Source organism: Eucalyptus grandis, chromosome 7, assembly GCF_016545825.1.
Source record: "Eucalyptus grandis isolate ANBG69807.140 chromosome 7, ASM1654582v1, whole genome shotgun sequence".
NCBI lineage: Eukaryota > Viridiplantae > Streptophyta > Magnoliopsida > Myrtales > Myrtaceae > Eucalyptus > Eucalyptus grandis.
Window position 1 is genome coordinate 40,261,766 of NC_052618.1, and position 125,688 is coordinate 40,387,453.

Below are 125,688 nucleotides of genomic sequence, written 5' to 3' on the forward strand. Positions count from 1 at the left end.
CTTGCTCTAGCGAGAGCAAAGCTGACCATGGCTCGGCGAGACCTCACCAAGCGATGGTGAGGCTCACCCTTGTCCATAACAACAAGGCTAGCCCTTGCTCTCATTGTGGTAGCACTAGGTGAGGTTGACTTTGCCCAATAGCGGTGAGAGCAAGCCTTGCCCTCACGATCCTCACCGTCGTGATCCTAGTGGCCAGCAAGGTCAACCTTGCCTGCCCTAACCTCTGGTGAAGAAGAAAAGAGAAACCAAAAAAAAAAAAAAAAGAGAGAGAGAAAGAAAACATTAGACAAATAAAAAAAATTTAAGAATTGACATGTCGGTATCAATGAAACAAGGGGTGATGGGTTCCCTGGAATCAAGAACCGCTCACTAAAGACTGGTTTCGCAAAATGAGAATCGAGAATTGGACCACCAATCTAGTTTGGTTCTCGAGTAGATCCATAGAATCGGTCTAATTTGATAGTATCTCGTATATGTTGCATAATATAAGGTTCGAAATCCTCATTATGTAATACCGAACAGAAGGTAATATACATTTTATATAAACTATAAACGCTGACACCAAAATTTGGGAAATGGAACGGAAGGTAATGATTACAGTACACACAATATAAAAGACCAAACAGAAGACCATATACTCATCGTTTGTTGGATGCACACTGTTTAAGGCCAACATCAGGATGGAGCATTATAACGTGACTAAAATACAGAGCTGGAAATCTGCTCGCAAAACAAAACAGAAGGCTCAGAAGGCTCAATCTTCTGATATATGAAGATAAATCTCCTTAAACAAACATAACTAAGCTCAAACAAACATAACCGGGAAACTAGGAAAGGCAGTAGAAAACTAAGATTGACAATTGGATTTCAAAACATAAAAGTTAAAATACATATATAGAGTAGTAGTCCGGATGGGCAGTTCCACACTATAACCAGGAACTAGGAATTAGATTGGACCCCTTGGGAACCGTCCAGAACCGGCCGGTTCGGTTTAGTTTCGGGCTGTCCGAGCAGTTCCTGATTCTTTTGCACACCCCTAGGTGAAACAGCTGGTGCTAGCCGGCGTCCACGTCAACGTTGGCGGCTGATTAGTCAAAATTGATCAGATGAATTGAATTAACACAAATACAAAAGTTTTAGTTTAAATTGGAAAAAAAAAGTTTAGGATTGAATCGGAAAAAATGCAATAGTTTTAGGACTATTTTGGTAATTCTCTCAGTCATTAGCCTAACATTATGGTTCCTACAAATCAATCTTCAACTCCACGACTTAAGCCCACTTAGCATCCTTCCTCCTCCGGTCTAGTTACGATGCACCAAATCTAGGCAAGAGCTATGGCCATCACACCAAACCTACAGTTCCAAATCTAGCAATGAGGATCCTCGCCAAGGAGGTGATTAGCGAGGGACTGAGGTCCTTGCAAAACACTGGAGAGGCTGACAAGGACTGCAACTTCCTTGTAGACCTCTCTTTCGCAAGCTGCCCTGCCCAGATAAGGGTAACTGGTCTGTCAAGGATTTTTGTTTCATGTATGGTGTCGATGCTTAAAACAAGAGTGGCGAACTTGGCTGGAGGTCTCACTGGGAAATTGATCTACACCAATAAAACGGGGTCGAGACGTCCAAGTTTTGTGCCCCGATAGGTCCTGATGAGAGAGAGAGAGAGAGAGAGAGATTTGAGAAGGAATTAAGGAGATAAAAAGTGGTCAACCTTGTACTTACATATTTGAAGTATTATTTGAAGGCTTGTCAGGTAGGGGTGTAAGTGGTTCAATTCGGTTCGGTTTTTCTCGAAAATCAAACCGAATTGAATCGATAAGGAAATTTACTGAACCGAACCAAAATCCAATCCAAATTGAAACAGAACCAAACAAAATCCCGGTTTGATTTAGTTTAGTTCGGTTCAGTCTTTTGGTTTTTACTTTTGTTTTTATTTCTGTTTTTTATTTCTTTTTTTGCTGTTATTTATTGTAAGATTAATTTTCTAATAAAATTGTCTTTTGCCGAGCAAGATAAAAAATTAATTGGTTTTCATAAGAATTTCATTTTTTTTTAATTAGGTGAAAAATAAATTCAATATACCGCCATTACTTTTCCAAATGAAAACAATTTTGTAAATTCTATCACATGGAAATAAAAAAAGAAAAAGCAATATTAAATTCCATAGCAATTCAATTACCTTAACATTACCATTTTAGTTAATTTTTTTTATCGCTTTAAAAGACACCAAAATCCTTATTTTTGGTACGAAATCTAATGTAACACATCAGGTGTATAATACATATAATAGATAATGAAGGCATGAGGACACAATCCATGATTGTGTACTTTGTATTATGTATTCGCTTAATAGGCTTGGAGAAGAATTGGTCCTATATTTCTCCGTGGATAAACATAGAAATATCGGCAGTACCAATAAATGAATTTTAATTACAAAAGAGATGAATGAATTTTATATTATCTTAATTTACTAATTGTAAACTAGACAAATTATGAAATGGTAGATTGGTCTAAAATTAAAGAAACAAATGTTCGAGCCCAAGCAAATTAACATTTTATTTCGTTCGTTTCACAGAAAATATGAATTTAAAAAAAAAAATTCTAAGAAGTCATTTTCTGAAAAATAAACATATTTTCCACTATCGGGCTAAAACCCGAAAATGAACTAGAAAATATTTTTTGCTGTTAGATAAGAAAAATCTTTTCTTACATGCACCCTTTCAATAATTTTTTTTTAAAAATCGTTTTATAATTATTTTTATTCTTTTTTTATTATTTTTATTCTTCTTCTTCTTCATTGGCTTGTCGCGGTCATCGCGATGATGGACAATCGGCTAGAGGCAAGCTGGAGCCTTGCCATAGGTTGGTGAGGCTTGAACTCACCAAATTCTAGCGAGGTCAAGCCTCACCGGGCCTGTGGTGAGGCTAACCTCCTCGCCAGCGCCAAGCTTGAGGTCACCAGATCCAATGAGCTGGGCGAGGATCCAACCTCACCGGAGGTCGCTAGAGCCTTGCCGATGTTTGGTGACCTCTACAAGACTCGAGCTCTACCTAGGTGGCCGGATTTGGCAAGGCTCAAGTTTGCCGGTGTTAGGCGAGCTGGACCTCGCTTGATCAAGCAAGGCTCAACATCACTGGCATCTAACGAGCTTGACCCTTGTCGGCCTGTGATGAGGCTCCAACTCAACTTTGGTCAGTTGTCAGCTGCCACCATTGTCGGCAAACCTATAATATTTATTTCACAAGTCAATAGGTGTGCCATGTGCTATGTGCAAGTAGTGAAATCCTGCTCCCTCACTTATGCGTCCCCACTCCAAAGGGAATCAAATTCCTTACCTTCACCTTCCCAAGTGGAAGGGTGGCCCTAGGGCAGCCCCTTGTGGTTTTTTAATTTTTAATTTTTGTATAGTTGGACATCCTAGTGGTTTTAAAAGATTATTTGAAAAGCCATGTAGGTTTTAAAAATTTATTTGAAAAGCCATGTAAGATTCTTTGTTGGAATTTGTCATCTAAGACATTTAAATGATCGCTCAAAAGTTTTAGCACTAAAATGAGTAGCGTACAAAAGATGTGACAATTTTAATGTCTTTTTCCATTGTTGAGATGGAGTCCAATACAGTGTTTCTCGATATTGCACATTGAATTCCACATATGCTTCAAGCTAAAGCACATTGTGCCATCATCTACTTCTTTAATGTGATGAATTTGGCGCCAGCCACAGTGGACTTTTTTGCATTGGGTTGATGACCAATCTTTTATTTCTTTCGCACACACTTTTGGTCAAAATTTGGCTCCTCATTCTGCCTATGTTAGTGTGCATGTGTGAATTTAATGCCTTCTTTAGTATGATGTACCTTTCTCAAAACGAATGAACAGACGTGAAGCTTTCTTAATGAACCAACCATTAATAATGGAGTTGTCCTAACTCCAAAGAAGAGCAGTGTTGAAACAACTAATGCGGATTTTGACCAATCTCGAGACTTCATTAAAATATAAGTTGAATCGCATATATATATACACACACATTCGTACTATGTTTCATAAGTGCATTTATTAGATAGCACACTGTCATCGTTGTTGATTAATTAATAGATCCATCAACTGTATTTGCGGAGAGTAAATGTAGAGTCCAATTAACTTTTGCCGTGCCATTTATATGGAGATGAAGTTCAGTGGATTTGAATCATCATTTAAGAAACAATCTGAAAATCGAAGAGGGTGTTAAGTACCAAGAACTATAACCTAGAACAAGTGGAACATATATAGTTAAGATGGTGCTGTAAGGTTTAGCTAGTTGACGGTAATGTAGAGTTTGATCAACATTCGCCATGTGTGTTTTCCTCCGTGCATAGTCTAAAATGATTTCAAACTTAACAGTCATATTAATATTTTGAAACGGCTTCAAATTTAATGGCCACATCAATAATCTCAAACGGTTTCAAATGTAACAGTACATTAATGATCTTAAATGGTTTTAGAATCAATCAGCAGTTTAATACCAATTAATGTTCTAAAATAGTTTCAGATGCAACGGTCAAATTAAATATTTGTAACAATTGAAAATTGAATGCCTAGAGTAAAGACCTGTAATAGTTATAAATTAATGCCTGGAATAATGCTCTGTAATGGTATGAGAACTTACATCCGTTAGACATTATGGCCAAATTAATTCTAAAACGGTTTTAGAGTTAATAAGTCAACTTAAATGTGATATGGACTAGACGAGAGCAGATCACAGGATGATCAATCAATAATTGAGAGTGTTGATAGTGATCAACCAAGTCATTCACACACTAGAGCAATTGCTAACACAATTGTAGTTGTGAGATCTCTCAATTTTAATTGCTAACACATTGTAGTTGTGAGATCTCTCAATTTTTCTCTTCTGTTCAACGTGAGATTGGTGGTATGTCTAAACTAGAGGCCCAAAACTTGTGGGATTAGATATGAAGAACGTCAAAATCTGCATTACAAAAAGATCAAACATTTTGCATCTAAAGAATGTCGGACTAGTATTACCAAAAGACATCAGACGTTCGTGATCAAAATTCCAAAAATATTAGAACAATGTTACCAAAAAAAATCAACATTCGTAGTCAAAATTTGAAGAACATCAGGATCACTGCTTTAAGGACATCAGACGTTGTGGTCAGAATCTGAAGAACGTCAAAGCCAAAATTTTTGAGTAAGGACCAAGGTAATGTGATTAGCTTACTTCTCATGTTTACATGTTTTTATTAAAATGAGCAAAAATGCTTTGGAAATATGTGTTAGCAGAAGATCAACGTTCGTAGAAGAACATTAGAATAACTATTGTGAGGACATTAGATGTTCGTGGTCAGAATTTGAAAAACGTCAAAATCAAATTTTTTTAGCAAGAATTAAGGGTAATGTGAATAGCCTACTTCTCATATGTATGTGTTTTTATTAAAATGCGAAAATGCTTTGAAAATATGTGTATAAGTGTTTTTACTTCCCCTGCAAACAGATTTTGATCTTAATTTATTTATGCACGTATTCTTATTTATTAAAACAAAAACCAACAATTTGGCGGCGCAAGCAGCGTCGTCTTGAGGGATGAGATGACGAGGGCGCCTGTCATGCACTTCGGGTCGGCGAAGAGGGCCGCCGAGCTTAAGTTTTACCTGGAGAGCTCGGAGAATTTTTAAGCCCTCTCCTCTGTTTTTAACATGTTGGTCTCGATCTTGATAAAGTCCTGATTAGTAATTCAATCTTGAAAATGCAAAATTTGCTCTTTACAATCTGTAGTCGGCTTTGTGCTTTTGTTAGCGTACAACTTGGATGTTCAATTCAATTTTATTTTGACGCAGTTCTAGCCGATTCGCAGGGCTCCAGAGCTTAAAATGCGCAATCGCGGGCAAAAACCTCTACCTAAGGTTCTCGTGCAGCACCGGAGACGCGATGGGTATGAACATGGTCTTAAAGGGAGTCCAGAACGTCATGGATTTCCGGCAGACGGACTTCCCCGACATAGACGTGATGGGGATCTCTGGCAACTTCTGCTCGGATAAGAAGCCCACGGCAGTGAACAGGATTGAGGGGAAGGGCAAGTCGGTCGTGTGCGAGGCCGTGATCAAGGGCAACGTAGTGAGGAAGGTGCTCAAGACCAGTGTGGAGGCGCTGGTCAAGGTGAACATGCTCAAGAACCTGACCGGCTCGGCAATGGCCAGAGCCCTCGGAGGGTTCAATGCCCACGCCAGCAACATCGTCACGGCAATCTACATTGCCACAGGCCAAGACCCAGCCCAGAACGTGGAGAGCTCTCATTGCATTACCATGATGGAAGCTGTCGACGACGGCAAGGACCTCCATGTCTCTGTCACGATGCCGTCAATTGAGGTAAATTCACTTTTCCTAGATTCGAACAAAACAAAATGGCTAATTCAAGAATTCACCATCTGGGAACTCTTAGTTGATGATGGATGTAGAATTTGTGTTTGACATGAAAAAAATTGCCATCTTTCGTTTCAGGTGGGAACAGTTGGAGGTGGGACTCAGCTTGCCTCGCAATCGGCGTGCTTGAACCTGCTTGAAGTGAAGGGGGCCAACAGAGAAGCGCCGGGGTCAAACTCGTGGCTCTTGGCCACCGTTGTGGCCGGCTCGGTCCTTGCGAGGGAGCTCTCTCTGATGTCGGCTCTCACGGCCAGCCAGCTTGTCAAGAGCCACATGAGGTACAACAGGTCCAACAATGATGTCTCCAAGGTCTCTTCCTGAACCATAACTGAACTTGCCCTTCTCTGCTTCAAAAACCTTCGCTCACTGTATTAAAGAACGCGAGGAATAAACAAGAAAGGAAAGAAATTGGCCACAGTTTAGCCATGGTAGGCAAAAGAATTCAAAGACAGATCATCAGGGAAGGAGGAGACATCCCACTGTCCGTATTTGTATTATTTCACACATTCAGTTCATTTTTTTTTCGACCCTCTGTAAATTCGATCTATGTTGATGGCTCTGCATATTCTGTATACTTGTTGAGAGGAAAAATGATATTAGAAGTGTCACAACATTATTATGGTGCTCAACTTAGTACCAAAATTTTTAATGCAACAACTGTTTTACCATGCTCACTTTAGTACCAAAACTTTTAAAGCGATCACTTAAGTATCACTTTGATAAAAAAGTTTGTTTCTTGCCATTAGGGATTTCCTTTGCAAGAAAATTTGAGGTTGGTAGGAGAAATCTAATCAACAAAAAAATAATTATAAATTGGCATTTATTTCTGCCCCAAATTGATCAACTGGCTCTAAATTTGGGCCAAAGAAACAAACCATGCGTTGGATATTTCAATAATATTTTGAAGTATTTACAATAATAGCTTCAATAAAAGTTATGACCGCATTGAAGACCATCATTATTTTTTACGATCACATAACGATTTCTTAACGGTCATATAACAGCTTTTCAATCGTTTTGTAACGTTTAATTTATTTCTCAAATAAATCCTTCATTATTTTGCAACGGCTATTTTAACGGCTTTATTTTGTTTGAATATAAAATCTCATAAGGGAATCTTAAAAATACACACTGAATGAAACATAGAATATTCTTTCTTTTTGAAATCTTTCATTTCCTTTTCCTTGCTGGGTTATACACAGACATTGTTTCAGTTCCTTCTAATATTCAGTGCGGAATATAGAAGAAGATTTGTTGTATCTTGGGAGGATGGCCGTAAAAGCCTATCGCACCGAGTTTCGCACTCTGAGAAGTAGAATTATCCTTAAGGACAGTGCTTACGCCTGCACGCCTCAGACAAATTTATTTGTTCTCATCAATTTTTTCCTACAATCTTAAGGATAATTCCTATGGAGCATCAAGTTGATACTGTTGTTGATGCCTCAATCTCCACCAGTCTAGTTGCACTACCACAACTACCACATATGTCCTATGCCAAACCATTCCCCAACATATCAAAGATCGAAGTTTTCAATGGCAACAATTTCAGAAGGTGGCAAGAAAGGGTTTTCTCTATCCAAAATGTGCACAGCGTGGCTTTCGTACTTACGGAGGCCAAACAAACTGATAACAAGCTTCGAGATCAATGGATACGCGTTAATAAGGTATGTAGGCACACAATTATTAGTACTCTTTCTAATGAATTGTTTGATGTCTACTGTTTGTACAAGAAAGCAAAAGAAATATGGGACTCCATGACTGCAAAGTACATTGCCGAAGATGTGGGCAGACAAAAATTTGTATTTGGAAATCATTATTGATGGGAAATGTTCGATGATAAGGAGATCAAGACACAAATCAATGAATATCACAAGCTAGTGGAGGACTTGAAGACAGAAAACATCAATTTACAAGAAGAATTTATTGCGGGCCTGCTGATTGAAAAGTTGCATAAGTCTTGGAATAACTACAAGCAACAACTCAAGCACAAGAACAAGTAATTATCACTAGCCGATTTGATCATGCATATTATCATTGAGGATACAACTCACAAGGAGATCAAAGCTGCCAAAGCTAAGGAAATTGCTACCAGGGCAAATTTGGTGCAAGGGAAATTTCAACATCGCCAAAATAGGTATTATAACAAAAAACTTGATTACAAACCCAAGGTTGCTCACCCCACCTTCAAAAAGAAAGGCTCTTGCTTTGTTTGTGGAAAACTAGGTCATCATGCAACGCACTGCAGAAAGAGAATACTGGGAAATGACAATTCTGCTAAACCAAAAGTCAATTTGGTTAAAACAAATGACTCTAATGATATAATTGTTGCGGTTATTTCCTAGGCTAACATTGTGGCCAATGTGAAAGAGTGGCTAGTAGACTTAGGTGCTACCAGACATATTCGTGCAAACAAAAATGCCTTTTCCTCCTGCACGCCAGTAGGGGAATGAGAAGAAATTATTTATCTTGGTGATTTAAGAACAGCTCAAATTTTAGGGAAATGAAACGTTCTTCTCAAGCTCACATCTGGCAAGACTTTGGCCCTGAATAATGTATTACATGTCCCTAATATAAGGGCAAACCTGGTCTCAGTAGCACTTTTAGAAAAGTTTGGGGTGAAGGCGTCATTCGAATCTTATAAGATTGTAATGACAAAAAATAATGTCTTTGTGAGAAAGGGTTATTGTAATCAAGGACTTTTTGTTCTTAATGTTTCCAATATTATCAATGAAAATGCTACGCTTTCGCTTATGTCGCTGAATATGTTGATTTATGGCATGGTAGATTAGGTCATGTTAGTATTTCTTATATTAAGAAAATGCAAAAATAAGGTTTAATTTCTAGAATTAAAAACCTATGTTTTAATAAATGTATAATATGTGCCGAAACAAAATTAACAAAAAAGCCTTGTATTTCTGTAAATAGAGAATCTGATTTATTGAGTTTAATTCATATTGATCTAGGAGATTTAAAACAAACTATGACTAGATGAGGTAAAAAATATTACGTGACCTTCATTGATGATTATTCTAGATTTACTAAAGTTTATTTGCTTAGGTATAAAGATGAAGCTTTTGATATGTTCCTTTTGTATAAAGCTGATGTAGAAAACCAATTGAATAAAAGGATAAAAAGAATTAGTTCGGATAGAGGTGGAGAATATGTATTGCTTAACGAATTTTGTGAAAATGAAGGAATTATTCATGAAACTATGCCTCCTTATTCCCCTGAATCTAATGGCATAGCTGAAAGAAAAAATAGGACTTTGAAAGAGATGATAAATTCTATGCTTGTTAGTTCTACTGCTCCAAATAATTTATAGGGTGAAGCTATTTTATCTACACGTCACATCCAAAATAGAATACCTTATAAGAAAATTGGTAAAACACCCTATGAATTTTAGAAAGGTTATCGTCCTAATTTAAAATATTTGAAAGTGTGAGGGTGTCTTGCTAAGGTTATACTTCCTAATTCTAAGAAAATGAAAATAGGATCTAAATCATTTGACTTCATGTTTATTGGTTATGCTGAACATAGTGCTACATATAGATTTCTTGTATTAAAAAGTGACGTGCTTGATAATAATACTATAGTTGAGACAAAAAATGCAGAATTTTTTTAGCATATTTTTCCATTAAGTGTTGATACTATTTGTCCTGCACCTGTTCATAAAAACGTTTTTGAAAATTCAAATGACGAATTGTGAAGGAGCAAAAGAATAAGGAAAGAAACTTCTTTTGGGAATGATTTTTATACTTATCTTATTGATAATGATCCTTTGACTTATTCTGAAGCAATATCTTCCTCAGAAAGCAATTTTTGGAAAGAAGCTATAAAAATCGAGATTGATTCTATCTTACAAAATCAAACTTGGAAATTAGTTGATTTACCACCCGCTGCAAAACCGATAAGTTGTAAATGGATTTAAATATATATATATATATATATATATATATATATATATATATATAATCCTGATGGTTCTATTAATAAATATAAAGCAAGATTAGTTGTAAAAATGTTTTACTCAAAAACAAAATATTGATTATTTTGACACTTTTACTCCAGTTACAAGAATTTAATCAATTCATGTTTTAATTACTTTGGCTTCTATTTACAAACTTATTGTTCACTAAATAGATGTTAAAACAACTTTTAAATGGTGATTTGGAAGAGGAAATTTACATGGTGCAACCTGAAGGCTGTATTTTTCCTAGCTAAGAAAACAAAGTTTGTAAACTTGTTAAATCCGTATACTGGTTAAAGCAAGCACCAAAGTAATGGTATGAGAAATTTGATGATGTTATAGTTAATAATGATTTTTTCTCTATTGCAGTAGATAAATGTGTATACACAAAAAATGTTGATGGTGAATCTATAATTATTAGCTTATATGTTGATGACATGCTTATTTTTGGTACGTGTATTGATGTAGTGAATGAAACAAAATGTTTATTGACTTCTAAATTCGATATGAAGGACATGAGGGAAGCTAATATTATTTTGGGTGTTAGAATCATAAATAGTGATAGTGGTATAATGCTTACTCAAGCGCATTATGGAGAGGCTACTAAAAAAATATGATCACTTTGATGTCAAACCTGTGAATACTCCTTATGATTCTAATATCCAATTAATGAAAAATAAAAAAGATGGTGTGGCTCAGTCTAAATATGCTCAAATTATTAGGAGTTTGATGCAGTTGATAAATTATACTCGACCTAATATAGCTTATGCTGTATGTAGACTGAGCAGATATACATAAAATCCCAATGATAATCATTGGACTGCTTTGAGCAGATTAATGAAATATTTGAGAGTAACAATGAATTATGGTATTATATATAGTTGATTTCCTACTGTATTAGAAGGATACAGTGATGCTAATTGGATTTCGGATTCAGATGATACAAAATCCACTAATCCACTAGTGGATATGTATTCACCCTTGGTGGAGGTGCTGTAACTTGGAAATTAGCCAAACAAACAATAATTGCTAAATCCACCATGAAGTCAGACGTTGTTGCTCTAGAATTGGCTGGTAATGAGGTTGAGTGGTTAAGAAACCTCTTAGCGGATATTCCTTTGGGAATGAAACCGATACCTTCTGTGTCTATGCACTGTGATTGCCAAACGGCAATAGCCATTGCAAAGAATAGAACTTTCAATGGTAAAAATAGACACATTCGATTGAGACATGATATAGTAAAGCAACTGCTTAAAGATGTAATTATATCCATCGATTTTGTAAAATCAGAAGTGAATTTGGCCGATCCTCTAACTAAACCTGTGGGAAGAAAATTAATTTATGACACATCGAGGGGAATGAGACTTAAGCCAATTGAGGAAAAGCAACAGTGATGGTACCCCAACTTATGTGATTGGCGATCCCATGAATTAGGTTCATATGGGTAATAGCAAGTCACTTGTTGTTATAGTGATGCACTATTAAAAATTATTGTCCATCTTAAGATAAGAATGGTGCAAAACTGCAAGGAAAAAAGAGGTTGAACTAAACTCTTAATGAAATTCCATAGCCATTATTGGTGGTGTATTAAGCTGCATAATACACTTGATGGAATCACCTATATAAGTGTGGAGTGGGGCCGCTCCTATAAGAATTTTTGGCGAAAATCTCTAAAGCACTTGTGAATAAACCAAACACGCGCATGGCCTATTAGTGCAAAACCACGTTGAACAACAAAGTTTGTGAGAGTGCAATGTGATTGATGAAAATTATAATTCACAAAAGAAATTTTTGGTTCATAGAAGTTTCAAATTTCACCAATAATTTCGTGAATTATATTATATTTTTCTAGGGTTGGTTCATAGCCTAACAAGCACCAGTTCCGATGCATTACACTCCAATAACCCAGCATCATATTAATTTTTATTTTCAAAATCTTTTGAAATATGTGGGGGATTGTTTGAAATATTTACAATAATAATTTTGATAAAAATTAGAACCGCATTGAAGACCATCATTATTTTTAACGGTCACATAACGGCTTCTTAACGGCCATATAACGGCTTTTCAATCGTTTTGTAACGTTTAATTTATTTCTCAAATAAATCCTTCATTATTTTGCAACGGCTATTTTAACAGCTCTATTTTGTTTGAATATAAAATCTCATAATGCAATCTTAAAAATACACACTGAATGAAACAGAGAATATTCTTTCTTTTTGAAATCTTTCCTTTCCTTTTTCTTGTTGGGTTATACACAGACGTTGTTTCTGTTCCTTCTTATATTCAGTGCGGAATATAGAAGAAGGTTTGTTGTATCTTGGGAGAATAGCCATCAGAAGTCTATCGCACTGAGTTTTGCACTCCGAGGAGCAAAATTATCCTTAAGAACAATGCTTACGCTTGCACACCTTAGACAAATTTATTTGTTCTCATTAGTTTTTTCCTACAACCATGTGCTACCATCTCCTTCGACTTCCGACCTCAAGGCTAGCGACCAGAGAAAATACGTGTTAGGTCATTTTGTTTATTCTGTAACTCTCTCTTTTTATCTTCAGTCCCTCTGTTTGTTTTTCGTGATTTCTCACTGTTTTAACTCCATTGTCTACCCTTAACCTTGCAAATTTTGCTGTGTGAAACTGAAAGATAGATGAATGGGTATCATAAAAATTCTAGGCTATAATATGCTTCAATGGGAGTGTAGTAGTCTTTGTAATGTAGATGGGTTATACGATTTTATGGAATTTAAGAAGTAAGTGGTGGTGTCGTTTGACTCAACCTTCGATAGTGTTTGTCTTCCCCATTGGAACTTTCACAAAGATCTGCATCATTTCTTCGTGATGGAGGAGATGATGGTTTAGGATGATGGCCAAGGAGAATATGTGAAGGGTGAAGAGGTTTTACATTAGGGTATTTTAGGGTAGGGGAAATGGATTGGTGATTATTTCATTTTTTGTCAACATTACCAAGTCATCTATTCTTTGTACCTTTTTTTTTTTTTTGGGATAAGTATACTAATGGTGCAATAAGTTGTGTACGGCGCTCACTTTGGTGCCAAAAGTTTCCGTCGGATCATTTAAGTGCCAAAAAATTTGAAAAACGCATACTTTGGTGCCAACGTCGATCTGATCGGCCGGAAATCTGACGTGGCCTTTTTTTTTATTAATTTCTTATGCTGATGTGGCTCGCCGGAGTTTCCATTAGATCACTTAGGCCTTCAAATGACATCGTTTTAGCATCCTAACACCAAAACGACGCCGTTTTGTGTCTTTCTCCCAAATTCAAAACCCTAAATCCTCAAACAACGCCGTTTTGTGTCGTCTTCTTCTCTGAGCAGATTCATCTTCTTCCTCGAACAGATCCAGCAACACCAACAGCACCAAACCAACAACGCCAGCAGCAGAGAACCAGCAACACCAGTAATTTTCTAGAAAAGAAACCACGCATTCGCCTCCACCCTCCCCCAGTAGTTTTCCCCATTTTCAATCACCTTATCAACCTTTCAAATCCCTGAATCTTAGCCTCACCACCGCCTTTTCCCAAGAAATATCGTTGGGTGCAGAGGAAACGCGAGCTCAAAGAATCCCCAGACGCACGAGCGATTCGGCCAATGGTAGCCACGAAGATCTGGAACTCCACGAAGGTTGTCGGGGAAGCCAGCTGCTACAAAGGCGATGGCCATGGCCCCGCCATCCCCTCCTCCGCCCTCATCCTCGACACCTCCCTCTTTCTCGGGATTTTCTGTCCGTTTTTCTTTTCTTTCTTTCTTTTGTCTTGCTGTGGCAAGCAACTACAATGGAGGTTGAGGGATGGCGGCTAAGCGACGATGGCCGAGGGACGGCGGCCAAGTGACAGTGGCTGAGGGACGGCGGCTGAGCGACAGTGGACGAGCAATGGCGGACTAAAAAACCCTAATTTCAATCTCCAAATAAAATTAACAAAATAGCGTTGTTTTTGTGAGGCTATCCACGTAGGACGACAAAACAACGTCGTTTTCTTAAAAAAGACGGAAAACGACGTTGTTTAAAAGGCTCCACGATTTTTTTAAAAATATAAAAGCCACGTAATCATTTTGGCCGGAATCTGTCGTCGGTGGCACTAGAGTGATCATTTTTCCTCCGATTTGGCACTTAAGTGATCCGGCAGAAACTTTTGGCACTAAAGTGAGCGCCGTACACAACTTATGACACCATTAGTGTACTTATCCCCCCCCTCTTTTTTTTTGTCTAATCCTATCGTATAATATATTTATTAGGATTTCCACAAAGATCTGCATCATTTCTTCGCGATGGAGGAGATGATGGGTTAGGATGATGACCAAGGGGAATATGTGAAGCATGAAGAGGTTTTACATGAGGGTACTTTAGGGCAAGGAAAATGGATTGGTGATTATTTCATTTTTGTCAACATTACCAAGTCGTCTATCTTTGTACCCAATTTTTATTGTATGATCCTATTGTATAATTTATTTATTGGGATTTTCACAAAGATCTGCATCGTTTCTTCATGATGGAGGAGAAGATCATTTAGGATGATGACCAAGGAGAATGTGTGAAGCGTGAAGAGGTTTTACATAAGGGTTTTTTAAGGAAGGGAAATGGGTTGGTGATTATTTTATTTTTTTTTTTGTCAATATTACCAAGTCATCTATCTTTTGTACCCATTTCTTTTAGTATGATCCTATAGTATAATATATTTATTGGGATTTTCATAAAGATCTGCATTGTTTCTTCGCGAGGAAGGAGATGACAGTCAAGGATGATGACGAAAAAGAATATAGGAAGCATGAAGAGGCTTTACATTGGAGTTTTTAAGGGAAAAGTGCCAAAAAGTCCTAAACTTTTTGGTTTTGTGCTGATTTAGTCCTAAACCTTTTTTTGTTGCCGATTTAGTCCTAAACCTTTTTTTGTTGCCAATTTAGTCCTAAACCTTTTTATGTTGTACCAATTCAGTCCTTTCCAGCCAATTTTGGCTGGATTTTGCTGACTGGACGCCGGCCGGCTGACGTAGCCTTATCGGCGCCGACGTGTACAATTTTTAATAATTTTTAATTTTTTTTAATTTTTTTTATCTTTTAATTTTTAATTTTTCTTTTTTCTTTTTCTTTTTTTCTTCTCATCTTCTTCCTTCAGTTGGTCGCCGGAGCTCAACGACCAGCTAGAGGCAATGGCCGGCAAGGTCGAGGTCGACCTCGACGGCCACCTCGCCGATGGCCGTGATGGCGGCCTGGGTGGTGAGGCTCGCCCTCGTTGGATCTAGCGAGGGTCGAGCCTCGCCCATGGCTGGCGAGGGCGAGTCCCGCAAGCTCGGACGAGGAGGCGGCCTTGAGTTGGCCTCATGCGAGCTGGCGGGGCTCGACCCTCGCCGATCCGGCGAGGGCGAGCCTCGCCACCCATGCCTCGAGGGCGGCCTCGTGCCGGGCGGGCGAGGCCGTCCTCCCGGCCACGGCAAGGGGGCCAGCGAGGTCGACCTCAACCTCGCCGGCCGTTGCCTGGCCGGTCACCGAGCTCCGGCGACCGACTAGAGGAAGAAAATGAGAAGAAAAAGAAAAAGAAAAAAAGAAAAGAATAAAAATAAAAAGAGAAAAAAAAAAAAGTAAAAAGAGAAAAATATTAAAATATTATTAAAAGTTGTACACGTCAACGCCGATTATGCCACGTCAACCGACCGACGTCCGATTAGCAAAATTCGGCCAAAATTGACCAGAAAAGACTAAATTGGCACAACATAAGAATGTTTAGAACTAAATCGGCACCAAAAAAATGTTTAGGACTAAATCGGCACAAAGTCAAAAGGTTTAGGACTTTTTTGGCACTTTTCCCGTTTTTTTAAGGTAGGGGAAATGGGCTGGTGATCATTTCATTTTTTTTATCAACATTACCAAGTCGTCTATCTTTTGTACCATTTTTTTTGTCTGATCCTATCATTGATATATCTACTAGGATTTTCGCAAAGATCTGCATCGTTTCTTCGCAATGAAGGAGATGACGATTTAGGATGATGACGAAGAAGAATATGGGAAGCGTGAAGAGGTTTTACATTGGAGTTTTTTAAGGCAGGGGAAATGGATTGGTGATTATTTCATTTTTTGTCAAGACTACCAAGTCCTCTATCTTTTTGTACACATTTTTTTGTCCGACCCTATCCTATAATATATCTATTTGACAAGCCATTAGGTGTGCTATATACTGTGTGCAAGTAACAAAATCCTGCTCCCTCACTAAAATGATTACTGTATGAAAGTTGTAACATTTTTATTGTCTTTTTTCCATTGTTGAGATGTAATGTTTCTCGATATTGCACATTGAATTCCTCATGCGCTTCAAGCTAAAGCACATTATGCTACCATTTATTTCTTTAGTGTAGTAAATTTGGCGCCAGCTACAGTAGACTTTTTTGCATTGGGTTGATGACCAATCATTTATTTCTTTCGCACACGCATTAGGTCAACATTGGCTACTCGTTCTGCCTATATAGTGCGCATGTGCGAATTTAATGCCTTTGTTAATATTATGTACCTTTCTCGAAACGAATAAACGCGGAGCTTTCCTAATGAACCACCCTATTAATAACGGAGTTGTCCAAACCCCAAAGAAGAGCAGTGTCGAAACACCTAATGCAGATATTGACCAACCTCGAGACTTTGTTAGATCATAAATTGATTTGCATATATATATATATATATATAGACACACATTTGTGCTACGTTTCATAAGGACTTTTATTAGATAGGACATGCTGTCATCGTTGTCGATCAACTAATAGATCAAACAATGGTATTCGCAGAGAGTAAATGTAGAGTCTGATTAACTTTTGCCGTCCCATTTTAATGTAGATGAGGTTTGGTTGGATTTGATTCATCATTCAAGAAACAACCTGAAAATTGAAGAGGGTATCAAGTACCAGGAACAAGAACGTATATAGTTAAGATGGTGCGGTAAGGTTTAGCTAGTTGACGGTAAAGTAGAGTTTGATTAACATTCCCTGTGTATGTTTTACTACATGTGATTGCTTGGATTTATGACGTCATACTAATGCATGCACGTAGGCATGCAATGGACTGGTTTTCAGAATATGAAGAAAAACCCTACCTTTCCTTAACTACAGAAACTGTTTGATCATCTAAACTAGGGGAGAAAGTTTGTCGGACCATATAAAGCTAGGGTTCGCAAATTTTATAGATTCTCTAATCATATTTAACATCATATTTAGATGGGACGTTCGTCCTTTTAATAATGCACTTCCAACATGAAGTTTTTTCTTTTATTAGCTTACATTTTAAATAATATATACGTAGTGTTTTGATTAGAAAGGATTTAGTCCTTTTTAATCATGTTTTAGCTTTTGTTTTTACTTTCTCCATTATCCAAAACAGGAAAAATTCCAAATAAAGGCCTAAAATGGCCTAAAAATATTCTTATTTTTCAAATAAGAATCTTAAGTGGATCATGTTTTAAATAAGGGACTAAAGTGATCATGGTAATTTCAAATAAAAGCTTGACCTTACCGGTCGATTAAAATATTCTAGCCATCGATCAATGGCATTTTTTTCCAAAGACAATTTCACTCTAAATTTTAATTAAAAATTAAGAAAACTAAAAATTTTTAGAAAAGAAAAAATGCAAGTGCTAGGGTTGGCCCTAGCCCTCTCTCTTGTGGCTACCTAAATAGTACTAACATTGCACAACACGTGACACAACACGTCATTTCTTAAAAAAAGAGAGAAAATTCCGATGCGTTGAGATACGTTTATAATTTTTATGATTATTTCAATCAAATTAATTTGATTTTTAAATTCACAAATAAATAAATAATAATAAATAGTCTAGATTGAATATACACTAAAAACATTCATCCACCATTTGTTGATATCAGTTATTGTTTCAATATGAAAAAATTCAACTACATTCCATTCCAATAATCCATAAAACTTGAAAGGAAAAAAAAATCAATCCACATTCCACTATTAAATTTAACATTTAACAACAAGTTGAAAAAAAAATCAACAATTCACCATCAATTATAACAAAATTCTTTCTTTTCCCCTTTATTATTATTATTATTATTATTATTATTATTTTTACATATATACATTTCGACTCCTCTTTTATTGAAAATTTTTAAAATTTACCTTGTGCGTGTTGAAATCACATGTCAAAATTTCGGAATCACGTGTTGGGAGAGTTGACCACGTGTTGGATTTTCCGATGCCTATTAAACATGTCGAAGCGTGTTGGATCATTTCAGAGTATCGACACTACATGAAGGTTCCCAAAGAGTGTCGATACTTATTAGATGGCTGCCGCTCCATCGTCAGTGGGGCATTGACAATGGTTAACGGGGTTGCCAATGCCTTGGCAAAGGTCTGCGACCCTCTCCCGGATGCGGGCGAGGAGTGTTGGCAACCACCGGCAATGGGGCAATTGACTCATGAGGAGAAGAATTGAAGCTTGATGTGGCGCATGAAAACACTGATAGAGACGGATACGCTTGCTTGTGCGATCTTGGCTCGTGGGGGGAGGCGGGGTTACATACCAGCGTAAGAGACGGAGGAATTGATGGCGAGGATTCTGGTCAGGCCTCTGACATAGCAAAGCCTGCCGTCGAGCCTCTCCCTCCCTTCATAGGAAAGAATATTCACCTAGATTTGGGAGAAGGTCATGACGCTCTATGGGTTCCTAGTGCTCATGACTTATAAGCTACTGATTTTGTTAAAACATTTTTGTCAACTGAATCTTGCTTTTTGAATTGAGCTTTTGATTCTTCTCTTTTCAAGCTGCAGAAAGAAGGAATTGAAGATCTCCTCCTCAAGAAAGAGAAGAGGCAGAACAAACTCACCAACTCATACAATAGTTTATGGATTAATCTTTCGAATGTAAGGCTTCTTTCCTCTTAAGTTCTCTCTTTTTGGCTATACTAGTTCGTCGATTTTCACTTAAAACTAGACCTATTAGTAAACGGGTGCGTCAGGTCGGGTTTGGGTCGGGTCATAAATGGTCCGACCCAAATCAACCCATTTAACCCATTTAAGACCCATACCATACCCGACCCGACCCGATCCATACCCAACTCATACCCGACCCATTTAACTAAATTTAATAAAGCTTATTATTATATATATTAGTTTTTAAAAAATAGTATTGCTAAAATAGTTTTATAGAACATAAATTTAATGGATAATTTTTATAATTTTTAAAATAATTATTTTAAAAAATTGAATTTAATTATTTTTTAATTTTTTAGATATAATTTTCATTCGTTTTCTTTTCTCCTTTCTTTTTCTTTTTCTTCTTCTCCTTCTTTGGCCGGCCACCCCACGACGATGGCCGGTGACCGGCCCACAGGTGAGCCTCGAGCTCGCCCACGCCGGCGGGCTCAAGGCTCACCGGCGAGTTCAAGTCTCGCCGGGCGTCGGCGAGGCCTCCGCCTCACCAAATTCGGCGAGCTCGAGGCTTGCCTGGCCGGTCGTTGGCCATCGCCATGCCGGCGACTGGTAGGAGGAAGGAGAAAGAAAAAAAAAGGAAAGAAAAAAAAAAAAATAAAATAAAAAATTATAATTTCGATTTTTATAAAAAAATATTTTTGGAAAGTTAAAGAGAAAAGAAAGAAATTATAAGGTTTTGGTTACAAATGGGTTATTAATCCAACCCATTTAAAACCCACTTAAGACCCATTTAAGACCTACATATCTTAAGCCTTTAGTTATGAAACCCATTTAACTACTATTATCTAAAAACAAGTGACCCATATATGACCCATTTATGATTTAAGTGGGTCATATATGGGTTTAAGACCCATTTTAACACCTCTACTTATAACCAGTCTCTCATGGATTTTGGCTTCATCTACGGTGCTGATGCTCAAAACGGAACTCGCGAACTTGGCCGGAGCTTGCGCTGGCAAATTGACCTACACCAAAATCGAGTTCAGGCGTCTGGAATTTCTACCCAATAAACTCCCTGATCGTAAGGGAACAGAGAGACAGAGACACGGGGAGGGAGGGAGGGAGGGAGAGAGAGAGAGAGAGAGAGAAGAGAGGGACGAATATGGCCAGTCTTGTACATGTGTGCTTGAATCACTATTTATGGGGTACCCTCTAGTAGGCCGTTAGGTAATGCTTGAGAGGTGGTGATCTTCGAATGATAAGTGTATGAGATGGCTCAACAAGTGAATTTGAACCGTCTATGGAAATCAATGTATGTCTAGCCTTTTAGATAGCGTTGCACTGTTCTCACCTTTAATGAGGTGATTTTAAAGTAGTCTTGTCATGTGCTATAAGTCGAATTGCTTCGACATTGAAATCATGTTTCAATGGGTCTTCCCATCCGGTTGTGCTATTTAACCCATCGGCATTGATAGATCAAGTGTCACGAGTCAACTGTTCAACTAGAAACACCTCTAACACTTGATAGGCTACTTGATAGGTTGAGAATATATGGCTTTCGCATATTTCCCCTTTTTGCCATGGGGACAGATGCGAAACACATAGAACAACACAATATGTCACCAATTTGACCATCAGAATTAACGACCAACATCTCAATTGACAAATATTGAGGTAGCCGACACCCATCGCATCAACTTATGTTTTACTACAAGATATGTGCTAAGCATGCAAAGGAAGTTACATCGCCAATTACTCTAGGCTATTGGATTAGCTAGCGCAATCTCCCGTCAATCACAACATAACTAAAAGCGATTGTGACTTTTAGTTTGTTCATCAATCAGGGCCAACTTCTAGCAAACCTCGAAGCGTCAATTTTCATATACCCTAATCTATATCATTCATTTCTCACCACTGAAGGTTTGGATTCTCTCTCTTCCTTTATCACTATTCATGATGTTCAACTTACTTTCTCAACCCAAAAAAAAAAGGGTGACACTATTTTGACTCCATATACGACTAAATCTGCTCCATTTTCACTAAAAAGACATAATTGCCCTTGATCATTTTATTGCAATTTGTAGTGATGGCCCCCGTTTCTTCTTATATTTGTTTATTTTTTTATTTCTATTTAAGATTTAGTTGCTATAATTAAGTATTTCACATGTTTTATTTGTGCATATTGTAGGTACCCCATGTATGTTAAAGGCACTATGTTTCTCATACCTAAAAAAAAAAAAGGGCACTATGTTTTCTTTTTTATTTTTAGATTTTACTTCCATAAAAATAATTTTTGTCGAAAAGAGAAATTTCCAAGAACTCTCTTAATTTATGACATCAAAGACTTTATCTTTGTTCGTTACTATTGCCAAAATATTTTTACACAAAGCATGTAGAATGTTATAGGAGTATCAATGAATATACTAAAATAATCAACATTAAAAAGTAATGCATAATGAAATATTTTGCTATTTTTACGTAAACATTTTATGAAATATATCGATATTTGTCAATCTAATATGATGAGTTTTCATTGGAATTTTTAAAAAATTATTATAAGTAATGTTTTGATTTAATTAAATATTTGTCTTTTGAAGTTTTACATCGGAAAATGTAACAAATATATATATATATATATATATATATATATTTTTTTTTTTGGCATCCTATCATTCCATTATATGTATATGTGTATAAAAGACAACTAATAAAAAAGTGTCTATGGTAATATGCACAACAAGTGAAAGTTTATAAACAAGTAATTGTGTCATAAAAAATATATGTCAAAATTTTTCTAAATAGTTGATCCATTAATTTGCTGGACAACGTAGACAAAAAAATTAGATTCTTTGTAAATTCTTCTTTTCAACAAAAATAATTCCTACTGAAGTAAACTCTGAACATTAAAAAGAGAATGTAACCTCCAAAAATAAACAAAACCAAAAAAAGAACATATGAAAATTACATCCTACATAGAAAAAGAAAACTAAAATATAAGGAAAGTAAATTAATTTATGATTACTACTTTAGATGAAAATTAAATGATTGAGGGTGATTTTGTTTTTTTTTTTTTTTGGTAAAAATTGAGTGAATTTAGTCATATAAAGGATGAAAATAGCACGATCTGAAAAAAAAAAAAAAAAAAGGATAAACCAACCTCGGTTAGCAAAACCAAATCCCTTTTCCCTCTCCTTCGAAGCTCCCACTTTGATCAAATGGTTGGATCAAGTTCTCAGCCTAACATTGTGGTTCCTAATGGTCAGTCTTCAACTCCTCGACTTAAGCCCACTGAGCCGCCTTCCTTCGCGCGGTCTAGTTACAATGCACCAAATCTAGGCGAGGGTTGTGGCCATCACAGATTCACAGCAAACCTACAATTGCAAATCTAGCGAGGGGATCCTCGCCAAAGGGTTAGCCATTGGAGGTGACTGGCGAGGGACTGAGGTTCCTGCAAAACACTGGCCAGGCCGACAATTGGCTGCAACTCCCTTGTTGACCTCTCTCTTTATCTCACATGCGAATACACACATTCGCAAGCCACCCTGCCTAGATATGGGTAACCCTTGTTCGACTGTGGGCGAAATTTAGCGCGCAGGGAGAAAGACAAAGATGAAGATGGAGACGAACATGACGGCAACCTGAGCATCACTGTTAAACCCTTTGTTAGGTCTAGTATGTGCACTTGTGGATAATTAGTAGCGGTGCCGTGGCATTGCCAAGCCACGGGTGAGCTGTGGCTTGGCACTCGTGTGATCCTTGTTCGTGGCTTGGCAATGCCGTCAGTGCCGTCACCCCTGCGGCCCCCATTGCCCAAGTCCGCATGTCCCTCTGCTCCGGCGCCCAGCAGCTCTCGCCGGTCACTGCTGATCCGCCCGCGACGCCGCTGCCGCCCCTGTTCTGTCCGCGAGCAGCCCTTCTCCCGCTACAGCCCTTGCGAATCCGGTGTAGCTTGCCCGTTGCTGGTCCGCCTGCTGCCGTCCTTCACCGAAGCTCCGAACGCCGGCAGCTCCACCACCCTTGGCTACGCATCATCACGGCCATCTATCCTTGAGTCGCCAAGCCTTGTTTGGAAGAAAAGAAAAGAAAAAATCAAATTAGGTAGTTTATTTATTTATTTTACTTTATTTTATTTTTTTGCTTTGATCCTTTGTTTGCAATAGTCACCAATGTATGATTGAAATTCCAGACATGAAGTAGCCTCTCTGATTTTCGTGTTTGAAATTCGACTTGCAATCACCTCGAAAATCACCAATCGATCGAGATTCGATTCATGGTTTATTTAAAATTGACTAATCCAATTCCATGCGCAGGATATGATTCATCAATTTATGGATATGGTCTTATTTTGTTGGATGTGTGCTGTCGTGTTATTTGAATTAACTTTGTTTTCATAAAAAAAAAATCCAAAAAAATTTGAGTTAGATTAGGTTCTTTTATTGTTTTTTAGGATTATCTTGCATATTTAGAATATGAATTTTATTTCATATTAAAAAAAAAAGCCCACAAAAAAAAAAAAAAAACATTAACCTAGCATGTTGGTTTTTTTTTTTAATTTGAATTGCACATTTAATTTCGAATTTCATAAAAGAAAAAGAAAAATTAGAATTATGATATTCTTTGCATGTCATATATAATTAGGTTCATGAAATGCATGTCATTTGATGAAATTGTTGCTAGATCCATTTAGTTAGAAATTGCCCGTCGATTAGGTTATTTAATAAATGTCGCGTGACATAAAGATTCCGAGTGTAATAAAGAAAATCTTGAAAAAGATTGAGCGATTGTGTGTTAATTAGAAATTATATATAGAATTATTGATGTGAATTCTAATATAATATTACAGATGCTTTCATTGCCATAAGTCTTGCAATTTATTTATTATTTTATTTAGATGTTAAATTGGTGGAGTATGCACCCACATAGTCAACTTATATGTTAGGAAAACAAATGTTGCTTGCAAAGCATTTTTTTGTTTTCAAAATAAAAGATGAAGGTACTGAAAAGGGTGTTAGAGAAAATTCATAAATCTCTAGTTCATAGAAATAAAGTAAATCTCCCGTTACTTTACTTGAGTTTCTAATTGACCCGCCAAAAATAGATTAGTAACGACTCATAATTGAAAAATCATTTGCATATTACAATCCTGAACCTAAGTCGTGAATTAGTATGGGTTTGGGAGAGCCCAAGTTAAGTTTAAGTTTAACAATTCATTAGCCAAAGCCTAGGTAGTACACTCAGAATTTTGGTCGCAACAATTGCAAAAAGGGAAAAATTCAAAGATCCAACTATATGAAAAGGAAAATCAAAGGGCCACATTGAACAAAGCGAAAAAAATTTATTATTCTCGGAAAAGGTAAAAAAGTAAATGAACAGATGATGAGTGAATTTTCAAGCACATTTATATGTCCTCTTTGGGACACTTACCAAATAGAGACGATCCTGGGATAAGGTTAGCACCAAAATGGTAGAAAATCCGTATCCATCTTATCATGTTCTCTTCTTCAGTTAGCTACAGCAATGCCAAGCATGGCAAATTTGGCAATGCTATCCAGTCAAGCGAAACTCTCCCATTTTTATATAGTTTTGAAATTTTAACTGAGTGGTCGCCGTCTCCGTGGATCCTCCAATGTCACCGTCGCGGTCGGAATCCGAAACCGAGGATCGCAGCATCGGGCTGCCGCGGCAAGACACTGAACTGAAGCAAGAGAAATTTACAAAAGATGAATCAAAAAGTGGTCAGAAATCAGACCAGAACAGAAACATCATCGAAGCTTCGAAAGATAAACGACGAAGAGCCGCGCGTTTCCTGTCATTTCTTTTTGATTCCTCCTTCCCACCCTCCCTCCCTCCTTATAAATACCCCTCTGAACCCAAACGTCCTCCTACACCACCAAGAAAAACCTCAGACGTCAAGCCAATCTCTCTCTCTCTCTCTCTACGCAATGGACGTTCGCCGGCGACCATCCAAGCCCGTTGCGGCCGTGGACTCCCCAAACCCAAACCCAAACGCTCACCTTCGCCGCTCAAGCACTACGTCGACGAAGACACGTCGCTCAAAGTCTCGCCCTCCCTCTACCTTCTCAACGCCTCCGTCATCTGCGCCTTCTTCACCCTCCTCTGCTACCTCCTCTCCCGCTGGCACGACAAGATGCGCTCCTCCTCCCCTTCCATGTCCTCTCTACCCTCGAGCTTGCTGCCCTCGTCGCCTTCGCCGCCTCCTTCGTCTACCTCCTCATCTTCTTCGGGGTCGAGTTCTTCCGATCCCTCCTCCTTCGGCCCTCCTCCGACCTCTGGGCCGACGACTGCGAGGACGAGAAGGCGGTCTCGGCCGTTGCCGAGGGGTTTTTGCAGAAGGCCCCCTGCGGCCAGGCCCTTGATGGCGAGACCCCTAAGTTGGATTTCGACCCTGTTAAGCCCGCTGCTCCCAAGGCAAAGCCGGTTGAGACCGAGAAATGGGATGAGCAAATCGATCTGAGTGAAGAGGACGAGGAGGTGATCGCCTCGGTGGTGGCGGGGACAACTCCGTCGTACTCGCTGGAGTCAAAGCTTGGGGACTGCAGGAGGGCTGCCGCAGTCCGCCGTGAGGCACTGCAGAGGATGACTGGGAAGTCGCTTGCTGGATTGCCACTGGAAGGGTTCGACTATGAGTCGATCCTCGGGCAGTGCTGCGAGATGCCGGTTGGGTACGTGCAGATTCCTGTGGGGATCGCAGGGCCACTGGAGCTTGACGGGCGGGAGTACTCGGTGCCGATGGCCACGACTGAAGGGTGCCTGGTCGCAAGCACCAACCGGGGCTGTAAGGCCATCGCGATGTCTGGTGGCGCAAACAGCATCCTCCTGATGGATGGAATGACGAGGGCGCCCGTTGTGCGCTTCGGGTCGGTGAAGAGGGCTGCAGAGCTGAAATTTTACCTGGAGAGCCCTGCAAATTTCGAAGCCCTGTCCTCTGTATTCAACAGGTTGGTCTCGGTCTTGATTAGTCCTGATTAGTAATTCAATCCTGGAATTGCAAAATTTGCTCTTTACAATCTATAGTTGGCTTGGTGTTTCTGCTATGTACAATTGGGATATTCAATTCGATTTGTTTGTTGCAGTTCTAGCCAATTCGCCCGGCTTCAGAGCATCAAGTGCGCAATCGCTGGCAAAAACCTCTACCTAAGGTTCTCTTGCAGCACCGGTGACGCAATGGGGATGAACATGGTCTCGAAGGGAGTCCAGAACATCATGGATTTCCTGCAGAAGGACTTCCCCGACATGGACGTGATGGGGATTTCCAGCAACTTTGCTCGGACAAGAAGCCCGCAGCCGTGAACTGGATTGAGGGGAGGGGAAAATCGGTCGTGTGTGAAGCCGTGATCAAGCGCGATGTGGTGAGGAAGGTACTCAAGACCAGTGTGGAGGCGCTGGTCGAGCTCAACATGCTCAAGAACCTGACTGGCTCCGCAATGGCTGGAGCCCTTGAGGGTTCAATGCCCATGCCAGCAACATCGTCACGGCGATCTACATTGCCACGGGCCAAGACCCAGCCCAGAACGTGGAAAGCTCTCATTGCATTACCATGATGGAAGCTGTCAAAGACGGCAAGGACCTCCATGTCTCCGTCACGATGCCGTCGATTGAGGTAAATTCGCTTTTCCTAGATTCTGACAGTACAAAATGATTAGTTCAAGAATTCGCAATCTGGGAATTCTTAGTTGATGGACGTAGAATTTGTGTCTGACATGAAAAAAATTGCCTTCTTTCGTTTCAGGTGGGAACAGTTGGAGGTGGGACTCAGCTCGCCTCGCAATCAGCGTGCCTGAATCTGCTCGGAGTGAAGGGGGCCAACAGAGAAGCGCCGGGGTTGAACTCGAGGCTCTTGGCCACCGTTGTGGCTGGCTCGGTCCTCGCAGGAGAGCTCTCTCTGATGTCAGCTCTCGCGGCCGGCCAGCTCGTCAAGAGCCACATGAAGTACAACAGGTCCAACAAGGATGCCTCCAAGGTCTCTTCCTGAACCATGATTGAACTTGCCCTCTCCGCTTCATAAAGGGCTCTCGCATTGCCACGAAAACGAGGAATGAACAAAAATGAAAGGCAAAGGAAAGAAATTGGCCACAGTTCGCCATTGTAGTTGAAAGAGAGGAATGTACTTGTATAGTTTGACGCATTCTGTTAACTTTTTTTCGGCCCTTTGCGAATTCGAGTCAATGTTGAGGGCTCTGCATGTTGCGCACACTTGTTGAGATGGAAGTTCAATACAAATTCTTTGCTTGATATTGTAGATTGCATTTCTTAGACGCATCAACCTACAGCACATTGATCTGTTAATGATGGGTGATAATGAATTAGGAATGAGTCTTCTTTGTTAATACCAGTACATTGAGTCAAAGCTTAAGAGATAATGACATAAATAGTCCATGAACTTTAGCCTAATGTGAAATGTGATCCTTAAACTTTTAATTTATTCATATAGTTTAGAGACTAAATTGAACATATATCAAAAATTCATGGACCACATTAAACAAATTAAAAGTTCAAGAACCACACTGCACATTGGGCTTCAGTTCATGAACCATATTAAACAAATCAAAAGTTAAAAAATCATATTACACATGTAACTAAAATTCAGAGACCATTCATGTCATTATCTCATTAATTTACAATAATCATTCCCTAGCTTTTGGTGCAACTACATCTTGCTTTTCCTACGATCATGATATTTTGCCGTTTCAAAACCGAGAAGAAAAACAATCATGTACTTATACCAAGGATAAAAAGGGCGTCGCTTCTCCAATGTCCTAAAAAAAGGACGTGCTATTACTCGAAGGACAAAAATGGCTGCCATTATTTTTTTCCATCTAAATGATCCTGCATGGCAGCTTAAGTGGTTAACGAGAGTGACATGGCACGGCGACGTTCCCTCCATACGCACTGTGATCACAACCGTACCTGACCTCAAATCTAAGGTCGGCCTCGGCCACAGCCTCAATCTAGTTCAAATCGAGGAGGCCCGACAGCCTCAGATCTAAATAAGATTGGGTGAGGCCATGGGACCTGAAATCTAAACCAATTTGCACAGGGGTGACCAACTCCTCATTTGGACATCTCTCACATGATATTCCTTTCATTAGCAGATTTCTTACACAAATTTTCTCACGCTACTCCCACTAATCTATCGTCCTTCTCACGTCCCTCATGCTTACCTCGGTATTAGGGAGATCACTTGCATGCCTTCATGGAATGGAGAAATGTTGGGTCATAACTAGAGATGTGCATGGTCCCGGTGGGTGGTTCCCACCCTAGAACAGGGAACCGCCCACTAAAGACCGGTTCTGAAAAATTGGAACCAAGAACCGTCCATTAGCTGCATAGATCCACCTGGGAACCCGACTGCTGGTCTGGTCCGATTCCCAGGTGGATCCATGGAACTGGTCTCACCAAAGAGCAATGAAATATTACCAATCTAGACTTGCACAACCTGAAGCTAGCAGCCAACATTAAGTCTAACTTGAACAATGATAAGGAGGAAAAAAAACGTTCTAGTATCTACATGTCGCTCCTTTCAGACCACTTTCCTCCTCTAAGTACAACAACCCCTTGAAATCTCATGTTTCCCTCATGAAAAAATTCGGATTCAGCGTAGGCTTTTGAATTTTTCCACCACCACCTTGAGTGTAGCTTGCATCGATGGGTTGAATCGAGAGTGAGTTTGAAAAAATCCACATCGAGTCAAGTTCGGCGGAAAAAATGTTTCTGCCTAACTTAGAGAACCGATGGGATGATCGATGTTTGTTAGAATCTAAATTGAAGAAGCTGTTATGCTCGAGCTCAGTAAAATATTTTATATTTACTAATTTCAATTTTTTTAATATTAAAAATTAATATATTATTATAATATAACGGTCCCGGTCAAATTGGTGGGGCGGGTGAGAGGATCCGCTCATGAAATTAGGAACCGGACCGGTATCCACTGGTTCTCATAAATTGGAACCGGGAACCAAACCGGTTCCCTTAAGAACCACGGTTCCAAGCAGGTCTAGTCCAGTTTTAGGCGCTTCAAACGGGTCCTTCCTTTGCACACCCCTAGTCATAACATTTTCCCCCACTTGATTTCTGCAGTGCCCTTCTTGTGGTATATTTTACCACTTCCTTGAATTCCCCTAGCCGCCTCCGTAAAGGTATTATATATATGAATGGTCAATGCTTGCCCAGTAAAATGTGTCATTCACTATTGCTCCCGTGCCTCTCCATGGGCTTTTTTCTTTATGGCCTAAGCTAGCCAACTAGAATACGTCTTCCGTCTCTTTGACAGCTCGCGCTCGAAACGTGACATCCAAACATACAATTCGACAATCCTGATTCGATACCATTTGTCAAAGCTAAGGCTTATTGGCCTCAATCCTAGGAGCGAGTGGTACCTGAGAGCAGATTCACAAGGCCAGTCCTCCTTTTTTATATTCTTCCCACGACTTGTATCGTCGAATTTCTCATTATGCCCGAACGCACCACATTTCCTCTAAATCGGGCATCCCGTGTCATTAGTGGACCATTTACCTTGATTTAATGCAACAACACCCAATCAAGTTAAGCACGAGTGACCAACACGCCTTCGAACATCTCCTACATGATAGAGCATCACATGGGACAAGCTCCCGCCCCGCCTATGCCCTCTCTCTCTCTCTCTCTCTCTCAGTGAGTTTAATAACTATTCACTCTTTTGGATCCGGTTTCTTCCGGGGAAGGTCGCAATTAGGTGGGCGTGTTTCACGAAGAGTATGCAACTTGAATTTGGTTTCTTTCGTCATGGTGCCAATCAATCTATGTCGTTTTATCCGGCGTCAAGCACTCGTTTCTGAGTCCACGTCGACAGCTTGAACTTTACGGGCGAGTTCGAAAATGAACCACTCGAACGCTTTGCAACCGGATGGGATAAATAATCGTACGAGGGTCACGCGATTCTTTCTCTTTGGTCGTATTTGGCTACTGCCTAAAGCAGTTCTCTTTTACATATGCTACCCTGGACATTTAATTTGGGTGCTCCTCCCTGATCTAAGTAGAATTCGGCCAATCAAGTCCCTTGGTCTTCGGTTCTGGCACATTATAGCCGGCATGCTCGTTAATGCCACGGCAGATGGCCAATTTGGCACCAATAGAACTCTATAGAGTTTAAGGACTTGGTAGCGCAAAACAGAAGTTCAAGAATCGCGTCAAAAAAATATGTTAAATTATATCTCGAGTTTGAGCGTTTGTAAAATGCGATTCGCTGGACTTTTGAAGCTGCACAAAAGAGAAAATAAAGATAGAATTAAAAGAAAAAAAGAAAAGGAAAAGTTTCTTCCTTATCTTTGGAAGCCTGCATAAACCGAAGATGTCGTGGGGCCCAAAATTCAAAGGAATTCGAAAGATGTTATCTTCGGAGGCCTGGAGAAGCCGAAGACGTTATCTTCGTGGGGCCCAAAAGTCAAGACGCTCACCCAACATATAAAAGGCTACGAAAGGAAAGAAAGTGGTTTTTTCTCTCTGCATGTCCGCGAGGTTTCTGGGCACACTTATATATATATATATATATATATATATATATATATATATATATATATATATGTCCAGGAGGTGTGCGCGGCTGAAAACCCTTCAAAAGAAAAGGAGGAGCCGCACGTCGTCAAGTTGAAGCTCGTTCAAGAAAGAAGAACACAAAATCCGTACGTACGCAAATCAGGCATACATAGAGCATTGTATTTTGAGCTTGAACGCACAGTAATTTTGTGCCATGAGTCAATGTCTAAGTGAGTTGTTCATTTATAAACACTTTGATTTTGGATTAAATTTAGGTGTGAGAAATACTTGAGTGTTTGAGTGATTATAAATTTTGATTATTCGATTATAGTGGATTATTTACTATTGGCTCTTCTCGTTTATTTCTGATACTCGGATCGAATCACGTAAATTTCTGGTGTCATTATTTTTCTCGTTTATTTCTCTAGTGATTTCGCATTAACATAAATTATCTCAACAAAATGAAATTCGAAGTTATAAGCGATCGCCATTGACCGGATCATATATCCCCATGGGATGTTATGGGAATGCTCTCACATGGAGAGGAGCTGACTTCGCGAGAGTTGATAATCTAGACAATAAGGCAGTAACGAATCCGGAAGGGATAACCGGCCGGACGACTGATATAAAAATACCATTGCGTGGTGCTCTGAAAGCATTTCATAAAGGAAAGAAGACAAAAGGAAATGGTTAAACCAAAACCCAATTGACTAATGGCTACTTCCCTTATCAACTCCGGCCATCCCGCCATCCCGCCATCCCGTGACCACATTCATCAGAGGTGAACTGCTTTGATATACCATTTCTATTTGCTTTCACACTGAGCAAATGAGATTGGCATGAATCCCATCCAAACGAGAAAGAGAATGTGAAACCGACAACAAAGCTTTTGACATGCGAGTAGTATGCGACCCCCGACACAATCGATCGATATGATATTGCGGGTCTCGTAGATCATCATCCGAAAATGCTCACCACATGGCAGCGGACACTCGGTCGTCCAATGTAGATGATGATCTCCACTGCTGATCAACTCCATCTATATATTGTTGATCCTGAACAAGTCTTTAATTTTTTTTCTTCCTTCTCTCTTCAAGGATCAATGAGGGTGTAAACTAGACTAGTCAAATGGAAGGAGTTAGGCCGGGTCGAAAATAGTTCGATCCAAATTGATCCATTAACACATTTTGACTCACTTTCGTGCAATAAATCTAATGACCCATACCCAACACGTATTTAATCTAATTGATATTGTTAAATCACTTCTATATTCAACTAAATCTAGGAAAACCCATACCTAAACTTAGGTGAAAGTAAGGAGCAAGCGTGTCACGCCCCCGATTCTCCGAACACATGCTCATCCCTGCTTGGTCGATATAATAGCGATGTCCCAGGACGTATCGCCGACCCTTTCATTTTAATATACGCATGCGGAAGCATATATAAATCCCCAAACAATAAAACAATGGGATAGAAAAATAGAGCCATATTTTTCAAACCACGACAAGTCTTTTATAAACAACGGGTTTATACACAAAACCAGGCTAGTTACCAAAATTATCGGCTTATCAAAAAGGAACTGTCCTATGACTAACTAGTCATACAAGTTTGCAGATTATGCTTCTTCCACCTTCCCAAACTTCGAGACTTCTGGCTCTCCACGGCTGTCACCTAGAGACCTGAAAATGTTATTCTACAACAGGGTGAGAAGCAAATTCAACCCCCTAAGACCCGATTAGGAAGAAAATTACGCCCTAAGGGTTGCCTAAGCACAATCAGGTGTCAGAGGATTTACCTTAGCCTCGGTTCCTTTCGCAAGTCGCCAATTTATAAATACTAACCATCACATCATCCACTCAATTCAATCGATTGAACCATCGATCAATCGACTCGCCGCCGTTTATATGTCATTGAGACCATCACACAGTCACCTTGATTATTTATTCTTAACTCTTAGCCACGACCTAACAGGCACAACGTAGATTAAGTGGTAATCACGGCCCCATTGGCAACTTTTCTATATTTGGTGGTCATCACGGTCCCACCTAACAATTTTCTAGGTTTAATGACATCATGGCCCCACTTGGCAATTTTCAATATATAGTGGCATCACGACCCCACTTAGCAATTATTAGATTTAGTGGCATCACGGTCCTACTTGACAATTTTCAATATTTAGTGGCATCACGGCCCCACTTGGTAATTTTTAGATTTGGTGAGATTTAGTAGTATCACGGCCCCACTTGGCAAGTCTTAGATTTATACCCACATTAATCAATTTAGGATAAATCCTTATAATCACCAATTTCACTCAATTGTCACAAACCGGTACTCAATTAAATAAACAAAAAGCACCACTAAACTCAGCATAAAATTTCGGTCACTAACCATCCCGGTTGAATTTCCATAAAATAAATAAATAATTAATTAATTACGAAAAATATTAAATAAATGCAATAAATGCATACTTAGGTATGTAATGCCTAATTATATGCCGAAACGGGCCTGGAACATTTTTGAGACTCGTTGAATAAATACTAAAGTCTATTTACTTGTTAATTATACTAACTAACCACCTAACATGCGAAGGCAAATAATTAAATTCATTAAACTAATTTAATCTAACCACCTAATCCATCTTAACCTAAACTAATCAACCCATATGCAAAATTAACATATTAAGCGAGGATTAGTGAATTAAACTCACTTGTTTCGTGATCCGATTGGCTCAAATCGACGGGGACACAACAAGGAACGACTATCTCCAAAGAGGGTCTAGCTTTCGAGGCTCGGAACACTTCCAAAACGGGCCAACACAATGTTGAAAACCCATTGGTTTTGCTATCTATTTTGGGATGCAAAAGAGAGAAACAAAGCTGGTTCGGCTTCTGCTTAAGCTTGCTGGACAGAGGAGAACCAACGGTTGAACGATGAGGAAACTGGCTGATTGGAGCTTCGGCGAGTGGGTGATCGGCAACCGGTGGCTCCTGAGGGTCTATGGGGTCTTGTTGGAGGTTGGAATGGGCAAATGAATGGTTGGAATGGAAGAAAAATGAAGAAAAATGTGAAATAGGTGGATCGACGAACCGGCAATAGGTTGCTTGCGGCGGTCGTACAGGATGGCCGACGGCTCTGTTCGGGGCGAGGTCGGGCTCTTTGGAACGGTCTAGATGTGCTAGTCACAATGATGGGTGGATCGTTGGCTAATTCGTCCCGGGAAGGGTACTTTTAACTCAGATCTTGGCAAAAGGTTAGCTAAAGCAGAAACTGGAATAAAGGAAAACAGATGAGGAAAACGGTCCAGTGGGCATGCGGCTTGGTCAAACGGCAAGGGGGCTTGCTTCTAGGTTTTCTCAAGCTTCTAAGCACCCTTAACAATGGAGAAAGCAAGTGGATTGAGGAAGAAAAAGGCTGCTGCAAAAGGGGGGGCCACTCGGTTCACATTTTCCTCTCCTTTGTCCCATTGACCATCCTCAACCATATTTGGCTTCCTTGGCCACAATCTAGCCACCCATTCTCCCCATCTAGAAGCTTGAAATGGTCCAAAAGTTATGGGGGTGGGGGACATACGAATTTCATGGATTTTGGCATCAAATGGACACTAATTGCTTCTCAATTCAATCCAATTTGGCCCTCATAATTTCAATTAGCACCTCAATGATCAAATCGATATTTTTCCTCACCAATTGATCCTACTTGCTTCCCAATTTCGCAATAAAAAACGATCCCCTGCAATTTTTGGACAAAAAGAGCCCTAGGACGACTTTTTCCAAAAAAGTCTCGGGTTACAGAAAAAATTTTCTGAGACCAAGTCGACGTTCCTAAAATTTATTGTGACATGACAGAACGTTCAATTTTTTAAATCGGATTCAAATTCGAGGTTAATTTCAATCCGACACGTTTTTAGCGTGACCTAAGCTACCGGTAGCTTTCAAAAATTTTAGTGCAAATGATTTATAATCGATTTTCTTCGAGCCAAAATGAACCCCTTCAGCACATTGGTGACTCTCAGTTGTCGTGAAAATCTCGAAATTTCAAACATGGACACAAGATACCAAAAAAAAAAAAAAAAATTAAACTAGTGTCGATCGATAAGAATTTTGCAATTTAGTGAGATCACCCACATTTAACCACACATATCAGTTGAATCGACCTATCTCTGATCTTTAATCGGTTTACGTTTGTGCCGTAATGATCTTGACGGATGAACACAATCGAGCAGCCAATTCCTAGTCGAATCCTCAAGTCTATTTGCCTTAAAATCCTTAATAGCTTTCTTAGATAGTCTAGTTATCTCACAAGTGATCAACTCTGAGAACAACACTATAAGCGCGTCGATGAAATGCCCAATTTATTGAATTGAAAGCAGAGTCGAAAATCTATGATATCACAAATGAACATGAGATCAAGTGAGGACGAGAGTGAAGAAAAAGCTTTAGAGGTGAGTTGGGTTTAAGTGAGTTGTGAATCCATTTAGCACCCATATTAAACTTATTTATGACCCATAGAGTTGGGTTTGAATCACTTTATAATTATTTTAAAAAATGGGTCTATAATCCTTTTTAACAAATCTAGTATAAACCACATGGTTAAGCATTTTTCACTTATGGAGATACCAATCCGACTTGGCATTATGTTCATTTAAGGATTTATGATATTCATTTACCTCAAAAGAAATAGAGTCTGATAACTTATTTCCACCACGATGACATAGCTATTTTTTCTCCATCCCTTGATTTGCTCAATCAAATATCTAATTTATGAGTGAGAAGTTGTGGATATGTGTGGTGAGAAAGCGAAGGAAGGTTCGATCTCTCTGTATCCACTTAACACTAACTTAAGAAATATCGAATCTCTTTAAGGTTGGTTGCAAATTCTAATAGGATTTCAACCTACTCAGGAACATGTTCATAAAATTCTAAATGCCAAATGAACGCATCGAACAAGTAACATAATGATGAGAAAAGATATCATCCTATAGAGATTAATGATTATTAAATAGGATAAACGCATTAGAAGTCCTAAAATTTGTCAACAAAGTGTAAATAAGTCTTAAAATTTTAAAAAAATGGAATTAAGTTCTAAAACTTGTCATGAAAGTGCAATTACATTTTAAAACTTTCAAAAATTATAATCAAATCCTAAAATTTATCAAATTGATCAAATCAAATCCTTTCATTAATAGCACTTTTTGAAAGTTTTATGACTTGATTGTACTTTCTTAACAATTTTTATGACCTAATTGCATTTTTTGAAAGTTTTAGGACTCAATTGCGCTTTTGTGATAAATTTTAGGATTTAATTGCACTTTTTAAAATTTTGGGACTCAATTGTACTTTTGTGACAAGTTTTAAGACTTATATTGCATTTAACCCTTAATAAGCCAATTGATTATAAAAAATGTAGTGATTATAAAAATTATCTAATAGATCAAAATAAAATTGAGAATCTTAGAAGCAAAATTCTATAACTAAAAGTAGTTAATCAATCAAATAAATACGTTAAAGCATCCAATTTTACCATAGCCACTAAATATGTATTTTAGATTATTAGGAGTATAAGAACGATGTCAAATATATGATAGTAGAATTTTCTAATCTATTTACTATCTTATCTTTGGATATAACAAACTTATTCAGTTTATCAATTCACTATATCTCTATATGAATTTAAATAAATAAAGTGCATTAGAATTTGTGAACATTTTTAATTTATAATGAATCTTTTAGACCACCTTATCACCGAAAGCCACACAAATAATGTGATATATTTCTATCCACATTTAATTCATGATTATATATTATAAGGAGCAATTACGTATCATCATTTCTCAATCTTAAATATGCACATTAGGGGCGTGCATGGTTGTATTCTTTTTTTTCGTTTATGAACAAAAATTCTGTTTTTTTTTTCCCGAGAACAAAAAAAAGAACAGAAACGCATTTGTTTGCGTTTTTATTCAAAATCTATTTTTTTGTTCTCGGAACAAAATTGCAACGGAAATAAGAAACAAAAAAATTATTTTTTTGTTCTGGAAACACTTTGGAAGAACAAATTTTCTTTCTTCTTTCTTTTCTTCTCTTTTTTTTTTTTCTTCTTTTTCATTGGCCGGTCGACAGCCTCGCCATAGCTGGCGGCCGGCTGTCAAGGGCCGACGACGCTCGGCCTCGCCCGCACCAGCGATGCTCGGCCTCGCCTTGGCCGGCAAGCTCGGGCTTGCCCGGATCCGGCAAAGCCGAGCCTCGCCGTGGCCGGGCAAGGTCGCCCGCTCCCGGCGAGGCTCAACCTCGCCTTGGCTAGGCGAGCTTGAGCTCGCCTAGATCCGGCGAGATCGAGCCTCGCTAGGGGCGGTGACGCTCGGCCTCACGGATCCGGGCGAGGCCAAGCTTGCCTAGCCAAGGCGAGGCCGAGCCTCGCTCGCACCGGTGATGCTCGAGCTCGCCTTGGCCGGGTGAGCTTGGGCTCGCCCAAATCCGACGAGGCCAAGCTCCGCCAAGGTGAGGTCGCCGGCCAAAAAAAAAAAAAAAAAAAAAAGAAAAAAAAAAGGAAAAATAAAATAAAAATATTTAAAAATTAAAAGAAATGAAAAAAAAAGAATATAAATTTACCAAATGTGTTTCTATTCATTTTTTATTTCCGGAACAAGTTTACCAAACGGGTCTTTCTGGTCAAAAATTATTCCCAGAGCGAAATAGTTTTTTCTATTTCTATTCCCAAACAAATTTTGAACAAACACAAACAAACGCACCCTAGATCATTCAAATGGTGGACAATCATTTAAAAGCATCAAACATAATAATATATAACTTGCATGAAAGAAATCACTTATAAAACATAAAAAGCATGAAATTCACATCATCATAATTAGGCTACATCGTAACTCCAACAAAAGAAAATTAGAATACAATAGATTAAGAAATGGAAATATAAATTAAGTCGAACATCTTGGATGAAAAGACAAGAATTCTATAGCCACTTTTTGTCTTCTCTCAAAATACTTAAAATTTTCCCAGAACAATGAAAAATTATTTTAAATATAAAAACCTAACCGTCTTTCCAAGCTCTCAAAGTTATCCTATTTGTAGGTACATCCAAGACTTCTATCACAAAGCAATTGCTTATTATTATTTATTTTTTGGGCATAAAATTAGGGAATAAATCATTGAATTCCTAATTTGGTATCCACCTTCCAATACTTTCGCACGAAATTAGGGAATAAATCACAAAATTCCTAATTTGCATCCAATTGCTAACACATCCTGAGTTACAAAATTCTTCTTTTCCTTCTATTTGCAATTTTTTCCTTATTTTCTCCATGTAACATTATGCTACATAAACAAGGAAAATTTGAGCAAATAGAAGTAAATCCAAATATTTTTTTCACAAATACTGTATTATTTATTACCTAAAATATTTAAAATAAATTTATTTTATAGAGTTATCAAAACGGCTCCATGAGCTCAAGGTGTGCCAAGATGATATCCCTAAACATTGGCCACACGCTTGTTCTGTGCGATCAAGTCCAAGCAAGGCGTGGTGACCAGAACGGCAAAGCAAAGTACATGGGACACGACGTAGGAAATTTATATCCTCTTATTAGACCCAGGCCTTCAAATCCTCTTTAATTTTTGTCTAGAATTAGTGAATTACCAGTTATGGATATTAGGACCTCTACTATATTAACTAAAATATAATTTGGGTTATTTCATGTTTGTAATCCACCAACTGATCATAATGATGGTTACAGGAAATTTTTTATTCAAAATCAGAGACGGACGGAAAAATGGCGAAATCATAATACGAAGTAGTATAGATCTACATATTACTGGAAAGATATGCGATTCGAAGGGATTAAGTCGTGAAGCGGAAGCTTCTGGTGTTGTATCTGTAATGCTGTACGATTGGATGTTGAGCGAGTTTGGATCACATCTAATAAAAAGTTCTACCCTTCATCCCTTTATATATAATCAAATTTATATATTTTTTATTTGTTTTATCAGATTTTTCCATTTTTACAAATTTTCTAATCAAAATCCCTCCATAGCCAAATCTAACTAACTACAGCTGATGTTGCCATCAAGGCATCAAGTACAACACCAGAGTATGATATATAAATGCCACGGTGGAGCCAATATGAATCACATTTGAGTATGACGTCTGATAAAATGAGAGCTATGACCCAAAACATGTTGGCAATTTATGTTGACAAATAACTAAAATAAGAGGTGGTGACTCAAAAATAGTTAATTTAATCTAATAAAAATTAATAAATCATTTTAATTACGTTGGTAATTTTATTTTAAAAAATTATTAAATTAGAAGTGGTGATAAGTTAGTAAAAAAATTGCTACTTTGCAAATTATAAGAAGCTGGTGATTTCATAAAGGTGCTGGTAAGTTACCAACGCTACTTGGAAAAAAATTATTAGTTGTTTTCTTGTACGAACGATTTTTTTTATATTTACAAATGCTTTTTGAAATTTAATAGCGCCAAAAAAAGATCTATGTTTGTTTTTACACGAAACACTAAGGCCCTATTTAGTAACCATCCAAACAGACCAAATTCTGATTTTTGTTCCCGAATCGCTTTGGGCTCGAATCGTGTTTAGTAAAATTTTTGTTCTCGGAAGTTGTGAGTGGAATCAAGAATAAAAAAAAAAAGTTGATTCTTATTCCGTAATCAAAATTGAGAATAAAAACCAAAATTCTTTTTCTTCCCTTCGGCCATCTCATGACCGCCGGCCGCCATCCGCCACCGCCGCCATCCGCCTGCCGCTGTCTGCCGCCATCTGCCGCCGTCTGCCACCGCCACCATCTGCTGCCGCCGGTCCGACGAGCTCGCCGGAGGCAAGCCCAACCACCAACAAGGCTCGGCCTCCCAAATCTGCCCCCTTAGCCCCGGCGAGGCTCGCCTGACCTCGGCGAGGAGGAGGAGGAGGAGGAGGAGAAGAAGAAGAAGAAGAAGAAGAAGAATAGGAGAAAATGGAAAAAAAAAAAAAAAAAAAAAAAAAAGTAAAAAATTATTTAAAAATTAAAATAAATTGATTTGGATAAGAATTAATAAGCATGGTACTAAACGTAATTCTATTTCAGAATCAGAAATTTTGACAGACAATTACCAAACAGCTTAAAATGTTTAGAATCATTTTCCAGAATATAATAAAAAGAATCATTTCGATCATAATCTATTCCCTAACAAAATCGTTACCAAACGTGTCCTAAAATTCTTCAAGAGGAAACTAAATTGGACAGTATTCTAAAAATTATTACATCCAATCGAGATCCAAGGGTCGCTACTCATTTTTTGAAGTTGTTCAAACTATATTAGGGACTAAACTCCAACATAAAGCTACTTTCCCTTCCTAAACCGATGGACAATTAGATAGAATAGTACAACGATGGAAGATATGCTACTTTTGGTAGTAGGAGGGATGACCATTTGCGCTTAACAAAATTAGGTATATAAAATTCTTCTCTAATTAATACTAGAGGTACATGGCAACAACAACATCAAGAACATCATATTTGGCAATATACATGAATTTCATAAGAGATGAAAAATAAATCTCACTAAAACACCGGTTAAATTCTACCCACCTAATGAAGGGAGATCCAATGAAAATCAATTTGAGAACAATGTGTCTCAATCAAATCGAACCATGAATCAACCTTCGATCATCAGTTTAATGAAAACCAAACAACACCATCTTTCTCAAATTCTCAAATCAACATCCAATCGTCGCCTTAATGAAAATCGACAACATCATCTTTCCCTAACTCTCAAAAGTGTAATCCTCCTTAGGTAGTTTTTTTTTTTTATATATATATATTTACTTTTACCTTTTTGTAGTTTAGTTTATTTTGCTGTCTTTATTTTTATGTTATTTTTCTGTTTATTTTATTTGATAGCATTCTTTTAGTTTAATTATTTGAATTGTAGTATTGTATGTCAATAATTTGTAGACCTTGTAGACATTAGGCATTTTATCTCAAATTAAGGTAATCATTAATTTGACCGGTAAGACGTTGGGTCATTTTTTTAATTACTTTAATTTTTAGGAATTTTGATAATATTTCAATCGTTAAATTATTATAGAGTTAAAATAATTGTTAATTTAATCCGTGAGACAGCGGATTATTTTTTCGGTTATTTTAATTCTTATCTTCATTCTTTTAAAATAATTACTTGTTTGGAAAGACTAAAAATAAAAATAAAAATCAGAAAATACATAAAAAAATCTAAATATTGTATTAGAGCTTTTAGGTTTAGTAAATTAGGACTATATTTTTAGGGCCAGTAAATTAGAATTACATTTATAGGATTATAATTTTTAGATTACACTTTTAGATGGGTGATTTTTGTTAGGACTAATTTCAAATAATGTTGGCATGTCTTGATTTCTTTATATAGTTTTTAAGATAAGATATAGTTTAAGTTAAATTGATTCCTAAAATAAATTAGAATATCATTCACTTTAATTAGTCTAATTAGTTTTAATTCCGAATTTCAATAAAAAGAATCCAAAGAATATTAGGTACATATTATTAATTTGCATAATAGGTTTAATTAGAATTTGTTTATTAGTAAATATTGTCATATCTAGAACTTAGGTACTTAGGTCCATACATATTTCATATTAAAGCAACATACCTAGATATTTTAGATTAAGTCAATTTTCATTTAGTAAAACAAGAAGATGAACAAAAAATGTTATGCATGCCATATGAGTTATAGTTTAATTATTTTTTTAATAAAAAATAAAATGCTAAAACATGATCATTGCACTATTAAGTTACTTTCTTTTCAATAAAAAACATTATGTCATTAAAAAAATAAAAAAATAAAAGATCATTTCCTTGGTTAGTTAATAGGTTAATTCATAATCAATCTCATATCATCATTATTTAGCATAGGTTGCATATATGCATTAAAAAATGAATCATCATAAAAAAAAAAAATCTCATAAAAGAGCATACATGTAGAAATACCATGTCATTCATCCCATATCACGTAGCACATGCATATTTCGGATTATATAAATTAGATTGCATATATATAGTGATAAGTTTAAGTTATACCATATGAATTGCATCTCGCATGTCATTAAAATAAATCCATGCATATTAAATTTAGATTAAGATTGCATATAATTATCATTTAAAAAAAAAATAGGTGTCTTGTCATTTTAGAAATCATGTTTATGACATGCATTTTTATAAGCATTTTTATTGAATGTTATTTTATTGATTGTGCACCCGCATGACCACCATTTGCATGTTAGTAGCTTAGGTTAATATTAATCAACATTGCCCGTAAAATATTTTTTAAAATTAAAATAAAAGGTACCGAAAGGGCGTTAGACTAATCTAGCGTAACCATGTCCCCGGACCTTTTGAATCTCTAGTTCGCAATAGTAAAGTATTCTCCCATACTTTACTTGGGTTTCTAACCAACCCTAATTGGTTAGTGGCGGCTCCAAATTGAGTATAATTGCATTTTTAAAAACATTAATTTCTTAACATCAAGTCGCGATTGGTAGGACTTGGGAGGGTCCGTGCCAAGTCTTCTGGACTTAGTAATCCATTAGCCTTCTTTAGTTAATTCACCTTCAAAAAATTCGGGAAGGTCGCAACAGTTTAGCGACTCCACTGGGGATTGAGTTAAAACTCATAGTGGACATAGGCCTGTTTTTTTTTTTTAAATATTTTGTTTGGCAACATGGAAACAAGGTATGCTCCTAACATAAAGTGTTAAATGTTTTTGCAGATGGGAGGTATAAGGGGAGTACTCTTTGCTAACTATTGTTTTGCAGGTTGGAGTTAAGGATGAATGGTTGAATTTAAACTATAGAAATGTTGTTTGCAATTAAACTGTTATGCATGTTTTATTGTTTTTAGCACTACACTATTGCACACACGACCTGCTGCCGGACCTGGGCTGCGATAGGATTCTTAGGATGGTGTTGACAAGAATACTTCCTCTAAAGCGAGACTGCTATATAGAGGTTAACATTCCCTTCTCCGAAAGTTCTTTCATGGTGTCGAATGTGTTTGTCCATATCTGCGAGACTGCATGATTATCGGGTATTCCATTCGATTGAGTCAGAGTTAGGGGGACCTGACTCGTTAATGCGAGACTACAATGGTCAGATCATCCTCTTAGCTCCACCTTGTTAAGTCGTTTAGACAGAAATTGAGCCTCACTTTTTATGCGTGTGTCTATGTGATTGTCATCCATTACCAGTTAAAGTAAGTTGTTTAAATTCTCACTACTGAAATTTACTTACTTGCAATTTCGTTGGTCCATGACATTAGGTGTCACGCCCCGAACCCCGAGCACGCGCACATCCCACTAAGGTCGATCAAAAATGCGACATCCCAGGATGTGTCGCCGACCCATTCATTTTATTACGCATGCGGAAGCGAAACTAATCCCCTGACAACATTTAACTTGGGATAGAAAAGCAGGAAACAAAATCACAACATAACACTTTCGTAAATCAACGAAATTACAAACAGAGGTCTACGGCCAAAAGTCTACAAAGGACTGGCTCTTAAAAAGAGATTATCCTACGACCTACAAGACGTACACGATCTCCAATCCTTATGACTTCACTTCTCCAACTCTTCAAGGCCAACCAAAGCTATCTGGCCGCTCCGTCCATCGTGGGACCCGAAATGGTTATTCAATAACCACCGAGACCACGTCTCGCAAGTTCAACCCCTAAACCCCTATTAGAAAGAAAATACGCCCGGGTGGCCTAACCACATCACACGAAGACTTACCTCGCCTCGGCCTTCATCTGCGAGTTAGCACAATTTATATAAACCAACCACGTGCAATTATGATAACCAAACAACCGTGGCTCAATCACATTATCAAAACAATTCAACCACTTGGATCGTCTCGGCGATCAATCGACTCGGCCGATTTCATGTCATTCTAGCAAATCAATCATTGCTCTCAACTACGGCCCTACTCGGCGCGACCTTTAACAGGTGGCAATTCACGGCCCCATTGGGCGCGACCTCTAATAGGTGGCATATAACGGCCCCACTGGGCGCGACCTTTATCAGGTGGCATATCACGGCCCCATCGGGCGCGACCTCTAATAGGTGGCATAAAACGGCCCCACCGGGCGCGACCTTTATCAGGTGGCATATCACGGCCCCATCGGGCGCGACCTTTATCAGGTGGCATATCACGGCCCCATCGGGCGCGACCTCTAATAGGTGGCATATTCACGACCTCATCTCTCCTCAATTCCCACACTTAGAAATTTATAAAGAATCCATATATATCGCAATCACACTCAATTCGCCACAACCAATCATCAATATCAAATTCTAAATGCACAGCAGCGATCGGCACGAAATTCTGAGCAAATAAGGTTCCCAAATAATTTTCAGAATTTATTAAATAATTAAATTTATTCCGAAAATTAATATAATAATAATATCCATACTTTTCACGGTCCACACTCAATTTAAAATATCCAATCATCAATTTCAAAATCCGAATGTACCGTAGCGACCGGCACGAAATTCTGAGAATTTAGGGTCCCGACCAAAATTTTCGGAATTTAATAAATAATTAAATTTATTCCGAAAATAATTAAATAATAATATTTTAAAAAAAAAAAAATTCGAATATTAAAATATTATTTAATTATTCAATAATTTCGAGATATTTAAATAAATCAAAAGTAAATTCCTTTTTGTCACATCAAGGTTTATATTAATATAAACACCCACTTAACTTTAAATTAACCACAAATTAAGCTAATTAAACACATTAATATAATCCACACTTAAATAAATCAAACTAACCACCTAATCACACTTAACATAAACTAAGCACACCTAAAGCATAATTAACCCTCTAAGCGAGGTTTAGTGAGTTAAACTCACCGGATTAGCAAGCCGAGCGGACCAAAACGACGAGCACAACGCGAGGATCGACTTTCCTCAAAGCGGGCCGAGCATCCGGGCTCGGGAAGGCGGCCAAAACGGGCCAAACGTCCGCTGCATACCCATTTTCCAACTCTCTGTTCGCTGCTGGTTGGGGTCGAAAATGAGCAGATCCGGGCCTGGTTGGGGTCGGGAATGGGCGGAGGAGCTTAACCGGACTTAGGCGGGGCTTCACGGTGGCCGGAGGTGAGCTGGACGGCTCCGGTGGAGCTCCACCGGATCTGAAATCGCTTCGGACTCGCGGAACAGCGGGGACGACGGTGAGAGGAAGACGGAGGCGGCGAGCCGTGGCGGTGCACAAGACGGCGAGCTGGCAAGGCGACGGCTCCGGCAGCCCTTGCTGGCTCCAACGGTGGCCGGCCCATCTTGCACGACGGCTTGGACGAGCAGATCCAGGCGGAGTAGCGACCCGACGAGCTAGGGAGGCGCGACGGCAGCGAGCTGGTTCCGGCTGGCTTCCACGAGCGAGCGACGGCGAGGACGGCAACGGGCGCGTTGCTGCTCCGGCGACGAGCAGCTTCCCTTCTGCAGCTTCGGGCTTCAAAGAAGAAGATGAAGAGAGGCTGAAGAAGTCGCACGGTAGGGAGAGGGAGGAGAGAGACAACCGAATAGAGAGAGGGAGGAGAGAGAAGGAAGAGAGAGAGAGATGGGACCCTTTTTCTTTTCTCTTTTTCTCTTTCTTTTAATCCAACAAAATGGCCCACCATGACATCATCCATGATGTCATACTCCACTCACTCAAAACTCCCACAACCTTATTCCAATGGGTTCAATTCCATTTTCCGCCGGGTCCAATTCTTGCACATTCACTTTCTTCAATTAGTCATCAATTCTCTTTCAATTAAATTAAATTGAAGTCCATAAAATTAATCCAATGTCACCACGTTTCAATTCACATAATCACTTGACCATAAAACCAACTTAAGTCCCAAAAGTACGACCAAAAGCGGGCCTACTAAATTCTCGAGCCAAATTAGCTATTCTCGGATTTAATTGCTGAAAAACTCGGCTTGCATGAAAAATCTTCCGAAGATAAATCAATGATCCTAAAATGATTTGTGACACACCCGGACTTCCAATTTCTGAATTCGATCTCAATTCCACGGTTAATTTCACTTTGGCACGATACTAGCGCAGCCCAACCTACCGGGTAGCCTTTAGAAATTTTCATGCATTTGACCTGTGGTTGATCATCTCAAGCCACAATGTACATCTTTGAAACATTGGCGACTTTCGGTTGTCGGGGTAATCTCGAGGTTTCAAATACGAACACAGGGTACCCAATCGACAGAAAAGTCGGTCCAGTGCCGATCGACAAGAATTGTGCGATCTGGTGGAATCACCCACACTTGATCACATGCCTCTGTCGAGTCGACCTATTTCCGATCTCTAATCGATTTTAATTGTGTCGTAATGACCCTTGCAGATTAACTCGGTCGAAAGATCGCTTCTTGGTCAAATTCTCAAGTCTGATGCATTAGAAACTCTTAACAAACTTCACCCGATAGACTAGTTTCCACATGAGTGGCCAACTCAAGGAAAAGAACTATATGCGTGCCAACGAAATGCCCGTCTCAATTTATTGAAAATAGAATCGGGAAAAATCGGGATGTCACATTAGGTTTCATCGTCAGTCTTATTTTATATGCAATGGGGAAAACCGACATACAATTCATTTCCACTCCCAAAAAAGAGCTCAAGGGGTGGTTGGACCAATTAGATCGAGATGGTCAGAGATATGTGAAAGCCAGGTCGCCCGACTTCTCCCGTTGTTAGAGATCAACATCCATTTTGGTGTTATACAGGCGTTGCCTCACTTCTGGTATCCATAGACTTCCACCTTTGTGTTTGGTGAGTTCGAATTGACTCCAACACTTGAAGAATATAGTGTTGACATTGGAATGCCTCTGGAAAATGAACTTGTTAGGCCGCCTATCGATATAGATTCTATCTCTAAATTATCTCAATTTTTAAAAATCGAAGCCGAGAGAATAAGGAAAGTTGTCAAAGCCAACTGTTTTGCATGCCCATTTTCATTCTTAGAAAAATGTTTTGTAGACCAACCAATGATTTCAAAAGCTAGGATTTTCATGTTAGTATTTTTTGGGCTAATCGTTTTTCCTTATATAAAAAATGCCATTAATCCTGCAATTTCATGGGTGGTTAATCGGGTTTGCGATGGGCTAAATTATGTGAATATGATTTTAGCTGAAATATTTTTGTCATTAACCCGTTTCAAACAAAATGAGGAAAGGACAATGCGTGCCCTCCCTGAAGTTTTGCAAATATGGTTTTTCTCCCACATAAGAGGATTTGGGCATCTTATAAAACAATTCAGGATAGACGATTCTCGACATCCCATACAAAAATTTGCGGCTCTAGAACGTTTTTCCCCACATAAACAGTATGCCCGTTGGATTAATTTTTTGAAAAACCCTAATCCTAAGTCATTTTTATGGCATACTAAATGGCTCCACATTGAGGAGACTCGTTTTTCTCACAATCATAATGGACCAATCCCGCTGCTGGGCCTTTCCGGTGCTACTTCCTATTATCCACATAGAGTGGCCCGTCAATACAAAGCTCTTCAAGAAATTCCCCCACCTCTCAAGACAGATTTGTTCCAAGTTCGTTTTATTCGAAAGGATTACGACTACTTCAACGAGATCCAGGCGATCATTACTACATAGAGCGAATGTCATCCGTAGAAGATTTTGGTGCCCATGAGACCGAAGGGCGAAGAGGAGATTCACCATGCATCGGCGTTCTACATCCAACAACACCGGATTCCTACCGCCTTGCGTCCAGTAGTCCCTGATGTGACCGAGAAGCCCACCCAACGAGCATAAATTGAGCATCTTAAGCGGAAAGTGGAAATGCTCGAAGCTGAAAATAATAAGCTTCGCAAGGTGTTGGGTTCCCGAAAGCATATAAAATGAGATATTTTGTTTTCTTAGTTCAATGTCTAGGGACTTTTATTTCAATTTAGTATTTTTAATTTTTAGTTTGATGTTTAGGGACTTGAATTTCATTTCTTAATTCAATGTTAGGAAGTTTGGTTCAATGTTTAAAATAAATCTTGAATAAAATCAAGTGATTAGACCATTGTCATGGGCTATTTTTCCTATCTTGTCACTGGTTCTTACATTATTTTTTTTTCTTTTTCCTCTTTAGGTCATAACGGATCCACCGCGATCATCTATTATTACATGATCAAGGGCTAAAATGGCTGACCAAAATGAAATGCGTGATCGTATGTCTGCTGTGGAGACTCAACTCCAACAAGTACTCGCCTCTATACAGCTTGTGACGAATCAACTCCAATTCCTCCAAGCAAATCCAACAACTGCACCCGCTCTTCCTGAAGTAATTATCCCGAAGCAAGCAAACAAGGTTCAAATGATTGATGACGACATGCCTGGGCTGGAAGATGACACAATCATTGTTGGAAGGGCCAAGCTTGATAGCGTTACCAAGACAGATTAGGATAAGCGCGTTGCGAAGCTGGAAGAGAAAGTGAGACAGCTGCAGGAGTCACAAAGCTCCCTCCCGTTCGACCTCTCGGTCTATGAGAAGGCCAAAATGCCAAGCAAGTTCAAAATGCCAGAGTTTGAGAAGTATGATGGCACATCTTCTCTAAAATCTCATCTGCAGATATACCACGTGCGCATGGCCCAACACGTAAAAAATGAGCCCCTCATGATCCAATCGTTCCGTGCGAGTTTGACTGGACCCGCACTAAACTGGTACGTGATGAAGAATGTGAACTTGCTCGAACCTGGAACGAAGTGGCTGACGCATTCCTCAAATAGTACAAGTTCAACATGGACATCGCGCATTCCTGAGAAGACCTAGAGCGGATGGAAAAGAAAAGGAGCGAGTCATTTAAAGAGTATGCTGTGAGATGGAGAAACTTGGCGGCCCAAATTACTCTTGAGCCCACTAACAAGGAGTTGATGAAGTCGTTTGTAAAGACCCTTCCATCTGAGTTCCGTAACCGAATGGCCAGTACGTATGTCGAGAGCTTCAATCAGCTTATTCTTGTAGGAGAACATATCGAGATGGGGATAAGGATGGTTTACTGAGCCATCTAGTAGGAGATTCATTGCCAAGAAGGAGAAAGAAACGGTAGTGGATGTGAATGTGGCTTATAGCCAAAAAAATGTCAAACGTGCCCCGGCCATCCAAATGAATCTAAGACAACCACAAATCACTAACCGTCAATCATTTGCCTAAGCAAATAATATAAGGCAATTTTCTCCTCTCCCTGGGTCTCCATCCCAAGTGCTGAAGATCCTCCGAAAGAAAGGTTTGCTTACTAGCGAACCAAAACGTCCCAACCTCGAAAACATTCGCGGTTATGACCCGACAAAGAAGTGTGACTACCATAACGGTGAATTGGGGTATTCAACTGATGAATGTTTCACCCTCAAGCACAAGATCCAAAATCTCTTAGACACAAAGGCCTTCTCATTTCAAACTGCTCGGCCAAACGTCCAGAAGAATCCGCTACCAGAGCATGAGGGTACAGTTAATACTATCCTAGAACCTGAAGTTAGACGGATCAAGAACTTGAAGGTGCATGTGGCAGATGCCTACAATGGACTGGTGAGAGCTGGATATTATCCAGATCAAGAAGATGTTCCCCTATCACTGATGAAAGAAAGAGTTGCCAGAATTGTGGATGATGGCATCATTGTATATGCTGACCATAACTACATAGTTTCCACTATTTCTCATATCATTATCGATTGGGAGGAAGAGCAGGCTGTTCTCGATGATGGTAAAAGAGGAGAAGATCCATCACTCACGGATATGCCCCCACTTGAAGATGCATCAGATGAGGAAATTGTGATTGAGATGCCTCAGCCGTATGAGTATGTCAATAATAAAGCGGTGCATTGGTCTTATGACCTAGATGTTGACCTCGTTACAAGGTCTGGTCGAACTTATGCTCAAAATAATGCTCAACTTGCAAAGCCCGTCACTAACGAAGAGGCTAAGAAATTTCTAACTGTGATTAAAGCAAGTGAGTATAATATCGTCGATCAGTTACGAAAGATGCCTGCTCAGATCTCTTTGCTCAAGCTCTTCCAAACCTCCTCTGTGCATCAAAAGTCGTTGATGAAGGTGCTAAGTGAAATTTGTGTACCCGAAACAGTTGAGGCAGATAAGCTGGAGAATTTTATGAGATCGGTCATTCTCAAGGACATGATTGCTTTTTCTGATGAGGAATTCCCTCTTGAGGGCAGGGGGCATAATAAAGCACTCTACATATCTGTCAAGCACAAGGTTTCTCATGTGTCTCGAGTGCTCATTGATAATGGGTTTGCCCTAAACATATGTCCACTGGCCACTCTTCACCGCCTCAAGGTAGACTCGTCCAAGATACATGCTGCAAAGACTTCTGTGAGAGCTTTTGATGGAACGAAAAAGGAGGTGATCGGGGAAATCCATCTTGACGTGCAAATAGGGCCGGTCGTCTTCAACATTCCTTTCCAAGTGCTGGATATCCCTACCGCGTTCAATTTTCTGCTAGGTCGTCCCTGGATACATACTGCTGGTGCAGTCTTTTCAAGTCTACATCAAACTATAAAATTTATGATCGAAAGAAAGCTGGTCACTGTGTATGGTGAAGAAGACCACTAGATTTATCACGAGACGGCTATCCCCTATGTAGAGCCGGATTCTGAGCTCGAATCAAGTTACCACTCATTTGAGTTAGTGTCTACCATACATGCTTCTCGAGGTTCATCGCCGCCCACTCCTGAGGTTTCAAACGTTGCCCTCATGGTAGGAAGAGTAATGGTTAGGAATGGTTTTGTCCCGGGAAATGGGCTTGGAAGAAATGGTCAGGGCATTCAAAACCCCATTGAAGCCCCTCAGAGGTCCCAATCTGCTGGGTTAGGGTACCATGGAAGAGATGGAGGAAGTTCCGAAAGACAAATACAGGGAAGGCATAACTCGCCACCTGAGCAAGGGCGAGGGAGGCAAAATTTACCACCTCCAAACATTCATGAGACGTTCCCTAGTCCTCCAATTATGATGCAACATGAAGCTGAAGTGATGGATACTCTCGGACAGCCAAGTGGGAAGTTCGACTATATGGTGAAGTATTCGGCTCCTCCCAGCTTTTACTTTGATGCTCGCAATATAGTTCCAAGTGGATGGGATGGCATGGATGATCCGACACCTTCAAAGACAGAAAACTCTAACGACACCCTGCAAGGAATTTCAAGTTTGTTCGATGACCTCTCCATTGGAGCCATTGATGGAGAACCTATGGAAGAAACGGGCCCTCGCCCACAAGAGTAACCCATTTATCACTTTTGCACATTCCCCTTTGTGGGAATTTTTATTGCTTTCTAGGAATTGTTTTCGATTTCTTCTTTTTCACTTTCTTCTTAGGACTTGAATTGCATTTTCCATTCAATAAATTGTAATTGATTGATGAATTTCAATGAAATTACAAGTTTTATTTTGAGGGCATGATGAGGTACACCAAACCAGCCGGTGATGATATCCAGCCGATAAAACAAAATCAAAATGCAAGAACTCTGGGGCCTGGGCTTCATCATGCTTCCTCATGTCAAAATGTTTCGAAACATGTTTTTGCAAAAGAGTTTTAAAAAAAATATCATCACAAAAAATAAAATATGATTGACCCTGTTTGTCTTTCTGATCCTTCTATTTCCTGTTTCAGGGACGATCATATAACATGCAAAAGTGTGGAAATGGTCCAATCCAATGCAACAAGTGCTGATAATGATGATCCTGGAGAGTCGATCGAGGATTCCATTGAAGATTCCATTGAGGTGCAGCAAAGCTGGGAACAACATGAAAAAGCCAAGACTCTCACATCCGAGCAGACCGTCACTATTAATTTAAGTGACACTGAAGAAGCCAACGAGGTGAAAATAGGGGCGAATCTCCCTAAAGACGAGGCTAAGCGCCTAGTTCGATTCGAAGGAATATAAGGACATCTTCGCATGGACCTATGCCGACATGCCTGGGTTAGACCCGTCAATCGTGGAGCATTGTTTGCCTACTAACCGAGAGATGCCTCCTAAGAAACAAAGACTGCGAAGAACTAAGCCTGAGCTCTCGAAGAAGATAGAGGAAGAGGTGATGAAGTTTCTAAAAGTCGGATTCATTGAAGTCTCGCAATACCCTGAATGGGTAGCAAACATCGTGCCGGTGATGAAGAAGGATGGTCGGGTTCGAGTTTGTGTCGATTATCGGGATTTGTACAAGGCTAGCCCAAAAGATGACTTCCTGCTACCTCACATAGATGTCCTTGTTGACAGTACTGCCGGATTTGAGCTATTCTCATTTATGGATGGTTTTTATGGGTACAATCAAATAAGGATGAAAGAGGTAGACAAAGAGAAAACCGCATTTATCACCCCATGAGGAACCTTTCATTACAAGGTTATGCCCGTCGGGCTCAAGAACGCAGGGGCAACTTACCAATGAGCCATGGTAGCCTTATTCCATGATATGATGCATCAAGAGATCGAGGTCTAAGTTGATGATATGATCGTAAAGACTCGACCTGGGAAAAGCCATGTCGAAACCTTGAAGAAGTTGTTCGATCGACTTCGTGAGTTCAAGCTTCGTCTAAACCCCACTAAATGCGTGTTTGGAGCAACATCTGGTAAATTGCTTGGATTCATTGTGAATAGTAAAAGGATTGAGATTGACCCAGCTAAAGCTAAAGCCATATGTGAGCTGCAACCCCCATCAACAGTGAAAGAAGTCCGAAGTCTTTTGAGGAAGTTGAATTATATTGCTCGATTCATTTCCCAACTTTCTAAAACCGCCAAGCCATTCTTCAAGCTCTTAAAGAAGAATGCACCAGTCAACTGGGATGATGAGTGTCGAGAAGCGTTCGACAGGTTAAAGCAATACTTGATGAATCCACCGGTTCTTGTCCCGCCATCGCCGAGGCATCCTTTGATTCTTTACCTCACCATTCATAGTGAGTCATTGGGTGCAATGTTGGCTCAGGAAAGTCCCGTTGATAAAAAAGAACGAGTCATTTATTACCTGAGTAAAAAATTTACTAAGTCAGAGCTGAAATATTCTAATGTGGAAAAAACTTGTGCTGCACTAGTATGGGTGTTGCATAGATTGAAACAGTACACACTGCATTATCATACATTCCTCATAACTGAGAATGATCCTATCAAGTACCTACTTGATTGGCCAGCCTTGGTGGGTAAGTTGGCTAAGTGGCAAATTTTGATCTCGAATTTGACGTGCAATATATGCCACGAAGTCGGTTAAGGGTCGAGTGATCGCGATTTATTGGCTGAGAATCCAGAGTCTCAAATAATGATGATCGTTCCCTTGATGACCGTATCTTGAGTGTAAATGAAGATTCATGGACAATGTTCTTTGATGGAGCCGTCAACTTGTCTGGTTCTAGCACTGGGGCAATTCTGATATCCCCAGATGGACAACATCACCCAGTAGTTGCGAAATTGATATTCCCATGCACTAATAATATAGTTGAGTATGAAGCTTGCATCCTCGAGCTTCAAGCTGCGATCGAGATGGGTGTAGCCAAATTAAAAGTGTTCGGGGATTTCGTGTTGATCATACTATAGACCGTAGGTGAATGGAAGACTAAGGATGCTAAATTGCTCCCATATCACAAGTACCTAGAAGATTTGATCAAGGAATTCGATGAAGTTTCATTCGAATACTTATCGAGGTCTCACAATCAATTTGCAGATGCACTTACAACTTTATCATCTATGTTGCAAGTCACTAACGGATTAGAAGTTGAGCCATTGAAAATAGAGGTTTTGCCAAGACCGGCTTATTGTATGGTAGTGACAGAAGAGTCTAACGAAAAACCATGGTATTACGATATCATGAACTACATCCAAAAACAGGAATTCCCCGAGGGAAGCACTCCAGCTGATAGGAAGTACATTATGAAGATGGCCTTAAAGTTCTTTGTCAGTGGTGAAAATTTGTACAAGAGATCTTATGATTCAGTCTTATTGCGGAGTGTGTGGCCCCCATATGAATGAACACGAGAGGGCTAAGAAGATCATGAGATTAGGCTATTATTGACTCACGCAAGAAGGTGACTATATTCAACATGTTCGGAGTTGCCATCGTTGCCAAATTCATGGTGACAAGATAAATGTTCCTCCAGCAGAGCTGCACCAGTTTTCTAAGCCATGGCCCTTCTCAATGTGGGGGATTGATTTGATCGGCCCGATAAATCCTAAGGGTTCAAATGGACATCGTTTTATTTTGGTGGCAATAGATTATTTTTCCAAATGGATAGAAGCTATGTCATTTGCAAGTGTCACTGCTCGCAATGTTGCGAAATTCATCAAACGTGACATAATCGCTCGCTATGTTCCTGAAACGATTATCACTGACAACAGGACAAATTTGAACAACAAGCTTGTTGATGAGTTGATCAGCGAGTTCAAGATCAAGCATTTGAATTCGTCCCCTTATCGCCCTCAAATGAATGGGGCTGTTGAAGCGGCCAATAAGAATATTAAGAAGATCTTGGCTAAGACAGCCAAGAAATATCGAGATTGGCACGACAGATTACCCTTCGCACTGATGGCGTATCGGACATCGATTCGTACTTCTACCGGGGCAACTCCTTTTGCTTTGGTGTACGGCATGGAGGCAGTCTTGCCTGTGGAAGTAGAGATTCCTTCCCTGAGAATATTATCCCAAGTGGAATTATCTGAGGCAGAATGGTCGCTACAAAGACTTGAACAGTTAAACTTGATCGATGAGAAAAGACTGAAGGCTCTCTGCCATGACCAAACATATCAACAGAGAATAGCCGCATCTTTCAACCAAAAGGTGCGGCCGAGACATTTTGAGGTAAATGATCTTGTTTTAAGGAAGCAGTTGCCAATTTTTCCAGATCCTAGGGGGAAGTTTGCTCCAAACTACAGTAGCCCATATATGGTAAAGAATGTACTTCATGGCGGTGCTTTGATCTTGGCTGAAATGGATGGTCGTGTGTTTTCCACTCCAGTTAATTTAGATGCTGTCAAGAAGTATTACCCATGATAGAATTTGCCATGTCATATTTTGAATTGCAAACATTTTATGATAAATAAATTACCTCATTGAATTGCAAATTCAAACTTGTTGCAAATATTGCATGTTTTCCTTGATGAATTATGTGAGATAAATTGAATGTGTCAAATGGGATACTTTGAAATGATGAAAAGCAAGCCTTATTCTATATACTATTTCATACACTAATCTTTAGTGAGTTGTGTGGGAAAATTCCATGCCTACGAGGAAAAGGGTGATCTCGCAAAGGATACGTCAACCAAGGTGATGAGAGGCAATTTTTTCTGCCACCCGAAACACTATAGGTATATCCATTATTCAGCCCTTTGAGCCCACACACATGAAAAGCTTTTTAAATTATCCCTGTCAAGAATCGTCTCATACTGTGACAAGATTTGAAATGAATGACAGGAATTTTCTTACTCACACTTGCATCAATCTTCGAGTATTGCTTTCGCAATGTAACTTGTACGATAATTTAAAGCGCCTTAGGACAACGAAGAGCAATTCTTTCTCTATCCTAAACACTTATATCCTTTGCATAGCCCACTTAAGCCTGCAATTTCATTTCACGTTAAACCCAGTTAGTGATCATCCCCCACACTGGGGCAAGGCAAAAGAAAGATGAAGACCCTTGTATGTTCGAGTGTCATCCAAAGTGTAATTCCTTAACTCATGTACTGTGTGCAAAAATTGAAATAGAACTAAGGGGCATGAAAAAAGCAGTGTGCCTGGTAAAAGTAAGGCCAATGCCCATGAAAAGAAGTGAAAAAAGATGAATGAGAATAAGGGGCATGAAAAAGCAGTGTACCTATTAAAAACAAGGCCAATGCCCAAAAAGAGAAAAATCAAACACTTGTTGTAGTGAGTCGTATCCCTAACAAGGTGGTACTAAAAAAAACTCAAATGTTGTGATGTTGCAATCAGTGGAGTTATGATGTAAAGAAAATCTTCGACAATGGGGAGGAAAATTGTTGGAAATGTCAAAATGATCACCAACTTTAACCCCCTAAACACTTTTTGAGCCAAATGATCATTTCATTTCTCAACCCATGAACCCAACCTACGTTACGTCCCTTACAAAGTCTCTTCAAATTATGGCATTTAAATTAACGTAAAAGTTCATATGTTTGGAAGCATCGCTTGAAGAAGTGGGAGTAAGATAATTTCTGCTTCATTTCTCATGTTTCTTGGCTTGTAAATCCTAAGATGATTGTGAAATATAATTCATTTTTTAATAGCCTCGACTCAAAGAGTCTCCTTTGCTAAGCCGTTGACCAAGCCAGCGTTGCAGTCCCTGTTAAAGACCTCTCATATTGGTAAAATTCGTACCACTTGCGAGATTGCTTGAACCCTTGTTTGGCATGATGATGGAAAGATTGAGTGATTGACAAAAATCCTATATCAAAAGTCGGGATAAAACAGCTCATTTTAACGAGGATGACTGAAAAGTCCTTTCAGACCAAGAGGTCCCCCATTTGACACATCCATGACACTCATGTGTTCAGATTGAAACATTTTTGTGAAATCTTTCCCAATGGAAATTAGGTGATGTAGACTTGATATAAATCATGGTGCATGAACCTCCCTTAAATTAATGCATGTTTGTGATCACAAATGCATATTGTTTTTCCTATGACCATGTTTTGCAAAAGACATTTCCTCCAGGAACAGAGATGTTACCAGGTAAGTATATCTCTATATATACCTTAAATACTTGTCGTTGTACAGGTATTTTCCCTTTTGAGTACACTGACACTCGATGGAGTTGTCCCCAAAGATTTTTCCCTAGATTGCAATGCTGGGCGATCGAAGAATGGTTCGGGTCCTAGTCAAGCAATTACCTCAATTCAGGCGACCGTAGAATGGTACGAGTCCTAAAAAGTGAATCCCGTTTAGGTGACCGTAGAATGATACGGATCCTAGACAAAACCTATTTCCCTATTCAGGCGACCGTAGAATGGTACGGGTCTTAGAAGGTAAATCCCCATTTAGGCGACCGTAGAATGGTACGAGTCCCAGACACAACCAAACACTGTCATATTGGGCGACGGTAGAATGGTACGGGTCCTGGGAAAGTAGTCTCTTTGTAAAGTTATGTTACTATTTTAGGCGACCGTAAAATGGTACGAGTCCTGGACATGTAACACCGACTGCCTAGAACTACTCTATCCTTCTTGAAGATAGGTTATTCCAGGTGCTTGGGATCTGATGAGAATTCTAGATCTCTAAAGACTTTGAGCCTTTCAATTATCTGAAGAGATTTCCAGATGTTTGTCAGGTCTCATAGGAATCATTTCACACCTAATAATACTTTTCTGAATCTCTAGATAAGTATGTCAGGTACATGTTTTTCTTTGCGTTTGCATTTCATTAAGCATGAGAAATATATGTTCTTGACCAAATCATTGCATTTACATTGCATCATTTATATTTTAAAAAAAAAAAAAAAGTCATTCACATTTGCATATTGCATATCCATTTTGCATGGTTAAAATTTAGGTGTCATTTATCTTTGAAGGAACTCTACAAGCTTCCCTTCAAAGAGGAAAGAATCATTGACACCTATTTAAATTTAATTTTTAGAAATAGAAGATAATCTTTGATCAGAGGGAATTTTTTTTAAAAAAATTGAATTCAAAAACTCAACCATGGGATTTTGGAGCCACTTTGTTGTTGAGAGGTTGAGCAAAAATCTCCACCTGCGAAATGAATTCAAGTTTTCACTTTATAAATAGGGGGCTTCTCTTCATCTTTCGGGGGAAGAAAAAAAGGAGAAAAAGTGAAAAGAGAGGAAAGGGAAGAGAGGTTTCGAAAAGGAAAAGTCAGCTGAAGCTTTTTTGGGCTTTTCTGCCGAAGTACAACAGCAACAGGGGGCGGCAGAGAAGAAATAGCAGAGAGAGACAAAGACAGGAGACGTGAGAGTGACAGGAGAGAGGGAGAAAAAAACAAGAAAAAAAAAAAAGGGGGGCTACAGTCCGTCTTCTCCGAAGCGGCTGATGCCTACTGTTGCCCACCGCACCTGCGCCACCCGCGCCGCCGCGACTGCACCACCGCGCCCCAACCAGCGCTACGCCTGCCGTCTGCCTCGCTCACAGCTCCATCGACATCCGTCTGCGCTTCCCTGTCCTCGCCGCGCTCCGCCAGCCCTACGCCCAAGCACCAGCAACGCCTCGGCTTCGTTTCTACCCGACCCACGAGCGTCAACGCCGTAGCAGCCCACCGCCGCACCGTGCGACACCCGCGACCGACCCGCGACGACTCGACGTTTGCTCCTGCTGCCGGTCCGCTGCTTCCCTCTGCCGAGACCGGACCCGAGCTAGATTTGCCCAACATATGCATTGTGCCAGCTCCGGGTTTCCCTGACAGCCACTGCTCTGTTCGTGATCTGCCCAGCCCCTCGCCGACACTTGTTGAAGCTACGCCGCTCCCGCCTGCAGCAAACTTTCACCCAACGCCCCGCACCGGCGACTTGCAACTGCCCGAGCACCGCACGCCTTCACCGCCGTTTTGTTGGTCTTCCTCGAAGCTTGCCGCGACTCCTCTGCATCCGCTATTGCGCGTCTTTACCCTTGCTGCTCTGCACGCCCGAGTGACCTCCCTGCTACTGAGTTTGCTGCTGTGCTCGCTGCTGCAGCCCGAACAGAGCCACCTGCTGCCTTCTTTGTTTTGCTGTAGGTGTGATTACGGCCGAATCTCGCCGAACCTCCGACGGACAGCCCCTGCTCCGGCCACCAGGACCTTCCTCGCCACCCTAACCTCGCCAACGCCGTGCTTCCGCACCGCCTCTGCTTGCGATCCGCTTCCTCGTTGACGTTGGCTTATCCTCCTTAGGTAGTTTTTTTTTTATATTTACTTTTACCTTTTTGTAGTTTAGTTTATTTTACTGTCTTTATTTTTATGTTATTTTTCTGTTTATTTTATTTGATAGCATTCTTTTAGTTTAATTATTCGAATTGTAGTATTGTATGTCAATAATTTGTAGACCTTGTAGACATTAGGGGTTTTATCTCAAATTAAGGTAATCATTAATTTGACCCGTAAGATGTTGGATCATTTTTTTAATTACTTTAATTTTTATGAATTTTGATCATATTTCAATCGTTAAATTATTATAGAGTTAAAATAATTGTTAATTTAATCCGTGAGACAACGGATTATTTTTTCGGTTATTTTAATTATTATCTTCATTCTTTTAAAATAATTACTTGTTTGGAAAGACTAAAAATAAAAAATAAAAAATCAGAAAATACATAAAAATCTAAATATTGTATTAGAGCTTTTAGGTTTAGTAAATTAGGACTATATTTTTAGGGCCAGTAAATTAGAATTGCATTTATAGGATTATAATTTTTAGATTACACTTTTAGATGGGTGATTTTTGTTAGGACTAATTTCAAATAATGTTGGCATGTCTTGATTTCTTTATATAGTTTTTAAGATAAGATATAGTTTAAGTTAAATTGATTCCTAAAATAAATTAGAATATCATTCACTTTAGTTAGTCTAATTAGTTTTAATTCCGAATTTCAATAAAAAGAATCCAAAAAATATTAGGTACATATTAATTAATTTGCATAATAGGTTTAATTAGAATTTGTTTATTAGTAAATATTGTCATATCTAGAACTTAGGTACTTAGGTCCATAGACTCCATATATATTTCATATTAAAGCAACATACCTAGATATTTTAGATTAAGTCAATTTTCATTTAGTAAAACAAGAAGAGGAACAGAAAATGTTATGCATGCCATATGAGTTATAGTTTAATTATTTTTTTAATAAAAAGAAAATGCTAAAATATGATCATTGCACTATTAAGTTACTTTCTTTTCAATAAAAAACATTATGTCATTAAAAAATAAAAATAAAAAGATCATTTCCTTGGTTAGTTAATAGGTTAATTCATAATCAATCTCATATCATCATTATTTAGCATAGGTTGCATATATGCATTAAAAAATGAATCATCATAAAAAAAAAAATCATAAAAGAGCATGCATATAGAAATACCATGTCATTCATCTCATATCACGTAGCACATGCATATTTAGGATTATATAAATTAGATTGCATATATATAGTTATAAGTTTAAGTTATACCATATGAATTGCATATCGCATGTCATTAAAATAAATCCATGCATATTAAATTTAGATTAAGATTACATATAATTAACATTTAAAAAAAATTAGGTGTCTTGTCATTTTAGAAATCATGTTTAGGGCATGCATTTTTATAAGCATTTTTATTGAATGTTATTTTATTGATTGTGCACCCGCATGACCACCATTTGCATGTTAGTAACTTAGGTTAATATTAATCAACATTGCCCATAAAATATTTTTAAAATTAAAATAAAAGGTACCGAAATGGCGTTAGACTAATCTAGCGTAACCATGTCCCTGGACCTTTTGAATCTCTGGTTCGCAATAGTAAAGTATTCTCACATATTTTACTTGGGTTTCTAACCAGCCATAATTGGTTAGTGACGGCTCCAAATTGAGCATAATTGCATGTTTGAATAGATTAATTTTTATCATCAAGTCGCGATTGGTAGGACTTGTGAGGGTCCGTGCCAAATTTTCGAACTTAGTAATCCATTAGCCTTCTTTAGTTAATTCACCTTCAAAAAATTCGCGACAATCTGGAACCCAATTTCGCTTCTACAAAAGCCTGACTACATATATCTATGTTCTTTATCATACCCATTTTCAGCAACAATTAGTGAAGAGTCCATTTCTGTCGGACATCTCTGAGCCTAACACTAAATTTCCTACTCCATCTGTGCTTGGGTGCTTAAGGCTCAAACTTATACTCCAGAGGTGATCGTCGGACGGACCGGTCGGGCCTAGGAACATTTGTCCAAGCCCGCCCGCCGAAAAACTTATGCACCAAACGTTCGGGCCGGGTCGAGTTTTCTTGTCAGAAGGTCACGAGAGCCCACGTGTTTTTAGTAACCAGATTGTAACTGTTCAATAAACAATGGACATAATGAATAGAATATAAAACAAACTCTGTCCAACAAAAGAAAATCGACACGAACAACCGAAATGGCTCAAAAAGAAATATATAGATTCTCGTCGTGAGAAGCACATCGCCTTTCTGCAGAGGTAATCCCCCGCAGCACTCTCCTACAAAACCGTTGGAACAGACACCCCATAAACAGACATCCTCTGACTCAGTCTCCGGGCCATATTGCATCGAATCCCACCACCCACCACCCTCCATCGCCATTCTTCTTTGTCAATTTTCTATCTTCTTTCTGTCTCTGTTTTGTTTACGTGCGACCCATTTTCCTTGCACCAAATCTTTCACGTTCAATCATCATTGTTCCAGTCCTTCCTCCGCATTTAAGTTCCCAAAAGGAAAATGGCCATGGAATCCGCTCTTCATTTGCAAGTTCCTCATACACGGAGTATCCTTGATCTTCCCCGTGTCCCCGATTCATGAAACTCGGCCATGATGATGAGTCCTCTGTGTGTTGCTCAATGATCTGAAGGTGAGTTTCTGATGCAGATTTATGTGGTAGAGAACCGTAGAATACAATCCTAGGGGAGGATCAGGAGAGTAGAAAAGAATTTGGTGGTTTCGCTTGAGGGCGTTGAGAAATGGCGTCTCTTTCGAGCCAACCGTCCAAGAAGGCAATGAGGACCCCCGGTTCGGGCAATTCCCAGGGCGGCAGCCGGAGTTCGACCGGGCAGACCGTGAAGTTTGCAAGGCGGACCTCGAGCGGGAGGTACGTCAGCTTGTCCAGGGAGGACCTCGACATGTCCGGGGAGCTGTCAGGGGACTACATGAACTACACCGTGCACATCCCACCGACCCCGGATAACCAGCCGATGGACTCGTCTGTGGCCGTGAAGGCTGAGGAGCAGTACGTCTCGAACTCCCTGTTCACAGGGGGCTTCAACAGCGTGACCCGCGCGCACCTGATGGACAAGGTGATTGAATCTGAGGTGAGCCATCCCCAGATGGCCGGGGCCAAGGGCTCCGCTTGCTCCATGCCGGCTTGTGATGGCAAGATCATGAAGGATGAGCGTGGCGTCGACGTCACACCATGCGAATGCAGGTGTGCTGTCATCCCTTTCGACCTAGAATCTCTCAATCATATGTTTGCTTGAGGCTTTAGTGTCAATAATTATACAAAATATAGGATGTTATGAACTAGAGCAAATTGTGGCAAGATTGATCTTTGGAGTTCCAACTTGTATTTAAGGAAGATCAATTTGATAATTTGAAATGGAAGGCTCATTGGAAGGTCCGATTCTATGAAATGAGTCAGTTTCTGGATTATATCATGGAATATGTGTGGTTTCTTCTTTTGCTTGGGCTGAAAAACTCGAGCTTTGATGTTCAGGTTCAAAATCTGTAGAGACTGCTATATGGATGCTCAGAAGGACACCGGTTTGTGTCCCGGGTGCAAGGAGCAATACAAATCAGCAGATTATGACGACGACGTGCAGGATTTCTCAAGCGGGCGCTGCAGTTGCCGCCTCCGGACAAGAGGGACGCGAACAACATGACCATGATGAAGAGGAACCAAACTGGCGAGTTTGACCACAACCGGTGGCTGTTCGAAACTAAAGGCACTTACGGCTACGGCAGTGCGTTCTGGCCTGAGGACGACATGTACGGGGACGACGGGGAGGAGCGGATGCACTCAGGTGTGCTGGACTCAATGGACAAGCCGTGGAAGCCCTCAGCCGGAGATTGCCCGTACCTAATGGCATCATCAGCCCCTACAGGTTAGAGATCTAATCATCGCGATTGTCACAGTCGCCGTTTGCACATGTTGTTCAATGATCACAGTTCATTATCAGATAACTGTGACCTATATGACCAGGTTGCTGATCTTGCTCCGATTCGTGGTGCTCGGCTTCTTCCTGCACTGGCGAGTAACGCACCCAAACGAGGATGCGGTCTGGTTGTGGCTCATGTCAATCGTGTGCGAGATCTGGTTTGCGTTTTCCTGGATCCTCGATCAGATTCCTAAGCTTTGCCCAATCAACCGCTCCACGGACCTTCAGGCCCTCCATGACAAGTTTGACCTGCCTTCGCCGTCCAATCCCACAGGCCGCTCTGATCTTCCCGGCGTCGACTTTTTTGTCTCTACAGCGGACCCCGAAAAAGAGCCTCCGCTTGTTACTGCCAACACGGTCCTCTCTATCCTAGCCGCTGACTACCCAGTGGAAAAGATAGCCTGCTATATTTCCGACGACGGAGGTGCCCTTCTTACATTCGAGGCAATGGCTGAGGCTGCAAGCTTTGCCGACTTGTGGATCCCTTTCTGCCGGAAGCACAACATCGAGCCTCGGAATCCCGAGAGCTACTTCAGTATAAAGTCCGACCCCACCAAGAACAAGAGCCGAACGGATTTCGTCAAAGACAGGAGGAAGATGAAGAGGGAGTACGACGAATTTAAGGTGAGGATCAATGCACTTCCCGAATCTATCAGGAGGAGATCAGACGCGTTCCACGCGAGGGAGGAGATGAGGATGCTGAAGCACATGAGAGAGAGCGGGGCGATCCGCTGGAGCCGATCAAGGTCCAGAAAGCGACATGGATGGCCGATGGAACTCACTGGCCCGGCACATGGACCAACCCAGCACCAGAACATTCCAAAGGCGATCATGCAGGAATTCTTCAGGTATATTGTCGATCACATCTTCTTTTTCGTGTTCAGCGATCGGATGCCATACCGTAATTTACGTTCTCCCATTATTGAGCCAACAAACTTGTGTTCTTTGCAGGTGATGTTGAAGCCACCCAGCCCCGATCCACTGATCGGGAATGCAGAGGATAAGCTCATCGACTTCACAGATGTAGACACCCGACTCCCCATGTTCGTTTACGTATCGCGAGAGAAACGTCCAGGCTACGATCACAACAAGAAAGCGGGGGCCATGAATGCCCTGGTACGAGCATCGGCGGTATTATCCAATGGCCCGTTTATTCTCAATCTCGATTGCGATCACTACATCTACAATTGCAAAGCTATTCGCGAAGGAATGTGCTTCATGATGGATAAAGGCGGCGAAGACATCTGCTACATTCAGTTCCCTCAGAGATTCGAAGGCATCGATCCTTCTGATAGATATGCGAATCGTAACACCGTGTTTTTCGACAGCAACATGCGTGCCCTGGATGGCGTGCAGGTACATCATCACACCCCTAAATATTTCGTTCCAGGAAATAAGATGATTTCTGCAGCTCATTTAGTTCGTCACAATGTTTGTGTCATATCAGGGGCCATTCTATGTCGGCACGGGCTGTATGTTCCGGCGGTTCGCTTTATATGGGTTTGATCCTCCACATGCAAAGAAAGTGCAAACTAGGACCGACTCCGAGACCCAAGCCCTAAACGCCACCGACTTCGACCCCGACCTGGATGTAAATTTACTGCCCAAGCGGTTTGGAAATTCTACGATACTGGCAGAGTCTATCCCAGTTTCTGAGTTCCAAGCACGCCCACTAGCCGATCATCCTTCGGTGGCGTTCGGAAGGCCTCCTGGAGCTCTCCGCATCCCACGTGATCCGCTCGATGCTGCCACCGTCGCTGAAGCCGTGTCGGTCATATCTTGCTGGTATGTACTCAGCTTATACTCGTGTACCCAATTGTTCTCAAAATGAGTTCAAACCCTTGGCAAAAAGTTTTAGCTGAAAATTTCAGCTCAAATTCAATGTAATGTTACTGCTCGCGTAGTATTAGGACTTGTAACTGAAATGGTTTTGCTATGAACAACAGGTATGAAGACAAAACGGAATGGGGTGATCGGGTCGGCTGGATTTACGGGTCAGTCACTGAGGACGTCGTGACGGGATATCGCATGCACAATCGCGGATGGCGCTCAATCTACTGCGTCACTAAGCGTGATGCGTTCCGTGGATCGGCTCCAATCAACCTAACCGATCGACTCCATCAGGTGCTCAGGTGGGCCACGGGCTCGGTGGAGATTTTCTTCTCGCAGAACAATGCTCTTTTAGCCTCACGAAAGCTCAAGTTCCTGCAACGCCTATCGTATATCAACGTCGGCGTCTATCCGTTCACGTCTATATTCTTAATCGTCTACTGCTTCCTCCCCGCTCTATCCCTTTTCTCAGGGAGCTTCATCGTGCAGACTTTAAACGTGACATTCCTGATCTACTTGCTCATCATTACGCTGTGCCTGATGGGCCTTGCCATCCTAGAGGTGAAATGGTCCGGCGTTGCGCTCGAAGAGTGGTGGAGGAATGAACAGTTCTGGCTTATCTCCGGCACAAGTGCCCACTTGTACGCCGTGGTCCAAGGCCTGCTGAAAGTCGTAGCAGGGATTGAGATCTCCTTCACTCTGACATCCAAATCTGCAGCAGATGAGGACGAAGACATCTACGCGGATCTTTATCTGGTGAAGTGGTCTTCTCTGATGATCCCGCCAATCGTCATCGCGATGGTCAACATCATAGCCATCGCCTTCGCGTTCTCCAGGACGATATACAGCACAGTCCCTCAATGGAGCAAGTTCATCGGAGGAGCTTTCTTCAGCTTCTGGGTGTTGGCTCACTTGTATCCTTTCGCCAAGGGCCTGATGGGCAGGAGAGGTAAGACGCCGACGATCGTGTTCGTCTGGTCCGGCCTCATAGCGATCACCATATCGTTGCTGTGGATCGCCATCGACCCGCCGCAGGGAGGTACGGCCGAGGCTGGCGCGTCCACTTTCCAATTCCCTTGAGCCAAGGAAGTAGATGATCAATCCTTCATTCTAAAAAACACGGAAGCCACGGTACAACAATCTATCTTGATCAGCTAGAGAAATCTTAGGGGCCAAAGATAATCTGTTTTAGCAGAAATAGCGAAATTTTGTTTTTGTGCTATGGATTGTGAAGGCAATTCGTCTTCACGTTTTCTTGTTCCTCTCTCATCAGTCTCCCAAACGTATAGAGCATACTAAAAGGCGGTTCGACCCCAAAATGTGTCAAGAATTGAAAGAGCTGGAAAGAACAGTTTATGATCTTCAAGGGAAGGGGAAGTCAAGCTAAGTATACCAGCAGAACTGTCCTGCCTCTCTTTCTCTGTCTTTCCTCCACCTTGGTTGGGGTTACTGATTTATGTGCAAGAGAAGTTTTAAGCAATTCTTTGAAGAAATAGTTTTGTTAGCCGTGGCACTGCATGAAGCTCTGCACATTTGTATTCTTTGCAAGTGTCTCTGCATCATATTATTCATTTGGTTCAGTAAAGCAATTTGATGAACTCAGGGAACTGAATAAGCCGGCCGGAAATTTGCCGGTTCTGGCCTGATTATTACTCTCATCAGAATTCCTATTGATCCACTGGAAACAATCACGATGGAGTGAAAACAGTACAAAGATTCCGATACAAAAGGCGAGCGGCGATCTTCCTGTTACTCGTGTCGTCCGACGCAGTGCCGTATTGCGGGTTCTGGCAAACGGTGTTGCTGAGGATATAGAGGACACCGGTCGCTATACTCATTGCTTGGAAGCAATCGTACACGACATCGATCCAGGACGTAGCATAAAACTGCGAAGTCCCTTCTTTGTTGCTCACGGTACGAAAGAAAAGAAAGTTACTCTGTAGTCACAAGTCCCTCATGGTAGAAAGAACAAAGGAAAGAAACACAAAAATAACACAATGGCTAATTTCGACATGATAGGCAAGAGCTAAATTACTTCTCGATTCGACGCGACGCCTCTTTTTTCAAGAGACTATTCGGAGTAGGACTTTTCTAGATTACCCTAAAAATGAGTTGCCGTGTGTTCGAATTTAGCCCCCGATCATGAACGATAAAAATGCGGCCGCCCGACAAGCCCGCGAGGGCCAGATGTTCATTTCCAAAACTCTCGAGCAAGGGCGATTCCATCCCGAACTTTCCATTTATGGCACGACTAGTAGGGGTGAGCGGCTCCATCATAGGTTCCATCCAAGTTCCATCTTGAACCTACAATCTATGCATCGAAATAAGTTCCATAATCTTAAGAACTTGGATATCTAGAAACCCGATCTTCTCGAGTTCCGCTTATACACTTAATTGAATGATTACGTTAACCATCATCATCTCTAATAACTGTCATTTGTTACAATCCACTAATCTCAACGAAGATTATGAAATATCAACAAATTAAAAGTTTCATTTGTGGATATAATAAAAAATCGAAAGATCAGATTAGTGATTTTCAGATTACACACTCATCATTAGACATTATGAAATGTTGTAGAATCGCATGAAAACATAAAAACGAGAAAAATAGAAAAAATTGTTATAAGTTCGAGGTTTCGGATTCCCCATTCCATCCCAAACCGAGATTTTATCCATTTGAACAGATTCTCCAAATTTTTAGAACCTAACGCCTACTCTGAATAACTTGGAATTGGATCGATGGGAATCGATCCAATTCTCAAGTTCCCCATTCTATTTTGGGGCTAGGGAACGTAAACCCTAAATTGAATCTCGATAGAGAATCATACGACGACTTCAATCGGGAACTTAAGGACGAATCTACCCCCCAGCCAGCATGATGATCCACGGGAACACCCAGGGCATTTTTGGCATTTCATCCTACTAAATTCGACAGCCCAAAACCCTAAACCCCCCTGGTCGCTCGCAGATTCCCCGACCGTTTGGGAGCTCGATCGAATTCATCGAGCGACTCCAGCGACATGGAGAGCATACAGAAGGCCGTGCGCGACCTCGTCAAGGACGTCAAGCTGAGCACCTCGCGTCCGCCGGCGCCGCCGTCCGGGAGCACGCATTTCGGCGGCGAAGGAAGGGCTCCCGGAGTCGGGGTCGCCCTGTCGGCTGCGGAGCATCCTCCCATCCTGTTCACCAGGAACCCTCGGTAAAATTCATGCCCCCTTTTTCCGCCTCGCGGTCGGTCTGTCGGTTTCGATGCATTTCGGAGTGGGGAAGCTTGGTTTGGGGCGACGGAGTAGGGCTAGTGGGGGGTTCGATGTTTGGCGCAAAGGGCTCGGCTTGGTGTCGGTTCGTCTGCGGGAGCATCGAGATTTTGGGGTTCTGGGTGATTGAATTTGAGGGTGTAAGGAGTTGCAATGCGGGGAAGAGAGGATCGGTTGGTGGGGGAGAGATTGTTGTTTGAGGGTGCGATTTCGTGATCGCGACATGGCGGAATTGTCCTTTCAGCTCGACTTGCTTGCTCAATCGTGGCCAATGTAGGCTTTGGTTCTGGCTAGTCCGGTCTAGCAATTGCGAGATAGCTGGGGAACTGTGCTTTTCAGTCAAAGTTTGCTTTTTTTTTAATGACTTGTTTGCATAATGCCCGATTCAGTCATTGTTTTAGCTATTTCAGTCTTTTCAAAAGAAGCAATGTTTAACTTTTTGGGGTATTGTACGTTGCTGTGATTCTTTGGCTTTCGAAGTTCTGGCGAGCGTACGCTTTAGTGGCTTTACCCTTTGGCCAAATATGACTTCGTCTTTCCTGATGTCAACTGCACCTGCTAAATGTCGAGCTATGTTGATACTCTTTCTAGGAGTAGTTGTCGAACATCTATGAACCGATTCTTTGGTAATTCATCCAAGTCTAGTCTTTTTGCCAGATGGGATGATGGGAATAAGTTTGCGATCGCATATTTTTTCTTGTTGTATGTCTTACTGCAGAGGGGTGGTATCTTTGTGGACTTGTTCGAAGCTCTGCGCGATTTCCCTTGTTGCTGGTGTTTTTTGGGCTACACTTTGAAGCGCCGGGTCCGAGGCTGGGTTTCAAAGCTCCTCAGGAGATTGAAAGATGATTGATGCCGGGCAATTCTTGGTCAAATGTGCTCTGTCATACGTGAATCTGGTGCCGACTTGGAGCTTTGTTACGGGGCGAAATCTGTTGTGACATATGACATATACAAGCTCCTTTATTGCCTTGAATTACCTGATGGATTACCCGAATATACAATCGGCCTCCTTGTGCAATACCTTATCTCTCATCTGTGAGATTAATTATCTCCTTTCTCCATGCTCTGATTTTTCGATGATTCAAAGTAGAAGTGGTCAGGGGGCGGGTCTTGGCAAGTAGAGGATCAGGCCTCTCTTGTCGTCTGAGTTCACCATTACTCACTCGTCTGGTCTCTGTGTCCTCTCCGATGTGATGCTTCCTTTCCTTACGCAGATTTTTGGAATTTGTCTCTTATCTAGGAGGCAGTGTTAGTGTTAAAATGAACAGATTGTATGAAGAGTAAGGATGGTGCTAGTTGCCAAACAATCATATACACTGTATCCAAACATCTCTTGGGTATTGATTGTTATGACCTTTCTTCCTTTTTAAGGGCATGTTTGGTAATAGGTCCAACGGTATCTAATTCTATTCTTTTGTTTCCTAAAACAAAATAAAAATAAAAATAAAAATTTACTTGTTAATTTATTTGTTCCTGACAACAATTGTTCTTGAAAATAGATTTTGAATAGAATCAAGAAGTAAAAAAAAAAAAAAAAAATCATTTATTTGTTCTTGGGAATAATTCCAAAATGAAGTTTTTCTTCTTTTCTTTATCTTCTTTTCCCTCTTGTTAGTCATTGACCTTATTCATGGCCAACGATTGGCTAGATGAGGGTCAACGACCTCACTTGAGGATCGTTGGCCCGCAGCGAAGTCGAGCCTCGCGAGATTTGGGTGAGGTCAACCTTATGCTCGGCCATGGTGAGGCTGACCTTGTGGTGGCTCGAAGAGGCCAAGCCTCTCTAGGGGCCGGCATCACTCCAACAAGGTCCCTGAGGCTAGTAACTAGCTAAAGGAAGAGGAGAAGAAGAAGAAAAACAAAAGGAAAAACAAAAATGTAATAAAATTATTTTAAAAAATTAAATGAAATTTTTAGTCATAAAAGAATCTAATGGTTGTATCAAAAGCATTTCTATTCTAGAAATAAAAGTTTTGGACAATTAGCAAACACCTTCAAATGTTAGAAAATTGTCCAGTGAATGAAAAAAAAAACATTTCTAAACAAAAATTGTTTTCGAAAATAGTATTCAAAATATCTTGCCTCACAGCTTGTTATCTGTCAGTGAATTTGTAGGTGCACACATGCTCCCGCTCTATGCGTCGGCATGCAATTTCATTTGTGACTTAGAATTTCTTGTGAAGTAAGTACTTGTCAAGTGAGCAAAATATATCTATTCATTTAGGCTTCAAGCAGCACAAGAGAGCAAAAATATCTCTACCTGTGCCAAATTTGAAAAGCTTGTATCGTTTTGCACTCGAACCCGGGCGGCAATTCCTTGTGAAGTAATTACGATTGGGAAGGTCTTTGGACGAAGATGAATTCCTAACTCTGAAGAATTGCTCTCTGTTTGCAATTTGCATTATAGTGAACTAGGATATGTTTTTGTGTGATCATGGAGGAAGTGTGGACATGGTTAGTGATAGTCTGTCGCACTATTTTATTTGCTACTGCTTCCACCGTGATTTTCTTTTTTTATGGACTAAAATAATGATGAATTTAGCTTCACACGTGATTAAATTATTGAGTTCAATTGGATATTTACGTTATTAATTAGGTTTGTAATAGTTTAATTTGTTATTTGACATGAACTAGGTAATTGTATATGATTGGTGACAAATAATTATTAATAGTTGAACTTATGTTTCATTTGCCATATGTAGTACGAAAACTTGAGGAATACTTTATTTTTTATTCCAATTTCTATTCATTTGCGTTGACCAAATATCAAATAAAAAGCAAAAAAATGTTAGGAAAAAAAAAAATCAAGCTGTGCCTACTTGGATCACCATAACCCCAAACTTGTTTTTTTTATCATCACCAAAACTCCAAAACTTGTGTGAATAACCCAAAAATACCCTCCATCATAGTTTTGTCCAATACTACTACTAAAGATTTGAGATGTTGGCTTATTTAAATGACAGCGGGCAAACAGAGCTGACATGGATTTGGGAAATTTCACCGAAAAGTCTAAACTATGCCTAGCATTTGTGCCAGATTTACAAATACCTAAAATATCAAATTTCATTCATTTCATGAAAAATAATTTTCAGAAAAACGTTTTTGCATTTTCCTACGTTTGTTTCATGAAAAATGATCTAGTCTTAAGAAACATTTTCTACCAATGGAAAAAGCGTTCTTAAATAGAAGAAAATGTTTTTCATTTTTCAAGTTGGGGAAAACAAAGTGAAAAGCATTTTCCTCGGTCACTGTCTTGCTAATCCATTTTATTTCTCTTTTATGCTTTTAAAAAAATTTGAATTTCGAATTCTTTTTATTTTTTCTTTCTTTCTTTCTTTTTTCCTTCTTTCACTCGTTGCCAACCACTGCAATGGCTGGCATCGGCCACAAGCAAGCAAGGCGAGTGCAAGCCTCTAGCTTATCGATCTGGCAAGCCTTTTCCAGGCCAGCGAGCATTGCCACGCCATCGGCCGTGATATGTGGAGAGTTTGAGCCTCGCCGACCTATGGCTAGGCCCGAGCTTGCTTGTGACCAGTCTCCATGGTTGGCGACCAGCCAAGGAAAAAGAAAAAGAAAATTAAAGAATAATTAAGAGTTGATTAAAAAAGTAAAATAAAATTAAAAATCAACTTAATTTTTTTTTTTTAAAAAGATGAAATAATTATTGAAATGAGTGCATGGAGGAAAATATTTTCCATTTTGTTTTCGAATCCAACAGAACATCCAAAATATTGTTATTTTCTTGGAAAATGGTTTCCTCAAAAATATTTTTCAAAATTTTGCATTTTTTGCAAAATGGCGAAACCTCAAAATCTAAAACCTTTTCTAATAGGGTTAATACTCTAAAAAAACCATAAACTGGTACACTTATGACAAATTTACCAAAAACTATTTTTTTGACCACCAAAAACCCCAAACTAATATACATTTGACAAATTTACCCCAAACTGATACACTTGTGACAAATTTACCCTCTGTTAGTTTTCGTAAGTTAAATTACACGTGACAATTGACCGGTATACTAATTTGAGATTTTATACTTCGTTTGTCACAGTTTACAATTTTTGCAATTTTTTTGTTGTATTAATCCAATTTCGCAGAGGGTATAATTGTCACAAATTTACCAGTTTGGGGTTTTTTTATGATCAAATAAATTAGTTTGGGATAAATTTGTCATAAATATACAAGTTTTTGGGTTTTTATGGTCAGTTGAGGTAAATTTGTCATAGATGTACTAGTTTGGAGTTTTTATGGTAAAAAAAATTAGTTTGGGGGTAAATTTGTCACATGTGTACCAATTTAGGGTTTTTTAAGATATTAACCCTTTCTAATATCATGGATACCCCAAAATTTTGACTTAATATTACAAAAAGATTCAATCTTATATTTACTTCAAAGTAATTTTCATATCACAAAAAATTTTAAATGTGTATATTCTTACTAGATTACCCCAAATTAATTTATTATAGATGTATCAGTTTCGGATAAATGGTGTACCGATTTGAGATTTCACATAATTTTAATCACAAAGGCCGGTAGGTACTCAACCAAATCCAATTTTTTAAATCGAGCTCCATTCAAGCTACATTGATTAGATTTGAATTTAGCTAGAGATATCTTTTGGCATGAAAAAGATCACCGAGATTTATTTATAAGGAAAATATAACTAAAAATGAAAAATTAAGTCCATCGTGACACAATACTACAAAGTTGTATTAGTGTGATGCATGTATCCTCCATCATGGTTAAAAAATCACTTATTAAACATCCGACGTGGCATTATTCATTTTTTTATAGAATAATTAATACTGAGGTGATGTCTTGCGAGAGCCACATATGAAAAAAAAAATTAAAAAGAAAAAGAAAATTTGAAAAGAGCAACAAAAAGAGAAAAGGAAAATAAAACCAAAGGAGAGGAAAGCGTCAAATTCTTGATTCAAATTAGGAGGAATCGATAAAAGGTTGGCTTGAATTTCAGTGAATGAAGGATGAACACGAAAGAGGAAGGTAAAAAAAGAAAAAGCAATAAATCAAAGAGAAAAGGAAAGCATAAAATAGGATTTTTAAAAATGAGTTTGCAAATTTTTACCACGTCAAGCCCATAGAAGATTTTTAACGACAGTATTGGAGATATGTGTTAGACGAGTGGAAATTGGCAATTTTGATGTCATGGAAAAGAATATTGGATAGTAATATTACGATGGACATGAATTAAGATTTTCAATGAAAATCCTCCTTTTCTTTTTTGGGTTAATTTTACAAAAAATCTCATATTTGTACATTTATGACAAATTTATTTCAAACTAATTTTTCGCCACAAAAATCACAAACCTGTACATTTGTGATAAAATTTATGTCTATTAATTTTCATTAAATTAAATAAATACCACATGAAATAATATATCAGTACATATATGACAAACGAAGTGAAATACCATAAACTGAAAAATCCGTCAATTCACACGTGTTATATTTAATTCAGAAATTTAAAAATAAAATTTAATATAAATTAATAGATAGTAAATTTGTTCAATTTAGGATTTTTGTGGTGAAAAAAATTAGTTTAAAATAAATTAATTACAAGTGTATCAATTTGGAGTTTTTCATAATATTAATTCTTCCTTTTATATAGGCTAGTTAACTCTAGAAAAATTGCTAGAAGAGCAAAAACGAGAGCTTGGAAAAGGAAAAGAAAAAAGGAACAGAAAAAATAAATAAAAAAGAGCACACATTATCACCAAACAGCAAAATAGCCGTCGGATCGAGCCAGGGCCCAGTACGCATCGCAGAGAATACGATCTCCGTCTCTCCTCGAAGCAGAGAAAATTTACAGGGCATCCCAGATAAGGTTTCAGACAAATGCAAATGCTCGTCTTCTGAAAGTCCAGAATATGGCCGCACGAGGGTCGAAGAAGACGACGACGACCCTTTTCTCCCCCCTTCCCTTTTTCTCAACCGGAGTTTAAACAGATCGCCTGCCAATTCGGATACAACCAGAACGATAGCCGCCTTCAAAGAACCGACCCGTAAGCTCTTCCGGCTTGAGAGTGGCCTGTGATTCAATTCATGTTTGTGAGTCTCGATTTTCTTGAACGATAGGGGTTGTTGGGTTCCTCAATCCTCTAGCGGAAATGGGTTTTCTTTTATCTGTGGTTTCTGGCAATGTTAAGGTTGGTGCTAAGCAAGTGGAGGGCTGATAGCTAAGTGGTCTTTCGAGTGCTGATTGCTGTATCTTTTGCCGAACTTGTGTGTTAGATGAAATTGTTCTTGTTCACATCGTGCTCTTTCATTTATTTCGCTTAGCTAAAAAATGAACAGTCTTCATGTCCATGCCGTTTACCAATTGCCACGTTCTGCTCTCTTCGTACCCAACTGTGAATAGGATGATAACTAGAGAAATTTCGTGTTCCCACAGACATCATGGAAGGCAATTCAAGTCAAACTGGTGGCAGCATCATGTGGTTCTTCCGTGACCGGGGTTTCAACGACAAGAGTATAAGTGAAATGTTCAAAAGGTGCAAGCGCCTTGCATCGGTGCAAAAGGAAAGGGCTTCAGAAAATTGGGAGTACTTGAGGAGCATTGGCATTGAGGAGAGAAAGCTTCCTCATGTTGTTTCTAAATGCCCGAAAATCCTCGCACTTGGCCTTGACGAGAAGCTTATTCCAACGGTAGAATGCCTCTCTACACTAGGAACAAGACCTAATGAAGTCGCCTCTGCCATTGTGAAGTTCCCTCAAATACTTTCCCATAGCGTGGAGGGGAAGCTCTGTCCGCTACTGGCTTTTTTTCAGGCAATGGGGGTCCCTGAAAAGCAAGTTGGCAAAATTGTTTTGCTTAACCCGAGGCTTATTAGCTACAGCATTGAGTCTAAGCTAACAGAAACTGTGAACTTTCTTGCTAGTATTGGCCTTACGAGAGAAGGAATGATAGGCAAAGTTCTGGTGAAGAACCCGTTTATCATGGGCTATAGTGTTGAGAAGAGACTGCGCCCCACCTATGACTTTTTAAAATCCTTAGGTCTCGAAGAGGTGGATCTTCAAAAGGTGTTGATAACCTTCCCTGAAATCTTGTGTCGAGACGTGAACAAGATTCTAAGACACAATGTCACTTTTCTGAAAAGCTGTGGATTCAACCACGGGCAGATAGCAACTTTGGTGACTGGTTATCCTCCTGTTCTGATTAAAAGCATTAACAACTCTTTAAAACCTCGGATTAGGTTTTTGGTCGATATAATGGGGAGACAACTCAATGAAGCTGCTGATTATCCTGAATTCTTTCATCATAGTCTGAAAAAGAGACTAGAGCTACGTTACAAAATATTGAGCCAAAGGAACATCAGCTGTAGCTTGAGTGAGATGCTGGATTGTGATCAAAAGAAGTTCTTACATAAGTTCAATTTGATTGGAGGATTTACCTGAGGTAGTAGTTACATCCTTCATTCATTCTTACAAAATTTTTGTAGAATAGCTTTAGCTGTTATCTGTATTTCTGATGCTCCAGGTGAAGTCATCCTGTATATGGTTCTAGTCAAACAATTCACATGTTGAGTGAAATGATCCTTTTGGCAAATTCAGTGCAGAATTTTGGTATCTAATCTGTAGATGTGTTGCATGGCCTTAATGATGTTGTTTGCTGGTGGTTTGCTTGGTGTGCTTAGCTGAAATGCAAAATTCTTACGGAGATTGAATCAAGAGATGTGTTGTTTTCTCCATAGCTGAGATGAATTGAACTCTCATTTGAATGCGTCAGCACACTTTGAAAGTTCACGGAAACACTGGCTAGCCAACTGAATATGATTGCCAAGTCTATAAGTCTGGGGTGCCTAGCATCTATAATTCTTGTTATGAATGAATCATGGTCTAGTGTGGATGGACTGGGAGCTTAATACTTGATGAATGATCAATAGGGATGCTCCGAATTGATGCAATCATATGGTTTCAGGTTTAAGATTGGCAGTCTTGATTCCTGCAAAAAGCTTGTTTGTTTCTTAAAGTTGATTATGTAGCTCAAACATTATGTGTCAGGTGATGTTTCTATGCTACCTAAAGTCTTTGAAGGTATTTTGTTTCCGTTTCTCCTAAAATTCAATGATGATGGGTGAACTATACGGTCCAGTTTAACTTTCAACTCAGGGGTGCACCCCGGCTTCTTGTATGGGAAATGCTCTGGAGCTACTAAACTTGTTCTGAAACTATGGCCAGTCATTGATCTGCTATGCAGATCCTTCAAATATTTTCCGGGCACAATCTCAGGCCAAGGATTAATCTCCCGAGTGTCAAATTTTGCAAGGAAGCACCTTCTCACCAGCTTGGAGCCGTGTATAGACTATTCTTTTAAAGTTGTAGGTGACTATGCACCAATCTGACGACTGGATCACGGTGCCTCTCATTGTCCCGAATGAGCACGCTCATTAATCAGTTATTACAGAGAAGCAGAAGATTGTTACTTCTACTTGCGAGTCATGAAATGGCACACAGCCGCTGCACCGAACCCGAATTTAACGTTTCCCTAGAAGCTGGCATTGACGAGGTTTTTGCTTTAGCTAGATCCAGTCTACGATTGCACCTTTATTGGAGTTGAATGTTCTCCTAAAACCAGACCTCCGATGGTATAGAGTTGCAGCTTTAACGGTAGAAAGTGTCGCACAGCAATTTATTTTGCATTATCAGTCGAACGGTGAATCTTGGAGCAGATGATGCAGAGGGGATGAAACTGTATCAAAAAGTAATGTCACCAAGACAAGTTTGAGAAGGCATAACAGACGAGGAAAAGAGGGAGTACTCATAAACCGCGGCAGCAGATCGGCTAGAGTTGGGAAACAGATATTAGTACTGGGGATCATTCTATGGTTGGCCCTTCAAGTATGCCATTTGCGTAGAGATTTCTGCTACTTGATTATACTGATAGAACAAAAATTGGTAAAAATCATTTTAATAGAAGGAAAAAATGCATGAAGATACAGTTGTGGTTGCTGCATTCATCCTATTGCTGTGCTCAACTCACTCTTTTGCAAGTCAGCCACCGACGCCGCAACTCAGCCACTCCCACGGCATCTCAACTTTAGGTTGTGGCATGCGGCGCGTACCTAGCAGAGACCATTCGACCCAGGCCATGCAAAGGCTGCAACCCTAGTTCAAAATGCCGTGCTTCTTAAGAGTGTGTTCAAGAGTATTGGATCGCCTCGATGCGTACTTGCTGCACAGCCCGATAGAGTTTGGCCATGGATCGTCGTCGCAGCTCACCCTTAGGCCATTGCAATAGGCCTCTAATTGCCATTGGTTGGTCTTATATTGATGTGCAGTGATTTGCAATCACCAGAGTCATATTCCTAACGCGGTATCTACCGTTAACCAGTATCCACCTATTGATGGACGATCGCTGTGGGTCTTACGTGATCATCATCATCGATCCACTCCGTGTGTTTCAACCTTATGTGCATCGATCTTAAATCGCTCTTAGCCAATCCTAAGTTATTGCAATCAGTCCCCTATTCCAACGTCGGTTCCAATCGTCACTTATGGAACTCGTTTGCCTATTTTCTAAGCGTAGAGGCAATCGGATACACTTGAAAGGTGTCCAAGAGCAAACAAAAGGAACTGTTTCTTCCGAGGGACATCTGAACTGAGTGATTTTCATGTTTCTATCTAAAATACTACCAGCAAATTACCACAGAGAGAGAAAAATTTCAAGGGGCGTTTTGCATCGGAGCCTAAAACGTATGGCCTAGTCCATACCAGGAAAAGATGTCATAGGATATTTTCAATCATATCGCCGATCGGGTTGCCATCCGACAAGCACCGGAGAATTACCAAAAAGTCCTAAACCTATTGCAATTGTGCCAATTCGGTCCTAAGCTTTTTTTTTGTCCAATTTAGTCCTAAACCTTTTATAATTGTGCCAATTCAGTCCATCCGGCCAAAATTGGCCGCCGCGCCGACGTGGATGCTTTGGTGGGGACAAATGCCCATGAGGTAATTTTTTAATATTTTTTATTTTTTTCGAATTTTTAAATATTTTTAAATATTTTTTAATTCTTTTTTTTTTTTTTTTTAGGCCTTCTTCTCCTTCCTTTGGGCGGCGTCCCCAGGCCGGGGTGAGGGCCGGCGAGGCTCACCCCGCCGGCCACCGGTGGAGGCGAGCCTCGCCCGCCGACGGTGAGGCGGCGTCGCTAGATTTGGCGAGGCTCGACCTCGCCATGGCCGGGCGAGACCGAGCCTCACCGGATCTGGCGACCGCGGCCTCGCGGTCGCCGGGCGAGGCCGAGCCTCGCCCATCCGGCGAGCTCGGCCCTCGCAGCCACCGGCGAGGGCGAGGCCCCGCGCGCGCGTGGTGTAGTCGAGGAACTCGTGGAGGAGCTCGATCTCGTCCTCGTCGGTCCGAGGCGCCGGAACAGGGTTTTGGCAACGGTCACGGCCGGGGAGGGCCGCTGAGCTCGAAGGGGGAGATCGTGCCGACGATCGGGGACGGGGGAGGCAATGGAGGTGGTGATGGTGACGGCAGCCTTGTCGGCCACCGGGCGAGGCCGAGCGTCGCTAGATCTCGTGACGCCGCCCGCGCCGCCGGGCGAGGCTCGCCTCCGCCGGTGGCGGCGAGGCTCGCCTCGCCGGCCCTCACCTTTGGCCGGCGTCCGGCCAAAGGAAGGAGAAGAAGGGAAAAAAAAATTATATTTAAAAATTAAAAAAATTACCTCGCCGGCCGGCCGTCCCCCGCCGGCGTCCACGCGGCCACGGCCAGCCAATTTTGGCCGATGGACTGAATTGGCACAATTATAAAAGGTTTAGGACTAAATTGGACAAAAAAAAAGTTTAGGGCTAATTGGCACAATTGTAATAGGTTTATGACTTTTTGGTAATTCTTCCGACAAGCACTTGCCAAACCCAAACGAAGCCTACTAGAGCCTATGGATGAATCTCGGGAATAATCCATGGGACATGGTAAGCCTTCGAGAACCTGGGCACCAGCAGCAGCAATCAAGGTAGGAAACCGTGATACTCTGAAATTTTGGCCCCATTCGAAATATATGAAATAGTTACTTCATTAATGCACTGGTAGTTAATTTATTCCGAACTGATATTTCATGACTTAACTAATCTATTGGAGAATGTCGTAAAAGTTAAAAATGCGAAAGATCGAGAATTCAATTAGAGATCAATCATGAACCATAAGGATCAATATGGGTTAATACTGCACTATTATAAGTCAATTAACAAACGGATATAAGTCGATTGAACTGAAGTACATAGTTGGTTCATGGGTGGTTTCGCACAATTACGATACTCAAATTGAACAACGATAAACCAATTTTCTACTGATCTCGTACTCAAGGTACGCAATTAAACTCTTGTGATTACATGATAATTGAGAGTCATTCATGATTTGAAGAGGTACAAACGTGGATTGAAATTTATCGATCATGGGTCAACAGCACGAATATCCCAAAAAGCCACCCAATAATTTAGGTCATACTAAAGTTGCATTTCATAAAATTTAATTTAATTTCGGATATTGAATTTTCATGGGTTTCAAAACTAATTCTTTGGACGTTGCCTCATTGTCCTTTGAATTACTGGCAAGTTTAAAATTCTTGGAAAATGATTAATCAATCAAGAATTGGACATTGGAAAGAGAAGCCCAAGCGAGGGCCATTGGGCCTCACGCCCATGTGAATGAGCCAAGGAGGCCCAAATGGACCAAGCCAAGCCCACCAAACCCAATCCAAACAAACGAGCCCAAGGGCAAAATTAAAAATTAGGTCAAAAGTGTGGAAAATGTCCAAAATGCCCTTACATTTATGGACCGGAAGACAAAAGGAATAAAGGAAGGGTGGAGAGGAAATTCATGAGGGTTTTGGGGAATTTGTTGGATTTTTTTAATGATTTTGGGGAAAATTTTAAGAAAATATCTCTCTCCCCCTTCTTTCTCTCTCTCTCTCTCTCTCTCTCTCTCTCTCTCTCTCTCTCTCATGCCATTCACCACCCCCCCCTCACCCCTCTTAGCCGATCCTTACTCCTCCTCCCTTGCTTCCATTTTCCCTCAAGCTCATTCATCTTCTTCTTCTCGTTCTTCTCATTCTTCTCCTTTTTTCTTTCATTTTTCACCATCAACACCATTTGCCACCACCATTTTCACCGCTCATCCCGCCACCCCAAGCCGTCATAAGAGCTATATAAATAAATGTCGTAGGTATTTGGAGTTTCAAGTGGATGAAAACGGTTTTCTCAAAATGTTAGCGACGTAAGGCACTTCGCATTTTGGCAAAAAGGGAAAGTTGAGCTTGAGAAACGTTGGCCCTTTCGAGATTTTGAAGCGGATTGAGACTCTAACCTATCGTCTATCGTTGCCATCAAGACTTACTCAAGTGTACATATCAATGCTGAGGAAGTATGAATCTAATCCAGCCTAGGTGCTAAATTTCGAGGAAATAAACGTGGATGACAGAATGTGATACGTGAAGAGACTAGTTTGGATAGTGGATTGAAAGGAGCAAATGTTGTGCAACAAAATGATCCCCTTAGTCAAGGTGGTCTAGCAACACCACAAAACGGAGGAAGCTAGAGATACTAAGGGGCAACAACCCTACCTTTTTGTTGAAGAGTTGTAATAGTTCAAATTTTGAAAAATAAGTTTTTGTAAAATGAAAAGAGTTGTGATATCCCAAAATTTGGTAATGTTCGAAATATATGAAATGGTTAAAAACGCAAAAGACCAGAGAATTTGATCATAAATCGACTGCTTGACTATAAGGATCAATAAGGGTCAATAATGCACTGTTATAAGTTAATTAATGAACGAATATAAGTCAATTCGATAGAAGTACGTAGTCGGTACACAATGGTTCCACACATTTACGATACTTGCATCGAACAATAATAAACCAATTTTCTATTGATGTTATACTTAGGGTACATAATTGAACTCTTGCGAAAAAAAGTTATGCTTTTGGAAATTGTTTGATGTGATTTTACTATCCCCGGTGTTTGTTGTTTGACTAGGTGTTATTTTTGTTAAATGTTTCTGTTTGTGTTTAATTGAAAGATAAAAAGAATTGGTCGACACCGCGTCCTAGGATGTCGTAAGCTAATCGACCAATGCGCGATGTTCACGTGCTCAAGGTTTGAGGTGTGACAAAACCCAGCCCTAATAGGCTTTGTACGTTAGGATAATGACAAAGAATCCCTGAACTTTGGCTAATGTACAATTTAGTCTTTGAACTTTAAATTTGTTCAATATGATCTTTAAACTTAAGCCTACTTGCAATGTAGTCCATGAACTTTGTATTAATTTGATATGGTTCTTGAACTTTTAGTATATGTTCAATATAGTCCCTAAACTATATGAAAATATTCGATGTAGTCCTTCCATTAATTCAAGACCATGGACTATATTGTACATCTTCATATAGTTAAGGAACTGTATTAAACATATATCAAAAGTTCAAGAACTATATTGAACAAATTAAAAGTTTATGAATCACATTGCAAATTGTGCTAAAGTTCATGAACTACATTCAATAAATTTCAAATTTAGTGACCAAATTGCATATTGAGCTAAAATCATGAAATGTTTGCATCATTCTCCCTTTTACATTTTGTTGGCCAGTAATGAAAGCCATACTAGCTTGTAAAAGGTCTATAATGGCCCCAACCTCCTCTATATAAGACAAGTCTTTCTAAATAAGAATTGGCTAAAAAGTTTGAATTTCAAATACTTTACTCTCTCTCTCTCTCTCCACTCCTCAAAATCTCTAACAAAGATAAGTCGGTCCCTTTACAAGTACACTCCCCACTTGGCACTGGCCACTCTATATAGATCTCATGGAAAGTTTATTAGGCCAGAGCCCCTAAACTATAATTAGCATAACTGTCTTGTATCTCGTTATTTCCATCTTTTAACCTCCTAATAATGATGAATTAAGATTCAAATATGATTAAATTATTGAGTTCAATATATATGATATTAGTTATTTATTGAAGTTATAATATTTTACTTTGTTATTTCACAGGATCTAGGCAAATGCGTTCGTGTATAATTATTAATATTTTAAATTATATTTGTTCAGCCATATGGAATATGGAAATTTGAGGAAAAGTTATTCCTGATTTTGAATTTCTATTCTATTTCGAATGTGAGTAATTATTTTATCCTAAGTTTACCATATATTATAAAAAAGACAAATACAAGACAAATACAAATAGTCATTTTATAGAGTTCAAGATATGGTCACAAACTAAGAAGACGACCCGTTTCTCTCTCCTTCTCAATGGGAGTTTAACCATGACCTTGCCAGTTCGGAAACAGTTCTCTGCAAGAACTTGTAATCTCTTTGTACGAGAGTGGCATGTGATTTAATTCATGGGTTATGAGGTTAATTGTCGTCGATAACAGTATTAACAAGGTTTCTGGATTCTTCAATTATCCAGTAGAAATGGGTTTCTTTTAATTGTGTTCATCTTCTGAATTTTAAAATAGGGCCTTACAAGCCTCTCATTTCCTATTTATCAACTGGAATTTAATCATCACTCGCCAATTCAGGAACAATCAAAACGATAGCTTTGTAATTTTCCGGCGCGAGAGTGGCGTTTGACTATGTTATGCCAGTTCCATGCATGAATAATAGGTTTTTGAATTGTGCCTTCTCACATTACACATTATCAACATTGTAATCTTGGTACCAAAAAGCAGGCCGATGGTAAAGTGTCGTTTGAGTTGTGAAATTTGGTTTATGCCCGATTGCTGTATCATTTGCCGAACATGAGTTTGTTCTTGCTCATGTTGTATTCTTTCTTTTCTCGCTCAGCCAAAGAGTGAACTTTCTAAACAAGTGTCTTCATGTCCATGGCATGGTCATGTCCATGCCTTCATCGGATGTTCTGCCCTCCTCGTGTCGAACCGAGGATAGGCTGGCAACGAAGATAGAAATTCCATGTTCTTCCTAAGACGACATGAAACGCGATCCAAGTCAAACCAGCGGTGGCATCACGTGGTTCAACAACAGAAGTATAAACGAAGACACATCTCTCCAACGCGTCCGGGGTCATGGCAGGAGCAAATTCATGGGACCGGGGCTCTCCATTTTAGCTGCGTCGGTCGTGGATTCCACGTGGTCCTTCCATAGTTTAAATCGCAGAAGAAAGGAGAGAAAAAAGCGAGAGAGCTCAAGTTTCGGAGGACGCATCACCGTCACCGTGGCGTGTGCATTTTGTTTCATAGAAAAAGCAACCGCCCGCTACTAAACTAATCATAAACATCTCCGACCTTCACTAATATAATTATCTCCGAGGCCACGACCCGCCCTCCAAGAACCAGGTTTCCAACACCCAAGAAGATTTCTGCGATTTGGTCGGCTTTTGTTGCCTGGCGAGAGAGAGATTGTTACATTGAGGTGAGGTTGGGTGGGGCTATAGATCTTGGCCTAAATTGGCCCTAAAGGATAGGGCATTGGTAAAAGGGAAATCAAGATTTTTTTTTTTTTGCCATAATCAAGAAAGATTATGAAGGAAAGAAAGATTGTATTAAATTATAGGGTAGTCTTGCTTGTGGCAGCTAGACTTACCCTATTCCTCTAGTTACTTGTATTATTATTGTTATTATTATGGTAACAGTAAAAGTCCTTGTTATAATATTTTTAATTGATACACTTGTGGGGAAGTGTAAAAGCCTTTTGGATAGATGAGTTACAGGAACAATCAATAAGTAGATGGTAATTTTGGGATTTTTTATTTTTCGCCGCAATAATTTTTGGTCGTAGTGACAGGAATGAAAATTGCTAGACGGGAGCGGAGTAGGCAAGAGGTCGAACCACTATCACCAAGCAGCCTTTTTTATTTTTTTCTTTTTAATTTATTAATTTATTTATTTATCACCACTCTCTTTATCTTTGTTCATATTGTTTCTATTGTATACTTGACGGAAGACTACTATGAAGGTTCTAAACTTTATGTATAGAATACTCTCTTGAACCTATCAATAGATTTTTTCGAAAAGTGTAAACAAGTCTTTTCTATAAACAGTACAAAAATTACCCACATGACACTCCAAAAGTGATTATGTGACTTCATTTGGACTCTTCAACATACTTTTGGGGCTTAATAGCATTTCCAGTAAAAGTTGAGCACTTAATTGAACCAATTTAGCGGTTAGGACTCAATTGCACTTGCTAAATGTTCGGTACTTGATTGAACCAATTGAAACGTTTAGGGTTGAACTCACATTCTGCACATAAGGTTTAGAAGTTGTGGCGGTTTTCTTCAAAGTACTTGCTGGTGTTTCCACCTTATTTTCATTGGTTGCCACTCTCCCTTGCGTGAGCGCAGACAAACCTCCTAAACTACATCAAATCGTTTGATGAGCGTTGATAATCTTTATCATAAGGACACCAATTAATATTTTTCATATGGTAAGCATGTCATGTTGCTTCTAATGGTCGTGCCTCAGTCATGCGCAGAAGAGGAGTTGGCGTTTGAACTTGACTTCCATCCTTTCTTTTCCTGTGTTTTCTTTAATCCTCTAACGGTTGATTGATGAATAGATTAAGATTGAGTTGACCTTCTTGTTTTTTAAAATCCTCAGAATGGAAGATTTGATAGATCATGCGGCGGATGAACTGATGGAACTAAGAATCATTTGAAGAAATTATTTCCGGAAAAGAATAAAAATGGAGTGGAAGTCAAGGTTCAGGTCGTTGATGGAGCTTGCCCCTTCCAAGTTCCAAGTATAAAGTCTCGATCTCAACCTTTATTTTTCTCAAGGGGTTGACTTTGTTTCAGAAATTAATATTGAAGACAGCAGAACGATCTTGAATCTCCAGCGAGAAGAACTCTTTACTTGACACGCATCTTGGTAGCGAAAGAAAAAGGAGTTTTTCGAGTTATTTCTTTGCTGTTATTGCAAATTTTATTTCCTCAATCGATGGATAGAGTAGTTATGATAAAGAAAAGAGACATCAATGCTTATAACCTTTAGAGATATGTTGAACATTTTAAGAGCGAACAACAATTTAAAACTTTAGGGGCTTGTATAAAACCCTATAAGGTTTTCTTGAAGGTAAGCAAGTGTTTTGATAAGTTTTTACAATTGAGCTCTTGGAATGGATATTCAAGTTAACTCTGTATCTTTTAGTGGATTCCTTTAAGTGGTGAATTACAAGCCATGTATCATAACGCGAATTCCTTAGGTGGCGAGTATCCTCCGATCGTATGCCACGTGTCTTGAGGTGGATTCCTTTGGCGATAAGCTTTTTCCCCGTTGATTGTGTTACCTCTTAAATCTTGGAATCCTGATATCGGTGATGCTTGGCGATAAAAGGAGTTTTTTCTCAACTAATGAAAGAGCTAGAGCATTTAAATGCTGTGAGAACTTCAAGGTCCTTCCAAAAAGATTGAAGACCCAATTTCGTTTGGTAATAATTACTTACCGGGTGTACTTTATAAAGCAAATATTAGGAATGAAGTAAGCGGAAATTTAAAAAAAAAAAAAAATGCATATTGAAGCATCAAGCAAACCCTAAACATTGTTTTGTCAATGATGCTTTCATTTTCTTCTTCTTCTTCATTTTTCTTATTGGGCCAGGGTGCTTTACAAGCGAATTAGATCATATGTTGTTTGTCAGGATTTAATTTTTTTAAACATAGAAATCGAAGAATGTGGGGTCGGCGCCGTCCCTGCATCTCCGCCGCGTTCGATGTTCGATGACCACCTTAAAATACTAAACACCCCGATTAATTTACTTCATGTGATGTAGCACACCCCCATATTTTCAAACCCTCAATTAAATTATGTTAGAGCATAAAATAATCTCTGCAAAGTCAGAGCCTATCTACCAAAGAATATTGTATGATCTATCCCGAGAGCCTAAAATACATTAAAATACAAAGGAATGCATTCTTGACATGCTGCCCATCTGGCTATATATAGGACTATATTCCTCCCTACCTTGCTCACATCAACCTTTGCTTTGGTGATTACTTCATCAATCACGAACACCCAGAAAACGAAAGATAAAAAAGAAACCAGAAACCCTCTTGAAATCCTCAGAGAGAGAGAGAAAGAGACCCCAAGAAAATGTATTGCCTAGTGTATGCACAATCTGGTGTCTCCACAGCTATGTTGATCTTCTACACCTGCATGTGGCTTCCCCTTATGCAGCTGAGGATAGCCGTCTCAAGAGTCCTCGCCTTCGTCTTTTGCAAGTATCAACCGCAGGAGAGCTCCTGCAGTTTCCAGCTCCCAGTGGGTAGGTTTCAAGATTTGCAGAAATCTGGTGGAGAAGAGGAGAAAGAAGATGGTGACCATGAAAAGACTTGCTCCATCTGCTTGGTGGATTACGAGGGAGAGCACTTGGTGAGCAAGCTCCATAGATGCGGCCATGTTTTCCACATGGACTGCATTGAGAGGTGGCTGGAGAGGTCGCAGTTTACCTGCCCTCTGCAGGAAGCTTGTGTTTGATGTGAGATCTTCAGCAGCAAAACAAAAATGGCGACACGATATCTGATGAGTCATCCTTGAGCCTTTGAGGCAACCACATAAAAATTGTCTTTTGTTCAGTAATTTTCTTGTCCTCAGTTTTAGCGAGGAACTGACTGTAAATTCGACAAGTCTTAGTGATGTATTTGATAAAATGTTGAAGCCTATTCTTCCTTGTCAAGATTGGTTAGATTTCAATGATCCAGCAATTACAAGTAACCCAAATTGATAGGAGTTGCTTCATTTTTTTCAGACTGATCTATAGCGTGCATTACGTCCAGTTGCTTCTTCACAGCATAATTTTGGTGCTACTTGATTTTATTTTATTTTCATAATTAAAAGTCAACCATTAAATATTTCAGATCTATCTTTGAAAAATTTACCCCTTTCTTTTGTTTTACATAACTTGCTTACTTGCAAAAACGGTGTCTATTTAGGTGATATATGATAAGAAAAGATAAAGTGTCATGTTGAATCGTCTCTGCTGATGTAGTATCATCTTAAAAAATCGAATGTCTTAAGTGAATAATTAATGACTATTTATTGACATTAGTATTCAAGTTGGCATTTTTTATGCGTAAATTTAACAAAGGCCTCCTATCAACTGACGTTTGAAAAGTCGAGATATTTGATATAATAAAAAAAATGATGGAAGTTTAAGTACTCCCCATATTATTGCCTCTTTTTTTAATGTGGTGATGGTCTTTCAAGGTGCAATAATGTTAGGAGCCGTTAGTAGATAAGTTAAGTGGACAAACGGAATGAAAGAATTGCTTTTGATCAGCATAGTGTATTCATATAAAAATGAAATTGTTTATAAAGTACATAAAAATGACTGTATTACTGCTAGTTAGATATCGATCTTAAATCAAAGTCAACACAAAGCGACAAATACTTAGCAGTTCCTTACATTAATGTCACCTTTCTCAATCATCTTCAAAATCATATTATATATAGGACGACGGATATTGCAATGGGCATTACAAGTTCCGCACGCATTCCTGAAAGGATCGAGCTGGGGTGAAACTGTTCGACAAGCATCTCAAGAAGATTGCACCACGAATCCCATTTTGGACATGAACATGCGAAGGTTTTCGTATCATAGGATCATCAGCCGCCACGAGAATGGTTTCTTTGGTTCATGTTTTGTAATGACCAAGTTGAGCATCTCAAGCATGCCAACATCCTTCCAGTTTTCAAATGAAGATCTGATGGCTCAGGATCCGTGAATCCCATCCTGTTTGTCGATCCATGTCGCGAGAAGTATTGACCATCGAGATGATCAGCGGACGCAAACGCTAATCTTGAATCAAGACAAAATAAAGGTGGAAAGTGGAAACGAAGGAAATTCCGTTGAGAACAGAGCATATGCCTTGAGCATCTGATTGCCGGAGGGCGGCACCGGTGTAGAGAGATATCATATCGACTCTTAATGTTTAAAATGTTATCGGAATTAATCAGAGAAGAAAATTCCTGCAAATTGGAGGGATAGTTAGAAAGGAGAAGATGACTTATGTGAAGGATGCAGGTCAAGAGTTTTTTTTCTTTTTTTTCTTTTTGGGTGGGGGGGCGATAAAAATTTTCGTTAAACTAATCCAAGATGGAAGAACCCGAGAAATGGATCTAAGGAGACAATAAGCTGCGAAGAGGGGAGGATACCCAATGCTGAGGTAAGCCATTTTTCCTATGGCTTTTGGCCACCCAATCCGTGACCACATTGGCTTCTTTAGGACGATAACAAACCTGAACATTGGGAAAATTAAACAAAACGTCCTTACTTATTATGGATTGATTCTTGAGCCTCCCACGTGAGTTGGTGAGGACTTGATATTGCTTCAGCCAAGACCAAGCATTCCGTTTCGACGGGGACCACATTGCTTAGGAAAGGGAGGGCGCGTCTTGTGTTTACGACTCTAGCGTTCTGAGGGGAGAGAACACAATCGAGGGCTTCAACCACGGCACAAGCCTCGACCAAGAGGAAAGACGACGCTGCCACCGATTTCGTGCCACCATTCGACAATCGGTCGGCGGAATCGCAGCAGACCCATCCGATCAACGCAAGCGTTTCACCGGGGACAAAAGTCCCATCGACATTTACCTTAAAGTTGCAAGCCCTAGGTGGCTTCCAGTAGGTAGATGTGTCTCTTTTCTAGGTTTCGATTTGCTTCCAGCTAAGTTCCATTTTTGAAAGCTTTGTAGTGTGATGAGAGTTGTTTCCACCACATTGTTGGGGTCTGGCGACAGTTGTCCCAAATACAAACCCGTTCTTGGCCTTCCATGTACTCCACAGAACCAAGGCAATTGTGGTTAGATCTGGCAAGTTCTTATGCTTCGATAGATTACAGAGCCACTCAAAAGGGGTAACCTAGTTGCATGGGAAGAATTAGGCAAAAACTTCAAGGATGAATACCACAAAAATCTTAAACTAGTATATCCGTAATAAATTCACGTCAAACTAATTTTTTGAATATAAAAACTCTAAACTTATACATTTGCGACAAATTTACCCTATTTTAATTAATTTTCATTAAATTTTACCATTAAATTATTGAGTTAAACAACACATAATAGTTGACGGTTTCTACCCTCCGTTTGTCATAGATTTATCAATTTATGATTTTTTGTGGTATTAGGGTGCGTTTGGGAACTACTTTTGGGGAAAGCCTTTAGGAAAATGCAAAGACCTTTGAGTTAAAGATGTTTTCCAAAATGCAACTGTGTTTGGTAAATTATACTTTAAAAGTCAATTTTGAAGTAACTTTGGGAAAAATAGTGTTTGGAAAAACTACATTTACAAAAGAATTGGTGATTAATAAAAAAAGAAAAAAATTATCAAAAATAAATAAAAGAGTTCACCGAGAGAGGCAGGCGGCCGTCGGCAGCCTCGGCGGCCCCCGAGACGACCGGCAAGGGCCGCCTAGGGTCGTGCGACCTCCGGCGAGGGTCGCCCGAGGTCGGACGACCCCCTCGAGAGCCCTTCGCCGAGGTCGCGCGACCTCGCGGCGGCGGCGCGACCCTAGATCCGGTCGTCGGAGGTCGCGCAACCTCGCGGCGACCGGATCCGGGTCGCGCCGAGGTCGCGCGACCTCCGCGACTGTTTTGGGTCGCGCGGTCGCGCTTGAAGTTGCACAACCTCGCGGCGACCGGATCCGGGTCGCGCCCATCGCTGCGAGGTCGCGCGACCTCCGCAACCCGTGATCCGGGTCGCGCCTGAGGTCGCGCCTAAGGTCGCGCCACCCGTAGCCGGGTCGCGGCGACGCAACTCGCGGGCCGTCGGGACTCGCAAGCGGTCGCGGCGACTCGCTAAGTGATGGTCGCCGCGACCTCGCCGACTCGCCCAAGTCCATCGCCGCCTCTCGAGCTCGTCCACGCGCCGGAGAAGAAGTGAACAATGAGACATGTGAACAAAGGACCTCCACCTTCCGAGAATGCTGAAAGCCCAAGGCAGCCCTAGACCTGCCTTGGGCTTTCAGCATTGCCAATGCCAACTTCCCCGTAAGTCCCTTCGAAAATGGTTCCCAAACACCTCCACTTTGGCCCAAACATCTTTAGCTCCCAAAGCCCCTTGAAAAGGGATTCCCAAACGCACCCTTAATCCAATTTAACGGAAATTAATGGGTGATAAATTTATCATAAATGCACTGGTTTAGAGATTTTGGTAGTTAAAAAATTAATTTAAGATAAATTTGTCATAGATGTATTAGTTTGAAGCTTTTCGTTATAATAACCTAAAAATATCTATGAAACCCAACACGGAAGAAGGCTCGACCTTCAATGGGCTGGCTTATATCATGAGTTGGGCTTTTTGGGAGGGCCGAGGTCCTCGGCCCGCGATGCATACGGCCCATCACGGCCTGAGGCGGTTCTCCTCCTCAAAGGCTCTCCGAACAACACCACCACGACGACGACGAAAGCCGAAAGAGCGTGCACAAGATCACCACCACCGAGTACCCTGCGCTGTCGATTGCGGAACTTGAAGAACTCGAATTTGATCTGCGGAGCTCCATCATGGTACACCCTTTTGCGTTTTTGCTCTTCCGGATTAGTCGGGAACAAGCTTTTTCCGCCGAACGGCGCATCCGTTGCTTGATGTCGCGCCTCTCGTTCTTGGAATTCTGATGATCTCTTGCGGCTTCTGGGTGGCTGGCTTGGTTTAGGCTGTGTTAGATTTGTCGATGGTGTTTTGTTGGGCTCTGCTCTTGGATTTTTTCTGCGCGAAATTGGGTCTTCTCGTGACTTTTGATTGCCGGTTGAGCTCATCGCTTTCCTTTGACTTTTCTCCTTTTATGTGAAGTTGAATACCGTCTTCATCGTGAATTTGATTGGTTCTTTCTTGGGTTTTCTTCTTTGTTCTTGGTTGTAATTGAAGAAGATAGTGATGGCTTTTTTTCCATTTTATGAGGGGATTCAGGTGGGGGAGCTGTGGTTTATGTTGATCATATCTGTCTTTGAATTTAAAGAGGGTCACGATGTGGTTTCTGTCAAATGACGAGCTTCAGTGGAATTGGTTTCCGATTATCCAGAAATTTGTTATTTTTTGTGTGGAAATGTTCAACATGGAGCTTATGATACAATAGAGAAACTCTGTTGGTCAGCTCGATTCTACCTGCTTCGCACGAGGACTCGCTTCGAGCTTGGTGGATGAGAGCATGAATGAACATTTTGCATCTCAGAGCTGTGCTTTTAGATTTTGATGGCACCAAATGTTATAGAAAAGCTTACCTAGATGAAAATAGATATATCCCAATTAATCACGCACTGATTTCCAAGTTGGGTTTCTCCTACCTCCTAGTTGTTAATTTTATATGCTACTCATTCTGGATATGATCATGTCATATATAAGCTGGCTTGCCAATTTCCTATGTTGGCCTGCATATGACTCAAGCTGCATATTTAACTTCTTTCTCATCTGTGCGTGTTTTAGATTCACTTTGTACTTCTGATCAGTCGTCAAGGGAAGGTCAGGTTGACAAAATGGTATTCTCCATACACACAGAAGGAAAGAACCAAGGTATTGTCCTTATTCTGAGATACCATTTCATTAAACCTCACCAATGATTCTTGATAAACTGATAAGATTTGAGCACCTGAGCTTAGTGGCTGCTTGTTGTTGCTGAAGTTATTGTCATGTACCTTTTTGCATTGCTCTGTTGATTTATTGTTTCTTCGTGCCCCATTTTACTGATCTGCTTATGTGGGTTACGCTGTCATCTGAGAAGGTCATCCGAGAGCTCAGTGGATTAGTTCTTAGTAGAGGACCTAAACTTTGCAATTTTGTGGAGTGGAGAGGATTTAAGGTTGCTTACAAAAGGTAATTTATGAAGATTAGTTAGATTTCCATCCACAGAAGAATACATGGCTTCAGTTTATAGCACTCTGCACCCCATTTTTTATGACCAAGTTTATTTCAATGATGTTGTGCAGATATGCCAGTCTCTATTTCTGTATGTGCATTGATCAGGAAGACAATGAGTTGGAGATCCTGGAGATAATTCATCATTTTGTTGAGATTTTGGACCGGTACTTTGGCAGTGTGAGTACACACTTTTTTACTCATAAGATACTGAGATGTTTGTATTAAGTTCCAGATCTCACCACAAATTTTTTAACTCTTCACAGGTTTGCGAGTTGGACTTGATATTTAACTTCCATAAGGTAGGTTATGCTCATTCAGTACAAGAGAATACATATTTATCTTCTCTTTGTATTGCTTTATTCTTGTCTATCTGTGATAATAAATGATATCTGAAATGTTTGATGCTATCAACATTTAAGGCTTACTATATCTTGGATGAGCTTTTGATTGCTGGTGAACTTCAAGAGTCGAGCAAGAAAACAGTTGCCCGGTTGATAGCAGCTCAGGTCTCTCTCTCTCTCTCCCCCCAAAAAAAAAAAAAAAAAAAAACTGGGTTGCCCACCACTCGCTCTTGTTCAATTTGTTATGTGCTTTCTTATGAACTTTCATTTTCAGCTTCTCTGATCAAAAGACCACTTTACCATCTCATGATAGGATTCACTTGTGGAAGCCGCAAAGGAAGAGCGGAGTTCAATAAGTACCATTATTGCCCAAGCCACCAAGTAGGATACACAATTTGCTCGCGATTCCCCGCTGTACTTGCTGTGCTTTAAGTATGCTTCCTACAACTCTATGTTTCAAGCTTTCCTCGCAGCGGTTGAGTCGTCAGTTTTGGACGTGGATGCACCTATAATGATGGTTAATGCAACATATAATGTGAGACATGCTTCCTGTAATACACACATTTTAGTGTTCAATTGAAAATAGATACATACAAGATCCTCAGTGGAACGACTACAAGTTCTGATAGCCCAAGGGTCGTTCGCCGACCTTACCATTCGTTACTTATTCGCGTTTAGAATCAATTCGAAGGGAAGCGACATATGTTCCACCTGCTTGGTGTAGGTTTTTGCGCATTGACATTATTTAAATCTCACTGGGGCGGCGCTGAAGAGATTTGTGAAGGTTCGTTTTCATCGACACCTCAAGCTGTGAAATACTGTTTGCCTTCCTTCGCTTGTGGTGGAGTGCGGGAACCTACCGAGCGGATTCGGGAGGTGGAGAAGGTAGGGGCAGAGCCACTAGAAATCGACCTAAGCGAACTTTCTCTGTCCCTACTCTCTTTATATTTGTGCAAAGCGTCTATTTGCTCTTTTGATGGGGACCAATTGGACTTGGCTAGGCATAATTAACTAAGACCCTTTGCCAAGGTCCCTTGAAATTGATCTCCCCACTCATTTGTCACGGGCGAGCATAGGTGGTCATTCTTTTTAATGGATAGCAAATTGAAAATGACACTAAGTTTTTCAAAATATTACAAGAGATGGATTAAGTTCCTCCTAACTTTTCAGAACGCATCCACTGAGTTTTGATTTTCTCAATTATTTATCATGTAGGACATTTTATAGGAAAATCCACCTCGGATTTATTGCACTGTCTCTGAAAGTTATGAAACCTAAAGGAGATATTTTTGGTTTTTTTTGCAATTGTTTATGATATTATTCATTACTGTGCATTTGATGCATCTCATTTCGTACGACATAAGTCGAGAGTGATTGCAAATGTTTTTTGCCCTTAAGATGGACTTAAACACAAACAAAATGTGATTGTGTCAAACGCAAGGGTGCTTAAATTAAGATATCTACTTTTCTAGGAGGCAAAGTGAATATATTCAAGGATAAACATGAAAGGGTGAGACTGCTTCCACTCCCGACATGAGCAAATCCAACCCATTTTCACACAAAAGACAAAGTCACCCTTAATCCTCCAATTGAAATATAAATGGTGTATTCCAAATTTATTCAATTTTATCTTTTTTTTTTTATTTCTCTATAAATACTAAAGTGGCTATGATGAGATAACCGGATGATATAAATGAAGCTCTTGTTAAAAGATTTGTCAAATAAAGTCAAAATTCGTCATTATTGTTAATATACTTTTAGATACTCATCATATTCCGTGTAAAAGTATCTCATCGATGGCAAGACAAAATTACCATTTCTTTGATATGGTAAATAGAGACTTGATATTTTCTAGGCTAATCAAATAACAAATAAAAAGTTCACCATAAAATGAGGCTTTAAGGTAGGACAATAGGAGTGATGAAAAATGGGCTGGGTTGCTTCAAGAGCAATGATGAGGAAGATATAATTATTATTTGCAAATAACAATGAGTTTAAAGGGAACTCACAGTGGCAAGGTAACTAAATTGGAGGAGACTACACAAATATGAAAAGTCATTAGGGGCGATATAGTTTATTTGATGCAAAAATTATTAGAATTAATCAAATAATTTGTGAAAATAGCCCACCTGAATGCAAACAAATAATTAGATAAGGAAACAACTACATTCGGATAAATGGTTGTGATTATAAGGATAATAATTAAACTCTTTAGACTTTTGAGAAACAATACATAAAAAGATGGGGAAAATTATCTAAAAAGTCTTAAACCTATTGCACTTTCGCCAATTCAGTCCCAAACATTTTCCCTTCTTGCCAATTGAGTCCACCCGGCCAATTTTGACCAGAAAATATTGACGTGGACGCTGGCAATGCCACGTAGGACCACTAGTGCTGATGTGGGACAATTTTTAATACTATTTTAAATATTTTTTTTTTTTTTTTTTTTTCCCTCCTTTTTTTTTTTTTTTTCCTTCTTGGCCTTTTCTGGTGGTCGGCCACTAGCCATGGGGGACGGCCGGCCACTGGCCATAGCCAACCGGCTGGCCTTGCCTACCATAGGCGAGGCTTGGCCGAGTGAGGGTGAGTCCTAGCGAGGGGAGCCTTTGCCCAAGCACGGCCTGGCAAGGGTCGCCTGGGCGAGGGCCGGCCTCGCTAGATCTGGCAAGGGGAGCCCTCGCCGAGGCTCGCCCTCTCCCAGGCGAGTGTCGGCCTCGCCCAAACCAGATCCGGCAAGGTTGGCCCTTGCCCCTAGCCACCCGATGCCTAGCAAGGCCACCTTGGCCTAGGTGAGGGTTGGCCGATGTCGATCTAGTATGGGCGAGGTCGACACTCACTTGGGTGAGGGCTCCCTTCCGACGAGGCCGACCCTCGCCAAGGCCAGCCGGCCTCACCCAATGTCGCTGTCACCCAACTAACGGCCAGCAAGGCCGCCCTGGCCTAGGCGCAAGTCGGCCTCACCCAGGCGACCCTAGCCAAGTCACACTTGGGCGAGGGCTCCCCCTCACTAGGGCTCTTCCTCACCCAGCGGGCCTTGTCTATGGTGGATGAGGCCAGTCGGCTGGCTGTGGCTGATGGCCGGCCACCAAAAAAGGCAAAGAAGAAAGCCAAAATTAAAAGAAAAAAAGAAGAAGGGAAAAACAAAAAATCAAAAAATATTAAAATTATATTAAAAGTGTCTATGTCAAGATCAGCTATCCTACGTGGCACCGCCGGTGTCCACGTCACTATTTTCCCATGAAAATTAGTTGAATGAACTCAATTGACAAGAAGTAAAAATGTTTAGGATTGAATTGATAAAGTTAAAAAGTTTAGGACTGAATTGACAAAAGTGTAATATGTTTAGGACTTTTTGGACAATTTTTCCAAAATAGATGATCACGTGAATGTAAAGAATCGATGGGTCTCACAATGTAATAGTTATTCTTGTACATTAAGAAAATGTTTTGACGGTCTTTCCCCCAACTTCCAATACAAGCATCAACTTAGTGGTCAATCATCTATAATTATAAAAAGGAAAAGTCATGACAAGACTACTAAATAATGACAATGTAGGGAAAGAAGAAGAATTGTACATCAAAAGAGAATTTTTTAAAAAGTCAAAAAGTAGGAGAAGTCGAACAAAATAAAATCATTAGTGGGAAAACTATCAACATTTTATGTTTCCTTTTTTTTTTTCCATAATACAAAATACGTAGCCTTTTGATTCGACTAACATTTATGAATGCACGCAAATTATCTTCTCTTTATGTTATAAAGTAGAGACACCGATAATTTACGTTACTTGAATGATGATATATCACACATAAACCTATCAAAGTGGATCTTAAACCCATATGTGCACATTTAAAACATAAATAGGTCATAGATGGATCACTTAAATCTAAAATTATCTACTTAAATGGGTCTAAATTGGTTGGACTTAGAACCCATCTCCAACTCAAGGCCCACATATTCTCTTTCCCTCTTTAACCTTATAATATATATATTTAAATATTGAAATTATAATTATTTTTATACTATCTTTTTATTTTCTTCTTTCTTTCATTTTTTTTTTTCTTTATTCTCCCATCTTCCTTAGCCGATGGCTGGCACAATGAAGGCCAATGACCGACCAGGCAAGGGATGAGTTCGTTGACCTTAGGCAAGCTTGAGGTCGTCGATGATTGGCGAGGCTCAAGACTTGTTGATCAAGCAAGACTTGAGCTTGCCGATCTAGTGAGGTCGAGGCCTCACCCGAGGCTAGCAAGACTCGAGCTTGCTTGTGACTAGTTGCTAGCCATTGTCGTGGCTAGCAATCAATCAAAGAAGAATAAAAAGAAAAAGAAAAAAATTTAAAATTCTATTTTAAAAAATAAAATAAAAAACAAAAGGAGTGCACCAAGAAATTTTTAATCATATTTTTTATACGAAACAATGGAAAATATTTTCTAATTTATTTTCAAAATTTAGGCAAAAACTAGAGAATACTGCAATTTTTTTTTGAAAAAATACATGTTGGAAAATATTTTCCAAGAATCAAACGGAGACTTATTTTTAAATAAATTATGAATTTTTTTTTACTAAATTTGTGTTGCACGAAAGTATTTTGACAATATCATTTTTTTAGAAAATCATAATAAATAAGCTTTCTTAAATTTAGTTAAATGGTTTGAGTATGAGTTGGGAATTGATTGAGTAAAAAAGTTTGCATTACGATAAATGAGCTATAAAATGGTTAAATTGGTCGATTTGGATTGGATCATTTATAACTTGACCTAACCCGATCCACTCACTTGACAAGTCTAATCGCACATGATTAAATATGATAATTTAAGAAGAAAGCAAATATGAAATTTTTAGAACCGGACCTCCAGAGCGTGGCAAAACAGGCTCGAGATTAACCAAGTGGATATTTGTTTTGCGTTAGTGGATCACCTAATCACTTGTCACTCGCACTTGCTTTGTAGATTTGATTTGAGGGCCTATTTGTCATTAATTAAGTAAAAGCAAGAAAAAAATCTCTTCTACTTTTTCACAAAATTTATAATATTATTTAAATTTGGGGAAATCTAAAATAAAAACCCAAAGTAAGCCTATTTTCTCAAATAAGAACCCTAAGTGGCCATTGTCTCAAATAAAGACCCGAAGTGGCTAACAAGTTTCAAATAAGGACCTGAACTTGCTGTCTAGTCAAAATGTTCATCGGCCAACGAGAGTGTAACATTTTCGATAGAATTTTGTCAAAAAAAATATAGATAGAAATTAACAAACCCTCAAAACAAACCCCTCAAACTCTTCACGTTCTTTTGACCTAAAAAAAAACCTCTTCATGTTCTCACATTTTTCTTCTTCTACTATTCATTTTCTCTATTGTTTGTCCTCTCTTGCTTGGAGCACATAAATTTTCTGTTAATGGTACATATATTAAAACACAACAAAAACCCCTACCTTTGTTTCTTCACATCTTCTTCTTTTTGTTTTTTGTCTTCATTTCTTTCCAACGAAGAAGACGAATCTTAAGTAAAACCACCTTTTTTGTTATTGAGACACTCGTGTGTAACGCAAGGGTCTCGATTCTTCATTATCTTTTCCTAGTTTTGCCATACACTTTGATTCACACTCCTGTTCAACCAAGGTTAGTTTCATTCAAATTGAGAGAGAGAGGGAGGGAGGGAGGGAGGGCACTTACCTTTGGAACTCAGGGAGCTAGGGATCTTACTCCATCAAGAGAGAATTTGGGTTCTCCAAACGAGAGGGGACAAAAAACATAAAATATGAAGAGCAGAAGAAGAAGAACTGAAGAGTTTGAGAGTTTTGTTTTTAGGGTTTGTTAATTTCTATCTATAATTTTTTGGGACAAAATTACTCATATTCCGGCCACCGGAAATGTCACACACTCGTCGGCCGGTGAACATTTTGGCCGGCTAGCAGGTTTAGGTTTTTATTTGAAACTTGTTAGTTACTTTGGGTCATTATTTAGAATAATGGTTACTTCGAATTCTTATTTGAGAAAATAGGCTCACTGGGTCTTTATTTGAGATTTTCCTTTTAAATTTTAAAAATTATGAAATAGTTATATGGGGAACTACTTGTTTATGTTGCGAAAGTTTTGGATTAAAAAAATTAAAGTGTGTCTATCGCAAAAATAAAAATAAAACATAAAAATTATCAAAACACACTGAGAAACATTTTCCATTTGAACCAAATCTAATCATGACCCTTCGACCTTGGACCACCCAAAGAAATGGGTTTTCGGCCGAATTTACCGGCAGATATTTTGGGTCTTCGGCTTGGCACTACCCTTGTTCAGCCATTATCAGTTCCATCTTATATTAATTAAAATCATAATTGAGAGAATATTCGCTTCGGTAATTTGACACGCCACTTAACTTTATTATTGTGACAGCCACGCAGCCCATGTCAAGTAATTAGGTGGGTTAATGATTCGTCATCCTCCAAAGTCAAACACCTATAATTTATTACATTTAAAAGCGGACGAAAGAAAGTTATTTTAAATGTATTTTCAAATCCAATGAAATAGGTTAGGACAGAGACAAAATATATTCAGATAAATTTCTGCCATCCTTCTCAAGCATTTTTATCTTTCGACTTATTAATTTTATTTTGAAAAAGAAAATGACGATAAAGTATCCTTAAGTATATAGTTTATCCATTTAATTTGAAATTAAGTAAAAAGGAGAAATATATCTTATTACATTAATCATATTTATAATTTGAAGTATAGCTTTTGTTAATTACATGAACGTACATTAAAATGAAAAATTTGAAGGATAGCTTTTATTACTTGAGTAAATTTCGCTTAATATTAAGTAATTGAGAATACTGATAAACGAATTAAAAATTGCAATTTATCTGAAATTTGCATGTTTAATTTCATTTAGTTTCATTTCCTTAGTGTAAAATGCACTTATTTTTAATTCCACTTGCTTTATATATAGCTCGTATTTGAAACAAATTTGTTCAGCCAAAAATGAAAAAAAAATAGTTTTTTTTTTCCCAAAATCAGATTAGTTTGAATTATTTTTAGAAAGAAAAAAATCAAATCAGCAATAAGTTATAGTGTTAACAAAAAACCCTAAACTATAACCTTTAAGACACAAATAACCAAACTTTTTTGTATCATTAAAATCTTAAACTTGTCCATTGTGAAACAAATATCCTTTTCTTTTTTGTGTGTCATAAAATACTCCAAACTTATATCAATATGACATATATACCTCAGATAGAATTGAAATAAATTATATATATGTTATATATGTATAGGTTTGGGTTTTTTGTGATGCAAAAGAAAGTAAGGGTATTTGTGTAATTTGGGGTGTTTTGTGATATTTGCCCTAAGTTCTATTTGATAATTAGTTAATTACACATATCAAATTGATATTTACCTAGTCAAATGGTTCGATATCTATGGATAAAAAATCTTGAATTGATCGATTGGACTCAAGTACGAGACTTAAAGGCCTCCTCTTGATAAATAAGAGGCTTCTTCATCTAGTTTGATACCTCGATAGAAGGAGACATACATGAAGTTTCCAAGGTGATGGATTCTTGGAGACCGAGACTTCTTCAAGATCTTCGACCCAAGATCAAACGGAGTTTACAAAGAGAGGATCTAAAGTAGTCCGTGTCTGATCCGAGATTAAACCAATCTCTCTTTCACATTGTATACCGATTCTTCGACATACATTTTCCAGAACACATGTTATATTGGGAGTTCTACTTCGTACAAACACATATAAAAAGGATATTGTACTTACGAACATATGCCAAAACTAGTTAATCAATTAAGAAAAAAAAAAAGAGAAGAAAATGCCACTTCTAGAATTGAAAAATTCCCAGTTCTGCTCAGGCATTTATTTTAATCAGTTTATCTTTTAGATCTGTGGAAAGAAAATTCCATGCCTCTTTTTGCAGGAATATTTTTCTAGAAAGAGGGAAAGAAAGGAAGAAAGAAAGAGGCACATTATCGTACCATCAGCAAACACAGCCGTCAGATCGAGGCAGCAGTTGCTCCCCCCCATCATCTCCACCCTCTCCTCGCGAGCGGAAAGGAATTACAGGCGTCGCCCTCTCCTTCTTTCTCTCTCTAGACTCTCTCTCTCTCTCTCTCTCTCTAAGCTCGGCGAAGGTTTTAAAAGGGGCCGGGGGGAGCAAGACGTCGGCTTCACGGCGGCGGCGGCGGCGGCGGCGGGGGGGAGGGGTGCGGGGGTGGTGGTCGCGTTATATGGAATTGCAGATCAAGGTGGCGCAGGCCGTGCACGTGCTGAACCACGACGCCCAGTCCTGCAACCGCGTGGCCGCGAACCAATGGCTCGTCCAGTTCCAGCAGACCGACGCAGTCTGGGAGGTCGCCACCTCCCTCCTCACCTCCGACCACCTCCGCTCCTCCGATCTCGAGGTCGAGTTCTTCGCCGCCCAGATCCTCAAGCGCAAGGTCCAACTCCCCTCCCTGGCTCTCTCTCTCTCTCTCTTCGATTGAGCTCTCGGGTGCTTGTCAGTTTTTGGGAGGTCGAGAGTCGGAGTGCTCGATTGCGGTTTTACTTCTTAGTGGCGAGCGCGCGCCGAGGGGAGAGAGAGAGAGAAGGATGGAGAGAGGGAGCTGAGCTCTTTGGTGAAGGCGGTAATTGCGCTAGGCGTGCGTCGGAATTGAATGATCGAACCTGATTAAACAGCGTTTTACGGAAGTTGAGCTCGGGAAACGTCGCGTAGATAGTATGAAAGTGTGTTGATATCGTGTTACTGGAATCTGACGGTGCTCGAAATGGTGCTCTCTCTGTCTCTGTCTCTGTCTCTGTCTCTCTCGCTCTGGGCTACAGCGAGGCTTGGTTTGTTCTTCAATCGTTAGGTCTTCTTTCTATTCTTAGTTGAAGTCTTGATTTTTCTTTTTTGGTTGGCGGCGCTGGGGGGGGGGGGGGTCGTGCGAACTCAGAAGTCCAGTCGCTAAGAAATTTTGGTAGACTTGACTTTAGTTCCAGCGTTTGAGCCGTTGGAGATGTCATATAATCTTGCGGAAAGGGGCTTGCTTTTTGAGGTTGACTTTTGTTGGACTGAACATGAAGAAGCATGATGAGGATACACAGAAGCATGTATTCCGATTTTCATTCAATATGAGAAAAAGGGTTGGTTGAGTATGATGGAATAAGGGAAGAGCGTGATCGAGGAAATCTTATTTTAAGAGGATGCCACTGTTCATAAATGCATATGGCAAGCGGTTTTTCCATCAGAAGTCGATGTTGGGAATTGTGCTATCTCTCTGACAAGTTTATGAGCGCAAAGAACATTTTTTTTTATGCTCATGCTATAGAAGAACACTTCGTAGCATTGATAGGCATATTAGGAGGAATTTCTGGATAATAGGATTTCTGTAAGATAGTGATCTCCATCTCCTTTGTCCTCCGTTGGCCTATTGCAGTTTAAAGGTCTTTTATCGCTTGAAATCAGCAAGAGAATGGAAACATGCAAAAGTACTCATGCCAAAACTATCTATGTTTGTTGCCTTCAACTGTGATAAGACTGTAAATGTGTTTCTTTTGTCTTCTTGCAGATCCAAAATGAAGGGCACTGTTTGCAGTTAGGGGCTAAAGAAGCCTTGCTTAACGCGCTTCTTGTGGCTGCAAGAAGATTTAGTTCTGGTCCCCCTCAGGTGCTTCCTTTCTCTCCTTATGGGACTTTGATGGTTCTTTACCATGTCCAATAGATGCAAGGTGTCATCCATTTTCTTCATTCTATGCGTGAACAATGGTTCTTGGATGCTGCCTCAATGATTTGTTGTGCATGTAATGATTTGATGAGAGTCATACTTTCTTGATGACAGCTTTTGACACAAATCTGCCTTGCGCTCTCAGCACTCATAGTTCATGCTGCTGAGCATGAGAAACCAATTGAACAGCTCTTTTATAGTCTCCAGAATCTGCAGAGCCAGGATGGTGGCAATTTGGCCGTACTAGAAATGCTTACTGTTCTACCTGAAGAAATAGTTGACAATCAGAATGCTGATTGCAGATTAAGTGCTGCTTGTAGAAGCCACCATGGCCAAGAGGTTCATGAATATATTCCCATTGTGTTTAGATCCCTATGTTTTCTCTTACCCTCTTGCTCTGTCTTGATTTGTTCACGCCACTTTCTGGAACAGCTTCTTGCACAGACTCCTATGGTTCTTGAGTTTCTGCTGCAGCAGTCTGAAAAAGGTTTTGATGGCGTTATGCAACTCCCAGAACAAAATAGAAAAATCTTACGATGTTTATTGAGCTGGGTAAGAGTTGCAATGTTGTAATGGATAACCTCCTCTCTAGTGTATTTATTAAAAAATTTAATTAAAGGATTAAACTTCTTATCCATCTTTCCATATGCTGAGTTATGTTCTTCAGTGGCATCACCTGAATTTTTGGATGGATGTGGCTTCTGAGTGCATCATTCCTCGTGCTGACCAATATAAGTAAAATGTCTTGTACAGTCAGTAATGTGAAATTCTTGGTTTTTGTGATAGAGATTTTTATTGTAGGTTCGAGCTGGGTGCTTTTCCGAGATTCCACAGGGGTCACTGTCTGCACATCCTCTTCTTAATGTTGTATTTAATTCTTTGCAGGTAATTATGATTTATTTGGTATTTTGTAATGGTCTTGTCTAATGTGAGTATGTGCAATTTTCATCATGTCTAATAAATGTTGTTTGTGCAATAAATAGTGAATTTGTATGATAATTCAATCTGAGAGGGTAATGTGTGACTCAACTTAATCAAGGTTAATGCTTATGGAGCTTCACATAAAATCATTACTTCAATTTCTACATGATGTGACATGCAAATGCTTATTCAGGACATAATTAATCATTATATTTTATTTCTTGAAGTTTCTTAATCCTTTTCTTGAATCATTGGGATGTGAAAATCACCCAGTGTCAAATGATTTTAGGCACAGTGCAAATGAAAGGGTATCCCGGTATTTGTATGCAGAGCTTGTGAATAATAATGTGAAAAGGAAAGTATGCACTAGAAGTAAAGTGATGCATAAGTAAAACAAAAACTTCAGATTATCTGTGATCTAAGAATTGTTTAGTTTACTATGACAGTCATTGTTTGTTCTGTCTATACATAATATAATATTTGTAATGCTGTACACATGCATATGCCCTAATGCCTTTTCTATTGTTGGTTATAGGTCTCATCTTCATTTGACTCAGCAATTGAAGTTCTTACTGAACTTATTACTCGACATGAGGTATAGTAATGCCATTCAATGGGACCATCTTTTATCTTGATGTCTGCGATTATATTTGTAGTGTTGTGGAATTACTGTTCCCTGTAAGTGATATTTTTCCTCTTGCCCAAGAGTCATCTCTTTAACATGAGGCAGTGTGTCAGTTTATGCCTAATTTGCACAATCCGGTTGAATATGAAAATTCTTGTAAGCTTGCACCTTTTTGGTTGAGGTAGATTGCCTCTATTATTTCAACTCTATGTTTTTTTAGAATGTGGATCATTTTTGGACCACTCTTTTTGGTGTCAGTTAGGATATAAAAATGTTGTGCTTCTGAGTATCAAAAGATTATGTTAATAATTAACTACAAAGCCAGTCTTCAAATCCAAAGTGCTGTAAATTTGTGATTTCAAGAATGGGGGTTCTGTCTTTGTGGATCCATGTAGGCCACTTTTGGCATTTAATTTGACTAACTGTCCATATATATTTCTAGTATTCTTCATCATAAGTTGTGACCTTTCTCGCTTCTTCTAGGGGCTACCCCCAGTTTTATTATCTAGGATTCATTTTCTTAAAGAAATGCTTCTTCTACCGGCTCTTACAAATGGAGATGAGAAAGTAATTGGTGGTCTCGCGCGCTTACTTTCAGAAATAGGGCAAGCTGTAAGTACCTTGTGGAATCATCTTTTACTTCATTTAGCTACAGACCACTGAAGTGGTTGAGAAATTTCCTGCGCTCCTGCTGTGGTAAATGGCCTGCTGCAAAAGTTTAGTCTCTCTCTGATTTTTTCCTGCTAAAATATTTCATAAATTCCATACATTACCTTGTTAACTCTTTTTATTCCCTTTGCTCAATGTGAACCAGGCCCCTGCTTTGATTGCAGAAGCAAGTACCGAAGCACTTGCGTTAGCTGAGGCACTATTGAGGTGATATGTAATTCTACAGTTTAAGTACAATTTTGTTCTGTATAATGGGTTGACTGTCTTTAATTTCTTCAATCATTAATTGCCATGGGCTTAGAATGCAATGCATCGAAGGACTACTTGAACCCTTTGGAACTTAAATGTTATGGGATGTCTAACTCTTTGCTGTAATGACAGCTGTGTCAAATTCCCAAGTGAGGATTGGGAGATTGCAGACTCAACTTTGCAATTTTGGTAATTATCACTGATCAATTTCTTGTGATTTTTGTATGTTTGATTTTGTTTGGTTCTATGGATTCAAATAGACAGAACTTAGTAGACTTAAATCTAATGTGACATTCAGTAGACTGCTCTGTGCTTTTAGTCTTAACTGCTGTTGACCTTCACTCTTCTTTTTATAATTCAAATGCATGTTTAAAACGGATGAGTTGATTTTTTTGTTTTAATTATGTGTCTGTGAGCACGTGATAAAATTGTTTGCTGAAGATCATCTGTAATTCATTTCAACATTTCAACTGATCTTAGTGGATCAGATAGTAGCTATGGTATTTCCAATCGGTTGGAATCTTTTTATTTGTTCTGTAGAGGAATACAAGAGCATGGAAATTTGATGGTTGGAGGAAACATAAAAGAGTGACCATACATCATCGACTGGGTTTAGATGTGAATTTTGGGTGGTTTAGGGGGTTCACGTGATAGGGATGTCTAGTGTCTTTGCTATCAACATTGTGCAGGCTTTCTGCTATACTTAAAACTCTAAACTTGAACAGGTTTTTTTTGGGCTATCTGTAAAACACTTGTAGACTTCTTCACTGTCTCGCTGGTTGATTCTTTAAATAGGTGTGCCATACTGGAATGATAATTGATAAGCCTGCCATTCTGTAAGCCCTTGTATCTTGCACTATGGAAATGACATTCTCGGAACTTACCAAATTTACTGGAATTAGGGACTCCTGTATTGGAATTTATTGACAATATCTCCTTATTATCTTATATGATAGTGAGCTTTGTTATGCTCTCCCTTGAATAAGTGAACACATGCAAGTTTTGAGGTCACATCTTTACTGTTGCAAAGACGAATTAAATTTTGAGCTCTATTCATCATCTTGACTTTCAGGTCTACCCTTGCAAGTTTTATGCTTGGCCTTGATGTGGACATTGCAAACATTAGGAAGCACTTTGAAGATGTTTTTATTTCTATATTCTCGGCATTGCTTGACGCTCTTTTATTTCGTGCTCAGGTTTCTTCTCATCTCTGACACCTAGTTCAACTTTGGGTCGGATTTGAATAAGTGTGTTGTCATGTGTCCATCTTCTAATGGAAAAAAGGCATTGAAACTTTGCATTATAGTTGACAAAATTAAAGATATGGAGCAACTCTTATCTTGAAGATAGTGCATATTGTGGGGTGGACAACTGTGATGTATTTGTTATCTTTAAGGTCAACTTGAGTTTTGAACTTTGCATTTTGAAAATATGCATGCCATGGGGGCAAGACCATCGGTATCCAGAAAGGCTAGACGTGTTCTTCTATACAAGGACCTTTCGGTTATACTCTTAGGTGTTTTAGGAACAAAACGACGACCAGTGTCGAGTCAATATCAACATTGCCACATGGATGTTAGACACGTGCTTGATAAATGAAGCATTGATGAGGACCAGCAGAGGTGCTTATCTATGTCCATCATGTGCCCCAAAATATTTTGCTATTCTTCCGCTTTTCTTTCTTCATTTCCTCCCTACCTCCCATAGTTCATGGAAATTTCTATATTAGCATCTGGAACAAGTAAAAGGGGAAGGAAGAAATGTAACTTTGCTTCCTATTTCCAGTGGCACTTGTAAAGATTGTTCTTGCTAGACATAGTCAATCATGCTTTGGAAAGACAATGGCCATCTTGGATCTTGTTGCAAGTTGAGCAAAGAAATGAAGCTCCTAAATTCTTTCCAATAGTAAAATTGGGATTGACTTATTTCATTTTACTTCTCTTGTCCTCAAGGTACATAGAGATTCTGAGCTCCCCCTCCCCCCCAAACAAAAAAAGTTTTTGCATGAGATGTATGTAAGCTGCTCATGATCTATTATAAAGTCGAAAAAGTGAAAACATGAAAAGACTTGTTTCCTCTCTTTTTTGCTTCATAAACAGCCTTCAAATTTGGTTATCGTACCTTCATCTTAGCATCCGACCTGGCATCAATAGATGTGTGATAAATTTTGGGCATGTGATCAATAGATGGAATCTTTTAAACCTGGTTGGTCTGCTTGCAATGCCTCTTTCGGCCTTGGGTGATCAGTGCAGTTCAATTACATATTAGAAAGAGTGGGATTTTGATTTTGTTGATTAAATCTATTCAATACATCTTCTTTGTGATAATTTTGTTTATCTTTGGTTGTTTATCTTTGGCTGTCCTGATTACGGCCCGGATTTACTTAGATGAAGAGGAAAATTTACAAAGGGAATAAAATGTAAAGCACAATCATATGTTAGTCATTTTTTTTATCCTCAGGAGTTTGCCTCTGTCCCCGGTTAAAGTATCTTCTTCATTTAGTTTATTAAGTGTATTTTTCCCCTTCTGGTGAGAATGCGTGGTTTTCACCGATTGCTATTATTTGAACATTCTCCTTGAGTTGTTTAAACACTTGAATTCATTGTTTTGCAGGTTGACGAATCTACATTCAATGATGATAGTGGAGTGGTTGATCTACCTGATGGTCTTGCCCAATTCAGGATGAATCTTGTTGAACTGTTGGTGGATATTTGTCAGCTTTTAGGATCTGCTGCGTTCATGCAAAAGGTGCAAAAGAAAAATTACTGATATTGATTCAATTGACAGATAGCTGGAAAGAACCTTTTTTGTATTATTGGAACTTTTGTTTAATAATCTGTACCTTAATTACTCCAATGACTGCAAGAGTGAATGAAATCAATAGATTTTGGTCCTTTGCACCATAAATTTCCATGGCCATCATGGCATGTCAATTTGCTCCTGATATTCCTGTTTTTCTTTCATATGTAACTACTTTTTTATACCTTTCATCTTTTCCTTTTCTGTCCTTTCCTTGCCTTTTATTCTTTGTGTTATAGAATTTTAGGTTGATGTTGCTTAATCATCATTTATATTTATTGACAGATCTTTTGCGGTGGTTGGATGCCAGTGAATGCGCCACCACCATGGAAGGAGGTGGAAGCCAAATTATTTGCTCTTAATGTGGTAAGCCGCTGTTGGAATTAAAACTCACACTTATTTGCTCTTTATTCTAGTTTTGCTAGTCATTGCATTGTGGAATTTGGACTCTTCATAGGTAACTAGTACTTTAGGTGTATTCGATAGACTAACACCTAAAAGTCTATATTACATGCTAGTCTCTGGCATGTTTTTCTAATTGGATTATACTCGTGTACATAAAAACATGTATGTAGATGCCGTTTTGCATACTCGTTCGTTTTGTGTTCTCTTCTTTGTTTCAGTAATTTGTACTCAATTTGTTGCTTGTTGATCTTTAAGGTACCTTATCTGATACTGTTGTAGTGGTGATTCTATGTTGGTAATGATGGCTAGTATGGTCCAGTCAAATACTTTGTGTCTTAATAAATATACATATTCGAAGAAGTAGGTGAAACATTAGATCCATCACACAAATCAATAGTTGGGGTCCTTGGATTTGCCAGCGTAGTTAATTAAATGGAACAGTACAAGCTTCTTGATCAGGTTTATGTTGTGTACATTTTCATTTTGCAAGAATGAGCAGCTTATCTTTATTCATTAAAAGTTGATTGTGGCTACTTGCAATATTTCTCTTGTTAAATAGATATTGGGCACATCTGTTCAGACTGGTTTTTACTATTTAGCTATTTACTTTTTTGGTCCCCAAATCTTGTGGCTGATGCAACTTGACTATTATTTAATAAGGCATGCCTAAATTTTTTTTTTTTGGTTAATATTTTGAAAAACCCCAAACTGGTACACGTGTAACAAATTTACCTAAACTAATTTTTTGACCGTGAAAAATCCCAATCTAGTATATTTGTGACAAATTTACCCTAACTAACCATAAAAAACCCGAAACTGGTACACTTGTGACAAATTTATCTCAAACTAATTTATTCGACCGCCAAAAATCTCAAACTAATACATTTGTGATAAATATACCATTCGTTAAATTCGATTAATGTCACAAAAAATCACAAAAAAATTATAACCGTGACAAATGAAGAGTAAAATCCCAAACTAGTATATCGGTCAATTGTCACGCGTAATTCAATTTAATAATTTGATAGTAAAATTTAACGGAAATTAACAGATGATGAATTTATCATGAGTATATCAGTTTGGGATAAATTTGTCAAAGATGTACCAATTTGAGATTTTTGATAGTCAAATAATTAGTTTGGGGTAAATTTATTACAGGTTTACCAATTTGGAGTTTTTCAGGAATTAACTCTTTTTTTTTTTTTTTTTTGTCAAAGCTGAAAACCTTTCAAAACATACAAATATTGATATGTAATTTAAGTATATTTTTCCCTAAATTTTTTATGTTTGAATAGTATTGAAAGTTTGGCGGGAAAGTTAATAAGTGACTTTTGCTTAAAACTAGTCAAAACAATGCCCTATCTAACTATATAAAAAGTATGAAAGTGCTTTGGTGGTTTAATTGCATTATTTAAATCAAATAATAATCAAGCAATCACAGGAATTTGGTTATGATAATAATGCACTTGACTGATTGGGTAAACTGAAGCCTGAAAGACTTGTTATCTTATGTTACTAAGTGCTAAAGGATATATTCTGACAGAGTCACAGTCTATGTGGCTACTGGTACAAATTTTTATCCAATTGGTCAAACTTTTAACCGGCTATGTAAGAACTTTCTCCCTCACAGGAAAGCCTCCTAGATGAGCTCTCAATCCCTCCTAATTCCTTCTGAAGTTTACTGGACTCTTTCTCCCTTCTGCCGCCCCATCCCCTCCCCCCAAATGATCTTGTTTATAAGTCCTGTGTGCTGCCCAACATAAACCAAAATTGTAGATGTGCAAGTTATGAAAATGAGTGCCCCCTTTGAATTCTTAACTAAACTGACCTCATCACCAAACTAAATAAAAATCATAGTATCTGAGTCAATTAAGCTGCATCTCTGCAACCTTGCAAAAGTATGAACAAAACCATCAGCAAAATCAACCAAATCGGTCTCGCAGCCCTTTTCAGAAGATGGATTCATTGGAATTTAATTGAAGTCACGTTCAGAGAAGGAGATAGGTTTAATTTTAAGTTCTGGACTTGGTAATCACAATCTGTTTGATTAGAGTATCTGCAATTTCGATTTTTGTACATTACATTTCTTTTTGGTAGATTGGATATTCTCTTTATTCTCCATTATCTTGTGTTTGTTTGAGTGACATTAAAGGTTTGATCTGCTCATGAAAGGCATCATTATTGGTCTTTATATTGGAGTATCTCAGTTGAGGGTTAAATGTTCAAATTCCTGCATCTCTGTTGTGGTTGCTTGCATGGTTTTAAACAGGAATGAATGCTTGCAGTCAATCATAAGTGGCTTGGCTTTTTAAGGATAGCCCTGTCATCTCGTTTTCTGCTGTTTAACAGTCCAGATTTAAAATATTCCAGGTCTCTGAAGTTGTCCATCAAGAAGACCAAAGCCCGGACTTCTCTGCAATTATGCAGCTAGTGATAGCATTATCAGCCAGGCCTTCTGCTGATCTGAAGGGCTTTTCGTGCCTTGTATGTCAGATGTAGCCTTTCCCTACATATATTATTTTAATAGTCCATATGAACTCAAGTACAGATAAACGCTGGACTTTCACATCAGGGATGATCCATTTGATCTTGTTTACTATTTAAGAAGGGCTTTTACTTTGTAGGTTTATAGAGCACTTGCAGACATTATTGGTTCCTATTCCAAGTGGTTGTCTGCTTTCCAATCAAATGCAAGGCCCTTATTGTAAGGAGCTCCTTCATCTAGTTTAGTCAAATCAGTACATTTCAAAATGCAGCCTAGATTTTTTATGGAGGTTTAGGGGGGCACATCTTAGAGTTCCTTTTCACCTCTTCTTTATATGCTTTCTACCTTATTGGTTATTTTCTGACATCATTTGAAAAATTATAAATATGTTGTTTACAACTTGTGTTTAGACTTGCGTGTTTATTCTTTGTACTGAATCGATGCTTTCAGATTATTTCTTGCAACAGGCATATCAGAACTTCCATCATCCAATTCTTGTGCGTCCGCCCTTCGTAAATTTTGTGAAGATGCTTCTGCAGTCATTTATGAACCATCCAATTTGGAAATTTTGATGTGGATTGGAGAGGTAAATGTCTTTCTGATCTGCTATGACCTTGGCAGGCGGTGCTTCATTTGACAGTTTGTGTTCCAATGTGGTTATGTTTTTTTTTTTTTAAATCATGTACTTAGCTGTGGATTACCATGCCAAATCTGTCAGGCCAGAGAATGCAGAAACAAGTATTACTCTTATTTTTTGCATTTATCAGGGATTTTTTTCTCTGCCTCCTATCCATCCTCTAATACTTTTTACTGTTTAAATGGTCTTTCTCTGTTGCTGGTCGTCATGTATTGCTCAAGTGGGAGAAGCCTCTGCTATTTTTTCCTGAAAAACCTCTTATTTCAAGGCAAAAGTTTCGTTGCATCTGGAATTTGTTTGCCTGTACCTCCCCCTCTCTCTCTCTCTCTCATAAAATGCAGCTTTATCACCCGCTTTTTTTTTTCCTTTTTTTCTTTTAATGTCTTCTGGTTCAGGGTTTGGAGAAGAGACATCTGCCTTTGGAAGATGAGGAAGAGGTTGTAAGTGCAATCAGTTTAATCCTCAGCTCACTACCTAACAGAGAGTTGAAGAATAATCTGTTGAGTAGGTTGCTCTCTGCTAGTTATGATGCCATTAGTAAACTTGTAAGTGAAGCTTCCACCTCAGATTGTTTCCTTGATTGTTTACTATTTATTTTCAGATCTTTAGGCATGTAGACCTTTTATATTCTTCTTGGTAGTCGTTAGAAAAATCTCAATGAATGATGATAATTTACGTCAACAATCGTCCCAAGATTATATCTTTTTTTCTAAACCCTCAAGACTTTTCAAGAATCCAAGGTCCAGTTGATTTATTCGGATCACTGAAGTTTTTCTCAATGAAGACAACCATTTTTTTAATGCTTTGATATCCTTGCTTTACAAGAGTGATCAATCCATACCAATATTGCCATTGACTGCCTTAGAAGGATATACATTTGCATGATAGATCATTAAGAGTTCTCATGTTAGCTTCTTGTTATAGCTTTGCAGATTCTCTTTAGCAAATGTACTGTCAATTACCATTTTCATGCCATTACTGAACAGCTTCTAAAGCATGATGAGCTCAAAATTTTGGTCCAATCTCTTATAAGGATATAATTACGTTAAAGCCAACAAACAAATTATATCTAACATATTTTGTTAGAGCTTCTCATAATTCACAAACTTAGGGAGTACCATCAATTATCATCATTAAGTCCCTGTTTAGTTAGAACTGCAAGTATATAACATTTTTAGCGGCAAAAGGGTTAGTCTTGTTACTGGTTAATGGTTTCCTCTAGAGCACTGTACATGGTCCTAATTTTTTGGTACACATTGACCATGCTTTTCTTGGAGTTTCAAATTGCTCTCTTAGGTGGGCTTCTAACCCATCATTACCTTTTTGGCATATAACTTTGACTTGGCAACAGGAAAGTTCACTGTTTAGGAGTAGGATTCCATAAATTTTGAGGCTCTAGAACTATGAATCTCATACTTCCGGTTGTGGAGTTCTTTTGCAAATAGAAGTGTCTTAGAGGATGCAATTGAAGTGTCACTATGTTTTTGATCTGTGTGGAGAAGAAACTCATCCTAGATGCTCCTGTGGAAACAGAATTCAGATGCTTCAATGAGAAAATGTGATAATATTAGGGGAGATGCGGGTAAAATGGGCAGGAGAAAGCTGAAAAAGTTATGGGATATACTTTAAAGAAATAGGAGAATCTTTTGATAGGAAGGGTACTTATCTTGTCATTAGAAAAGAAACTGTTAGTCTTTTGCTCTGACTTCAGTCCTAAGTTTTGATGGAGTTAAGAGCAGTGACACTCTAAAATATGAGGCCTGACTAAAGAAAATAATGGGATTGATTGGGTGAGGAAGTTCCTGCAGAAAGTGTTTAGCTCAAGCGGGAGAACGTCACTTAGTGCAGCTCAATTTTGTACTAAGAGATGTGAATAGGAAAGAAAAACAAATTTAAACATTGTTAGGTGTTGTCTAATCTGTTTTGGATTTCTTGCGAATCCTTAGGCATCTCAAATTCTCCAGTGGAGGAAATTCCAAAGGGCAGCTGTGTTCTTCTTTTGGCTGCTCATGAGCTAGTGCCCCAAACCATGGATCTGACTTTATTTTCATCTTATTTGCACACAAAAGTATTTTGTATTCCTAACATATCCAGATGATCATTTTGATTGGTGAAGGCGCAGAACTTTTGGTTGAATGCACTTAGTTGCTTCCATAATTACTTTTGACTGCATGTACGAATTTACCATTAACACTTAATCATTTCTCAGATTAGTGAAAATGGCAACCATGCTCTGAGACAAAATCCAGCAACTTATACACAAACTTTATCCTCTGCCACCAGAGGGTTGTACAGGTCTGCATTCATTGCTGTACTGATTATGCTATGGTTCATGCTTAAGACTTATTTAATACCTTAGGATGTACTGTCGTCTTCCCTGGAGGTCATGCTGATGAACTTTTGGATGAATATTGAGTTGCACTTTGTATGGCTGGTTGGTCGCTTGTTGGTTGGCATGTAACGATACTTCTCTCAACATGTAATTTGCCGGGGTGGTCCATAAATTTTTTTGTTTTATAAAGTGTAAATGTCATGCACTTCCAGGATGGGAACTGTGTTCAGTTATCTTTCGACGCCTCATCCTAATGGGCTTGCCGATGATGCAATACTCACCCTACTAAGGGTATTTTGGCCTATTTTGGAGAAATTGTTTAGGTCTCAACACATGGAGAATAGTAACTTGTCCACTGCAGCTTGCCGAGCTCTCTCACAGGCGATTCAGTCTTCAGGTTTGGGTTTCTATTTTTTCTTTGGGATGTTTTTGGTATGCCGATTGTATGAAGTGGAACTTGTTTAAATTTGTAGGGCAGCATTTCTTAACTCTATTACCCAGCATACTAGACTGCGTTACAGCAAATTTTTCGATGTTTCAAGATCGAGAGTGCTTCATAAGAACAGGTACGCAAGCGGAACTAAAGTTGGTTGGTTATTGTTCCAGATTCACCCATAATCATGAATGCTTCATAAGAACAAGTGCATGGTGAGAGCTGAAGTTGTAGGTTATTTTTCCAGATTCACCCATAAAGAAAAGTTCTTGTATCCTGAAAGGTCCTTGAACTTGTCTTACTAATCTGAAGTTTAATTATGTGAATAACTTTACTGAGAGAAATAATAATGCATTAGTGCTTTGTAAGAACATTTCAGTCATGCTGATTCATATAATGTTTTTTTTTTTTTCGGGGGGGTCGATAGCTGCTCTGAGATACTGGTGAGGCTCACCACATGCTTGCTGTTATGAAAGAGTGATGAATTTATGTGTAGCCTATATAGAGTTTTGCAACGTAGTCGAAGGTGCGGTTGTTTCAGAAGCAAGCAGTTTCCAATTTTGTATTATGCTGGGTTTGTGTGTACTTGGGTGGACAAGTTATTCAGAATGCAGGTCACTGAAAAATGGTACCAGCTGGATCATGGCCAACCATTATTACAATCTCATCATCAGCATGACGTTTTGCCCTGGACTTTTTATTTAATATGTCAGCGGTGATGCATGAGCCGTATAGTAAGTATGTTTTCTTTCCTTTGCTTATGTTTTGCAACAAACTTCTCTGCAGCTTCTGTTGTCATTGAGGAATTTGGCCAAAAGGAGGAGTATGGACCTCTATTTGTCACCACTTTTGAAAGATTTACTCAGGCAGCATCAGTGATGTCACTGAACTCATCGTACATATGTGACCAAGAACCCGATTTAGTGGAGGCCTACATGAACTTTGCATCAACATTTATTCGAGGACTGCATAAGGTTCAATGCATTCTGTCCTTTTATTTATGATTAGATGATTTACAGGATGCTGTTAGAGTGGATACATCTGTTAAAGTTGAATGACTTTTTTGTGTCTAATACCTCAGGATGTACTGGCTGTGTCTGCTTCGTCTCTTCAAGTTTCCTTCCAAAGGGCAGCAATATGCTCCACAGCTATGCATCGTGGTGCAGCTCTAGCCGCAATGTCACATCTATCTTGTATGTATTTGATTCAAGTAGCAGCTCGTATTACATCTGTTAATGCATGTTTAAATGTGAAGTCTAGCTGCAATTAACTTTTTCTCTAGTGCGTACGTGCTCCTTGGTGATCTGACATTTTTTCTCTTTTTATGGTTACCCTGTTATCTCATGAACTGTTCTTTTTCTTTTGCCCCATTTGCAATGAACAGCAGCAATCTAACTTCACCTTGGAATTTGATTGCTTTTTCTTTTGGTGTCCGAGTCATTAACTCGTCAAATCTAAAAGATTTTTGTCTTTATGGCATATCTTGTGTCTGAAAAATTCTTGTGAATTTGAAGGTTCATTTTAAGTTTTACACATCATTGTGAAATTTCTTGAAGATTATAGCCTCATTCACGTGATGATTTATATCCTTCATCCTGCTTGAATTTCTTTATCATTTGACTTTGTTGATGTAGAATTGTCATCTTATGGATATCTTGTTAATGGCAATTGCTTGGAGGTCTAATTTTTGTCTATTCTTTCAGGTTTCCTGGAGGCGGCTTTGACCTCTTTAACGGAAACAATAACTTGTGTGCCCGAGGAGCCCTTCAATGCCATGGTCATTCATGTTGTATGTCATTGTGGTGAGGGACTTGTATCAAACCTTTTCTATGCTCTGCTTGGCATCTCTGCAATGTCAAGGGTAAGGATGGTATGCTCATGTTTTGATGTTTCAGCACTTGCATGTTGGTTTAAGTTTCTTTTTTATTCCGTTTCTTTTCTTTCTAGGGGGCGGGATGGGAGGCATATATATATATTCTTAATGCTTTCATCAATTAAAGTTTTTTAAATACATTTTATGCTGAAACTATCAAAGGGGGATAGGGATTCTTAGGCTGACTAACAACATGGATAACATTCCTTTTCAACTAATCTTTTATTTCCAATTTTTGGACTAGAAATGAAGAAAAAAGCCTCACTTTTTCAACACTAGATTGGGTATTTTAAATTGTTTTGAGAGTCTCTCTTAGTGTGTGCAGTTACGGTTGTCTAGATATTCAGTAACAGTGCTTTCAATTGTAAAATATCTGTATAATAGCTTACTGCAGAATATTAACAAGTAAAGGAATAAACTATTTGGCATGCATATACAGTGCATTTTGAAGCAATGAAGCTACCTTCGGCCTATTTTGTTCAGACCTTCACTTGAAAGTTGGACCACTTAAGTTTTCAAGCTTTGTTAAATGCCCTCCATAAAGTTATGTCATGGTCATTCATCTTGTAGAATGGCTATATGATGAACACGTAATGTTGCTTCCTTTTGACAGGTTCACAAGTGCGCCGCAATCTTGCGACAGGTGGCTGCAATTTGCAGCTTAAGTGAAGGGACATCCTGGAAGGCAATTCTCAGTTGGAACTCTTTGCATTCATGGCTCCAAGCTGCGGTCTCTCTCTCTCTCTCTCATGCATGTGTTTTTTAAATGATATGCCACCTGCTTTCAAAATTGTTATCCTACCATTCCGTTTGCTTCATTGGCAGGTACAAGCTCTTCCAGTAGATTATTTGAAACCGGGTGAGTCAGAAACTCTGGTCCCACTTTGGTTAAAGGCGCTTGCTGGTGCAGCATCTGAGTGTCTTGACAGTCGGAGCTCAGATGGGGTTGAGAGCCGTACGCAAGGAAAGGGAGGGAGAGTGTTAAAACGTTTGGTACGAGAATTTGCCGACAATCACCGTAACATTCCAAATTTGACGTGATTGCTTACACGTCAATCTATCACATCAAGTGCAACCTACCCAGGCCCTTAAGCTTTAAGGCTTCTGCTGCCTAACGTCGCTGATGCAGCATGTACACTCTTGTAAATTGATGGATTTTAGTGAAGCATGGTCCAGTGGTCATTTCCAGGAGGTTCATTATTTAAAGCGTTTGCCGTGTTTTCTATCGATTCTTCAGCAGATCATTGCCAAAAAAGCTATATTTGTACAGCACAATAGCCGCAGTCTTTTGGGTCCTCGAGGAGCTAACAGAGGATAATAATCTTGCTTGCAAGTTTGTTTTTCTTTTGGCAGAGGGTAGGAGCGAGAATTACACAATTGTCATTGCTCGAGCATATTTTAGTCTTCAAATGTAAATTTGGAATGGCTGATGATCTCAGATGAAATTTTGTTATGTATAGTCCGAGGATTCACAGAATTTTCTCCAGTTTCTATATTGTCCTCAACAGTTGGAAAATTGACGATGTTTAGTTTCATCTTATAATATGATCTCAATATTGGTGATGAAGATCGAATTCTCAAGACTTTTTTGTATGCCAAAAGCCTGTGTGGTTCTCTGCAGCATAGAATTGGACTGCCATTTACATGTTGGTACAGATCAGATATTACATATTGTTTTAGCTTCGACCAAAGTGGCAAGAGTATATATATATGTATATGTATAAGTGGCAAGAGAGTTGAGATGCCGGTAACTTCGCATGCTTAGATCGTCATCCTTAACACCGCTCGCCGGGACATCTTGGACATTGTATTTGGCGTACGCAACAAGAAATTTGCAGTTCTCTGCTAAACTGCATGGTTGATTTCTTCACTTATTGTACCAAAGCTTTGCAATATATCTTGAACCTATAAGCACCGGCCCACATCATCCTGAGAAAAGCTAAAATTGGGTTTCTCCTGCAAATTATCGATACGAATCACATCATCCGGGGTGAAAAAAGATCTTGTCGGTTCGTAATTATTTAGCCCGCGCGTGTTGTGCGAGACGTTTAACAATAACCTTGAAATGGCATATACTACTCTTTTTTGACATCGATTATCTTTAGCTCGTCAAAGAAAAATTATCCAAAAAATTCTAAATTGTATAGTGGCTAATTCAATCCTAATCTTTTCAATTATGCCAATTTAATTATGAACCTTCTAAGCATTTTGAAATATAGTTTATCCGATTAATTTTGCCGAAAATTGTTGGCGTGACAATCCAGTCAACACCAGATGTTCTAAGACAACTTGCACCTAAGTTAGATGAATTTTGCAATTCTTTTTTTAATTTCCTCCTTTTTTTTTTATGTTTCTTGCCGGCAACCAATGGAGAAACAAGAACAAATTTATAAAAAAGGAAAATAAAAAATTCCTAAAATTATAAACAAAAAAATTGTTGAAATAATCCAAATTAGCATCGGCCATACCACATAGGATGGCCGACGCTAATTAACTGCCACATTGGTGATTTATTGTAACAAATGGCCGAATATGGACTATATTTAGAGAATCGTCAAAAGATTTAAAATTAAATTGATAAAATTTGAAAGCTTTAGATTGAAGTGGTTGATGTACAATAGGTTTAAGACATTTTGTATAATTTTCTCACCCATTAATGAATCGGTATATATGGTCATGACTTTTCCTAGACAATATAATTTTTGTGTGCAAATTCTCTGATATTTTATTCTCTTCTTTCTTTAAATTTTCTTCAGCTGTCAACACATTTGCAGGCATCCCCTCTAAAATTAGTGTTTTCTGTCGAGTCCCAATGTGAGAAGTGTGCAAGCTTAATCTGCAAATATAAACTCCATGAAGTTGTCTTCTCTCTGACCTTGAAAAAAAACAAAAGTTGTCTCCTCAGCATTCATCTCAAGACAGAAGTTACCGCTGGCTGGAGCATTACAGAGGATCAATGATTCAAGTGAATCATCGCTTGTGCTGCAATGGGTGATTTTACTTGCAACATTTTTGTTGAGCTGTAAATAATCAGATTATATGGCTTTAGATACATAGGAAAATTGATTAAATGTTAGAAGTAGGATTTTCTTATTTATGAGGTTTTTTTTTTTTTTTTTTTTTTTTTTTTTTAAATTCTGATTTGATTGTGATTAAATGCCACAAACCATGGGATTATAGCTGTTAACCCACAAATTGTGGGATTGTAGTTGTTCTCCTATTTTGACTTTGTTTCCTATTTTGTTTGTTAGGATTTCTCTGTATATTAGCCTATAAATATAATGCTATAAAGCTTCAACCAAAAAAAAATAATAATGCTATAAAGTGATAGAGTATATGAATAAGAATAAGAATTTCTCTCTATCTAAAATTCTAGATGGTATCAGAGCCTAGGCTAGATCCTTGGATTTCAAATTGCAGCTTTCATTGCTGCGATTTTTGCGATTTTCAGCCTTCATTGTTGTCTATCATTTTCCAGAAAAATTTTCCTCTATACATAGCCTTCATAGGTGCATTACTGCTTTTGTTTTCTTCCTAACCTTCATTCTCCACAATGAAAGCCACAGATTCAACCCATCCTAGCATGAAGCAATATGAGGAGGTCACCTCAATACACACGACAGGTGATCTTTAGAATATTAGGCCAATAAATGAGAGGACCCAAGCAAGGAGATCTTGAATGGTCACAATTTGTCAAGACCTATATAGAGGGCAAAGGAAAACTCAACCATCTACTTGGGACAGGACCCAAGCAAGGAGATCTTGAATTCGATGCATGGGATGAGGCTAATCCATGATCATGTCATGGCTATGGAATTCCATGGAACCAGTCATAAGCAAGATTTGTATGTTTCTACCTATAGCAAATGAGATATGGGATTCCATTCGATGGATATACTCAAAGGCTCGTGATGTAGCCTAGGTATATGAAATGAAGGTGAAAACTAGTGGGACATGGCTAGGAGGAAAGATTGTTACTGAGTATGCTAATTCTTTATAGAATTTATGGCAAGGACTCGATCATTATCTTGAGTACTCCAAATGTGGTGTCTAGAAGATGCGGTCATTCTGGAAGAATTTTATTGGAAAGGATTGAGTCTACAATTTCTTGGGTGGGCTTAATTTTGAATTTGACCAATTCAGAATTCAAACACTTGACAAGAAGGAAGTGCCATTATTGGAGGAAAATTTCCTTGATCTGAGCAGTACAAAGCCGTCAATCCATTGTGCTCGAACCACAAGTAGTAGAAGAGTAAGCCTTGACAATTAGAAAGGTTGATGAAAAGGGTGACTTGCCAGGAAAGACAACGGGAATAGCTTGTGGTGTCTAAAAGAAGCCGAGGCATACAAAGGAATAATGTTGGAAATTGAATGGCAAGCCAACTACTTCAGGCCGAGAATGGGTGAACTAGGCAACACAACCAAGGCCTTAGGTCCACCTAATTGAGCAAGCTAGTCATGAAGAAGTTCAAAATAAAGCAACCTTCAATAGTGAAGAAATTGAGAAATTAAGAGGTCTATTAGGATCTCTTAATAAATCCTTCAGTGCATGCTCACTAGCACTCTTAGTAATTTTTGGGTTATTGATTCAAAGGCTACTGACTATATGACTCGCACCTCATCTCACTTCGGCACATATACACCTTGTCCTAGTAATAGGAAGATTATTGTGGCAAATGGGTCTCTTGCTACTATTGTAGAGGTTGGAGATTTCCTATCATACCCAACCTTGTCCTTAAAGATGTGCTTCATGTCCCTAAATAGTTTGTCAATCTTATTTCAAAACAAAAACTCACAAAAGATCTTCATTGTTAAGCGATTTTTTTACCCATCTTACTGAGTTTTTCAGGATTGGGACTCAAAGAGGAGGATTGGACTTGCAATGGAACAAAATGGGCTATACTAACTTGAGATGCCTCTCATTGCAAGAAGAATCATAAATAATTTGTCTTTATTGTTTCGTAGTATTTCAAATAAAGAAGCTATTTGGCTTCATCATTTTCGTTTTGGTCATCCGTCCTTTCTAGTCTTAAGTACTATGTTTCCGTTCTTTTTTTTTTTTCCTCTTCTTTTAGGTCGAAATTTGCATGCTTGTTTAAAGATCTAAATATTAGAAAATTTCATTGTGATGTTTGCGAATTAGCCAAGCATAGTCGTGTACCATTTCGTATATTAGCAATCACCGTAATTTTAATTCTTTTGACTTAATCCACAGTGACATTTGTGACATTTGTGGACCTTCCATGATTCCAAAAATCTCTAGAGCTCATTGGTATGTCACTCTAATTAATGATTGCTTTTGGCTCACATGGACTTTTTTACTCAAACATAAATTTGATGTGAGTAGCATTATTCCTCTTTTTCATTCCTTGATTCAAACTCAATTTGGGGTCAATATCAAGGTCTTTTGATCTGATGATGCTAGAGATTACTTCAATAAAGTATTGTCCACTTATTTTCAAAAGGAAGGCATTATCCATGAGTCATCTATTGTGAATACACCACAACAAAATGGGGTTGCTAAAAGCTAAAATGATCATCTCCTTAACACAACTAGTGCTTTGTTGTTTCACAGGCAAGTTCCCAAACATACTGGGGGGAAGCTATACTTACGGCAACATACATGATCAATAGACTACCATCGTATACATTAGACTGCAAGACCTTATAAAAGTTCTTTCTCATGTCTATCCTCACTTTCAGACATCTAATGGTCTTACACATTGTACTTCCTTTGTCCACATTCATCATCATCAATGAGAAAAGTTAGATCCTCGTGCAATCAAATATGTGTTTATTGGCTACTCATAAACATAAAAATGCTATAAATGTTACCATCTCCATTCCAAAAAATTCTATTTTTTTTTGCAAATGTCACTTTTGTTGAAAATAAACCCTATTTTTCACCGCCTTATTTTCAGGGGGAGTTTTCAATCATGTAAGATAAGGGCCTTGATGTTATTGATAACTTAGATTTATAATCCAATGTCCCTATCAACCCAAACTCGTCCACTGTTGCCCATGAACCTAACTTGAATCCTATCTCTTGTCCACCACAATCTTGCACATGGGAACCTATCTCAATTCCTATTCCCACTAGTCGAACTTGTATTCATGATCCTAAGAGATGTTCTCGAGTGTATTCAAGGAGGACAATTGTTCTAACACAAGAGTAGGTCCAGATACTTCTCTAGGTACTGTTGATGAGAGCACAATAAGTCTTAAATCTTTTTTGAATGAACATATTAAGATTTATGATACACCCGAGATTGATATTGATTTACCTATTGCTATTAGAAAAGGGACTAGAGAGTGCATCAAGAAACCAATGTATTCACTATCAATTTATGTGTTCCTTAATAGATTATCATCACCACAATGAAACTTTATTGAGTTTAAATGCTATTGCTATCCCTAACACTTTGTTTGAAGCATTGTCAAAAGAGGAATAAAGGAATGCTATGAAAGAAGAGATGAAGGCATTGGAAAAAAAATAAAACGTGGAAAATTGTTAACAGGCCAATGGGAAAAAATCTAGTTAACTACAAGCGGGTAGTCACTGTACAAAGCAGATAGCTCTTTGGGGAGGTACAAAGCAAGATTGGTTGCGAAGGGTTACACTCTGACATATGGAGTGAATTACTAATAGACATTTACACCAATGGCTAAAATGAACATTGTAAGAATTTTACTATCTTTAACTACTCATTTTGATTGGGAACTTCAACAATATGATGTAACGAATACTTTTTTACAAGGAGATTTGGAAGAGGAAATTTGCATGAGCATCCCACTTGGTTTAAAGGAAAGGAAACAATAGAAAATGTTTGTAGACTTAAAAAAAGCTCAAGCAATCACCTAGAGCCTAGTTTGGATAGAATGCTAGAGTTACGAGGGCATTTGGGTATAAACATTCGGATGGAGGGGGCGTTACGACATTGTTGGTGTATATTGATGACATAATAGTCATGAGCAATGATGAAAGGGAGAAATAGCGGCTGAAACAGTACTTGGTTAAGGAGTTAAGAAAGTTACGATAATTTTTTAGAATTGAGGTTTCGTACTCAAGGCTAGGGGTATATATTTCACAATGAAAGTATGTGATTGATCTTTTGGAAGAAACCGAAAGGTTAGTTGCAAGCTGGTAGCTATTCTGATTGAGCCGAATTAGAGACTAACAAAGGTTATGACACCCTGAAACTATCAAGAATAGGGGTGACATGGCCGTCCTTCCACTTGAAGGACGCCGTCTCAAACCATATCCAAAGTCTACTTCCAAAAGTTCCCATTAATAACACTCTCGCTCTACTAGCTGCTAACTATAAAACTTGAAAAAGTTGATAAATAGAGGGGTGAGTAACCACAAGTTCAGCGAGTAATACATCTCTTTTAAACAGATCGAACATTCACTTTGCATATATATAAGTACAAAGCACTATTAGAAACTCATAATCCAACTCCTTAATATACATATCAAATCATATAAGAGATATTTCACTTCAACAAGCTTTATACAATTTAGAAAGTACTCATTTAAACCATCCCAACAATTCAAGCATCAATAGTTAAGTCCATTGATTAATCTATCAAAAACCACACATCAATGGTCCATCATTAATCCATCTCATATCAAAACATATGTTGATCACATTCATCGATTAATCTTTTGTTCAATATTATGATCACAACACAATGTCTGTGACAAGGCAATCAAGATTCCCTCCTTGACAAGGTGTTCACTTACAAAACCAATGGCTTGGCTTAGAAGGATATCCTAAATATATACCCACCAGTTTCTTGATGGGCTCATAGCGATATTGAGCATCAACCCCACATTCTCTAATATCCAGAAATTTAATCTATAATCAATATCATAATATATAGTGCATTTAATAAACCAAAATGCATAATCTTTCTCGTTCACTGAACTAAACACATTTCACAAGGCATTTCTCATAACTTTTCGGAATCCATTCCATAAACCTTGACATTTCAAAACGTCTTTTAATAAAAGGCTTCTCAAATCATTATAGAACTTATTATTATATATATATATATATATATATCATTTCCTAATATTTTTCTTAAAACAATTCTTAAACCATTTTAGAATTCTTTCATAAACCACATTCGAAACGAAATGTCTTCCATAAAACCTTTCATAATCTTTTGCGATATAGTTCATTTGCTGAAAATACCTTTCACAAAAGCATTTCTCGTATCACTTTAAAATTCTTTCATAAACTCGTTCGCAAAGTGATACATATACATGAGCTTCCATACTTCCTTGCATAACACATTTTCTAAAACCTTCGTGAATAACCAAGGAGTAGTAATTGCCCAATCTAGACTTCTAACTCATAATATATCAAATTTTTATCGTTTTCAAGATATGAGTTTACGAATTCATAGAAGTCATAGCATTACTCATTTGGATATGCCCAAACCAAATAACAAGGCTTACTCGATCCAACGAACTCATATTCCTATCATATAAGCGAGAAATAACATCAAAACTAAGTAAAATACTATCTCAACTATGGCTTAGCTAAACTAAGCTTAAGCACTAATAAAATAACCCAATGCATTAATAAATTGCTCACTCAAAGGGATTACTCAAATCTAAACTTAATGTGAAACTCACCATAAAACCCTAAAATCTCACTCGCACAAAACCGTTGCGCCAAAATGGCTCTTGTCAAAACCCACGGCTCTACAACGCCATAATTCATCATTCCCACAAAAACTCAAAGCTTCATAACCCAAAAAATCGGACTTTGTGGTTCAATTTCCACATAACTTCACATTTTAGCCTTATTTACCTCAATTAGATGAACAAAGGACGCAAGCACTTACTGGGCGTTGCGATGCAAAGTTGAATCGGCTTGATGAGGTGGTAGTAGAACGAGAAATGTATTAGTGATTGGTGAGAAAGTTGATCTACCTTACTCATACTTGACCGGATACCTCTTATGAAGTAAGCTTGATTAGCCAATTCATGCATAATCCAAATGAGTCACATCTATGGGTTGCTTATTGAGTCCTACACTCCTTAAAAAGTAGTGTAGGAACGGGAATACATTTTCAAGAAGAGTCCAAATCTCAAGCTTGAGGCTTATAAAGATGTGGATTATGATGGATCCATTGTGGACAGGAGGTTTGTGACTAGTTGTTATACCTTTCTTGGAGGTAATTTAGTAACTTGAAGAAGTGAAAAATAGAATGTGGTGGCAAGATCAAGCGTAGAATTTGAGTTTAGGCCAGCATCTCAAGAAATATGTGAGTTAATATGGCTCGAGATCCTTCTTGATAACTTGAAGGTTGAGGGGCGAAGTCCTAAGAAGCTATATTGTGACAATAAGTATACAATTAATATTGCTCATAATCTATACAACATGACAAGACGAAACATAGAGATTGATAGGCACTTCATCAAGGAGAAACTTGAAAAATGACCAATAAGTTTGTCTTATGTCCCTTCAGGATTGCAAATGACAGATATCTTAACCATAGGGCTTCATGGTAGAAGTTCTGACAAAGTTGGGAATTGAAGATATCTATTCACTAGCTTGAGGAGGAGTGTTGAGTCATAAATAGTGATATTATATGGCTATATATGTAGAAAAATTGATTGATTGCTACGAGAAGGATTTTCGTATTTATGAGATTTTATTTATTTATTTATTTATTATGATTTGATTTTGATTAAATCCCATGAATCATGGGATTGTAGCTGTTAACCCACAAATCCTAGATTGCAACTCTTCTCTTATTTAGGTTTTGTTTCCTATTTTGTTTGCTAGGATTTTTCTATGTATTAGCCTATAAATATAACACTATGAAGCAGCAGAAGATATGATTGAGAATAAAAATCTCTCCATCTAAAATTTCCTCAAATTTCTTTTCGACATGTACCCAAATAATTTAAGAGCTCATAGTAAGACGAACCTGGCATCTGAAGCGTAAATCATGAGTCACACATATAAGCTAATGTCACCTCAAAGCACAAGAAATTCTGCATAGTCTGTTGTCGAAATTCTGCATAGTTAGTTGTCATTGCTATTCTGTGGTAATCCGACTAATGACAATGAATAGCTTTCCTTTAGGCTCCGTTTGTTTTACAAAAAATAACTTCTAGGAAAACATTTTTCGAATTTTTCGCTGTTCATTTCACGAAAAATAAAATAATCAAGGAAAACATTTTCCATTATTGAAAAAAAAAAAAAAAACACCTTCAAAGATGGGAAAATGTTTTCCCTTTTTCAAAAGTGGAAAACATTTTCCAAAACTTCTTCTACCTCACTTTATTTCACCAAACACATTTTACTTTCATTTTTATTTTTTTAAAATCAAGTTTTAACTTTTTTTCTTTCTTTTTTTTTCCTTTTTTTTTTTTATTCCTTTTCCTCCTTCTTTGGCCTGTCGTCGGCCCTAGTGAAGGCCAGCGGCCGGCCACTGGCAACGCTCGAGTGTCGCCAGATGGCGGCGAGGCTCGGGCCTTGCAGATTGGCGATGCTCGAGCGTCGCCAGATGATGGCGAGGCTCGGGCTAGCCGATCAGTGACGCTCAAGCTTCACCAAAAGGCTGTGAGGCTCGGGCTTCGCCAAGTCGGAGACGCTCGAGCGTCGTTAGACGGTGGCTAGGCTCAAGCCTCACAGATCG

The 125,688-nt window shown here is 39.1% G+C and overlaps 7 protein-coding genes and 2 pseudogenes across 9 annotated transcripts; all 9 read left to right on the forward strand.

The window, feature by feature from the left end:
* The first annotated feature begins 5,554 nt into the window (after positions 1-5,554).
* Positions 5,555-6,734, forward strand: LOC104417883 (annotated as a pseudogene).
* An 18,156-nt stretch (positions 6,735-24,890) lies between these two features.
* LOC120296135 lies at positions 24,891-27,376 on the forward strand (annotated as a pseudogene).
* A 21,250-nt stretch (positions 27,377-48,626) lies between these two features.
* Positions 48,627-50,415, forward strand: LOC104446303. The gene is made up of 2 exons (XM_039317802.1): positions 48,627-48,842; positions 49,201-50,415. The coding sequence occupies exons 1-2, from the start codon at positions 48,627-48,629 to the stop codon at positions 50,413-50,415; spliced, it is 1,431 nt and encodes a 476-aa protein (XP_039173736.1).
* Positions 50,416-61,409: 10,994 nt separating this feature from the next.
* Positions 61,410-66,025, forward strand: LOC120296344 (cellulose synthase-like protein D4). The gene is given in 9 exon segments (XM_039318211.1): positions 61,410-61,912; positions 62,201-62,319; positions 62,322-62,540; positions 62,543-62,588; positions 62,687-63,360; positions 63,363-63,490; positions 63,594-63,998; positions 64,090-64,427; positions 64,589-66,025. Coding segments are annotated over 9 exon segments (3,354 nt in total). The 5' UTR covers positions 61,410-61,451; the 3' UTR covers positions 65,553-66,025.
* A 1,427-nt stretch (positions 66,026-67,452) lies between these two features.
* Positions 67,453-69,099, forward strand: LOC104415931. The gene is made up of 2 exons (XM_010027358.3): positions 67,453-67,674; positions 68,451-69,099. Exons 1-2 carry the CDS (start codon positions 67,496-67,498, stop codon positions 68,527-68,529), a joined length of 258 nt encoding a protein of 85 aa, XP_010025660.2. The 5' UTR covers positions 67,453-67,495; the 3' UTR covers positions 68,530-69,099.
* A 4,419-nt stretch (positions 69,100-73,518) lies between these two features.
* On the forward strand, positions 73,519-75,325 carry LOC104415932 (transcription termination factor MTERF6, chloroplastic/mitochondrial). The gene is made up of 2 exons (XM_010027359.3): positions 73,519-73,761; positions 74,151-75,325. The coding sequence occupies exon 2, from the start codon at positions 74,156-74,158 to the stop codon at positions 75,152-75,154; it is 999 nt and encodes a 332-aa protein (XP_010025661.2). The 5' UTR covers positions 73,519-73,761; positions 74,151-74,155; the 3' UTR covers positions 75,155-75,325.
* A 10,471-nt stretch (positions 75,326-85,796) lies between these two features.
* On the forward strand, positions 85,797-86,180 carry LOC120296137 (RING-H2 finger protein ATL18-like). Its single transcript, XM_039317803.1, has one exon. It carries the CDS (start codon positions 85,797-85,799, stop codon positions 86,178-86,180), a length of 384 nt encoding a protein of 127 aa, XP_039173737.1.
* A 3,882-nt stretch (positions 86,181-90,062) lies between these two features.
* On the forward strand, positions 90,063-92,543 carry LOC104415933 (AP-1 complex subunit sigma-1). The gene is made up of 7 exons (XM_010027360.3): positions 90,063-90,209; positions 91,123-91,209; positions 91,418-91,509; positions 91,623-91,731; positions 91,818-91,853; positions 91,974-92,060; positions 92,209-92,543. The coding sequence occupies exons 1-7, from the start codon at positions 90,207-90,209 to the stop codon at positions 92,278-92,280; spliced, it is 486 nt and encodes a 161-aa protein (XP_010025662.1). The 5' UTR covers positions 90,063-90,206; the 3' UTR covers positions 92,281-92,543.
* A 7,335-nt stretch (positions 92,544-99,878) lies between these two features.
* LOC104453509 (transportin MOS14) lies at positions 99,879-116,593 on the forward strand. Of its 3 annotated transcripts, XM_039316349.1 has the most exons (25): positions 99,879-100,332; positions 101,443-101,541; positions 101,713-101,937; positions 102,031-102,150; positions 102,400-102,483; positions 103,055-103,114; positions 103,628-103,756; positions 103,959-104,020; positions 104,195-104,251; positions 105,135-105,258; positions 106,676-106,810; positions 107,147-107,227; positions 109,637-109,750; positions 109,891-109,970; positions 110,202-110,337; positions 110,442-110,489; positions 110,784-110,933; positions 112,598-112,683; positions 112,933-113,117; positions 113,194-113,286; positions 113,940-114,127; positions 114,235-114,346; positions 114,857-115,014; positions 115,640-115,756; positions 115,852-116,593. In XM_039316349.1, the coding sequence occupies exons 1-25, from the start codon at positions 100,123-100,125 to the stop codon at positions 116,065-116,067; spliced, it is 3,069 nt and encodes a 1,022-aa protein (XP_039172283.1). In that variant the 5' UTR covers positions 99,879-100,122; the 3' UTR covers positions 116,068-116,593. The 3 variants fall into 3 exon arrangements, with proteins under 3 accessions (XP_039172283.1, XP_039172284.1, XP_039172285.1); XM_039316350.1 differs by lacking the exon at positions 110,442-110,489 and having other exon boundaries at positions 99,880-100,332; XM_039316351.1 differs by lacking the exons at positions 101,713-101,937; positions 102,031-102,150 and having other exon boundaries at positions 100,090-100,332.
* Positions 116,594-125,688: the final 9,095 nt, after the last annotated feature.

Bases quoted from the DNA above. Each gene is read 5' to 3' on its own strand.
- LOC104415932 (XM_010027359.3), top strand. From the start codon at position 74,156: ATGGAAGGCAATTCAAGTCAAACTGGTGGCAGCATCATGTGGTTCTTC.
- LOC104415933 (XM_010027360.3), top strand. The intron at 91,732-91,817 runs GTGAGTACACAC...AACTCTTCACAG, and splicing joins TGGACCGGTACTTTGGCAGT to GTTTGCGAGTTGGACTTGAT. The intron at 91,854-91,973 runs GTAGGTTATGCT...TCAACATTTAAG, and splicing joins TGATATTTAACTTCCATAAG to GCTTACTATATCTTGGATGA.
- LOC104415931 (XM_010027358.3), top strand. From the start codon at position 67,496: ATGGAGAGCATACAGAAGGCCGTGCGCGACCTCGTCAAGGACGTCAAG. The intron at 67,675-68,450 runs GTAAAATTCATG...GTCTTACTGCAG, and splicing joins CTGTTCACCAGGAACCCTCG to AGGGGTGGTATCTTTGTGGA.
- LOC120296137 (XM_039317803.1), top strand. From the start codon at position 85,797: ATGTATTGCCTAGTGTATGCACAATCTGGTGTCTCCACAGCTATGTTG.
- LOC104446303 (XM_039317802.1), top strand. From the start codon at position 48,627: ATGGAAAAGAAAAGGAGCGAGTCATTTAAAGAGTATGCTGTGAGATGG. The intron at 48,843-49,200 runs GTTTACTGAGCC...TTCACCCTCAAG, and splicing joins TCGAGATGGGGATAAGGATG to CACAAGATCCAAAATCTCTT.
- LOC104453509 (XM_039316349.1), top strand. From the start codon at position 100,123: ATGGAATTGCAGATCAAGGTGGCGCAGGCCGTGCACGTGCTGAACCAC. The intron at 110,934-112,597 runs GTAAGTGAAGCT...ATCATTTCTCAG, and splicing joins ATGATGCCATTAGTAAACTT to ATTAGTGAAAATGGCAACCA. The intron at 114,347-114,856 runs GTATGTATTTGA...CTATTCTTTCAG, and splicing joins CGCAATGTCACATCTATCTT to GTTTCCTGGAGGCGGCTTTG.